Source organism: Festucalex cinctus, chromosome 1 (assembly GCF_051991245.1).
Source record: "Festucalex cinctus isolate MCC-2025b chromosome 1, RoL_Fcin_1.0, whole genome shotgun sequence".
NCBI lineage: Eukaryota > Metazoa > Chordata > Actinopteri > Syngnathiformes > Syngnathidae > Festucalex > Festucalex cinctus.
This window is the reverse complement of record NC_135411.1, coordinates 22,960,570-23,080,770: the sequence shown is the minus strand read 5'-3', so window position 1 is coordinate 23,080,770 and position 120,201 is coordinate 22,960,570. Positions and strand designations below refer to the sequence as shown.

The 120,201-nt window shown below is 40.0% G+C and overlaps 1 protein-coding gene and 1 long non-coding RNA gene across 5 annotated transcripts; one reads left to right on the top strand and one right to left on the bottom strand.

The window, feature by feature from the left end:
- The first annotated feature begins 21,825 nt into the window (after positions 1 to 21,825).
- On the top strand, positions 21,826 to 110,847 carry LOC144020390 (netrin-G1-like). Of its 4 annotated transcripts, none has more exons than XM_077523813.1 (7): positions 21,826 to 22,045; positions 33,884 to 34,393; positions 63,935 to 64,578; positions 87,453 to 87,625; positions 95,569 to 95,595; positions 96,790 to 96,834; positions 106,081 to 110,847. In XM_077523813.1, the coding sequence occupies exons 2-7, from the start codon at positions 34,148 to 34,150 to the stop codon at positions 106,305 to 106,307; spliced, it is 1,362 nt and encodes a 453-aa protein (XP_077379939.1). In that variant the 5' UTR covers positions 21,826 to 22,045; positions 33,884 to 34,147; the 3' UTR covers positions 106,308 to 110,847. The 4 variants fall into 4 exon arrangements, with proteins under 4 accessions (XP_077379939.1, XP_077379955.1, XP_077379946.1 ...); XM_077523820.1 differs by lacking the exon at positions 21,826 to 22,045 and adding an exon at positions 22,429 to 22,669; XM_077523829.1 differs by lacking the exon at positions 96,790 to 96,834.
- LOC144020457 (uncharacterized) lies at positions 93,492 to 111,370 on the bottom strand. The gene is made up of 3 exons (XR_013283888.1): positions 111,077 to 111,370; positions 93,814 to 93,911; positions 93,492 to 93,728 (listed from the first exon to the last, which is right to left on the bottom strand). It is a non-coding gene; the product is annotated as an uncharacterized LOC144020457 (long non-coding RNA).
- Positions 111,371 to 120,201: the final 8,831 nt, after the last annotated feature.

Sequence of the window (120,201 nt, the reverse complement as noted above, 5' to 3'; positions counted from 1 at the left end):
CAAGTTATTTATTCAGAAAAAGCCAGCAAATATCCGAATCTGGTTGACAGTCCTATAAAGTAAATAAAAACGGGAAGCAGAAAACTACCAAAATAAAACCACAGACAGACTCAAATGCATGACAGACGTCACATAAGATCCAAATCAATGTTTTTTTTGTTGTTGATGAGAATCCAGCCAGTATCTGACTCAGTCTGGATGGGGTGTGAATTGCCGAGTACCTGGCGATTCGATCTATATCCACCAGATAAGACGGTAGTCACTGATGATCCAAATCAAAAGTATTTTGTCCACAAAAAACAAACAAACAAACAAAAACAAAAAAACAATCAATTGGTGACTCTTACTTGGAACATTTGGTAACGAGACACGTTTCACCAAAGACATAATTAAGCAACCACACTAATTTAGTTTCTTTTAAATGAAAATACATTCCTTGTATTTTACGAGGAAGTTGGTGTGACAGCACAAGGTTCGGCTGCCACATTAATTCAATTTATTCTGCACAAAGCTCCCTAATTATGGCATCTAATTAGAGGCTATTATTAATATTAGATAGCTCCCTTGCGCCCAATAATAAAAGTTAACCCAGAAGTTGTTGTGTGTTTAAAACGACTCCTCATTTACATAATTATTTCAAAGGGTTAAATAAAATGTGCTAACAAACAACACAGTCTGGGCTTGTGCCGATTATTTGAGCAAATAATTTGATTTTCTCCTTAGTAGGAAACTGCCGTCACTTTGTTTTAATAAACCGAGTGCCCCAAACCCTTTAATAATTGAGTAGAGCGTCAAGCTCAAAATCAGGTGGCAATTAATATTACTTTGTTTTAATAATGTAAATGCTTATGACTTTTGATAAACAAGCAATAAACCAAATCGGGTCAAAATCATGTGACTAAATTATTTGTTATAATAGGAAGAAGTGCAAGGGAATCAATTGGAACTTTGTTTTAATAACCCAAGTTGCTACAAACTTTTATCATTTGTTAATATAATAATGCCATATATGGCCATGATGAAAATTGGCTAAATTATTTATTAATAATTATAGAAAATTATTATAATTTTATATATTTAGATTATAGAGTTACAGTATACTAGCAAGATGAGGAAGGACTCCAAACATACTCAAGACAATCTTTATAATAAACCTAATTAAGGTCCCAAACTGTTTTCTTTTTCTTTTTTTATATGAAGGCGAGGTAAGGCTCAGAAAAAAACAACCAGCAACCTTCAAAAATCAATTAATAAACTAAGACCGCTTTTCTTCACTTTAATAAACACTTTGTGGAAACAAAACAATTGCTGTTACCTTGTTTCAATAAACCAAATACAGAAATCCTTTGATAAATGAGTAATAAAAGTTGATATGATGGGTAAAAACACGTTGTTACTCTGTTTCCTTTTGAAAAACTGCAGCTTTACATGTGATAGAATTTCCTCACCTGGCTTGTGGTGAATGGACAAACCAATAAATAGCCACGAGTCCACTACACGGTGGCGTTTATATGTGCAGCCGTAAACGTCTAATAGTTGATCGTTAGGCGCTAATTGCTCTGCGCGACTTGCTAGCCGGTATGCCTCTTTCTTTTTTTCTTTTTTCTTTTTTTTTTATTCTAGTGGAGGTGTTTACACTCAGCTTCACCTCGTCGGAGCACATTGTAAACGTTTATGAAGTCATAGCTCACTGTGAGCGGTGACAAATGAAAAGGAAAAAGGCATTACGAGAAAATGAATCGGGTCTTTGGCTCGCAATATTCACAACTTGTTTTTTTTTTTTTCTTACCGCCTAACCCAGAAGGGACACTTAGATGGACGACGTCCCGGAATCAATTATGTATCAATTGGACTATCTTTGTCTCGCAAAGGCTGCAGCTATAGGGTGTTTGGAAATACGCTCTGAAGTCCATGCACTATAGTACGCAAACCTTTAGTGAATCTACCCCTTAGTTTCTGAACGGTCGGAGTGAATCAGTGCACGCTCGGTGCATTTTTCTAAATGCGCCCATAGCTGAAGCAAATGTTAACTGCTTAAAATAGAAACAGTTCGTATTAGGAACAGTCAATGCTATTACTCTAATCACAGCTATCATTGGATCAAGATTATTACCATAAATTTGACCTCCATGTTTGTTAGCACTAATGCTAGCCACAGGTAAAGTTCAAGTGAAGTTGCGTAGTTTTGAATACAGTACAGGCCAAAAGTTTGGACACACACATCTCATTCAACGTGTTTGCTTTATTCTCATGGCTATTTACAATGTAGATTCTCACTGAAGCACCAAAATTAAGAATGAATACGTGGAGTTATGTATTTAACAGAGAGTGATTATTTTCAAGAAACTAGAATATAAAACATGTTTTTAATTATTGCACCTTTGTTAAAGTACGTAACTCCACTTCATTGTTCATTCAGAGTTTTCATTCATAGTTTTGCCTTGAGTGAGAATCTACATTGTACATAGTCAAAAATAAAGAAATGCATTGCATGAGAATGTGTGTCCAAACTTTTGGCCTAGACTGTACATGTAGCAGACTTAAATTGGATGCAGTACTCCAGGAGAAATACACTCAGGCAGGGATCAGGACAGAACTTTTTTTTATTATTTTTTTTTTTATTTTTTATTTTTTTTTATTTTTTTTTATTTTTTTTTTAACTCTGTGATGTAGCAAGAGAGGTCCTTGAGGTCTGGAGTTGTGCAGGTTGTCGATGTTTTTGCCTACCAACACACCTGATACTAAAGATCGGGATCGTTATCAGGCATTCTGATTAGCTGATTATATGAATCAGGTGTGCTAGTGGGCGGAAACAGCTAAAGTCTGAAGGACTCCGGACCTCGAGGACCGGAATTGGTGAACCCTGCCCTAGACAATGTGCAGATAAGGCAAAATCTCAGATGATGTTTAATATAGTTTAACGTCACATTTAGCAAACAAAACCAGCTGTAAATATCAGTTACAGACTCAAAAATGCGGTACTAACAAACTTATTTACAAAACAGTCAACATGAATTAATAGTGTACAGAAATAACCCTTAAATTGTGTCAAACAGAAAATATGAATTTTGAGAATGTTCACAAAATGAAAAGAGCAAAAATCTAAATATTTACTCAGCTACATACACAATGGGGTAATTTAATTCTCTCCGTTTCAGGTTTAGTTTGACACAGTAAACTTCAACCAAAGTTGTGGAAATAAACAGATTGAACCCACTTGAATTGATGAATTGTTTTCTATCTGCCAAATCATTGCTTGTTATGAAGTGAGTTGAGATGAGTTCCCTGCCACCAAATAGTGCTCGTATCCCAAATTGTGATTGTGATTTCGGAAACGGTGAACTGTGAATATGCAGGAGATCTCCATAAGTGTTTTCATGCTATACTGATGTCGGAAAAGTTGTGAAAAGTAGGACGCCAAACATTTTGTTTTGATTTCCTTTTGGGCGTTGTTTGGAATGTCTGGAGTTTTCCGGAGTGTTCGTCAACAGCTTGTCACCACAAATGTACTGTATTTTTTATTTTTTTGCTATGAAATCCAAGGCGTTGTTTATGTATTCCTACAGCATTCGACACGTGCCCGTCACTTCATCGAGACTTGTAAACACCACCCTCAAACGAACAGCTTCCTGTGTTATTTTTATTTATTTTTCTCCCCCTCATTCTGGCTCCTTGAAGTCACCTTTGTCATTCCGGGAATCTGCAATGCAGGCTGCCTCTCCTCGGTGGAGGTGTTTGTTGGGCGGTGGTGGAGGCGGCTGCATTATTTATGACCAGGCAGGCCGAGCTGCAAGTGATCGGCACCGGGAAGTCGAGAGCGAGAGCCGTCGTAACCGCAGTGGAGCAATCAGACAGCGGCCTCGCCTCGCCACGCCGCTTTTCATTTCGTGTCATTAGATGTTGCCTCGTTCCCGCGGGCGGTCCGGCGCGTTCTCCCTAAATGCTGATGTGGGAATTGGCAAGGAATCGTGATAAATATCCCGTGTGATGAACAGGGACACCTTCATCTCTGCCCTATCGTCTTGTGTTTTCCTTAAAAAGGTACAATCGGGGACATAAATTGACGCCCGTCTCCAGTGTATAAACGCGGCTGCATTACATGCAAAGGAGCGGCCGGCCATTATCATTCCAGAAGGAGTTGTTTGTGCGGGATTTACATTAATCCCAAAATCCAAGATTGACGGTTTTGAGTGTGATGTTGATACCACTGCGTGAATAAGGCATGTTGATGAAGTGTTTAGGATTTGAGCAGATAGATAGCTATTATGGTGGTACGCTCTTTCAGTCATGAGCACGGGCACCTGTAATTTAGATGCTTCACATAATTAACTTTCCCCAGGACATTTATTTATTCATGAAAACCTCCACCTTACACAATAGAAAAAAAAACATAAGACACAAAGGCTAAGTCAAAGACTATACTCATTCACGGTGGAGGGTGTGCACTTGAGACAAATAGATATGACATATAATCTTATGATTAAGGCGATCTTTTGTACTGCCAGTTTGCACAATAGAAATGACCAAAATAACTCTTTTTACTGCCGCACATTATCAAAAAAAAAAACTTTTATATGACAAAGGCTTTCATCATTCACGAAAAGAGTTACAGTGCTTCCATCTGCTGGCCATAGTTAGTGTTTTTGATTCCACAACGCATTGATCAGGCAGTGCTGCACTTAGATGTTGCACTGAGGAAAAATAAAACTTAGTTGACGTCATTTAACGTTTATGGCAGCATACGTCCTGATTTTACTAATCGTTATTAAACGTTTTTGGCGGTCAAAGAGATAAGCTCGAGTCATAGCCTGAATAAACTTGGGGGGAATCCATGCACGTTTGTCTGCAACATAGACATGAAATCGAAGCGATCTTTCTGACTGATTAAAATGTTATCATGACAACCGACATGTTGCACAATAGAAACAAACAAGTCGGAATAAGGAAGTGGCCATCTAGTGTTTTTTGAGGTTTTTCTTCCCCTCTGTTCATTGTTCGAGACTTTCATTTCATGTAATATTGATGTCATGGAAAATGAGTAACGCCTCTTCGGGCTTTAAACATATAGGCTCGGAGATGGACGGGAATGGGAAGGTGGCGAAATCCCCGACTTTGCCAGCAATATAGACTCTCCCTGTTTTTTATTTGTGTCCAGAACGCAATGAATGAGATCACCATGGTGGCTTCGCGTCGGACAAATAAGTTTGATCCTTTCATTCCTGCAATTGACTTCAAATCCCCGAAAATGGATTTCTGTGTTCCTCTGGAGGCTCTCCCAGCACTGGCCTCATTTTTAGGATCAAAAGAATTTGAGTGTGTGTGTATATGTGTGTATTCCTGTTCCTGTTTTTGGGATTAAATGGCTATCTTTGATGAGTCACTTAGTGAAATTACAAGATTAGCATCCCTGCCTCCTCCCAGCTGCTGCATCTTTTTTATCTTCTTCCACCTGCATTTGGGGCTTCATCTGCTGATCAACTTTATGTCGAGATCATGTCAGGTGGCTCACTGGCTCCTATTGCTACCGCTAGCTGCAGTTGAGTATGTGGGTGTATGTGGTTGTTGTTTTTTGTATTAGGAATTGTTAAAGATTATTACCATACACTGCTATAGTTACAGGTCATGTACTGACAATGAGTGTTGATATTATTGTTTTCATGGTTTGTCACGGTTAGTGTCAGTTGATGATAATTATCGGAAACTGTGCCTACTTGCTAGTTACTGATAATGCTAGCTCATGTTCACCTTAGCCAGATAGCATCCATGACACATTTGCTGTATGAGTTTGATGTGTCAGTCTACTTATTTATGCATTTATTTATTTATTCATTCACTCGCCTACTTCTTATTAATTTACTGATGTAAAATGTATTTACTTGTTAAAAAAAAAGAGAAAAAAAAGAAGAAAAACCTTGTGTCCGCACTTCAAAATGTTTGCTTTGTTCTTGATTTGTTATCTTAGTTTTTACTGCACAACCAATATTATGTTTATGTATAGCACTTTGTATACAGCAATTCCTGTTCTTAAAGCACTTTATAAATAAAGTTGAGCTGAGTAGTCATTTGTTTGTGTATGCTACTACTATGTTAACCACAGTTTAGCTTAGCCACAGCTGGATACAGCTATTGCGAGGCTAAGTCCCATATATATATCGTGATGTTTTGAACTTCACTGCTACTGTTAGCTGTAGTTCTTGCTAACAGCATTATTATTATTATTATTATTATTATTATTATTATTATTATTATTATTAGGTCTTCTCTGGGTACTCCGGTCTCCTCCCACATTCCAAAATCATGCATGGCAGGTTTATTGGGCGCTCCGAATTGTCACTACGTGTGCTTGTGAGTGTGGATGGTTGTTCGTCTCTGTGTGCCCTGCGATTGGCTGGCACCCAGTCCAGGGTGTACCCCGTTTACTGCCCAGAGCCAGCTGAGATAGGCTCCAGCACCCCCCGCGACCCATGTGAGGAATAAGCGGTCAAGAAGATGGATGGATGGATGGAGGGATGGTTAAAAGTTAAGATACTCAACCAAAACCCAACTTAACCACAGTTCACTTAATAAAATATCTCCAAGAAGCCACCCCAAAAATGTCCCCTATTTCTAAGCAACAGGCCTTAGGGCCCTCATTTCCAAGTCCAAGCCGACTTAGTGACCCACAAACGTGCACCAAAGCCAAAGGTAGATACTCTGCCACGTCAGGCAGCCAAACAGCAGGAGGCTGTCACTGCCCGGCTTGAGGGGCTTACACCTTGAACCACCCCTGGCCCACCTTTTCCAGTCAGGGGCGCATATTCATGACGCTCCTTTGCTCTGCTTCACCGCTGAACTGTTCAACCGACTCCCAAAGGGTGAGCTGAGCACCAGACACCATGAATTCCAAATAGTCTGATTGGTCCGTACCTTACCTCAAGGCACTCTCAGACAATTCTCCTCTTTGTGGATTATTTCAAGTTGCTGTGTTTGTTTTTATTGTGTCAGGTGGTTTTCATAAAGCAGGTGGAAATCTATTAATTTATGCAGCATGTCAGCAAGTGCTCACGCTTCACTCAAGCTTTGACTTTGTGGCTTATTTTGAGTGCTTATCTCTATTATGGAAGGTGGTGGTTATCATTAATAAGTGACAGGAGAAAAGATGTCATCAATGATATTGTGTTCTGCTTCCACACTGTGGGCGTTTGTTCTCATTCCCGAATGAGCGCACTTTGGGATCACACTTGATTTGGAGTTTTTCTGCTCTTTTTGTTATTTGTTTATCTATTTAATCCTCATTTAACCTCAAACCCTCCCAAGTGCACACTTGCACTTTGTCTGTTTTATTGTGCCCCTCTGCTGTCTTCTAAGCACATTTATCAACAGGTGTACAAAAAAAAAAAGCAGTTAACTAACTCCCTCACATCAGCAAAAGCAGAGGAAACACATGCAGAACGCACACACCTTTGCTTGACCTGCAGAGACAGCGAAAAAGTTATGAAATACTGTTTATAAGGAATGTTGGACCCTTTTTGTCATGGGACTTCTGTGGGTTTTCTCAAAAAATAAACAAATAAATGCATAAATAAATAAATAAAGATCCATCCATCCATTTTCTTGACCGCTTATTCCTCACAAGGGTCGCGGGGGGTGCTGGAGCCTATCTCAGCTGGCTTTGGGCGGTAGGCGGGGGACACCCTGGGCTGGTTGCCAGCCAATCGCAGGGCACACAGAGACGGACAACCATCCACACTCACAAGCACACCTAGGGACAATTCGGAGCACCCAATGAACCTGCCATGCATGTCTTTGGAATGTGGGAGGAGACCGGAGTACCCGGAGAAGACACAAAAAAAAAACATAACATAAAACATTAACACCTTTTCATATCTATGGGCTCATGTTGAGAGGTAAAACAGCAAGGTAAGAGGATTTCCCTCCCCCCCCCCCCCCCCCCCCCAAGAAATACATCTCGACACCAGAAATCCCAATCTATCGAAATACTATACAGATAATACAGGGAGTCCTCGAGTTACGTCGTTCAACTTTACAGAGCCCGTGCCTCGCCCGTAGCACCTTCTTTTTTGTTAATTTCCCCACAATAATCACACCATTTAAAAATTATTTAAAGTTGCGTTGTTACCTCCAGCAACAGACATGCATAAAGCAGGTCGGCTCGCCATCAGGCACGTCACATTTCCATGTTTAAGTTTTAATTATCTCCATTCTGCCGTCCGTCAGCAATGAATGTCCAAATATTGGTTCCAGCTGTTATTAAAAAAATTACTGGACAAAGTATTTTGATGTAAATATTGAAATTCGGGTTACATCGCCAGCGTAGGAATGGAACTCAGCCGTAACTCGAGTACTCTCTGTACTTCAATTTTTGAGCATGCCAGCAAATCGTGGAAGCGCGTAAAAGAAAATTAGCTTTTGGCGGGATGTATTGTGTGTTGCTCTCAAGCATGGTGACCATTATCAATATATTAAAGAAAGCGCTGTAGAATGTTTTAATGTGCTGGTGGCTTATCACTAAAGAAAGTGTTGCGGGTGATGTAGCGCGCTACGGAGCTGTCACAACGAAGCAAGACTCAGCGGGGTGAAAGGACGGAAGGAGCGAAGGGAGGGTGGGGCGAGCGGGGCTAAGTGTTATGCGGAGGCGGGCGCTGACCTCACGGCTCACGAATTGGCTCCAGATGGGAAGTGGCAAGCGGGAGAAGCGTAAGGGAAATGGTATTGACAAGCTTGGCCCGGGCAGGCCTCGAGCAATGCCATTAGCCCGTGTTTCCAGTCACCGGGGAAGCGTCTGAGATTTCACTTCACCTCCAGGACGTGTTGACGGCAGGGAACACAATCGAGTGCCATAAAAGCAAAAAGGAAAAAAGAAACAAGAACAGTACACTCACCTCTATTTCAGGGCTTAATTTAGGACCCCTCATAATAAGTTAAAATCCACAACACACCCTGTTTTTATAACGTTTACGGTACTCAATTGTTTCAATAAGGTTTTTAAATACATTTTAAAACAAACAAACAAAAACATTTAAAAACATAAGAGAGCAGTAGCAATGGCTAAGATATTGTACACACAATATAAAAAAAAAGTGGGGGTAACAAAAACAAATTCACACTTTTTGTACTTTAACTACTTTAGCATCCTTAATTAAAACTATCGTGTGTTTACTTCAACTCGTACTTATTTTAACTTGAACTAATTGCATTTGAAGATCTGCTGTGTGTGGCTTTGCTTTCTTTCGTACTGCTGTATACATTTACTTCAACCCATGTTACCTATCCTAATTAGAATTACTTAATCTTGTGCTGATTGCCTTTAATTTCCTGTATTATTCATTTTGATATCTTTAATTTATACCGTTAGACCTTAACTTGGAATTTAACTCACTGTTAGCACAGTATGTTTATTTTAATTCTTAATATTTGCACCATTACTCAAAGTCATATTGCTTGTACCTTTATTTAAAACTGATTGTAGTGTTACTTTCTCAGTTATTGTGCCTTTATTTTATTCACATTTCCACCTGTATTTGTTAATTTTATGTCATACTACAGCACCTTGTACAATACAAGTTAATTTGACCTCAGACTGCTTGACCAAATTGTGTACAATTTGGTCATTTAGGGGCAGTTTTTGTTTTGTTTTGTTTTGTTTTGTTTTGTTAAGATGTTTCTCTGTATGCATTCCTGAAGCATTTTTGTATGATCTTTTGAGTAGAGCGCTAACTAGCGTTAGCGAGTCAATGGCGCTTTTCATTGTGTGTTAGCTTTGATATTCCGCGAACAAGGTAAACAAAGTGTGTTTGCATTTAAGTGTGAACTGCGCGTAATTTTGTTTTGTATGTTTAGATTTTACAGTTAACCTCAACTGGAGTGCAATAAACAGCTTGATACTGTAACAATGGCATTGTTAGTTTGCGTTCATGTTGCTTGGGGGACTGAGTGAGGTAGACCAAGCGTGTGCTATAATAAATACAAGCAAGCAAGTCAGTGCTTTAATTGTCCGCTCTGTATGGTCAGAGGGAATAGAACAGGGTGAAACAGATACCAGCATTGGACTCTTTTTGAGGGACTGTTCGCTGTCTGCTAAAGTGTACTCGGTCTGCTCAGGGAGGGCAGAATATATATACACTATAAAAGCTATAAAATTTATAGCTAGCTACATAGAGTAGCAGTTGTGGTCCGCACACCGTTTTTGTGGAAAAATGCACTTTCCTTACAAGTCAAAACATAAATGTAAAAAAAAAAAGTAGAAAAAAAAAAGAAGACATTTTAATGTCTCCATTTGTCAATCTGTTTTGAAAACCAGACTAAAGTAGATTGTGCCGATTCTTTGCACATCTATAGATTGAAGCAGAATTCACTGCCAATCAAACCATTTTTTAATTGAAAATTGATTCAGAATCAAATCACAAACCCAAAAATCTGAATCGAATCGAATCATGAGACAAAGATTCCCACCCTTAATTACCCGGTACATCTTATTTGATTGTTTAGGCCAGTGGTGTCCAAACTACGGCCCGGGGACCATTTGCGGTCCGCCGTCCTTTTTTTAGTGGCCCGCAACATATGCTAAAAATGGCATTTGACTCAGTTCAAATAAAATAAAAACAAAAATGCTTGGAGATGTTCAAAGTAAGAAGGGAGGGTGTCGAAAAACACAAGTGCTGTTAAATTTTATTTTAGTTAACTAAAACTAACAAAAAAACAAACAAATTCACAACAACAATTTCGCTAACGAAATAAAATAAAAACGAAGATGCTTTTAAAAAAAAAAAGAAAAGAAAAAAGAAAACTAACAAACTACATTTTATGTTTACAAAACTAATTAAAATAAAACTAACTATAATTATAGCAAAAATGTCCCTCGTTTTAGTCTTTGGTAATTAATTTAATATGAGCGTTTGGGGATTATTTTAAAAGTGATTTTTAGTAGATTTGTTTTGATATAAACCGGAATAATGACGTTGCTCCCATGGTGTTTTTTTTTAAATATTGCCCACAAGTAATACACATTAAAAAACACAAAAAACTAAAACTAATACTGAAACTAACTAAACTAAAACTAAGCATTTATTAAGGAACTAAAACTAATAAAAAAACTAACAGAACCACCCTGAAAACTAATTAAAACTGACTAAATTCATAATATTATGTGGCACTTGTGTCCTTCTGATTTACTGTATGTGGCCCTCAAATGAAAAAGTTTGGACATCCCTGGTTTAGGCCTATAGTAAGGATGTGTTTCCCTATCAGTATGTGATTAAGAAACAAAACACAAGGTAGACATTTTCACCTCATCCACTTTGCCTGTATTGAGGCACTTGTCTATCACCTCATACTGTCACATGCTGCTTGTTAGCATGGCCGTGCACGTGTTAGCTGTGAGACTCCATAAGGCGGCGGAGTCGAGGGACTTGTTACAAGGCATTGCTTTCCTTGGCGAGGAAGAGCAGCACTTCTTTCTCAACCCGTTAAAATTCACCCCACCTAATCCCCCAACGCAACCCGCCATTCATTTCTTAATCCCAACGATTCGCACCTCTACGAATAAACAAAAGTGTACGCTCGCAGTCATTCACGTTATTGATCATTCCTCATTTGATTGTGAGCATGGTGAGGGGACAAAGGATTACATGTGCAGCCTTGTCTAGTCTGAGCGGCTGATGGATTTCGCAGACGCAGCCCACTCTCCCTCCTTGGGCTTGGCTAAACGAATTAGAGAGGCCTGAGTAGCTTTGGGTTTTTACCTTGGAGCACTCTGTATGAAGCACATTACCCGGAGCCGCTGAAAGCCTAAATACCTGCCGGACGCTCGCCATAGAGCGGCTGCCATCGGGATCCCACAGAGGAGAGGGAAGCGGCGGATTGCGGCAAATTCGATTAATTGATTGAGTGGATAACTAGCGCGAGGATTGAGTTGCATGGCTCAGATAAAAATAAAGCGTGCATTACGTTTTTAAATGAGTAAAAAGAAAAAAAAATGACAGATGTTTGGCATTTCACTTTTACTACCCTGCCCGTGTATCTTACTTCTATATTTGATCTACTCTGTTTATCATTTTGAGCATGCTGGATTGGTGTGTTGTGTTGATTTACAGCCTGTCTCCCAATAAGTGCACGGAAAAAAAACAACAACATCCCTTCGCTTTAGTGTTCACGATGATACTTTAGAAATCTCCACCTGTCAGCTACCCCAAGTGCCATAAGTCCTTATAACGGCTTACCACTGCATGCTTCCTTTTCCCACCTTGTGATGTGTACACGGTTTATGATGGGTTTTCAGGACTAAGGTATAAAGTTGAAGACATTAATACTGGACACGGAATGATATGATAATACCAAATTTTTTTCACCAAAATTTTGCGTTCAACGCTTCTGTACACGATAAATGCACGGAAGAAGATACACTTTGAAAATTGACACAGTATGGTGGGGCCAAGTATTTTTGCCATTTTTCCGCATTCAAAAATCATAAAACGGTATGAAGGTGACAGAGCTGGTGTAAATTATGAATTCCCATATTGCGGGACAAGGGTGTGAACACGAGTGTTGTTCCGATACCATTTTTTGGCCCCCGATACCGATTCCGATACCTAGCTTTCCAGTATCGGCCGATACCGATACCATACCGATACCTAAGTTTTTTTTTTTCCTCAACATGAAAAAGCTGTCTTGCCATTGGTTCAGAGCATTCAAGTGCCAATAGGATATCTTAGCTCGGTATGCAGTGAACATGTCACATATCAGTGAATGTCGTGCACGAGCAAGACACAAGATGCTGCATCCAAAATCCTATATTAGTGTTGGAATTAATGGTATCAGCATGTTACTTGTGAGTACTCACCGATACCGATACCACTGTTTGAATGCGGTATCGTGCCGATACCAGTATCGGTATCAGAACAACACGAGTGAACACCTAACGCTCACTTCTACCAATTGTGTTAAGAGCAGACATGGAATATTGGTCCCAAGTATTTCTACCCTTTGAAGATAATAACATGCTGGTGTAAGGTGTTAAAGTGATAGTTTGGATTTTTTGACATGAATCTCAATTTCATCCTCACCTCCAGTGTGTGCGATCATCACTGACTTACCCCAGACAGCGTTCTGTGACACGAGTTCTGGTCCGGTGTTGGACGAGATGAAAATAGTCCAGCAAGCTGGCTAGGGTCACGGAAATAAAGCGTTTTTCTTCTAAAAACAATTAGTGTTCAAAAGAGTGATACATTTACATTACTAAACTCCTTTCTGAAAAAGTCAGACGCCATTACCACCGGCACTACTTTTCTGTTTGTTCGTATCACTGCGCGGCGCCCCGCATGCAGCTAATAGACGCGCACTAATCTACAAGTTGTTTGTCTTTTTGAAGGCGGAAGGCGCGCGGATCAGCTGTCTACAAGGCGACGCGCAGTGATACGAACGAACAGAAAAATAGTGCCCAGCGGTTATGCCATCTGACTTTTTTCAGAAAGGGGTATTGTGATGCAAATATATCACTCTTTTGAACACAAATTGTTTTTAGAAGAAAAACGCTTTATTTCCGTGACCCCAGCCAGCTTGCTGGACTATTCTCCTCTTGTCCAACACCGGACCAGAACTCGTGTCACAGAACGCTGTCTGGGGTAAGTCAGTGATGATCGCACACACTGGAGGTGAGGATGAAATAGAGATTCATGTCAAAAAATCCGAACTAACCCTTTAAGTCAAACAACTGACACTCACGTCTCCTGACTTCTTGTGTTGAAAACTGACACGGAATGCGGGGTACCAAGTTTGCTGTGAAATGACCGACGATGCTGGAACAATTCTGATAAGACAAACATTTAGGCTCGCGGGTTGCTTATCTTCTGCAAGTGTGATCGTGCGTGAATCCTAAAGGTTTTTTTGTTGTTGTTTTTTTTTTTTTTTTTTTTATCAAGATCTAGATAAGAAGACAGCAGCTCAGATAGGAAGAAAAACAACTAGTGAAACATACTGCAGATCACCACCAAGCTAACAGCACATTTTGTACATGGACATGTGTTTGTAATTATTAAATACAATTAGTTGATGTTTCTGCATGTTAAAATTTTGGAAGATTTGTCATCACAAACAAAACTAATGTTAATGTTCTGCTCTGAGAGAAACCCTGGTGCTGGAAAATTGCAGTTGACTATTATAAAAACAGAAAGTTTAAATCAACCTAAAAATAAATAAATGAATAATTAAATGATATAAATAAATAAATAAATAAATAAATAAATAAATAAATAAGCCAAAACAGCATCGAGTCTTATCAAGAGAACAGACAGGAAGTACAAACCTGCCACAATAAAAGTGAAAAGAGCACAAATAGATGGACTCAGATGCATGAAATCAGTCATAGGAAACCCGACTCACGAGCCTTTGTTTACAAAAAGTTGGCCTGACTCCAAGTCAATATCAAGCGTAAACAGGAAGTTGAAATCTACCAAAATAAAAGCAGTAAAAGTGAGCAGGTGGACCTAAATGCATTAGACCAGGAACGGAGGAGCCACATAAAAGTTTCATGTTCACAAAAATCTGGTTAATACTGGCCAGAGTTGAGCAGCAGATGATGTAATCACAGACAGGAAGTAGAAATCTACCAAAAATAAAAGCTGCGTATCTTACTCAGCCTTATTTGCCTGTGCATAGACTAAAACAAATTGGAGCAAAGTTTCTCGATATAAGTTTGCTACAGGTAAAGAGTTTGATTGCTCTATCATGGAGGTCATTTGGAAAACCAAGTATTATAAAGTGGTTTAAAGAATTATCTTAGTATTTACCTTTGGGGAAAATTACATATACCACTAAACAGGATATGTTTCAAGGAGTTTGGAGATGATTTCTTGAGTATGTTGGACATAATGACACTTCACAACTACAAGTATTAGCTGAACCTGGCACGGAATGATATCCTCACTGGAACAATGACATTGGACCGTATTGCGGGCCTTGAAAAGACGTGTGGGAGCCCTTGCATGTTATTTTCAGTTATTTCTTTTAATTCATTTTGCATTCAAAAATTTTATAAACATATTGTTTAAAAAAAATAAAAAAATAAAAACAGTCACAGCACAAACAGATGGATTCAAAAGCACAATGCCAGTCACAAAGGAGCCAAATCATTTTCACAAAAATCTGGTCCATACCAGCTGCATCTGGCGGTCCAGTCAACTCACCAAAATAAATGAAACACAAAACAACAGTCACTGAAGGCGCAAACTAAATCAACTTGTTCTCAAAAAGTTGGTCAAAGCCATCAGAAAACAGCTAAGGTGAGATTTTGTGTTTTCAGGTGCTGGTGAAGGGATGATATCATGGCGATGGGGTCTTGTTCATGTCTCTAATCCCCTCCTGAGAAATTACTAAAGAGAAGGTGTGAGCCGGTCACGGTGGATATAGAAGACAAAACGTAATGCTTGCAACAGGATTTGCAGCAGACTCTGTCATCTCTTCACCTTGCCTTTGGCATCGGACACTGGAAATGCGGGTTACCGCTACGAGATGCCAATGCAAGAAGTGCATTTCGGACTCTGGTTAATGCATCCTCACAACTTCCTGACAACATCTATGGTGTGAGGGATAGACATGTGACTACACTACCTCAAACTCATTCATATTTTACCAGGATAGGAGAGTTTCTCTGAATGATCTGAATCCTGAGACTTTGATTTGGCTCTTATTTTACTGGTGTTATACATTTGAGTCAATCTGCACTGTATTGGTTTTATTTTGGTGGGTTTCTACTTTATTTGGTGATTTGTTCCCATCTGTATGTGCAATTACGACTTTTATTTTGGTAGGTAGGTGCGTACCTTCATTTCCTGTTTGTGTTCTCTTGAGCTAGCTCACAGCTGAAACCGGAACTTCTTATAAACAAAGGATTTCAAATCGGCTTTTCTGTGACCAGAGCATTCGAGTTCATCTACTGTGCTGTAACTGCTTTTATTTTGTTAGGCTTCTATTTCCTGTTTTAGTCCATTCCCAGGACCTCTGTGAAGTATGGATCACATTTTTCCACATTAGGTATTGCCCCTGTTGAAAAACATTTTGTTAATAACAATAATAATAATAATAATAATAATAATAATAATAATAATAATAATAATAATAATAATAATAATAAATGCCTTCCTGCAAAATAATGTCTCTCCCAAGTCCTCTGACTCTCTTCCAAACAAAGTGTAAAACCATACATTTGATTGAAATGTAATATTTAAATATGTGTGTGTATATATATATATATATATATATATATATATATATATATATGTACAAAAAAAATAACACGGCACTTGCTTGGCCTCAAAAATGGTTTGTTGAACCCAATTACCTCCAACTTATATACAGTTGTGGGGTAAGTACCTGGCTTAAAGCAGGATATGTGAAGCATTTATTAACTGCTACCACTGAATACGAACACAATATTATCATTAGCATTCCTCATTTTTTTTTCATTTAATAACAGCTCATTGTTTTTCTTCTAGCTAGGAAGCATTTCAGGGGGTCAGAGACAGCACCACTACCTTCAGTTCGAATTGGAATGAGAGAAGCTAACTTTTGTGTCATCTGCATGCTCTAATATTAAAGCCAACATTCTAGTGGCAAGCTAACTGCCTGGATGCCCATTTACATTATAACTCTTGCTATGAGAGAGAGAGAGAGAGAGAGAGAGAGAGAGAGAGAGAGAGAGAGAGAGAGAGAGAGAGAGAGAGAGAGAGAGAGCAAAATGAGTTGTCCTCGCCAAGAAACCGTTCCTCTTTTGTGGCTCAACATTTAAATAACCTTTATCAGATTTGATGGTTTATAACACAATCCCCCACCCCCACCCCTCCAAAAAATATGTGTTTTGCTTCTCTTTCATAAAAGTACATTAAAATGTACAAGACAATACAATTTACCCTGGCTGGCTGGGAGCTCAACATCCCTAAACCTTTGATCCCTAGATCACCGCTGATGTGCCTCATTGTTATTTGTCTTTATGGTGCCGAGATAGTGTAATGTCCTTTTTTCCTATTCATTCTGAACCATACTCAGAATGCAATAGAGAGGATTACTCAACATTTCAGCAACCAAGGTCAATAAATCACATGAGAAAATTGCGGGTTTCTTTGTTTTTGTGTTGTGGTTAACTAACATTAGAAGCAGCGTGTTGAACGTGCGCCTCTGAGAAAACCACAAACCTCAGCCAGGCTTCATCAGTGTAACTGGTCTGGAACTGACACTGCCAACATTTAATTGTTTACTACGAGCTGCATTTTCACAACGCATCCTCCTCGTGATGTGCTAATGCTTCCTAAATTGTTTATGGGGCCGTTTAATTAGCATGTATGAAATCCCCATCAACCATCCTTTTCTTCTTGGCATGCGAACCAGCAATTATACGTTTGGCTAAAGAGATAATAGCTGTGCGGTCTTCACAACAAATTAACGCCTCACAGTCATCATACATGCTTTAATTCATCAAACAGGAGCAACTTGTAAAATGTTGTCAGTCATACCAGAGGGTGAAGCAGCATGTGGTACAGTTCCCAATGTTGCTGTTGCTGGCTTTGTTTCGGTAGGTTTTGACTTCCTGTTTTGTTCACTTGATGAGACTCACACCAGGAGGTGGTATGGACTAGCTTTTTGTGAACAAAAGGCTTTGATTTGGATCTTTTGTGGCAGAAGTCGTGCATTTGACTTCATCTGAATGTGTTGTGAGGATGTTGATTTCAATACTCTGACTGGTGTTCTGCTTTTGTTATTTTTTTTTTGGTAGTGTTTTAAGTTATTTGTATTTTTGCCTTGATTAAGCTGTCAGACAGAGCCATTATTGAATAGCATGTTGGAATTATTTTCCTGTGTCGACCAGGTTAGTCCATCTGTTTGAGCTGTGACTTGCATTATTTTGTAGTTTTGACCTCTTGTTTTTGTTCCTCTGCTAAAACTCTCATCTTGAGTCACATATTGATCAACCTTTTGTGACCAAAGGATGATTTGGATTGTCTGTGACAAAAGTTTGAGTCCATCTTTTTGTGCTCTTACTTTTCTTGTGTAGCTTTTCCCCTATTGTATACATGTTTTTTTTTTTTTATCAACGGTATGCGTCCATCTGTGCATACATCCAAGCGACACGAGTGAGCTGAGTCATGCACAAGTCTCTGTGGATGACGTCTCCAGGAGGAAGGAGTTAATGGAAATGTCAAGAGCAGCCATCGCTTGGAGCCGAAGCACTTTTTCTCAGAGGAGACGCGTCTCGTCATTCAAGCAGCATTCCCGACCCCACTCCCACACCACAAAAAAAAAAACACACACACACAAAAAGAGGAAAAAAAATGTCATTGTGACTTCTTTTGATAGGCATACAAGTCTTTCGCTGCATTTGAATTGGCTACAAATCGATAGAGAGTGTGAAGCGTTTGGGACACAATCAGCTCACTTACTGTGCGAGCTGCGATGGCAGCCCATAATAAGCACTATGACCATAAAGTCATTTTTCATTGAAATACAAATGAAATAGGGTTTTATGCTCTTGACCAGCTTTTTATGATCAAATGTCTTTCATTTGATTCTTACTGAACCACTGTTGTGCATTTCAGTCCATCTGTTTGTTACTTCACTCCTTTTATTTTGTTAGTTTCTTGCTTGCGTTTTTTTTTTTTTTTTGGGGGGGGGGGGGGGGGGTGATTCCTGTGTATTTGACTAGCTTTTTGTGAACAAATGACCTTGATTTAGATCTTCAGTGGCAAGTATCGGGCTATGTTAAGTTTCTGCCTCGTTCTTTCGCTTGAACTTGAAAACAATAAGTTCCAATCAGGTTCAAAACATTTAAACTAAATATTATTGCCATTGCTGCAATTGGCTGGCCCGAAGCTGGCTGGGATAGGCTCCAGCACCCCCACAACCCTTGTGAGGAGTAAGCGGTTGAAGGTTAAGAAGATGGAAGGATTATTGTCATTAATACATGAACCCAGCCTAGGTAAATATTAGAATATGTGCCTAAACACACACGACAACCACGTCATTGAAGCACATGCTCAGCAAAACTACCTTTTCTTCTTCTTCTTCTGCTTCTTTGTGGCACCTGACATACAATAAGGTGCATTACTCCAGGTCATCTCCATCTAGAGGCCACATGGGACTTCACTTTGATATAGGTAGATATGATGACATGGCCCTTTTGATTTGTGTGCCTATGATGGCGCTAAGCTAGGTGCAAAGGTGTTAGCGCATTTCATGTGCCTGGACTGCAAGAAAACCAAAAGAACAAAGATGTCGTCACATTGTGCTGTATAAGGCCGAGCACGACAACAGCAATTATGATAAAAGGACTGGAAATAACCTTTCACGGGTATTGTTTGATTATTTATTTATTTAATTTAAAAGTGTTTTTTTTTTATGTTCTATACTTATAGTACACATTTTGTCATTGACAGCAAATAAAACCTAATAACAAATTAGGACTTAGTTTCAGTGTTAATGCCTTTGATTGGAACATTGTCCCTGCTACTTAGTTGCTCTATACCAGGGGTGTCCAAACCTTTTCATTTGAGGGCCACATACAGAAAAGGATGCAAGGGCCACATAACGTTATTAAGAGAAATTATTAAGGCAAAAATTATACAAATAATTTATTTGTGCTTTTGCATATTTAGAAAATTGCTACAGTATATAATCCAATTTATTTGCAATGTAGGGTTATTATAGTTTTGGAATTCTTCATTTGAGTTTTTATTCGTTTTCAGGGTTGCTTAGTTTTAGTTTAGTTTGTTAGTTTCAGTATTGTTTTGTTTTTTTGTTTTTTAAACGTGTATTACTTGTGCACAATACAGTGGAACCTCTACTTACGAACGTCTCTTCATACGAAATTTTCGAGTTATGAAACGCCTCAACGGGAAAATATTGCCTCTTGTTACGAAAGAAATTTCTAGATACGAAAGGTAAAAATACATTACCGAACGCAACATACTTTCGGCTATGGCTATTTCCTACCATAGGTACCTATGAGCGTAAAAATACTAGATCGGTGTTTGTGCATCGTTCTGGCATCCCATTGGCTAAGAGGAACCTCTACCATAGGTATGAGCGTATACTAGATCGGTGTCTATACAGCGTCCTCATCATTCATCCCGCGGCCCATGAGGTGTTCCGATAGTTTTTCGTAAATGTATGAACTAACGGCCAACGAATTTGTGCAAAAATTCAAACAATTGGTGATTGATGAAGGCACAGTAAGTTTTTAATTGCGACGATACGGGCCTTTTTTTTTAAAAAGATGCCTCGCCATACCGGAAGTTTCCATGAAGTTTCAGAATTTGTTTCAAAGAATCGGCCAGAAAAAGTGTTCACCAGTCGGGCGTTTGCTCACTAAGATGATGTTTGGCTTGGACATTTCCGAAGGATTGTTTAAAAAAAAAATAAAAATAAAAATAATAATAATCCATGGATCAGTTCTTTACAAAACACCAGGCAAAAAAAAAAAAAAAAAAACACTTCTGAGAAGAGGGGAGAACATGAACCAGAGCACAAAAAACGATGAGGACAGCAGTTAAAAAGGTAAATGACAATCATTTTTATTCTTTACTCTATTCTTTGTTATTTACATTATGCACAACTCTCATTTATTGTGCAATAATCTAATTGTAACATGTATTTGTTACATGTTTTGATGCATTTTTATGCTTTATAAAACATTTACGTCTGAAATTTGGGAGGCTTGGAACGGATTAGGGCATTTACATGGAAAATGCGTCTCTACTTACAAAATTTTCTACTTAAGAACTTTCTTCCAGAACCAATTAATTTCGTAAGTAGAGGTACCACTGTATTTAAAAAAAACACCATCGGAGCGATGTCATCTTTTGGTGCTTTTCTATTGGCTGCTGCTAGATGATGTCACTTCCGTGTGACATACTTTCAAACGTCATCATTCCGGGTAATATCAAAATAAATCAATAAAAATCACATTTAAAATCATCCCCAAAAGGCTCATGCATTAAATTAACTACCAAAGATTAAAAGGAAGGACATGTTTGCTATAATTATTATAGTTAGTTTTAGTTAGTTTTGTAAACATAAAATGGTAGTTTCAGTTAATTTTTGTTTTTTAAAAAGCATTTTTGTTTTTATTTTATTTCGGTAACAATATTGTTGGATTTTAGTTTTTTCATTAGTTTTAGTGAACTAAAATAACCTTTAATGGCACCTGTTTTTCGATACCCTCTCTTCTTACTTTGACCATCTCCGAGCATTTTTGTTTTGTTTATTTTATTTAAACTGAGTCAAATGCCATTTTTAGCACATGTCGCGGGCCACTGAAAAATGGACGGCGGGCCGCAAATGGCCCCCGGGCTGCAATTTGGATACCACTGAAATAGAATATAAAGCACTAAACATGTTCTGCATAATGATTTGTCACTATGCCAGATTACTGCTTGTTAAACTGCGTATACTTCACTGGCATCATACAGCACTCGTAACTCAGATTTTGGGCAGCAAGTCAAAGTAAAAAATCAGCTGAAAAAAATCTGGAAAAAGTTGGGTCACTCTTACCTAAGGGCACCACTGTCTAACAAATTGTCACCATAATGAAGATGAACTGAATATTATTTTTCAATACATTTTCATTTGCCATGGACTTGAGTAAGTAGTAATCACTGATTATATCTTGAGCATTTTGGGCTTAATTCTGTGTGTCTCACATCTTTATGAACACATAGATGAGAAACCCAATCACAGCTGGCTGACCTTCAGGCTTTTGGACAGAGAGACCCCCACCCTACCCACCGACCCCCTCACACCCTCTGTGGCATTATTAGCGACCTGTCACGGCGATGCTTTGGAGCCTCGCGGAAGAAGTATAAGCGAGGAGAAGGAAGAGGAGGAGGTGATAGGCATCCACGACTCCTCGCCGGGAGGGAGGGGGCGGGGGGTGAAGCCCACCCAGCCAGCATTGACTGCTGCTGCACCCCGGCAGTGCGCGCTGCAACGCAGTCGGCTGGTGATTACACCCGCGTGTACCCGGATTATTTGTTATCACACTTCACCGTCATACTCATGGAAGGTAAGCCGTTTTTTCCCCTCCCCGTCTATTTGCAACCTCACCTTTTCGTGTGCATTCGTCCAATTGAATGTGTTTAAGTGTCAGTTGCACGGCTTGAGTGCAAAGCATCTTCGCCTCGTTAACTTTAATAACGACTCGGCTACAGTAAGTTGTGAAAACAGCTTCGATTGGCGCGTCAAAGCAATAAATCATCTTTTTTTTTTTAAATCTTTTTAAATGACGCGTGTCTTTTTTATGAGTTTGTTATAAGTTTCAAGATCCCTTTCTCGCGTAAAATGCGGCAGGTGTTACCTTTAGGACCCGGCGGACACTGGGAAAAAAAAAAGAGAGAGAGAGAGAGAGAAAAAAAGACGGAGCCTGCCTCAGTAATTTGGACCGCCGATTGAACTCGCTTGATTGTCTTCTGCAGTGCAATAAGATGAGCAATTGCACCGAGTCTAAACAAAAATGATGGACTTTGACGTTTAACGTGTTTTTTTTGTAACGCCAATACAAGCAACAGCATTCAAAGTGCCTCCAGTTGTGCACTTCTCATCTTACGCGCGCGCTAGAAATGCTGGAATTGTGTTACAAGTTGCAAAAAGAAGACTGAATCTGATTGCGGCTGTGGATAACTTGTTGAACGTGAGTATTTTCTGCACGTCATGGCTTTGGTACTTCATAATGATGCTGGTGATTTACGCAGGGTTAATTAATTACCCATAAATTTAACTGAACGTTTTTGTTAACGTCTGATTGATTGTCACACTTAATTTGCCAGAGATTGTGCTTTGTCACACGGGGAATCTTCTTTTCTTTCATTATGGTGCCTTTTCAGTTTTTACATGTGCCCGGGATATTTTGGAAACAGGTGTGTCCTCCTTGGAAAAATAAATCAGGGTTCTCATCAACAACCGCCCTTCCCAAAAGTTACTCAGTAGTGCCCCCTGGGACTAGAAATGTAACACTGATGATTGACAAGAAATTAGGTGCACATGCCCATCAGAACTAGCGATGTCACGATATTAAAACTGCCACAATATCACCGTCGTCATGTTCACAATATTTAAAAGAAACACATTTGTTAAATAGTGATTTTTGATTTCCATTTGTGCAGTTCTAGCACCCTCTAGTGGCTAGTTTATTAGTGCAATTTAATTTTCATTAGGGGTGTTTTGGCCTTCTATGTTTAAAATCTATGCTAATTGTCAGATAAAGAGGAACCTAATTTGCTTGTGAAGCGATCAATGTGTGCTTGCATTACCAAGTAAGTTCCTCAATATTGTTATTAGAGATTGTAGGTGGTTTATATGCATTGCTCTTATGTACAAAAGCACAATACTTTTCTTTTTTTTTCTTTTTTTAAGTATGAACTCTCTTTTTTTTACAATATTGTGATCTTTTTTTAAATATCACCAACGCCCCCACAATATTGTGATAATTATCGTATCGTGACCTTCATATTGTGATAATATCGTATCATGATGTTTAGATATTGTTACATCCCTAATCAGAACAGGACAAAACAAAAAACAAAACAAAAAAGTCTCAGACCCGTGCCCTAAATTTACAAGGAAGCAGGCCATTTTTGGATTGAAGTAGCCGTTTTGGGGTGAATTCCAGGGTTCTGATGTAGCCAACTTTGAAAGAACTCCTATGAGGGAATTCACCCAAATGAGCCCAATCGGAAGTAGATATTTCATCTAATGTGAAGCATGATGTCAGAATTTGCTGATCATTTTGAGGATTTGCCATTAAAGAAAAAAAAAAAGGCTTGAAAATAAAGAGTCCCTGATGCCAATTTCGCTGATTTAGAATTGCAAACAAAGTCTGCAATTTGGATTTGAAGCAGACATTCATGGCAAATTTCATAGTTTGACTCGTATGAAGAAATTCATTCAATTGGAAACTGGTGTCCTAGACACTGTATTAAATAAGAAAATAAAATAAGATAAAAGAGTTTTTTTCCCCTTACATCTAATGTATAGTAGGTGGTGCATACTGTCAATGTTGATCCTATTAAGAATTCCCCATGAAAAAAATCTATCATGTTTATCAGTCGATATCGTTATATATGACAAAATAAAACAAATCACTATTTTTTTTTTCAATCTTAAATGTATCTTGTTAATGCTTGCCATTCAAATTAAAATTTGTTCATAATTCTTTAGGTGGTTAAAAAAAAAAAAAAAAAAAAAAAAGATTGCTCGGAAAAGATTTTCAAAAGATTCTCTGTCGTGTATGAATATACACTCGACGTGATTTGTAGTGCACATTACTGTGCTTTTATCAGACTACAAAAACAACATCCACATTGCTGACCTTTTCGAGGCTTTCATGTCAACAGTGTCATCCGTTGGGGCTTTGGTGTTTCTCCTGTCATTTCTTCTGAGCGAACACTCATTTTCCTTTTCTGTTTCGTCAGTGCTCCGCCACTGCTGAGTAACACGACTGCAGTAGAACAAACATTAGCGCCTGTTGCTAATATGGGTGTCAAGATGAAAGTGTGTGGGGAGTGATTCTAGACTGTTTAAACTTACCCCAAGAAGCGTGGGCCCTTGCAGGTGTTGCGGATTTGCGTATTCAGGTCATTCAATGTGCGCCAGCCGCCAATATCTGTACCAGTGTCTAGGACCGTGACAATTGCTTTCGACACAAAGAGGGATGAGCAGTGAGTCTCAACTGATAAAACTTCACACAGTACTCGCAGCCCCTTCAGTGTATGTTCACACGGATGTTGTAGCTTTGCACATTCAGATGTGAAGTGACTCCAGTAACAACGTCTGGGACAGAAGAGAAAATGGCTAACAGAGTGGGCAATTGAGTCTCAGCTGTTAAACTTCGCATGCTAGTTGGGATCCTTTACAGTGCACGTTCATGTGGCCGTCACAGCTTGATGAATTTATACAGGGTGGATGGCGATGACAGAGACAATTGCGTTCAACACGGAGAAGAACGTGCAGAGTCTTTGCAGAGGTCTCGGCACAGGTGCCGTCCAGTCTCGGTTAAGAAAGCTGGCAAGTTACAGGTCGACTTCAAGCCCCCTGGAGCCGGCATTTGGGGGAAGAAAGCCAGCGTAGATGTCCAGTGTGAAAGGGTCTCCTGAGTTATTTAATGTTTGTGCTGTCTGTCTGTGTGCTTGCATGAATGTTAGATGAATGCCAGCGATGTGCTCGTCATTTTTTTTTTGCGGTCATCAGAGAGAAGTAGTGCGTGAATAATGCAGGGTGGTAGCAGGGTCCTTCACGTTTTCACCCCTTCCTTGCAAAAGGAAAGCGAGCTAATGTACGCATTTGTATTATTTTTAGTGCATACATAGATCTATCTCAGCAAGGTTACTGCTCATTCGAACAAGATGTGGAAGAGGAGGTGGCATGATGATGTGTGGGGAGGCTTCAAAAGGAGAAAGACAATCACAAACATGTGCCAGCGCAGACATGCTAGTGCCTGCCAACTGATCCCGCCGTGACTCATATTGGACGATGGGGGACGAGGGCGCCTGCTTGCTCCAACGTCCCACGGCAGCATGGCGGCGGCAGTGGCAAGGACGCGTCGATTGTCGAGCCGAGCAGGTGTTCCATACAAAAGATGAGTCACAGTTGAAATGGCTGCACAATGGAGCACTTAATTTGTTTTGAGATTGATTCAATTTGTGACACAGGTGTTTCGCTCGTTGAGATGTTTTGGCTCCCAGACTCCCCCTGTAGATGTGAAGTGGAATTGTTACATCTAGCAACAAAATCAATGTAATACAGATTTTGATCATGACAAGATCAGTTTTGGGCTAAAAATAAGGACTAGAATTTGGTTGTCTTAATGGTATTTCTTGTCACAAGGACAATTTGAACATGTTCAAAATATCAGGAGAGCATTGGGACTGTTTAGAGAACCATTAAGACTGTTTAGACTAGAGAATGTTTAGGAATGCTTCCTAAACATTCTCTAAACAGTCTTAACACGTCTTGAACTAGTCTTAAGGGTCTTCTTTATCACAAAAGACCATAAAGACTGTTTAGAGAACCACTAAGAATGTTTAGAGAACGTTTAGGAATGTTTTATGTCTCCTAACTGTTTAGAGAATGTTTAGGATTTTTCCCAAACATTCTCTAAATAGTCTTAACGGGTCTCTAAATAGCCTTAATGATCTTTCTTATCACACAAGACCATTAAGATTGTTTAACTAAACATTTCTTGACAATAATATGTTATATGTGACCTCACTAGTCTAAAAATGACATTCTGATTAATGTTGCATTTATGCAATATGAGTTATGCAGCAAAATCCAGCCGTTTTTATCCCTCTCCGGGGGTGGCCATTTTGCCACATGCTGTCGACTGAAGATGACATGACAGTTGCTCGGAGCACAGGCAACGACCAATCACAACTCACGTGTTTTCTTAAGCTGAGCTGTGATTGGTTGTTACCTGAGAGCTGAACAATTGTGATGTCATTTTTTTTTTTTTTTTTTTACTTGACAGCAAGTGGCAAAATGGCCGCTTTCTGATATCGATATAAACAGCTGGGTTTTGCTGCTTAACTCATATTCCACTAAAACAATATTAACCAGAATACCACATTTAGACTAGTGAGGCTGCACAGTACATTATTGTCAAGACATTTTTGGGAGGTTGACTTCTCCATGAAGTGGGTTAGGGTTAGCGTTATAAGTGTTATGTTTGCATAAAAATAAGGGCTAAGATTTACTGGTTCCTTATTCTGACACATAATAACCACCCATAATACTGCGGTGTCTAAAATACATCCCACTGAGTCATTGCAGGTATTCTTCAAGAGGCACTTGAAAGTGGTCAGTTCAGAGCAAAGCCCATGTCCAAAAGTTAGTTTTTAATTTTTATTTTTACCTAGCTCTTCCACCACTCTTTGATGTGCGCACACTCAAGGCTGACAACTAGGCACAGCGGACTATTGGAAATGAAGGTGCATTTTCATGGTGTTGGTCTGTAGGCATAGCTAGCTGATGCAAACGAGCAGTCCTTATGGTACATTCAGAACGAAGGTGCACCCGTCATCACTAAAATACACTGATTCTTCGTTGCGGGTTAACGTCACTGATCTGTATATATTACTGGATGGCCAAGACATTTGAAGCCGCGAGGGCGCCATATTACTACTCCCAAGAAAGAAACGTTCCTCAGTATACGATCCTATATATTTACAGTACATTTGAGACAGCACTTAGTAGAAACAGCATGATTTATGATGTTTTAAAATTTGTAAACGTACACAAGAGGCCTTCAGACATTTTACAACTTGCCTTCAATACATATGCTGAATGATGTTTACAGAAGGAAACTTGTATATTTTTTTTAATTAAAGAATTATAACTGTAATTCAAAAGATGCCTCTGCCAGATCTAAGATTGGGGTCTAAGGAACAAAATAAAAACTAATAAAAGAAAAAGGGGTGTTCAAAGCAACACATTTTTTTAAACCATTAATTCAGCCAACAGCTCGGTGTTGCAACAAGGGAAAAGGCTTACCATGTAAGCCCGCAACAGGTTTCAGCCAACCGGCAAAGTGGCTTTCCCATTCTTTTCTGTAAGTTTGTGGACAATGCTGATTATTTCTCTTTCTTGTCTATCTTGTCTATCACCTTCAATGGAATTCATTTTGCTTCGGTTTATCTCTCCTCTGTCTTCTGCTTTTGGCTCTCATTCACGTTGTTTTGGTGATTTGAGTCTTGCGCGATTTCCTCTCTGGGAGCGTCTCCTAGGGGCGGGCACTTACCATTCAGCCAATCAATGCATGGACGTCACTCGTTTCTCGCGCTTTGGCTGTTATTATGTCACGTAACAACAGATGCCTTCAGGGTTCGAAAAAAAAAAAAAAAACTCTGGCAGTTTCAGTTTCTCCGGCAATAATATGAAATGGTCAAATTATCGTACATTTGCCATTTTTTTAGGATTATTGATCGTACATCGTACAGAGGGTCAAATTATCGTACAAATACGATAATTATTATTATTACCTGGCAACACTGGTGTTTTAGGTAATGCTAACTGCTAGCGCTATCTTGGTTGACAGTTCAGCAGCTGTAAACAAGTCGAAACATCAACATCATTGCTAACAGGCACGGATTTGCACATATTTGCGCGAACTGCACTGACTTTATATGGAATTGTGTCATGAAAATAACTCAACTCATTTGTGGTATGTATGCAGCGTTACATGCTGGGGGAGGAGCAACTCATGTTCTTTCAGCCGCAGCCAAAAAATCAGAAAGACCAATGTGTGTAGTTTAATGTTATAGCTCCACAATTGTGAGCTACATAGTTCTCAGTCTTTGCAGATTTTCAGCAATTATCTTAAAAAAATGTTCATATTTGTATTTAGAAAATGTATTTAGAAAATATGTATGAATTCACTTTACAGTGTCTTTAACTAACCTCTACTTTCACTTAACATTAATGTCTACACTAATAACATAAAAAAAATAGTTTGTGGTTGAGTGAATAACTGTCCCTTCTAGCCAACATTTACTGAAACACTCGTATCTGCAGGCTTCAGCGCCAACATATTGCTGCTTAAATCATGTGGAACCCAGTGATCAGACGTGATGTCACTGGCATGCATTCAGACGAAAAAATTAATCAAAAGCATGATTTTTATTTTTTTAAACAAATGAATCCTACAAACGCATTCTGGTCATCCGGTGGAAGCCGACAGGGGGGCTTTTGGCCGCCCGCTGACTTTGAAAACAAATCCACGCTTGGAGGCTGTGTGAACCCACACACACACATACACACCCCCACACACAAGGCGGTGTTTCACTCGCTTGAAAGAAAGTGACTGAGTGAGGAAGGGAGGGGGGTGAGGTGGTCATCTAACATCCCTCCTCGCCTTGCATACTGACAGCTGCTCTAATATTGATGACTTTTTATTATAGAATCTTACCGAATCTTTTTCACCGTCAAATGACTTTTCATGAGATTGGACTTGCCACTCAGTATAAGACGTGGCGTTATTTAATGTGACAGCTCCCCACGCCAGTTATTCACGATAACTGTGACCTTGCACAATAGAATTAAACAGGACAACTGACGATAATCCATAGCATGCTCAGTCATGCAAAGGAACATGCAAGTGCTATCACATAATTAAAGTGGTCTTATCTTGAACCTGTTAGTCATGATAACCATTACTGGGCACAATAGAAATTAAGGCAATACAAGTAATACAAATTATACCTTGTAAAAAAAAGAAGAAAAAAAAGTTATTTTTGTTTTCACATATTCATTCAGTATGACATTTTTACTAGGGGTGTCATGCGATTAAAATTTACAATTGTAATTAATCGCATGTCTTCAATAGTTAATTCACAATTAATCACAATTTTTATATCTGCTCTAAATGCTAAATGTACAATAAAATGTACAATAAAATATTGTTTCTAAGCTTTCATATTCTTAACATAAAAGTGGATACAAATGTTTTATATTGATTTGTGTTGAGGTCATTTTTTTGCCACTAGATGGCATAATTGCATTTGTAAGATGTTAATGACAGCTCAGTGTATTTTACTTCTAATCTTTAACATGAAGTAACTTGTGAAACTCTGCACATTTTTAAAATTGTAAAATACAACTTGACCCCAGTCCAACAAATATATGCATTATTATTAAATTTAGTACAGTACTGATAAATTTTGAGGTGGACGTGTCTGCTGCGTTGCAACTGGAATTTTCTCAGTACAGGCTTTCTAAAGTAAGGGGGTGTCATTAATCGCATGTTAAAAAAAAAAAAAAAAAATACTGGCGTTTAACTCCAAATTAACTCATTAATTATAACACCCCGATTTCTTTATTTTTTTACATTTTCACTTTTAACATACTGAACATTTGGCATCTTCATGTGTAAATGGAGCTCTTAACGCTAACGGTATTGATTAACTCAAGTGCCAGAATTTGTGACCTGTACTGCCAGATTTATTTGTTTTGTGTTTTTCAAAAATAGTGACATAGCAAGTGGACAAAAGTGGAATTTTAACACTCACAAATGATTACACTTGGTTATGAAAATCAATCAACTCATCAAAGAATGAATGTCGTACCACTTTGCAGAACCACGTTGAATACTTGGACTCATGCGCTGACACCTGTCTTTCATCTCCCATTTCAATTTCGCATTGCCATCAAAGCAATATTCCCTTGCTTGGCTCCATTTGCTGCTGCTTATTAGCTTGCCATGTTCCCTATTAAATAAAAAATAAGATGGGGTGTTGGGATTGAGGAAGCGAAGTGCAGCCGCCACCCTGCTGCTGGTACTTAATTTGGCTGTCTTTGTAATGAAAGTCACGCGTTATGAAAGGCGGGCGTATGTAGGGGGTGCCTTCCCATGATGCCTCCTCAGATCAGAGGCTGACATTTACAACTTTTTTTTTCTTTAAAGGCTCATATTAACATATCGGTCGTCAACATCTCTTCGTGTTCGTCACCGCTTTTTGCTTTTTTTTTTTTTTGTCTCTCAGCCGTCGTCGTACTTTGCGGCCGATTGCTGCCAGGCGCCGTTAGCAGTTAGTCGTCTTGACTGATGACTTGTGATGGCTCCGCCGCCAAAAGTACAATCCCTCAAAGAGACCATTTCTGTCGCGCTATTTGACTTTAATATTTCCCCAAATGCCTCACGAGGCCGGGATGGCGGCGACGAGGCGCCAGTTTGGAAAAGCAATAAGTTAAATGCAGTGACTTGGGCAGATGGAAATAAGCCCCTTTGTATGAAAATCGCAGGGAGATTGGGCTTTGCGGCTCTCGGGCTCCACTTGAATTGTATACTCTGATTTGAAGCCAGGTTATTACAGAGGCGTACACGCGTGAATCCATGGAGGGCGAACATCAAATCAATTTGCTTTGTCAGATGTGACATCATCGGTGTATGCACGCTTGTGTGCACGTGTCTGTGTGTGTAACACATACGTATAAAGGTTTTTGTTTTTTTCAGATAAATGTTCTTAACAATAAAGTGAAAAATCTCTTACCTTGCTGATGGTTTTAGCTGCCACTTCAGCTTTTGTCAGAGCTGTCACCACTTCCTTGTGTGACACGTTTAAAAACAGCTGGTCCAGTTGGGAAAGCTACAAAATAAACTTCCCAGACCCGATCAAGTCAGCACTCCAACCAAACGCCGCCATTGAAGGATGTTTAGTGGCGGTTTTAGACACGTCACACAAAAAAGTGGTCAAGGTGTTGACAAAAGCTGAAGTGACAGCCAGAACTGTCAGCAAGGTAATAATTTATTTATTTATTTTTGGTCATTTTGTACTTGACAAACAAAAAATAGCATTTTCATGAATAAAGTGTTCAGTGGACAGGAATAAATAGGCATGGGGGAGAGTGGCTAGTTTTGAGTAGTAGAATTTTGGTCCTATTTTCATGCTCAGCGCATGTCTAAAGCGCAGTATAACTGCATGCGTGGAGGTTCCTTTCTTTTGGAATTTTGCTTGACTTTGCTTAAAATTGTGTTCCATTGTAAGATGAAACTCAGCCGACTCCTGGTCAATTGAAGCGGCTCCCCTCATTCCCATCAAAATCAGGGGGTGTCATGAGCTGGAGGTTGGAGCCCAAACCGCAGACACAAATAAAATTTTAACTATTTATTCACATTGAGAGGCGTGGAACAAACTTGACTAGACGAGAAACAAAGGGAGTTTCACAGAGAGACAGTGGTAATAATCCGCCAAAGACACACACTTCTCAAACACCTACTACAGACAGTGAATCGATCGAATTGGTTGTGACGAAGTAAAGGATTAAAGATTGACATCAGATGATGGTTACATCAGTACAAAAAAGACACTTGACCTCACGGTCATGAACTCAAATTTAACCCTGGCGTGACCCCAGACATGAGTCAAGACCCAAACATTACCCCTGCATGACCCGAGTCATGACAGGGGGGGTCGAAGTGTACACAGTGCTTGACTTTGCAGAAGCAGAAATTGTCTCGCTAGGGTCGGTGCATGACATTTCTGTGTGCAAAGTGCATTTATACAGGTAAATTGCAAGATCTCCCCTTGGGCAATTGAAACAGCTTTGCACCCTAAATCGTGCATCCGTGTGATGCACCACTAACCCAAAGACCCCGGTTAAGTTAACCATTAACAAAAAGCTGGTCCAAAGTACTTAGGCATGGTTCTTTCTACTAAATATAGTAAATGGTTCAACTCCCTATTCACCTTGATCATGCCCACATTTGACAAACTCGCCACGTTTAGTTATTTATTTTGCTGAAAATGGTTCAACTCACTGTGTAACCACACAAACCATAATATAATTTTCACATTTGACGAACATACTCCGGAACTTTTTTTTTTTTTTTTGCTATCAATGGTTCATCTTCCTTCTTAGCCACTAGGGCTGGAACAGTCCTCGATTAAGTTGAGTACCTCAGTTAAGAATGCTTGAGATATTTTTCTGCCTTGGATATATGCTAATTTTAGTGTACAGTGTTCCCTCGTTTTCTGCTGGGGTTAAGTTCCAAAAAATACCTGCAATAAATGAAATCTACAAAGTAGTTACAGTCTTATATTTTACATTTATTATAAATATTTTAAGGCTCTAAAACCTCTCATCACACAGTTTATACACTTTTCTCATCGAGGCATTTATATGTTCTTTCATTTCTCTCGTTTAAGCATTTTCAAAGTCAAACCTTCATACACTTTATTAAAAAAATAAAAAATAAAAAATACATTACCGGAGAAAACAATGCATGCAAAATTGCGAGGGAACACTCACTGTCAGGAAGATGTTGCCAAGCCAACGACAGCAACAATTGATCATGCTATGCATGACAGTACATGACGCCAATCCATTGAGAAGGTCATCCATCATTGCTTTATTTTGAATTGATCTCACCAAAGTAACGACTTGACTCATATTCTAGCATGTATTTGGGGCATTTATCGTCAGAAATGGTTGCTACCGACAGCAACAACACACTGCCATCCTGAAATTACGCTCAATCTCTAATTAAGGGCACTATAAAAACAACTTGATTTCACTGACATTGTATTGTACGGCGCCTGTTGCCAGCGTTTAGTGGCAGCTCAAGCCTTAGCAACTAGCATTAGTGCTAGCAGCGCTCCGGTGCTCCGTATAGGCTAGTGAGAGCGGTCTGACTACTTTTCACAGGCTGGATATACACATTTACTTTTGATACTGACAGCTTGATACAGTTGCCGTTCTTGCTGATGACTTTTTAACGAACCAAGCTTACTCAAATGTGCAATTTCAATCATTAAAATCGCTACTGTGGTTCTGACGTCACTTCGTCTCATTGACCAACATCGATGGGGAGAGATTTGTCTATAGTCAGTTGAAATTTAAGTAAAAAAAAAAAAGTGTTATCTGAAGATAAAAACTGTTGGTCATTCAATATGAAGTGGAAATGTTTTTTTGTTTTTTTTGTCTCTTGTCTTTAAAATTGTTCTTTATTAACTCTTTTACTGCCACACGTTATTAAAAAAAAACACTTTAATATGACAAAGGCTTTGATAATTTACATTATCCTTGAAAACATTCTGTTTCATCAAATTTCATACAAATTGAGACCATTGAAAAGAGTAGATAGTGAGGGTTTTTGATTCCACAACTCATTGACCAGGCAGCACGTGCTGCACTGAAGACGGTGAACTGCCATTGTTAAAATAAATAAATAAATAAAACAAACAAACAAACAAAAAAAAGACGTAGTTGACATTATTTAACATTTATGGCAGCATACATCGTGATTTTACTCATCGTTATTAAACGTTTTTGGCGGTCAAAGAGTTAACAAGCTGTAGCCCTATAAGCTAGCCTCAGCATCATATAAACCAAATATTTTCTCATCTGTCCTCAGGACAACGCCGCCCGTGGGCCCAAACACCAGCGCGGGGTGCTCAGACCGCCACGTCTGACAGCCTCTCTGTACGTCGCATCTGACTGCTGACCGACCAACCCGTCCACACTCTTGTTGGTCACATCTCCAGTGACCACAAGGAGGCTAATCACGCAAAGGATGCTGCGGCGGTTAACAACCTTGCGGCTCGCCTAAATCATCCTGACACGCCTTTTTTTGTGACTATTTAAACGAAGAAAAAGAAGAGGGTGCTCTACCTCAAAGATGATCTTGAGCATCCTGCTTGCCCTGCATGCCGTCTATGGCGGGGTGGCCTACGCCATGCAACATTACCCCGCGGCCTGGGGACACTACGACGTGTGCAAGTCACAGATCTACACAGAGGAAGGCCTGGCGTGGGACTACATGGCCTGTCAGCCCGAAGCCACCGACATGACAAAGTATCTTCGGGTGGCCCTCGATCCGCCCAACATCACGTGCGGGGATCCGCCGGAAACCTACTGCGCTCTGGTAAGTGACGAACTCCCACGCCGCCCTGATGGAGACGAATGAGGATGCCGGCGTGGCGGGTCAGGGGTACAGCAGGCGAAGAATTGTTTCCCGTGACGGAGATTAATGAACACGCTGAAGCCCTCAAGCGCAAATGGGCAGATGCATACGAGTTACACAAACCCAGGAAATACAGTCAACCCACGCCGATTCACTAATCGCACATTTTTTTCAACACAGCCTTACTCACAAGCATTTGATGAGCGAGTCAAGCATACAGTCATCCAAACGTTCTGAGGAGCCATGTTGGTGTAGGAGTACAGTATAGTGAACAGCAGTGTGATGAAAGATTCCAGTAGAGGTCAGACAGGCAGGTAAAGCTCCTTGTAGGGTTCATGCCCGAGAGCACAGGATGAGAAATAAAAAAAAATAAAAAAAAAGATGATGCAAAGAAAGGTCTGGATCACTATTAGCAGTGGCGGAAGTTACCAGCTGATCAGTTGGTAACTGAAGATAAAGCGTCGTTTGCAATACCATTCAAAAGTGACCTGTTGGTTTTAAATCACACTTTTTCCCAACAAAGATGGCGTTGATCAGAAATAGTCTAGACTGCACTCAAATGTTGAGTGCATTTGAAAATAAAACCAAAACTAAATAGCAATTAGTAATATTAATACAACAAACATGTAAGCAATATAAAAATACTTTTGAGGCATGCACGTTGATGGCTTCATAACAAAGCTCTCCAATGAAGTGGAACGGAGTCTTTTAGCACTGTAACGTAGCGTTAAGACATCGTTGCCACATTTACTATTCAGCCATAAAATCGCTGTGTTACAGGCCAAGCCTGGCCCTTTAAGTTCTGTAGTGCCGCACTTTGGCGCTGGAGGGCGGTGTTGTTTAGGAAAGAGAAGGAGAGCGGAAGACCTTGCGTGTGTCGTTGAGGAGTGCTAAAATAAAAGTTTGTGTGAAACGACGAAAACGAGAGTCTGCCTGCTCACCCCGGGTTTTCACCGGATGCGGTTGCGGTGCGGTTGCGGTGCGGTTGCGGTGCGGTCCGGCGACGCAAGCAATTAGATTCCATTCATTCGAATGGTGCAGTTTACACCGCTTGCGGGTGCGTTGCGTGTCGACTGCGGAAGGCCTGCGGCGTGCCGCAAGCCTTCCGCAAGGATAGACCTATTTTCTATTTTTGCCGGACGCCACAGCGGTAGGCCTCCGGCAAATGGCAAGCTAGCACAAAACACATCGAGCGGGACAGGAAGACCGAGGCAGTTTCAAAATAAATTTCCGGTTACCTTTCAGAATAAAACACTCGCCAGCTCCTATTTCGCAAGTTTTTCAGCAAAACGTGACGTGGGCGTCGCCGGGCCATGTGCTCATTCACGGTTTAGACACCAGCGAACATGGACGAGGAGAGGTTTATATTGGAGGTGGAAAACCACAAAATAATATATGACACGGCACATCCTTTTTATAAGGACTGTAATGTATTGTGAGTTTGATGTTCGCGATTGCTTGTTGTGCCCGTCTCGCTTGCCGTACTGAGCGGCAGCCGGACGCGGAAGACAGAAATAAAGAGCACTGACCCGACTCTCGTTATTAATATACTTTACAAGGACAACCAAAAAAAAGGATGCTGCATGGAATCTCATAGCAGAAGAAGAAGAAAAGGTTAAATCAAAAGAAGTCCACCTCTCGTTGTGAAATGCCACATGATCGCGGTCCCGCGAGACACGTTGGGAAGTGGGCGGCGACGGAGCTGCCGGACCGCAGCTGTGCGGAGCCAGTGTGGATTGACAAAAAAATTGACCCGTCCGGAGCACGCAGTCAAGACGCACCGCACCGCAACCGCACCGCAACCGCATCCGGTGAAAACCCGGGGTAAGTCGCCATACCATCGGTTAGGAGGTCCCTGGGCAGGAGAAGAGGACTTAAAAGCTGTAACCAACGTGGGGACGTTTTATCACACAGTGTGTGCTAAATGAACGTCCACGTTAGCACTTAGCTACGCTAACCATCCAAATAACTTACAGTGGCTGAGATGACTGTCCCTCGCCGTCAGAAGGATTCAACAAAAGGTGCTTCCATCTCAACTGCCGTGAGAGGCAAGGTCTGTCTTGCATATTTTAGATTGAACATTATTCGCTTTAGTGTTCCCAAACCTTCGAAGTCCGATGTCGGTTAGCCATGAGAGCATATTGTGTACAGCTGGTGCTGACGACACGTCTGACCCGGATTAATGCTACTGCGCATGTGCGTCTAGTAAGAGCAGGCAGGAGGACGGGCGGCAGGCAGTCAAACGAGCGGTTGAGGCAGTTTTGAAAAAGAAAACAAATATAAGGCTGATATTTATTATGTAAAACTGACTAGTCGACTATTTAAATTAGCCGTTGACGGTTTTGGTCGTCGACGTAGTCACGACTAGTCGACTAATCTTGGCAGCCCTAATTAATAGTAAAGACTCAGTGAGTTTATGACGGTGTGAATTTTTTTGATAGTATGATTCGGAATAAAGTGTGCTTGGGGACGCTGCTAGAAGTGTTCAGTACTTGTCGTGAACAGAAGGCCTACTTTTCCGTCTGTGGGCCACTTTTTTCATGGCTAAGCTAACCAACTAAGGTAGCCAGACGTCCGGGTTTAGGGTTAACAGTCCTAATTTTCAGTTATGTGTCAGGCGTCATGCACAACCCTAAACCGGACGCTGGTTTGTCCGCCTTTTCAGCCGCGTTGAGTTTATGTAACACAACATTAGCCCCGCCGGCCCGCCCCCGTCCCATGTTTCTCAACTGGTCTGGGACTGGCCAATGTGAGAAAATCTCATATGTCATTGGTTCAATAAATGTAAACATAGCTCCACGTCTGATTACGTCATTTCTAGGGATGTGCTCAAAAAATCGATACGGCAATATATCGTTGCGGGCCTCATTGCAATACACGTATCGATACGCAGGCGTCAGAATCGATATTGCTTGTGAACTTTGAATAGGCAGTTAACGTTTGCCTTTGCAGCTTGCATTGTACCTAAAAAAATAAAAACCAGCAGCGTCTTTGAAGTTAATTGCCTTCAATTAATGCAAAAACAGCTCACCAGTGATTGGACACTGTGTCTTGCGAAGAAAAAATTAAAGCAGAGGAAGAATATCAACATTTATTTACTTATAAACTTAACATGGCACGTGTCTCAGTGTACCAATTTTCCTATATTTTGTTTTAAAAAACGAAATAAAATGTCTTATGTGGGATACATATGTATCGCAACACGTATCGTATCGTGGCCCCTGTATCGTGATACGTATCGTATCGTGAGGTTGCCGGCAATACCCAGCCCTCGTCATTTCCTCCCTGACTGTTGTAGCGCTAGCAAAAATGCCAAAACGCCAATGCCAATTAATATTTAATGGACAAAAGAGCACAACTTCCTGGCCAAAAGAAGTCAAGACACGTTTAAAAGTTTAATAACTATACACTTTTGTCACACAAATATGCAAAAATATACAGCATGATAGCAACACAAGCAGAGAAAGTTAGAATGGTAATAATTCTAAATCTTTCCATGGTATTTCTAATTCGACTTACTAACATGCTAACAGTTGGTATGCAAACACACAGCAAGACAGCAAATTGAGTAGAGAAGGTAGGATGATATCACATCTTGCTATGTACTATTTCTAATAAGAATTGCTAACATGCTAACAGGGGCTATGCTAATATAGAGCCAAATTAGTAAATATCCATCCATCCATCCATTTTCTTGACCGCTTATTCCTCACAAGGGTCACGGGGGCTGCTGGCGCCTATCTCAGCTGGCTCTGGGCAGTAGGCGAGGGACACCCTGGACTGGTTGCCAACCAATCGCAGGGCACACAGAGACGAACAACCATCCACACTCACACGCACACCTAGGGACAATTCGGAGCGCCCAATTAACCTGCCATGCATGTCTTTGGAATGTGGGTGGAGACCGGAGTACCCGGAGAAGACCCACACGGGCACGGGGAGAACATGCAAACTCCACCCAGGAAGGTCCGAGCCTGGACTCGAACCGGAGACCTCAGAACTGGGAAGCGGACGTGCTAACCACTCGACTACCGCCCAAATTAGTAAATATTTATTTCCCATTACAACTTGGACCTAACAAAATGGAATCGTTTTAATTCTAAAACTAGCAAACATGCAGACAGCATTCTTCTAACCACTTGTGTGGTCCCATGATGTGGGTTTTTATTTTCCTCTTTGTCATCACAGATAAAACCTAAAAAGCCGTGTGATGAAGCAGTGTACTGCTGCGCATTACAGGGCGCATCGCTAATAAAGTGCTTGACCTTAAGAGAGTCTCTTTAGTTATTTAGTGGCTATTGTCGACGGCGGAGCCACAGGTTGCGTTTATCTGCACTCCCAATCAAAGACGGCATCGGCGTCAGGGAGCGCAGAGGCGCTTAAAACACGCTCCGAGCGAAGCCCCGCTGAGAGCTCCCACTTGTAAATATTTACCAATTAAAAGCATTTAAAAAGCAGCACGTTGGCGCTGGTGGCTCCAGATGGCGCTGAGACGTTTAATGCCACCGTCGGATAGAGCGAGGGAGAGAGAAGGGACGTGCTGAGCTTTACATCAAAACAAACGGCAGACAAAAATTAAGTAGCTCCGAGCTTTAGCGGGGATAGACGAGGCAGCTTGTGGTGCTGCATAATGATCAAGACACAGTGGAAGTCCTGTCAAGGGAACAAGATCACAAAGTGGAAACCTACCAAAATAAAAGCTGTAACAGCACAAACAGATGGCCTCCAATGCATAACACCAGTCCCGGAAGAACCCACATAAAGTTCTTTAGTGGCCCTTGGTTGAGAGTTCAAGTACAAATGTACCAAATTAAAGTAGCAGCACAAACTGTTGGGACACAAAAAAACAGTTGGGCTAGTAAGTTAAAAGGCAGCAGGAACAAAAAAGTAGGAACCTACGAAAATAAAACCAAACAGATGAACTCAAATATTATTGACACCTGTCGTAGCAGATCCAAATCAGTCATTTGCTCATAAAAAAAGACTGAGCTATGAGGCCAAGAGCAAAATGCAGATGCAGCCCATGACTTGCTTTCCCTCTCTTAATGATTCGTCATGTGTTGTCAGAGAATCTTGGATGGATTCATCACCCTGCCTTGTCTTTACTTCCATACCAACTTGTCCTTTTTTTTTTTTTTTTGTGCGCGTATGTGTCTGGTTCTTGAAATAGTCATGAGTTATGGGAAGGGCTGTTTAATAATGCAATAATGCTGATCTCAAACAAATGAGGCTTTCAAACAGACAACTTTTTCAATGCAATGGAGACTTTTTGGTGTCAGTTCGCCACTAATTTCCTCTCAATGGCTTAGACTGACGAATGACTGCTCCTCACGGACTCAATGTTGAGAAGGTTTACAAAAGCTGAAGATGACTTGAAAAATTATTCTTAGAAGATTTTTTTGGCCACAGTATACTGAAGCTTTTTGTTTTGTTTTGTTTTTGTTAAAAGACTTTTCTGTCTTTTGCTGAGTGCTGACAGAAACAAGCACTTATTTTTGGAAGATTAATTTTCTTTTTCTTTTTTAGAAAATCCACATGGGTTACATTTGGTCAGATAATTTTTCTACAAATAAATTTATTCTTGTCAGATTACGTTTTTTATGTTTTGTTTTGTTTTGTTTGGTGGGCAAAAAATGCACTACCCAGCCTAGCTCACCCAGCAGAGCGGCCCACGCCAGCCGCATTCCAGGAACCAAACCACCAAACCACCATTTTGCGTATTGACAGCAGTTTCATTGTAGCCACAATACAGCATTATCATGTAGCCTTGACTGTTACAACAAATGTCCAAACAGAATTAGAGCCAGACAATATTTAGATTCAAACGGGAACAGCAATACATGTTATCAATGCAGGTGTATAAACAAGAGTTAGCCTTGGGAATGTCAGCAAGTAATCATATACAACTCCAGCTTTGGGTAATTAGTGACGTTGTTGTTGTGATGTTGTGAATTACTGTTGTCTCTCAAGCGCCGCCAATTCTTTAGCTCTTTTCAGGATTCGTGTTTTTTGTTGACCAGAGTTATCTTTAATTTGAATAAAAATTCGGCAGTCTTTTGTCCACATGCTTTCGATAAGTCCATTCCTGAAGAAGTGGCTCAATGTGCGCAGGATCAACAGTTAATCCCAAATCTCTGAGTTGAAGTGTCACTTGCTGTTTCACAGTCTCGTTCCCTGAAGATTGGTCAGAATCTTCCGTGCTCGTGCTAGCCGCAGCTCTCAAAGGGCCACGGTGCGGCTTGATCTTGATACCGGTGACTATCACGTCGTTGATACGAAGATTTTGTTCCAAATCATCCACTTTTTGTTCCAAGGCAACAATGCGTCAATCTTTTTCCTGTGTCTCTGTCTTCAATTTCTGTATTTCCTGAAGGAGTGGCTCAATGCTCTTCTTCATTTCAAGTAATTCGGCGACCATTCCACTGAGTTTTTTAAGAGAAGATTTTATCTCCTAATTCTCGTCAGCTCTTTTTCCGCCAAGCATTCTGCAACAATGTAGTTAAAAATCCTAATGCAAAAATCAACAAGTAGTTAGATTCACGAGCGAGTGCAGGAGCAAGTACAGATGCGTCCTTGACTGTGAAGCTTTAACTTACCTTTAGCTTATTCCGCAAAAAATAAAATTGTTCATTCAAAACCAATATGCCGTATTGATTGGAAAACAGATTGGCTTTGGTCAATTTGGTGTTTATTTACTCAAACATCGCCATAGCTGATTGCTGGTTTCATGTTATTTTTATTTATTCATTTGTTGTTGTGACAGCTGATTTTCTCATTATGCGATCATTAAAGGGTATATTATCTTATTTTAGTGGTGAGAATGGTAGTAATGTCGTGAGTCAGTCCACCAAATCCACATAGACAGTGCTGCAGTCAATAATGGCAAGGAGGGATGACTCCCTGATATCTGAGAGAAGTATCAGGTTGGTGTTTGATAAAAGGGCAAATGAGGATACGAGCCTCTCACTTGTGGAGATCCGTCGGCGGAGATAAACCAAGGAGCGGCAGCTTTGAGTTAGGCGCCGCCGGCCTACGCGTTTCTGCGTCGGGCGCTTCTCTTCCGGCGTCTTTTGTGTGTAGCTGGGTGGATCCTTGTAATGCCGCTGAACTTTATTCCATTCTCTAAGAGTGGATGAAAGAGCGGAGGCTGCCAGTTGGGCACACAGTCCCCCCACGGAGGCTTAGGGATGGAAACACGAGATGAGAGCCGCCGCTAAGCTGCTGGGAGACTGGCACGTATTTATTGTTTATCTACTTGGAGAATGGCTTTTATCTGCTTTTTGCAAATCAACTCTTCACTCTCTTAAGGTTGATTGTTTTCTGCGTCAGCTCACCTCAGTGGGGGCGGGGTCTCGTGCTGGTGATGAGAAGTGTTTACGTGGTCGCAGATATTTATCGGCTCACTTTGATGTCTCCCGCCTCAAAAGAAAGGAGACATATTTCCTCGGGGATTAAGCAGAGACCAAAATAACGTTAATCAGGTGGCCAGAGGCGGCCGTCCAAATAAATGTTGATCCGCGTCTGCTGGGAGCATCAATAAGCAGCAACTGTTTACTGCGAGGTGATAAGTTGTCCACAAATGCTTTGATTTAAGCAATTTGTGCAATCAAGATAGAAAGTTGGTAAAATATTCCTTTAGTGGTAGAGCACATTATTAAAAAAGAAAGAAAAAAAAAAGAAAGAACTTTTCTCTTGCAAGAAGACTGACGTTGACAACTTAGTTCATGAAAACATATTGCTTTTTTATTCTTGTAGGAAAAACTGCTTTTTTGTCAAATAATGGATGGATGGGATGGGTGATTCTTAGAAATATACATCATCATTGTCCTTTTTGGGAATATATATATATATATATATATATATATATATATATATATATATATATATATATATATATATATATATATATATATTAGGGGTGTTAAAAAAATCGATTCAGCAATATATCGCGATACTAAAGTACGCAATTCTCGAATCAATTCAATAGGCAGCCGAATCAATTTTTTAACATCCATTTTGGGTGGAAAAATATTAAACAGAACGTCTAACTTTCACACCGTAGGCATGGAAGAATGTTATATTAATGGAACATTAAGCCTTAATATTTTATTTCAATGCTGTTCTAGCATGAAAAACGTTACAACCTGTGGCTCACAGTTATAAAACTGAAGTTTCAGATCAATAAATAAGACAATTTCATACAAATCTTACAGTGTACATGTACAAGTTTACTGAATGGTATTTTCTAAATTTGAGTAAAAAAAAAAAATTGAGATATTGATATATTTGAATTCTGCACTTAATTCCCTTTAACACATTCATTGCCAGACCAGCAAAAAAAATATGCATCATTTGACGTCTTTTTCCGTCAATGGCAGTGAATGAGTTAAAATGATGTATAATACACGGCTGTAGCTCAAAATTGACAAAGTTACAACAGTTTTAATGGTGGAAGGTTGAAATCGCGAATTTTGAGAAAAAGGGCTTGTACCTTAGGAAATATATATGAACCTGAAATTTTCAGGAACTGTTAAAATATCAATGGGAAGTCAATTCCAATAGCAGGCAAGGCCATCGTCCGAGATTTGAACCCTTTAAACGTTTTGGAAGTTTGACATCTCAAGAGATGAAATCAGCCTCAACTTTGAAGATCACCGTCAGCATACAATTCATTTGCTGAGGCTTTGGTTATTTTATGTTGCTCCTTGTGGTATTTTCTTACTTAAATAAGGTCATATTACCACGGTGGCAAATTTGATTTAATAATTTTGTTTCAATTAAAAGATTCCTATTTGCCATTTGATGTGGCCTGTGAAAAGTGCTTTCTTGATAACTTATCATGGATGTGATGTCTCAAATGGTTTTGGTCACATGAAGACAATGAAAATGTTTTTTGTCTGTTTGTTTGTTTGTTTGTTTGTTTTGTTTTGTCCCAACACCCACCCCATGCAATACACGAGGGACACTAAACTATTTTATTAACAAGTCAATATAGCCTGTGTGAATTTTGGGGCGGGGACTCTTTTGAGAGGACCATTTTTCATCTTCAAGTTAAATATTTCATAGCTCATTTTTATGTTCATGTCATCCCATTTAGATATTATATATTATATTATAGATATTATGTACTGTGAATGTATCATCATTGTACAAAGATATATCAATGTGATCTGCTAAAAAGTGCTCATCAAATTCACACACACACACACAAAAAAAAAAAAATGGAACCCCATCCAACTGTTATTCTTCTGACGATGGGGTCACATTTACTCCAGAATGTCACACTTTTAAGTGCTAGCTAAAATCAGTGAGCGATGTCCCCCGTTCAAAGAGGCAAGACAAGGCGAGAATCATTCAACCGTGCGTTTTTTTTGTTTTTTTTTGAAGACGGGGAATAGTTGGAGCGTTTAGCGTGCCGTCACCCCGCCGCCCTTGACTCTGCCGTGAACTGGCGCTGCCCGGCGCATCATCGCCGCACCGCTGCCCGCTGAGACACCGCGGTGACACGTGACATGTCCCCCGACGCCAACAGGGGGAGGCAAAGGGAACCATCATTTACGCTTTCACTCGCCTGCCACCGCTTTTGTCTGCCGCCCCGCTTTTTAATTTCCCCGTGCCTTGTTTTCTGTCAACTGATGATGCATAATATCCCGGCCTCGGGTTGGGCGCCGTGGATGAGGTGAGCAGCTTGACAGGAGATATGTCGCCATTATTCGCGGGTACGCGTGACAGGTTAATTCTTGGCGGGTTGTAAATACAAAGATGGATGAATTATGCATGGCGATAGCAGAGAGGGAAAAGTGATGATTATGTTTGTGTGCTTTCTGGACTGTTCAACACACTCTGCTGTGCTCCACTTGCATGGATTTTACTTTTTAAAGTGCCTCTGTGGATTTCTATTTTGCTAATTGGCGTCACTGTAATTTTCTTGTTGCACAAACAAAAAAAGAGTAGTTAACAATGGGTAAATATCTGATTTGCATGTGTAATGTCTAGCTGTTTACCCCACAGTCAAGTTTTGCATTCAGTCACTCGTATAGTAATTAATTACGATGAATGAATGACGTGAACAATTGCAGTGAATCACATCATATCTCATAACATCGTAATTGAAGTGAATCATATAATAACTGCAGTGCCTTGTAGCACAATTGGGTTGAATCACATCATACTGCATTGTAATTGAAATGGAATTTGAGTGAATCCTGTCATAACTGGACTCAATTGTAATTGTATTAAAGTGAATATATGCACTGTAAATTAGGGCTGGGTTTTAAAAAAATCAAATAATCAATATCGAATTGATTTTCCTTTTTATAAAATCATGAATCGGTTATTTTAATAATCTCTTGTTCCCATAAATTCATAAGAAATATAATTATAAAGGCCATTTTTTGTATCTTACTGTTTACTGAAATTTGTTAACATGAATTGAAAAGTATTATTGTCTTACATTTGTGAAATAACCTGATATATTGGACTTTAAGACAATTCAGAATCTTTTTCATTTATATTTACAATTATTGAAATACAAAACATTCTCATGTCTTTCTTGTTGATGTGAATTTTTGTGAACACTTCAGTGATTATAACACGTCTTACGTTCATGAATATACAAACATCATTTAAGTAGTTACTGCTATTGCAAAATTCAATTTGGAATTCAAGGTTTGTGGAGTTTTTAATCATGTTTTTAATCATTGATAGTTAAGATGAATTGATGTTCCATAGTTAATCAATATCGGCTTGAATTGAAGTGAACAAAAAACAAAAAAATCAAAATCACATCGAACTGAACTCTTGTGAATCGAAACTAGTGTTGTTCCGATACCGATACTGGTATCGGCAGAGGTGCCGATACTGCATTAAAACAGTGGTATCGGTATCGGTGACTACTCACAAGTAACATGCCAATACCATTAATTCCAACCCTAATATAGGATTTTGGATGCAGCATCTTGTGTCTTGCTCGTGCATGACATTCACTGGTATGTGACATGTTCACTGCATGCCCATCTAAGATATCCTATTGGCACTTGAATGCTCTGAACCAATAGCAGGACAGCTTTTTCATGTTGAGGAAAAAAAAAAATTAAGTATCGGTATAGTATTGGTATCGGCCGATACTGCAAAGCTGGGTATCGGTATCGGGGGCCAAAAAACGGCATCGGAACAACACTAATCGAAATCAAATCGATTGAGAAAATTAGAATCGATACCCGCTGTAAATTGAGTGAATAGTCTCGTAATTTGAGTGGCAACGAATCATAATTTAATTGGAGTGAATCATATTGTCTTTTATGCATTGTATCATAATTGGAGTCAATCATTGCTTAGCCTAACAAGCGAATCGTATCATATCAAAATTTCATCATGTTAAGAGTGAATCATCACAATTTGTGAGAATCATATTTTGTTGAGTAAATGGTATTGTATTGCATCGTAATTCAAGTGATTGGTATCATAGTTTCAGTCAGTCGTGTCATAGTGGAGTGAATCATATCGTAGTTGTAGTGAGTGGTAGGGGTGTTAAAAAAAAATCGATTCGGCGATATATCGCGATACTACATCGCTCGATTCTCGAATCGATTCAATAATCGGCAGAATCGATATTTTTTATTTTTTTATTTTATTTTATTTTTTTATTTTTTTTAGGATTCACACCTTGAGCATGGAAGAATGTTATATGAACGGAACATTAAGCCTTAATATTTTATTTTAATGCTGTTCAAACATGAAACAGATTACAACCTCTATAAGACTGAAATTTCAGATAAATAAATAATACATTTTCATATAAATCTTACACTCTACAAGCTTACTGATTAGTATTTTCTAAATTTGAATGAAAAAAAATCGCAACAATCGACTTATAAATTCGTATCGTGATTAATCGGTATCGAATCGAATCGTGACCTGTGAATCGTGATGCGAATCGAATCGTCAGGTACTAGGCAATTCACACCCCTAGTGAGTGGTATCAAAACCACAAAAAAATAACCTTCACTCCTTTATTTGTTGTTTTTGCATTTGAATTTATTACTGTGCAGATTCTCCGTTAACAAACTCAACATCTTTTCCACCTGTGTAAGGCTTGAATTTTCCATCAAGCAAACAAAAGACATTCTACCGACGTTCCCTGATGTGTGCAATTATTCAAAAGCAATCCTCTTACTTCACCATATGACTCTCGTTTGCCGCAAAACACTCGCATCGTCTGGCGGGGAAAAAGCCTGGCACGAGTGCGTCACGGCTCAATTGTGCTTCTCACACTTGGCTAATTTGACATTTCAGTGATGAGACAGACGTTCCTCGACAGTGGCTATTATTCACGCACTTCAATCACAGCGTGGTGCGTTTGTGATACTTTAAAAATGAATCCCTGACCTTCCCCGTGCTGCTTATAGTTCAGTTTGAATGGCACATTAGGACTTTATAAAAAAAATAAATAAATAAAAATCCTTCGTACATGATCAACTAAGGGGAAAATGAACTGTCAACCCATCCATTAACTGATCAGAAAAGTGTTTTTAGCTTTATCTTTCTACAATAAATTATCTTTCTACAATGATCGATCATTTTTGTCACTACACCGATAGCAATACAATATCAAAACTGAAAATGACGACACTATTAAAACATTAAGGCTTGCACTATTGCTCATCTTTAGTCTCTGTGGCTCGCTTGTATACCAGGTAGCATGCAGGCTAACCCATACAGCATTTCGAGATGTCTCCCGTAAGGACTATTTACGACGCTTTACAACACAAAGTGTGCAATAACTGACCCAGATTCTACCGTAGGCCACAATTCACCTCGAGAGTTGACTTACTGTAAAGTATAACAATGCAGACTCACTGTAATGTAATGAGGTCAAAAGTAAATTGTTCATCCTGTCGGATTAAAAGTTACTTAGTTACTTTAAAATGCATCAATAATCTTTTTGTTTCACGTTGTTTCATGTTTTTACGAACGCGCACTATCGTGCCGGCATATGAAGGTATTTGTTCTAGTTGATCCACTGCACGCGCTCATCCTCCTTTTTTCCTAATCAGTTAATTACTTGAATAATTTAAAATGGTAATGAAAATAACCCCAACATTTTGACATGAAAAAATATTTTGAATGTCATCCCCAAACATTTATTAAATGCTTTACTTTAATGCATGTAGTTATGTTTATTGCTCAAACACAACCTGTGCTATCTTTAACATCCACTCTCAGCGACAGAATCATCTGCGGTCAAAATTAATAGTGCGATTAATGCGCTAATTTTTTTGCGATTAATTAATTCATTCACTCCCAGTGACAAGTATACTTGCCAATTAGAATTTTTCAGAGTGGGGATAGATGGGGAAGAATCTGATTATGCTCCACTGTAAATGTCAAACTTGGAAACAACTTTACTGATGTCCAACCACCGGTAGATGACATCATTTCTCCATTTTATACGAAATAAACACAGTTTCAGAGTCCATGGGAGAAATGGCTGTATTTTGGCAAACCTACATTTTTCTATTGTCAATTATAAAAGAACGGGACGGGGCAAAAAGTATTCTATTCTATTCTGTCATTTGGTAGATTCGGCTTTTATATAATTATTGAACGTAATATCGTGTGGGTATTGAAAATTTTGCAATTTTTTAAAATGGCTGGTAGTGAAAGAATTAATTAGTTAATGCTTTAACTTTGACAGCACTAATTTGGACACAACCGTAGACAAACGGGTGCAGCTGTGACGATTTATGCCTACGCCCTCCACTGGTGCAGCACATTAAAGTTGATTTCATGGAATTGCCGTAAATAGGTGAAATTCTGGTGTCAGAGAGCCAACATAAGAGATTTGGTTGCTTTTGTTTTTCCACTGTAAAGGTAAGCATGGCCAAACGTGAAAGTTCACATATACGTTTTTTTGTCAACTCGTCTCAAATGTCAACATCCTTGTTGTTTTTGTGATGGTGTTGAGGGGGGTCAAGCAGGACAACGTTTTAGATGTTGCTATTCACTATGATGTATTTTTCCCAGAGAAAAAAAAAATGCTGCAACGCTGGAAAGGTTTGAAGCCAGAAACGGTGGCAGGATGACAGGCAACTGTTGGGAGCTCGCTCTCCCCCTCAGCCATCACGTTGTCAAGCCACATCGATCTGAGAAAGACCAAAAAGTGTGTGCGTATGTGTGCGCGCGCGCATGCACAGGCCAGGAAAGAACAGGAGAACTGGCTTTTTTTTTTTATGCCGTGATTTTTATATAATGCTGAATAAAAGGCTGACATTTGAGCGCTGCTTTATTCGGCAAGCCGGCTGGCATTTGAAATTAATAGACGGTTCTAATCACTATGCAGATTGACATGGTGAGCTAGCACAATAGCTGCGCTATTTCCCACTCTCATTCTCAATTTCAATCTCTTTGACGGCAACAACCGCAATGATTCTCTGGCCTTTGTGAAAGTAATCGCGCCAATAAAAAACAAAAACAAAAAAAAACAATGTGATAGATAATCCAATGGGTGTGACATGCAAATAGCAAAAGAACTCATTTCTAGACAAAGTATATTTTTTTGCTGAAAATCCAAAAATGGGACTCCCCCCTTCTCCCCAAGCTTGACAGTGGTGAACTTGTCACCTCCGTCTACATGAGCGGCGCACGAGCATGCGGCGCCGCTTTGGTGCTACTTAGTGCTTTGAGTCTCCGGAGACGCGACAGCTGTTCGCCGACATCCCCGAAAGCAATGTCGTGCAAAAGAAACCAGACTTAAATTGACAGCTATGCAGAATTGTTTTCACCCACGGTAAAACGGAGTGTCATACGGTGGACGTTATCCATGCTAAAACATTTTTACAAGCACTTTGCATGACACAGAAACATATCATGAGTTTTGAGAGGAATCTATGTTGATCCAATCAGTATCAAATACAACCACATGACGGGACGATCAGGTAGTCACCATGGCAACAACAGAGACGTCTGTGTCCTATATACACTCAAACAAATTTTGACTTGTGTTAATGATATTGTGATATTAAAACTGCCACAATATTGTCGCGGTCATGTTCACAATACTTAAAGGGAACACATCTGTTAAAAAAAAGTCAGGTTGATTTCCATTTGTGCAGTTCTAGCACCCTCTGGTGGCTACTTTATTAGTGCAATTTAATTTTCATCAGGGATGTTTTGGCCTTCTGTGTTTAAAATCTGTGCTAATTGTCAGATGAAGGAGAACGTAATATGCTTGTGGAGCAAGTCAATATGTGGAGGAACTCAATGTGTGCGTGCATTAACAAGTAAGTGCCTCAATATTGTTATTGTTGTTTACATTCATTCCTGTTATGTACAAAAGCACAATATTGTGACCTTTTTTAAATATCACCAACAACCCCCCCACAAATATCATGATAATTATCGTATCGTGACCTTCATATCATGATAATATCGTATCATGTTTGGATATCGTTACATCCCTACTTAAAATAAGGCTACCGTTCACACGACAGGCAAATGCGACCTAAATCGGATTTTTTTTTGTTGCCAAAATGCTACCTGTATCTGACTTTTTTTATGTCATTGTGAACGACTCAATTTAGATTAGTTTCATATCTGACGTGGGTCGCTTTCATATGTGGTCCTAGATCAGATACATATCCGATTTTTTGCAATGCGACCTCAGTATGAACGACTAGGTTGCATGTATCCGACCTCTACGTCATCAAAAGTCCAATATGCAGTCCGTGCAGGCGTATTACTTGGGAGACGTACATGAATTGGCAAAGTTGTTTTGAGTAACAGTTGTGACTTTATATTTGACTTTAATTTAATCTCACTTGAAACATGAAGCATAAAGTTGACATTTGGTGTAATGTTCGTAATTTTGCCACACAGACGGTTCATTTATTAGGCGTGCAAATGACATGATGTTATCGTTAGTAGACGTCGCCGTGAAATAGATAGCTCGAAAAGGTTTGCCTCATTTTCACCAGATATTATTTCTAACTCCTCCCACATTACTCCTCTGTATATATGAAATGAGTCCCGATGACAGACTCCTAAAAGTTGACACGCTGGACTAGGGGTGGGCGATATGGTAAAAATGTCATATCACAATTCTTTAAAAATAAATTCACCATCTCGATTTTATCGCGATTTTTATTTATTTATTTTTTTAACATATTTTTAGACAAATCTTCACATTTCTGAACATTTTTGTAAAATTTAAATAGTTTAATGTAACTTGGTGCTTTGTGCATGAATAAAATGAGCATGAACAGACCATCATCATGGAAAATACAAGAAGTCTCAGTGACTTTTACCAGTATGTTATTTTTAACCAGAACTGTTAGTGCTGTGTTACTACCGTATTGCTGCTGTGTTACTGCCGTGTCACAGGCACTCTTTGGAAAGAAAAGCTAAGGTATATTATTAAACCTTTCTAAACTCTTTCCGTGTACCGTATTTCTTTGTAAATATCTCATGCTTCAATGTGGGTGCATGCGGCTTATAGTCAGGTGCGGGTTATGTATGTACAATATGCTTTTTCCTTTAGAAAAGTACTGGATGTGGCTTATAATCAGGTGTGCTCTATAGTCCGGAAATTACGGTAATATGTAATGTGAACGATTACACAACAAAAATCGGATTTCACCAACAATGAACATTAAGACCTGCAGTGTGAACGTAGCCCAAGTCATCCTCTGTTAAACATGTCATTCAATTCTACCCCCCGAAATGAAATTATTAATGTTATTTGCTTTAGTTGTCCAGATTTTCTGAAAAACTAAAAAAAAAAAAAAAAACATATTATATTATTTTAGGAGGGTGACAACATGAATGAAAGGTTTTTGTTGTTTTTACCAAGCGCTTTGCCTTATGATCACATGAATGAATTTGAAGAACAGCACATTACTGGTCTTGACCAGTCTCGACAGAAAATCCCGAGTCCAGCCAGTCCAAAACAGAGACCAGGCCAATAGGTTAAGGAGTCGAGTCCAAACCGAAGGCAAAATCAAGACCTTCAAAATGTGGTCACGAGCGTTCCAACATCATTTTTAACTTCAGTTTGACCATAAAGCCTCTATCCCACTGAAGGGTGAATATTTGCAACGACTGTGAATGTTGATTTCATGTCAGAGTTCGGAATGGTTCATTCAAGTTCGCTAAATGTTCATTCGCCAAGAGTCTTAATGGTCTTTGTTGTTGCGAGGAAATTTTGAAAATTAAAACTCTAGATGAACGTTTAGCGAGCATTTAGCGATTGTTTGCAAAACTTGAAGAGACCCTGATGAGCCCTGCACATTCACTACCTTCGACAACAATATTCGCCTCTCAATGTGATACAAACTGATGTATGGAATGGCTGGATGTCACCTTTAAAAGTTATTATATATTTAGTGTTTTGCTATGAACCCGGACTGACTAGTCACTAAGCCACACGGTTTATCGAGTGCATCGCGACGAGATCTAGCAAAGGGAATTACAGAGCTGCTCGTTAGAGTAGCATTGAAGCGTCTTATTAAATCCCAACATCAGAGAGACGCTAATCCTGCCCCCCCCCCCCCCCCCCCCCCCCCCACACACACACACACACACACACATATACAGAGTGATACTCACATTCATAAAGAAGTTTGCCCGTACACACAAATGTTAGTGCCACTATGATCATGATAAGCGGTGTTAAATGCAGCCCAGTGGGACTGTGCCACACGAGACAGATAATGAGGCCAGGTGTTAATTAACGCGCAGCGCTATTTCCCTTTTGTCTGCACCCACACCACCATTTGGATTCATGGGGCAGCGGCGGGGTTTTTCTTATTTGGCTAGGCGTCGACTTCAAAGGAGCAGACTTGGAAGCGGTGGCGTCCTCAAAGGGACTGCCTCAGCGAGGGCTACATTCACGTTTAAAAAAAAAAAAAAAAAAAAAGGGCATAGTGCTTGATGTGCGGCAAATGGAAAACATGAACATGCCGCGAGATGTGTGTGTTTTTTGTTGTTATTTTTTGATTAAAACGTCAACGCCAATAGCAAGTTACGGATGTCACCTCTGCACCCGACACTTGATGCTTGTCTTTTCATGTTGCATTTGTTTACACTAGTGAGGCCCAAACGTTATAAACATTAAAGCATTAGCGTGACTTTATTTTGAAGATACATTCTTTGATGTATAGGATGGACTACATCAAAGCCGGCATCGTGTATTTAATTTCTAAGTTCAAAACACAATATGTCAGCATATCATGCCAAACATTAGTATACAGTATGTTATGAGAACCCATAGGGTAATTTATTCACTGTTTAGGTTCTTTTGGGGCTTTTTTGGGACAAATGACAAACACTTTTACACTCATGGATGCCAAGGTTTGGTGCAATAGCCTATGCTGACATGTCATGCTAAGCGTTAGCATATCTCATGAGACTTCCTTTTTCATGTTGCTCTCAAGATTCTCGTATAACAAATTACAAACCAAGACTATAAATAAATAAATATTCAACGTAAAATGTGACTAAACCTGACAACACATAATATGGTGTAACGCAAGTTGGAGGCCATCTATAGTGTGATGGGAGCCATAGTATTCCCCGACATTTCACACTCGCAACTGCAACACTCTTGAAGCCAAGCCATGTGTTTAATTTACCCGCAATGCCCGCTGGAGCGTACCTGTTTATGATTTTTAAAGCTGAATGTGTGTGGGAGAGTGAGATAGATGTGAAAACAGAGCTATTATGCATGTTTTCGTACAGGAGATGTTGACAAAGAACTAATATCAAACATTTATTGAGTGTCAGTATGTGACACCCCCAACTTCTGAGCTGGGCCCTGCGGGGGAGCTTCATTCCACTCTGCTTAACCGCAACTAACAATTATTTTGATAATGGATTAATCTGCCTACTATCTTGTTTAAGTTATTTCCATGCCGTAATATAAATTAATTCTATTAATTCCATCCACCCATTTTTATTTGAATTTTCAAGAAGTGCGAAAATAAAACTGAATGAAAAAGCTAGAAATTCGAAAAAGGCCCAAAATTTGCAAAAACGTTTTTACGTCTAGAGGGGGTGGTTTTTGAAGCGTATCGAATAAAGGAAAATGTGAATTTTGGCTATGGAAACAGGTTTTGCGAATAACCGCTGACAAGACCGGATACATGTCACACGTTTTAACCGGATATTACGTCACACATATGTTTGTAGTCCCAAAGCAATGGCAGACGATAAAGTAAGGTATATTTGGGGGGATGATGAAACAGAAATGAAATATTAGATATAGATATGAAATATTAATGTAATTGTAGATGGAAAACAGCAAGAAACGCAACAGTTTATCAAGAATTACAAAAGCAAACTCATACGACGTCAACGCACGGCACAGTCGCTTCCTGTTCTTCTTCTTCTTTTAAATTACTGGTGGTGGGGGGGATCACATCTCGACTGTTTACCACCACCTACAGAGGCGGAGTCCCCTCGCAACAGGCACAAAAGAAGAACAGATGGAAACAAGCATAAGTCGCATATCCATTTTGTGAATTTTCACAAAATTCGCTTTAGAATTTCAAAATTGTTTTCCATGTCTCCCTATTCCCAACGCAGGTGAGGATCGTTATCAGGCTTTCCAGAGCTTGCTGATGAGCTATCATTGGAGTCAGCTGCGTTGGAATAGCAAGACATGGAAAATAGGCTGGATTGTGTGCCCTGAGGACCAGGGTTGAGAAACACTGCTCTAGAAGTCTGATCTGTGTGGATGTCATCCATTTTGGAGTTGCGTTTTGGAGTGAGGGGTAAATGGCGCTCACCTTTTCAACTGATTAGGAGTTTATTGTGCGTACTGATTGCCACTTTGTGATTTCATCAAGTGGGGCGTCATCCATTCTCTGTTTCTGTTGTCCAGGGATCAATTCCCGTTTGGAGGGATATAATAGAGAGAGAGAGAGAGAGGCGCCACTTTTCCAAGTCCTTGTGGTGTACGGTTGACAGCAGAAGTGTGGCAGGGTGTAAGCTCAGGTGTCATGTGGCAGGTCGGGAGGTGTTAGGCCGAACGGGACTACGGGCTGATTAATCCAGCAACACCTCTGATTTCACATCCATATGGACCTTTTCATTTTGTCTTATAGCTCTGTGGTGATTTTGCAAAAAGTTACGCTCAATTTAACAGTTATACAAGCATAAAAATAAAGAACCGTTGATACATAAGCACATTTTGTTACAGCTTTAAAGGGCCCTAAATGCAAAACTCTTCCGAACAAGAAATATGTTTTATGTGCGCTCACATGTCTAAATATGGCATGGAATAAGGATTAAACGGATTTCATCCATCCCAACACATTGCCATTTTGTCCTATACTGCCCCCAATATCGACATCACGCCTGCCCTCGGGCTCGCATTGCGAAAATGTGAACGTCATGGCTCACCTGTTTTCTGAATTTGGTCACAAGAGGACTATGAAGGTTCTCCTGTAGGTCATTTATTGACAGATTCATGATCTTTATTGTTGCCTGGTTGTGCTGTAAGCAATCATTCTGGTCAGCTCCGCAGGAAATGAATTGGGACGTGGGCAGGAGACCTGCAGTGTCATAAATAATTTGGCACTTCGGCGGGAAGGCCGCTGCTGTACACAATGTGGGTTTTTAGACGCACGTAAGGGTTGACACGGCTCTGGAATCTCTTGACAATTTCTGTGGCTTGCTGAAGTGTCTTTTGAGGTTATTCGGTGAGGTAGTTTTATTAAGTATGTTGTTTAAAAAAAATGAGTGTATCGAGTGCTGTAGATTAATTACCCCCGGGATGACATGATGATTCTAACCGGTAGTTTGTTTCTGAGAGGGGGCATCAATCAGCAAAAGCCCAAATGAATTTGATAAAAGATTATCTCTGAGTTCTTACAATTTGAAAACATTTTCAACAAAAATGTCAGATTACTTTAACCTTCTTATTATGTTGTGCATTAAATACTACTGAACGCAGAAAATTGAATTTCGAATCGATACTGCCACCTGTGGCCGAAATATGAAAATGTATTTTCCCTTCACGTACACAATGCACACATGACGTCAGTCTGAAAACTGTTGGCCAGAGGCTTGCAGGAGCTCCCATTTTAAACAGCTAAGGTGGGCATCTACTCATTCAAAAAATGTTTCAGTCATAAATGGTCAAATAAAACGGTTATTGTGAAGATAGTTTTTGGCTACTTGTTACACAGTGCAGCTTGGGCACATAATTATGGATGGAAAACTGACTTTTTAATTGCTTGAATACAAATAGACATATGAGGATTAGTTTTGAAATCAAAAGTCAAGGAAAGTAGTTTGTTCAATTATAGTATTTACCTTAAAGCAACACAAAGGAACTTTCAGTTTATTTTGATTATGGCAGTGCTATATGGACAAAAACAATAATGTTATTTGCGAAGGAAGAGCGTTTCCCATGAGGACAAACACATTGCGTTGTTTTTTAGCTCACGGCAACGAGTGAAAGCCGGCCCAATGTTGATCCTTGACTCTGGTTTTATCCGGGTAGCTTCCCTTTTTCTTTTTTGTCTCCTCTGAAAAAAAAACTCAATTGTTTTGCAGCTTCTGCCAGGAAAGCAGTAATTGTGTGTCAACATTCATTGACTTCCATCTTTTTTAATGAGTGGGGAAAATGGGAAGTGACGTATGCCATAAGCAGTCAGCACATTTGTAGTTTTTGTGTGGCAGTGTTCCTATCATACTCCTCAAAGTTGCTTCGTGCCAGTAAAAAATATACAGACCCCCTCAGGCCAGTACCATACAACTAGTTTTAAGTCGATGTTTCATCCGAAGAGTTATGAAAATATTTGATTAAGATTGAAAAGTTCCTTAGTGCTACTTTAAAAGGGATTTGCATGTTTTTGCAAGTCACATGAAGCACATCAAATAATATGCCAGGCCATCCGTAAGCCTTGAGACTCCCGTAGGCTAAAAGGAGGGCGCGAATGTCAAATTTCTTGGTTGAACATGCAGTGCATGCAGTGCAGTGCAGACTCATGAGCGTTGTCGATGTACCAAAGAAACAAACGTAACAGAAGTGTTAAGGGTGATGTTTGGAGTTGTTGTCTGTCGAAATCTCAAAATGTGTCAGAGAAATGGATTGTTTGCAGACTCGGCCCTAATTCTTCAAGAGGGAAGCGTCACACAAAGGTGAATTTATCTCCGCAGCTGTTAAGATATGTCAGTAACTGTCATTTTTATGTCCATCTTATCCATCTGGTTATTAATTGTTTTCAAGAAAATGAGTTAATAAATACAAACATTACGCCGCAATTAGTAGAGAACAGACACTTGTGTTTTTCATGTGGAAAACATTTTATAGTTTTGTACCATATTTCTTACACTAATGTTGAAGGAAATGTAATACGGGTGGGAATAATAATTAATTGATCGTTAGGCATTCTGTTGTTGCAGATCTGTATCTTTTGATTCTTTGTCTGTCCTTAGATGATAATTTGCTGTCAAGAGAACATGATGTGAGTCATTTGGTCTAATATCTATCCATTTTACTTGAACTTACTTTACCCCACCTCCTGTTATTTGAAAATCCTCGAAAATGTTGTTTTTTAAAGGAAACTTCTGAATACTGTACAATACTGCTAATGGGCTGTATTGGTTTCTTTTCTTTTTGTGTTTTTGATGATTAAACTGTGCATCGCTATAAATTGTGAAAACAAAAAAATGTATTTCAGAAGTTTATTTCAAAAAGTGAAACGAGTCTGCTGAACCATGAGTATGCTGGGGTTAACTCTATATCACATTCAATACCTATTATATATGAAACCACCTGTTAGGCATTCACAGAGGCTCAAATTATGTATGTGTATGAACTACAAAAAACAAATTCATATAGCCCGATGTTCACTGCTTTTCTTGACCTGCCCTTGTTAGCACTATTGGAATACTTGGGTAAATTTGCACATCGTTTCCATTCACCTTGAGCTGATCACTTATTTTAAGTAAACTCTACTTTTCAATATCACAATTCGTTTTCATTTCATATTTGATGATTAAACTGATTGGCCAGCAGCCAATTAGATCAACTCCGTAAATCCACACCAACTGACATTTTGTGCAATCACTCCCCCTTGCTAATGATCGGACCCTCACTGCCATCGTACACATCACCATCGCTGTGTTCAGTGAACCAGCTGCTGAGCGATTGTGAGACTGCAATCGGTTGAGGTTAATAATGTCTCACACTACGCAGCACCCTAAAGGCACGGTCTTCCGTTTTCACTCAGGAAAATGCACTATATAAATACAGGATGTATGCCCATGAACTCCTTCTCAATCTACACCTCTGGGCTTCTGTTAATGTGTGGTGGTGATTTTTTCTGTGGACAGACAGTTGTTTTTTACCCTTCCAGAATCGCAGAGCAGGGGGTGGCGGTGGGCGGGAAAATTTGTCACCTGCATAATTTGACAGCACGCACGAATTTTTTTTTTCACTCACTCACTCACTCACTCACTCACTCACTCACTCACTCACTCACTCACTCACTCACTCACTCACACATGTAAGCTTGTGTGAAAAGTAATTGAAAGGTAATACTCACTAGCTGATTTTGTTTTTGCAATAACCCTTTTATCAATTAGTTTGTCTAATGAGAAAATTATGTTATGTAGCAGTTATCATCAAATGAAATATTAAACCAAAACACCCCGATAAAAATCAAAGTGATCCAATGAAATCATGTGATAGTCATAAAATGTTCCACAGCAGCTATATTATTATCCATGGAGAAGGGTGAGGTGATATTTTTCATCTCCGGTGCTGTTGCCCTGACTGCAGGTGAAGGATCAAGCTGAGGGGGCTTATTGTTTTCCAATAGGTGGCCCACGGCACAGCACTGAAGCCCCCCGAGTCTCCAATGACCACCAACCCTATCGATCGCCCAGAAGGCGGTGTTTTCGTTGTTAAATAACCACCGCAGGAAATCCGATGGAAGGTGCTGACCTTCTTTTCCGTGTCCGAGCCATCAGAAGGAATTCCAGCGTGGTGAGCGTTTTGTAGCCTAGAGTAAATAGTGTCACTTACTGTTGGATGAGAAAAGTGCCTCTGCTTTATTGAGCGTTATTAATGAAGGAAGGGACGTTTGTGAAAGGAACGAATCCCCTGCTGATGCTGAACGGGGCCTGCTTGGATAGACTGATCGCTTCCCCGAAGGCCCAAAGTGGAGGTGGGCGACGAAAGGATGATTATGGATTGAATTTATGACCGCTTCCCCCGTTTCTTCTGGCAGCGTAGCGATGCAAATGTCTCCCTTATTTACTTATTTGCGCCTCGCTGTTTGGTGAGGAAATTGCTAGTCGTTAGCTGCAGATGTGTCGGGCTCAGGGAGAACAACAAATGAAAGAAGCAGGAGAAAGACCTTGGGGAAATCACAGGTTCTGAAAAACGTTCAAATATAAGACTAAAAAAAAAAAAAAAAAAAAATCTTTCGATTCCATGTGGCAAGCTTAAGGCTAGCTAGCTGCCTGGGCAAAAAGCTAAGAGAGCAGTTCTTAGAAAGTTCTTTTCTCCCAAAAAAGTTGTTTGACACCATCTATGGCTGAATGTTATCAAGCCAGGAATAGGAATTCAGACTTAAAAAAAAAAAAAAAGTTCATAGATGTACTAAAATGCATGACACTGGTCGTAGAAGAGCCAACCCGAAGTTGTTCACCAAAAGTTGGCCATGTCTGGTTGAGTATTACCAGGGCAAGATGGATGGTAGAAATACAATAAATAAAGATGCCTGCATGCCTGATGATCAGCAACAACACAGATGGACTGAATTGCACCATCCCGGTCAAATAAAATACTTTGCTAACAAAAAGTTGGACAATTATGACTGAATGAGAGTCAAAAACAAAAACAGAATGTAGAAACTTGCCAAAATAAAACCAAAAGCAGCACAAACAGATTGTCTAAAATGCTCAACACCTGTCAAAATACATTTGAATCAAAGTCACTTCTTCACAAAAGGTTGAACAATACTGGCCCTGGCAGACTGAAACGGGAAACCAAAAACCTATCAAAATTAAAAAACAAAAAACAAAAAAAACAACAAAAAACCAGCAACAACATAAACAGATTATTCAGCCTGGCTCTGATTTATCATCCTGACATCCTCCATAACACGCTCTCTGTTTTCTGCCTCCTTGGTCTCTGTGCTTGTGCGTTGGCGTCTCAAGGAGAGAACACTTTTAGCAGCTTCCTTGGAAACCCGGCAAGCGGAAAAGGTCTCCTTTTACATTCCTCCCGCTCCCGTCTCGGCGGCGTCACCCTTATTAGCCTCCTAATTGGATTACGCCACGCGCCTTTGAGTCAGCTCGCCCCGCAATCTTGCCGCGACGTGGCTTTGTTATTGACTTCCATCTGAAGAGCAAGTGGCTGATGATAGCGTGGGGAGGCTACAAAAGGAAGTAAGAATGAAGTGAGGAGATCTGTATCAGCAACACGGGGGTGGGGTCATGTATCGAACCGCCTTTGAGCATGAAATAGAGCATCAAAAAAACTCTTGAGATGAATGAAGGGAGACAAAAGCAGCAAGTGACTAAGATAAAATGTGCCAAAAAATGTGCACAAAAACTTCTCAAGATCTCAATTCAGGCTAAAAAGTCCAGACAGTGGTGTCGACTGCTAACGTTTGCTAAGTTCTAACACTAACCACTAGCTAGCAACTCTTCCAAGACTGGATTATGGCTCAATTGTGACTCGGGTGGCCAGGCGTCCTGATTTAGGCAGAACAGCCCTAATTTTCAGTGATGTGTCCTGCGTCCTGCGCAACCCTAAGCAGGACACTGGTGTGACCTCCATTTTAAAGAAAAAGAGCGGCAGTTAAGTTTGTGACCCAACATCAGCCCCACGCCACTTTTGTCACAACTGGTCTGTGATTGGCCAAGAGTGGCTTCAGTTAAAAATCTCGTTCATCATTGGTTCAATAAATGTCACGTGGGAACGGAAAAGCATAAAAGCAAGAGGTGTGTCATCATTGAGGACATTTTTTCTTTGTTATTTCCTTTTTGAAATAAGTTGTGTTTTGTTTCACATTGCACTTTTACAGAAGCATGTCACTGCTTAGTGGTTTAAAACATGGTACTGTAAACTAAATACATTTTCAAAAGGTTTGACTTTTTATTGATATTTTTACCATTTAGTTACACAAACATGATCTATAAGCCTAACCTGGCAATAGCCAGATAGATAATTGCGCTTCACTCAAGTGAGTTCTCCGCAATATCCATCTGGTACCTCTCCACGGTAATTTGCTCGGGAAAGACGTGACATTCTGTACAATAATTAGAGCTGATTGGACGATGCGACATTCTACACGTTTGTTTTAACCAATCACGGCCACGGGTGACAATTTCGTCTTCGTTCTTGTCGAAGGGGGGGAAAGCGCGAACATCTTACCAGCTAGAAATGCACGAAGCGCCTCTCGTATGTTCAACATTCAACAAGAAAACAGTGAGTAATTCTGTAAGAACAGAATTAATCACAGCGTCCATTCGTCCATGTTGGGTTTGTTTGTTAACTCCTGCATCGGCGCTGGCTTCCTGGTTTCGTCACAGTTGCATATCCCGCCCCCAAACACAATGTCGCTCTGTGATTGGTCCCAACCACCAGTGGTATAAGATGTATTCTCCGGAGTTTATTAACCAACAAATACCGCGAGAATCCATCTTGCGAGAGCAAGGTTACTATAAAATATGCAAAATTTATTGTTAATGAAAATGCACCGCGAGTCTGATGTGAACATTATTGCCTCGATTTCCTCTGGGGTTAGGTTCCAAAAAATACCCAAAATAAGTGAAATCCGTGAAGTAGCTAGCTTTATGTTTTACGTTTATTATAAATTATTTAAGGCTCTAAAACCTCTCACCCACACAGTTTATACACTTTTCTCATCGAGACATTTACATTTACAAAAAAAAAAAAAAAAAATGCGTGCAGAATTGTATACAAAAAAAATCCGCAAAACAGCGAGGCCGTGAAAACTGAAGCGTGTTATAACGAGGAAGCACTTATTTATTTTTTTTATTTTAAATATCGCCTCCTTTTTGACCTTATGAAAGTGGCCACCCTTGTTGTGAAAAAAATGGGAAGGTCAAGGCAGCAGTGTAGACTGCAACCATTAGCTGCTAACTCTAACCGCTAGCTTGCTTGCTATCTACCCTTTTGGCTAGTTTATGTAAAATTAGCACAAAATCTTAGAAGATTATCACAATATTTCAACTCAACTCGGGGAAAAAATGATGGCCACAATGTGCCACGGTTTTGTGAAAAACTAAAACTTAGTGGGCTATTGGCTGCCAACATCAGAGGAGTAAAAGGAGGAAGTGCTTCTGTGGATTTTTAGAGAAACTCCTCAACATTTCAGAACCAAATTATTGCTGTGTTTGGGCACATTTTTCATTAACATAAGCTTTCATACATGCGACAAACACATTTCTGGGTTTTAATCCCCCAAGACGGCCAAAAATACACGCCCCTCTGTGGCTGTGAGGTTGTGCAGACTGAGACAACTTGTGAGACAACTGAGAACCAGCCTGGATCCTGTGACATGAAACATGAGTCATCAATAGATGAGTGGGGTTTTTTTTAGTCTCAAATTTGCTTAATTTTAGAGTGGTTAACTTCACGTATACAACTGTAAAGAATCTTAAAATAGCTGTTAAATATAGTATAGTATAGTTAAGAAGGGATAAATGACTTTAATCCTTTAAATATGATCAACATTTTTTAGATCTTTTGAGCACCACAAAGGATTAAATAAAAGTCATTTCAAGTTGAAGATTGGAAGACAAAAGCGAGTGGTGCTGTAAAAAAATAAAATAAAATAAATAAATAAATAAAGTAGCAGCAAGTGCTTATCAGTATTCTTTGCGGTGATCCTCGCCGCCCATGTCAATCTCGCTCATTGAGAGCGAGCGAGCGATAAGCGTCTGGGCGTCTCTGAAATGATTGTTCTCACCTTTAGATAATTCCAGCGTGTAGGGTGTCAGATGATTGCTGATTATCGAGCTGCTTTACAGTGGATGTGAATCTCATCAGCACTTAACCTCATTGTTCCGGGGCGGGGCAGGGGTGAGCAGAATGTCAATGGGAGTGCGCCTTCTGATCTCTCCCGAACAAACACACACGCACACACGCATTCGAGCACTGGGTCTTTCTCATAGACATTCTCGCACCACACACAAATAGACTGATTGTGTCTGGATGGATGACTGTGGTACACTCAGCAGACTAGGGGGCTCCATGAAAAATACATGTGACCCCCTGTGTTTTATGAGAAACAACTCATTTGGATTCCAGTCCTATATCAGGACTGGAATACCACACAGGAATATCAATTACAGCAGCAATTTGGGTGGTGGCGGCGGAATGGTAGTATGTGAGGATCTGCAGTGACATCTTAATGAGCCGCTCTATGTATCCACTGTGCGCGCTTTCTCAAGTACACGTGGAGCTGAATGTGATATAAGTGCTTTAGTGAACACTGGCGGAATGAAGACAACGCTTGGTTTTTAATGGTGGGAAGTGGGGAACCAAGAATTGCAATGTTAATTTCATGTTACATAAACATATCCCACGTATATGAATCTTACTTACCGTATTTTTCGGATTATACGTCGCTCCGGGTTATAAATCGAACCAGCCAAAAAATGCATAATTAAGAAGGAAAAAACATACATAAGTCGCACTGGAGTATAAGTCGCATTTTTGGGGGAAATTTATTTGGTAAAATCCAACACCAAAAACATACATGTCATCTTGAAAGGCAATTTAAAATAAAAATAAAATAGAGAACAACAGGCTGAATAAGCGTACGGTATACTAACGTTACATGACTGACATGCCTGGTAATGTCAGTAACGACGTAACATATTAAGAGTTTGTCGTGAGCAGTGACGGGAGTCGGAGGCGGAGTGTTGAAGCACGGAGCCAAAGGCTGGCGTTTTATTGACATCAGCTTCTGAGGTCTTAACAGCAACTCCCCACTCAGCTAGAAGCTAACAGGCTAACTCCCCTTTTCTACATAACAAAACCTTCCCACCCGGAACGATCCCTTCGTCCCAACGTTCCGTGGGTGAATTATGTTCCCATCACTACAAGTTATTCATATAACTCTAGCATAAAGAACATGCTAACAAGTTTATCAAACTATCAGTTTCATTCCAAATCACTAAATCCAATGAAATCTTCATCCTCGGTGTCACTTTTAAACAACTCCCCCAACTCGGGAGGTAGACGATGCAATGTTGAACTTATCAACACAGGCCTAGAGTGCCCTCTTGCGGTTTAGTGTGAAAATAACGTGAAATTATATAATAATGTGTTAATTTCACACATAAGTCGCACCAGAGTATAAGTCGCACCCCCGGCCAAACTATGAAAAAAACTGCGACTTATAATCCGAAAAATACAGTATTTATTTTTTGTCCATAGCAGAAGTCTGGCAATTGGTTTGAGTTGCATGAACTGACTGGATCGCACATTTTTGGTTGTCTTTACAGGAGAACCCTTACATGTGCAACAACGAATGTGACGCAAGCACTGAAGAGTTGGCTCATCCGCCCGAGTTGATGTTTGACTTCGAGGGTCGCAACCCCACTACCTTCTGGCAGTCCACTTCCTGGAAGAAATACCCCAAGCCGCTGCAGGTCAACATCACGCTGTCGTGGAACAAGACCATCGAGCTGACCGACGACATTGTGCTCACCTTCGAGTCGGGCCGACCGGAGCAGATGGTCCTGGAGAAGTCGCTGGACTACGGCCGGACTTGGACGCCATACCAGTTCTATGCCACCGACTGTTTGGACGGCTTCACCATGGAGCCAAAGACGGTGGGCGACCTGACACAGCGCACCTTGCTGGACATCATCTGCACAGAGGACTACTCTCGGGGCTACGTGTGGAAGAACGACAAGACGGTTCGCTTTGAGATCAAGGACCGCTTTGCCCTGTTCGCTGGGCCTCGCCTGCACAACATGGCCTCCTTGTACGGTCAGCTGGATACCACCAAGAACCTGAGGGACTTCTTCACCATAACCGACTTGAGGATTAAGCTGCTGAAGCCGGCTACTGGTGCCACCATGGTGGACGAAAACAACCTGTCCAGATACTTCTATGCCATCTCTGACATCAAAGTGCAGGGAAGGTAAGAATGTATTTTTTTTTAACTTTTTTTTTTTTTTTTTACCCTAAATAGATTTAGCCTCATTTTAAGTGTGCAGGAGGTCCTTAGATTACAACCAAATTCTATTCCAATGGGGTATATGCCACAGAGGAGGCGGGACTTCTGACCTCCGTAAGTCACACACCTACGCTGTTTACGGTTACTGTTGCGATATAATGGGCTGTGTCCCAATACTCGTACTTCCACCCTTGTGCCCATCAATTGTGCATTCCCATTAATGGGTGAAAGTTAGGTACGCTCCGATCGATCGGCCACCAATTATAATCGGCCGATATTCGTGAAATAGTACGTGATCGGAATATTTGATCAAACCCTTTTATTCCCGATCAAAAATCCGATCACCCGTAGCTCATGCTTCGCAGCCTGCCTGAGAGACCAACTTGAGGGCACAGTGTGGAGGCAACTTCCTCATCCAACCCCGCCCCTCCCCCTCGCTTGTGTCTATGTGTGTACATGGATATATAATAGATATGTGTCTATGGAGCGTCCTCGTCATTCACCCCTCGGGCCATGAGGTGTTCAGCTAGTTTTACGTACATTTATTAACTAACGGCCGACGAATTTGTGCAAAAATTCAAACAATTGGTGATTGATGAAGGCTACGATGCACACTAAGTTTTTAATTGCGACGAGACGGGCCTTTTTTTGGAAAAAGATGCCTCGCCCTACCTGAAGTTTCCATCAAGTTTCGGAATTTATTGAAAAGAATCACCTAGAAAAAGTGTTTACCAGTTGCTCACTATGATGATGTTTGCCTTGGACACTTTCGAAGGATTTAAAAAAAAAAATAAAAAAAATTCTTGGATCAGTTCTTTCCAAAACACCAGGCAAAAAAACATTCCTGAGAGAACATGAACCAAAAAGAGGGCAAAAAACGATGACAACAGCAGTTAAAAAGGTAAATGACTATCGTTTTTATTCTTTACTCTATTCTTTGTTTTTACATTATGCACAACTCTCATTTATTGTGCAATAATCTTATTGTAACATGTATTTGTTACATGTTTTGATGCATTTTTATGCTTTATAAATCATTATGTCTGAATTTTGGGCGGCTTGGAATGGATTAAGGCATTTACATGGAAAATGCGTCTCTACTTACAAAATGTTCTACTTAAGAACTATCTTCCAGAACCAATTAATTTCATAAGTAGAGGTACCACTGTATGGAGCTCAGATGTCAGTCCTGTTGAGACTGCTGATTATTTCAATCTGTTAAAGCTTAAAGCTGGTAATTTTAAGTTTTTCTGTTATTTATTTATTTTTTTACTGAATAGTTGATGCATTGTGCCAGAAAGGGTTTTGTATTAATTCTCTTGAAAATGTTTTTGTCTAAAATTAAGGTGATTATATGGGTGTTGTTTTTTTATTTTTTTTTTATTTAATATAGCCAATGGCACTCACCATAAATACATTGGGGAAAAAAAATATCGATGATCAATGTGATCGGTATCAGTATTGGCTGATCTTACTCATTGATGATCGGTATCGGCAGTATAAAACCCTGATCGGAGCATCCTTAGTGAAAGTGTGTTCTGTGTCTCAGTTCTCCAAGTGTGTCTCAGAGTGCTCCTGGAAAGTGAGACACCGTACACACTCACACCCACCAACAGGAACACACAATTGTGGGGCACAATGGTGGAAGCGTGAGTATTGGGACGCGGCCTATATGCCGCAACAGTAACTGGAAACAGAGTAGGTGTGTGACTTATGGAAGTCGGAAGTCCCCATAAACGTGACGTAACCTGAAGTGTGGCTTCCGTTTACAAGCCTACTGCATTTGCACTTCACACACTAGTGGTAAAATATCCAGTTAAATGCCCATTGAGTAAGTGTATTTCATATAATACTGTAAAACCTGTGAATCAGACAAATATTTTTCCATAATTATCCCGTTTTACTATAACCAGAATCATAAAAATCAAAAAGAAAAATGTTACATTGTATAGATGCGTATACCGGTATCTAGATGTTTTAGAAAAGGGTGTATTACATCCCAAAATTATGTTTAATGTCTAATGTTACAAATTTATATACGGTAATTAAGTACCTTGTTTCCAGAAATTGTACGTGTGTACAGACCCTGAGCAAAACTACGGTAGTTAAGCTAAAAGCAGCAACAATTGTTCATACGAACCATGATGGAACATGCAGCCAATGGTGATTTGTTTATCCCCCCCCCCAAAAAAAAAATAAAAAATCATTCCAAATGCAGTAATGTGCTGACATGCGTGCCTCGGATGCTTTTATTTTGAAGTTGTTCCCGGCAGCGTGTTGTTTCATGACCGCTGACTTGACTGCTTTTTTGAGTCACTGTTTGCGGTGTCATGCAAACGTTCCATTTGTGTCCTTTCTGAATGTTCTGAATTTCTGTTTCCATGGTAATGTCACACAGTCGTCATGCTGGTCATTTTTTTAGACAACAAACTCATTGAAATCGAATCAACAGTGCCTTGGCGGATTGTTTTAAGACGCCATTAATCTACAATCAATTCCACGCAATAGACCTCGTTCTTAACCGTGGCGGTAAATGTTTTTTTTTATTTTTTTTATTTGCCTCGATAAAACGGCAAACACCACGCTCAGCCATATAAACGATTCACTTACCTTCTGTCAACAGAGTTACAACTCCCTCTACGCCGTAGTTCTCGCTATAAAATGTACATTTACACAACATTAGATACATTTAATTAGTCCAAGGTAAAACGCCTCTGCTGCTGCGGGTTGCTTTTCAGGGGAATGGAAACATTGTCTTCACGACGCAGGAAAAAGGCCCTCAAGATGGCCATAAAGCATCGGCAGCTGCTCTCCAAATTGGAGCGGTGCTGCCAGCCTGGCGGTTGGTTTATGCGAGGATAACTAGGCTAGTAATGACCCATCAGAGGGGCCCCGAGGTGAATTGAAAACAGTTAGTCCCTAATTGCGATTCAGTTGGCAGACGAGAACCATTAGCGCATTGGCAAATTGGCAGGAGACTAATCTGGTAATTAAGAGAGTTTGCGGCTGATTAAATGGTAATCACCGGGGACGTGTCAGTGAAAAGTAGGGATGCTGCCGACATCGCCAGTTTTTTTCCCCCCCAAATTTTAGCTCGGCCCATTCAAAAAATTAGATGTATACTTTGAGTTAATAATTGCCGTTTCATTGGAGCGAGTCACTCTTGATGATACACAAGTTAGACACAAGGTATTACTTACTGTAGCTTTGGCACCAGAAACATCAATGCGAACTACCGTATTGTACGCACTATAAGGTGCACCTCATTATAAGGCGCACCTTCAACGTATGGCATATTTTCAAACATTTTCCATATATACGGCGCATCGCACTATAAGGCGCACCGCATTATAAGGCGCACTTTCAATGAATGACTTATTTTAAAACTTTTTTCATATATAAGGCGCTACAGTAGAGGCTGGGGTTACGTTATGCATCCATTAGATGGTGCTGCGCTTAAGGGAATGTCAACAAAACAGTCAGCTAGGTCAGTGAAACTTTATTAATAGATTACAAACCAGCTTTCTGACAACTCAATTCACTCCCAAAATGAATAAACAGCTGTTTTATTATTTTCTCTGAGGTAAAGTATTAGTATTAGCTAGCGATCCAAGATGGCGGGATCTTCTGCGCTTGCGACCTGTTGCGTCTCAATATTGATCCTTATATAAGGCGCACTGGATTATAAGGCGCATGGTCAGCTTTTGAAAAAATTGAAGGCTTCTAGGTCCGCCTTATAGTGCGGAAAATACGGTACTTGGAAAATGGAAATGTATGTCTACAAGCGAGAACATACTCTATGAGAAAAATTACTTTCTGAAATTCTCCTTTGTGTGTTCCTATCAGCTTGTAATTATTGGTAGCAAGGCATAACATCAGGTTTCTATAAACTTTAAGATCAAACGATGACATCAATTCATAGTACAATGCCTTTTTATTTAGAAACACACAGTTTTGACCTGAACTTGGATTATTGCTAACATTTATTTAGATTTTCCAAAATGTTCAGGTCTTCAGTTATTAAAATAAAGTATTATCAAGTATTATGTTTTGAGGTATAGTTCTGCTGGTTAATGGGGATACTTGTTGAAAGCAAGCATGTTTTCACTGGTGCCCAAGTTGGGTTCTTGAGAGCCCCTTATCCAGCCTGTTTTAGATGTACCCCTCCTCCATCACACCTGAATCAAATGATCAACTCATCAGCAAGCTTTGCAGAAGCCTGATAACGATCCTGATCATATGTGTTGGATGAGGGAAACATCTGATACAGGCTGGCTCTCGAGGACCGGACTCGGGTACCCCTGAGCTACACACTTGTGCAGGAAAGCTCAACGAGGTTATAAAGTCAAGTCACGATGGGAGGTTTTCAGCGACGGTTTCTCGACGACCAAGATGAAGTTACATGTGTCACTCTAAGAAAATGTCATGTTTTGAGAAAGAAAAAAAAACTTCGCATAGTACAGGTCCTCGAGTTATGACGTACGCGACCTACGTCATTTGACTTTACAGTGCACGTGTCTCGCCCGTAGCACCTCCTCTTTCATTAATTTCCCACAGCAATCACACTATTTTAAAGTTATTTAAAGTTGTGTTGTTGTTACCTCCAGGCGTCCATCAGCCGAGTCACATTTCATGCTTAAGTTTCCATTACCTCCGCTTTGCTGTCCGTCAGCAATGAATATCTCTGCGGAAACACAAAATATTGGTTCCGGCATCTTCCGGGTGGCCCAAATATGTTTTTTTTTTATTACTGTACAAAGTATTTTGATGTAAATATCGACTTTAATGATGAAATCCAACTTGCGTCGAAATTCAGGCAACATCGTAGGAACGGAACTTGTGGACGCCCTGTACTGAAAAGAAGCAACACAGTTATTGATAGCACTAACTTACAGTCGTACTTGAAAGTTTATATACCCTAAAGGGTTTGTAAACTTATGAGTAGTGTTGTTCCGATACCATATCGGGAGAGGCCCCGATACTGCATTAAAACAGTAGTATTGGGATTGACGAGCACTAACGAGTAACATGACGATACCATTATTTCACAGGCTGTTTGAAAGTGATATATAAATAAACTTGAGTTGAGTTGAGGTGGTCCTCGGTAAAATATATCCTTTGTATTACTTGAAAACTTAAATAGTAAATCATTTAACCACCTGATTTTGATTGCTTGGCTTATTTAAAAAAACAAACAAACAAAAAAAAAGCTGGCTCCTGTCTTCGGTGTCTTAGCTCTTTCAAACAAAGTGAATGTGGTATAGTAGATGTTTTTGCGTTACAGTTCTGGTGACCAGTGGAGATACTTTATAAAAAAAATATATTTAATAATTGCTTATTTAGCCACACACTTCTTAACAGGACAAGGACATTCAGGAGAAAAGTGAGAATCTCTCTTTTTCTTTTTTTTTCATGTACAAATTTGTAAAGGGATGGTATGATTCATCGGTTTGTTGATGTGATCAAGACCACATTGAAGTTGCATACTTCATGCCAACCGAAACTTGTCACAATTCAACTGTAATACTAGCATGGTTGCCAATCCATCAGTATCACTCTGTTTCCATGTGCATCCACCAACAGTTGAGCCCTTCATAGTATTTGTACCTGGTCGATTGTGTTCTTTTTCCAAACATAATAATAAAATATAATACATTATTTAGCCACCCTCAACTCAGCTGTCAGAGCTGTGGGCATTAAAACAAAGTAACTCCAGTAGCCTCAGAGCCTTTGCTCATCTTCAAAAAAAAAAAAAAAAAAAAAAAAAGTGAAACATGTTCATTGCTTGTTCAACTAAATACTGAACAAGGCACACAAAAGAAATTATGTTTGAAAATCTTTCTTGAGATACAAGGTTCTGACTATGATTTGCTACTTTTGAAACCAATGTTAATATTGAACATTTGTAACCGTAATACAGTATATCATCACACTTCCATGCTCACCCACCAATGGATGTTGAGTCAACAAAGCCTTCCAAAAAGTATGGTCAAATACATACGTAATGTTCCTTGGAATCACCTTGTACTGATCTTCAAGGCAGTGTTCTACTCCTGCCTCAAATCTCTGCAGGCACATATAGTCCAGTTTGCGTAGCAAGTCTCTCCATAGACACACTCCAACACAAATTGATGACCTGTAAAATGCAAGGCCGCCTAGCAAGCACGGAATCGTATCTCCCACAGATATCTTATTTTGCCTTTCATTAGAAAAAAAAGAAGCATGGATGGGTAGGGAAAACAAGTGATTCATCCAATTCTACCCACTTCTCTGCTCCTGGGCATCAAATGCAATTTTACCACCAAAAACTTTGCGGTTGTAAATTGAAATAAAATGAAGGGACCACTTGTGTCCAGCGGTGGATCAGCAAGTCAGTCGAGAGAGGCTGATTAGACTTCCCAGCGACGTCGGCAGCCCTCTGGCTAGAAGCGAATGTGAAAGCCTTATCACAGTGTGTCAGCGCCTTGCAAGAAATCCTTGTATGTGCTTATAAATTCTCCATCAGGCATAGAAAGCCTCTCAGAACCAGGTAACCCGTAGACATGGACATGAAGGGAATGAATGGGCATATTGCATAAATACCTTTTTCAGGCATTATCTTCAAATGCTTTCATTGTAATTAGACTCTAGGTGTTGAATACAAAATAAGCAATAAGTCTTTTTGAATGATTCAGATCTTCAGGACGAGCAAGTCTAAGGGAACATATGAGACCACTGGCTGGCTTGTGCTAAGCAAGTACACAACAAAGCTGGGCACTTCTGTTTATCGTCACTTCCCGTCGATGACGACACCCACCTTTGAGCGAGCGCACGATGACGCAAACCCTCGTAAAAATATACGGTCTGAGCACCGACTGAAGCACGTTTACGTCCGCCACGCAACTTGACGCAAGCCTTCGTCAATAAACATTTGAAACAAAACGGCTCATTGCTGCAAGAAATCGTGGAGGAGGGGAGGAGAGGGAAGAACAGGAAAGGAGGAAAAAACAAACAAACCTGAGCTGGTTTCAAACTGGGGAATTGCTGCTTACAGAGCAAGCACAGTAACCACTATACTATTCATTCAGTTAGGTTCAACACTGCAAAAGTTTTACTTGTAGTTTACACAAGTGTCTGCCAGACCGGATTTTAAGACAGCCAGTTGTCATTACACTTTGGCATTGCAAATGTGAAGGATAATTGATTGCTTTGAATTCATTTGGTCAGAATGTTTAGGTTACTTTTATCACTGTCCCATGGAGGTCTCAGAGAAAGTGGGTGTGCATTTAATCGGCAGAGGTGGTGCGCTGGTGGGTTCGCATAAAGTGAGCACATGCTCGTTTTCTCAGGTTGGGAGGGGCTGGTGCTTGGAGAGCAAAATGACCTAGAATTTCTCATACAGGGGCAAATGGAGGAAAACACTTCTGTTGTGTTTTTAGTGAGGAATTAGCATTTTCACACGTCTAAAAGCGCCTAAAAGTTGATTTTTCATGTTACTGTCTCTTTAAGGTAAATGAAATTAGAGATGTTTGATAGTGTACCACTTTTTCAGTACTCAACTCTTGAGTAGTCACAGATACAAAGTACCCATGCCACTAGTACTTTTAATACATAGAATTTCTCCCCCCCAAAAAAACGACAGATGATTTTTAAGAAAGTTTTTTTTTTCTTAAAATTGCATGAAATTGGTGGCAACATTTTTTTAATGTCTAATTACAAGTTCCTGATCCAAAAACAGCGTCACGAGTGCCGATACCTGGAAATCACGCGGTGTATCGGCCCGATACCGATACCTGGTCTCGGTACTCACCCATCCCTACATGAAATATGTTTTAGTATGATTGAACACTTAAGGATTTGTAGAGCAAATCTGATTAACATTATATTACTCACAAAACATTAGCGGTAGGCTTTCTGATGAGATTTCAGGATGAACGGATATGCATATCCTTTACAGGTCTTTCAACTTTTGAATACACGTTTCATGTGTTAGTGCTTTCTTCACAACTTTTTAGAGAACAAGCAAGTTGTGCAAAATGTTCTGAATCATTGGACAGGTGAGAAGTTTACACAAAAGCATTCATAAAGGTCCATTCTGAAATTTCATCCGCAATCCCAATAGGCCTACCCACTAACATTTGCTTTTGTTTGTTTGTTTTGTAAACTTAGCGCACATCCTCATAGTCTGTTGTGCTTTCTCTGCTTACAACTATCAAACTAGATTATTAAAACCATAATATTTACTGTAAAAAAAAGAGCCCACAGAAGGCACATTAATAAAAGTTAATCTCAAGACGCTGAAATAGACAAAGCCGAGCGACTGTCTCCTTTTAAATTTCCGAGTCGTACTGACATTATGTTAGCCTTTACAGAAAATGCAGCGAGTTTTTTGCTTAACTTTCAGTTGTGGCTATTGATCGCACATTACAATAGTATACAAGAAAACCTTGAACCCTGCCGACTTGTCCCACCTTTCCTCATTTATTGATCACATTGTCTGCTGGCTAATTAAGACGCAACCGCTAGCTCACATGTGCAAAGGGGGGTTGGTCGAGGGGCCTGGGAACAGTGGAAGCAGATAATCCATAAGCTGCTAATGCGCAATTGCGCTCATCCCCTCCATGTCATTCCCAACATTATGTCTTGTTTTATTTCCCGTCTCTTTTGACCTCGTTTTTTTTGTTTTTGTTTTTTCGTCCTCAACCCTGACCCATCCTATTAATGTGACGTTACAAAGAAAACAACAGCTGTTCAACATAATCCTTCATTGTTTGACTTGTACTTCAAGGACAAGTCACTAACACACCCCAACTCTCCATTTATAAGATTCTTCACAAAGATATTGATGAAGATATTTTCTGACTGTAATCTGATTTAACCTGCAATTTTGGAGGGATTTAGGGTACTCTTATTTTGACCTGTACAACTTTTGGGCGAGTTTTATTTATACATGCATACGTCTTGAGTTTTTCCTCATTAGTTTTATTGTTATATGGAGAACCTTTGGAGTTTTTACAGTATTCATTTTTGCCTGATCAACCTTTGGGGTTTTTACAGTAGTTTTAATTTTTACCTGCTCACTTTTTTTTTTTTGCTCTCAACTTGTTATGTTATGTTCTGGGTTTGGTTCCCAAAAGCGCAGACACAAATAAGAGTTTTCAAACTTTATTCGCACACCATCAAAAGGCATGGAACTAACTTGGCTTGACCAGAAACAACGAGAAGGCATCGAGGAAGAGAGAAGCAGGTGGCCAGCTGGACAGAGGAATAATCCGACAAAACACACACTTCTCAGTTAGATTTATATAGACAGTGAATCGATCAGATTGGCTGTGGCTAGACATGTGGGTAACAGGACTGACATGGAATTATCTGATTGGCTGTTGACCAGATAAAGAGATTAAAGATTCTTGACATCACATAGCTCCTGATATCATATAGCTTAAGACCAGTTGAAACTAGATGCCGTTTACATCAGTTCAAAACAGACACTTGACCTCACGGTCATGACCCAAACATAACCCTTGCATGACCCAAACTTCACCCTGGCATGACCCAGTCATGACACAACTTAATTGTTAAAATCCATTAATTGCCCAGCCCTATTTTAACCTATGCAATTTCAGGTTTTTATGGAAGACTTTATTTAACCTGTGCGACATTTTGGCAGCTTTTGTGGTCTGACAACTCTACATTAGCATACATGTGTTTGGGAAATAAAGCAAAAAAAAAAAAAAAAGTTGAAATGGGAGCCTGAGAGCTCCTTAATCGAAACAGTGACTTGACAGTGATTGAAAATGACGACTGTGTGCAGGTCTCTCCACCAAAGGCTGAAGTGAAATTGAATTACTCCCGTACGGCGAGCAAATGATGACACACTTGCGTTCGGATGGCAAGCAAGAGAGTGCGAGAGAGAGTGAGCTGAAGTTCTGGCGTGTTCAATCATTAAACCATAAGGCCACTCATTATTGAATAGGACAAGTTTAAGTCAGAAGGCCCGACGTGCAAATTTTCAACGTCTGCGTGTTTCTGCTGACGACGTCTCTCTGAGGATTGGTCACATTAGAGGAGTCATTTCAAACCAAATGGATGTTTAAAATAGCGAACGTTGATCTCCAGGGCTTTGTCGTTTTACACTCGTGCAAAATGATAAAAGTCTGCCAAGAAGCCTCTTGGATAGAAAGTAAAGTATCTCCATATCTCAATGAATACCCAACAGCTCTATCCAACATTTAGAAGAAATTGAGATAAGAATCGAGTGTACTACATCAGTGACTTTATGCTTAATATGATACTGGTTCTTAAAAGGGAGTTAAGAAATTACAAACAAACTCCCTTTTACACAACCTGTAAAACTGATCATCTTTTATTTCTATGTAGCTGTTCATTATAAACTGCAGTGATGCAGAATGAGGGAAATTAAGTCGCTGTTGCAATTTGCACCTTAATTTCAGCTGGGTGGGACTCCACCTGGTTTCACACTGTATTGCATTCAAGTGCATTATAAACGCTTCTATATCATATCGACAGAAGCGTAAATATATGATGATGATAGAACTAAAACAGAACTGTAGAAAGTGCTAATCACCAATTCATTACTACAGTGGAACCTCTACTTACGAACGTCTCTTCATGCGAATTTTTCGAGTTACGAAACGCCTCAACGGGAAAATATTGCCTCTTGTTACGAAAAAAAATTCTAGATACGAAAGGTAAAAATACATTACCGAACGCAACATACTTTTTTCGGCTATGGCTATTTCCTCCCATAGGTATCTATGAGCGTATACTAGATCGGTGTCTATACAGCGTCCTCATCATTCATCCCGCGGCCCATGAGGTGTTCCGGTGTTTTTCGTAAATGTATGAACTAACGGCCAACGAATTTGTGCAAAAATTCAAACAATTGGTGATTGATGAAGGCACAGTAAGTTTTTAATTGCGACGAGACGGGCCTTTTTTTTTGAAAAAGATGCCTCGCCATACCGGAAGTTTCCATGAAGTTTCAGAATTTGTTTAAAAGAATCGCCCAGAAAAAGTGTTCAGCAGTCGGGCGTTTGCTCACTAAGATGATGTTTGCCTTGGACATTTCCGAAAGATTGTTTTAAAAAAAAAAAAAAAAAAAAAAAAAAAAAAAAAAAAAAACATCCTTGGATCAGTTCTTTACAAAACACCAGGCCAAAAAAACAAAAAACAAAAACACTTCTGAGAGAGGAGAACATGAACCAAAGAGGGCAAAAAACGATGAGGACAGCAGTTAAAAAGGTAAATGGCCATCAATTTTGTTCTTTACTCTATTCTTTGTTTTTTACATTATGCACAACTCTCATTTATTGTGCAAAAATCTAATTGTAACATGTATTTGTTACATGTTTTGATGCATTTTTATGCGTTATAAAACATTTATGTCTGAAATTTGGGAGGCTTGGAACGGATTAGGGCATTTACATGGAAAATGCGTCTCTACTTACAAAATTTTCTACTTAAGAACTTTCTTCCAGAACCAATTAATTTCGTAAGTAGAGGTACCACTGTACAGACATTTTCTTGTTGTAAGTAGAATTAGCTGAACAAAAAAAGTCAATCGATAGATTGATAGCACAGTTCTTCAAAGGACCTGAAAGTCAGTTCTGTCAGGAAGTAAATTTAATATGAAGCGAAAGCCCTTGTCTTTCTTCTACGGTGAAAGATTGATGTATGTAAGCTACGGCGTGCAGCCACCCTTACTGAGCAAAGCAGCCTCCCCTGGCTCGCCTCCTCACCTATTCTCTCTCAAGCCGGCCATGGTCAGAAGCCATAATGCGTCTCCATGCTGTATAAATTCATAGTGAAGGCCTCTGGAAGAAACCTTCCCAGACATGACACTCGGAAAGCCTCACATGTTCTGAGAAGTGATAGATCTGACAGATACAGAAGAGAGGTGGAGAGGAAGGATCAAGGCGGCCGAGGAGAAACTTTGGCCTTGCTGAAAGTTTTGAAAAATGTCCGTGTGTTACCGGGACAAACTGAAATAACTGACAACTTTTCTGTCCAGGCCAAGGGAGGTTGTTTGACATCTTTTGAGGGGATGTAGCTCTGTCATCCAGGCGTCCAAATGGTGAAATCTGATTTTAAAAACACCTCAGGAGGGCTTCAGGGTGTTTTTAACCTCTTTCACACAGAGGCTATGGAAAATTGCAACTGAGCTGGCTTGTTATCCATCTTTGTCTTTGACACAGAACCATCCATCATTCATGCATCACTGTCTATATGGAAACTCAAGAGAGCCCACAAATGTACAGAAAATGAGAACACCTGGTATCCAGCCATCTTTGCCCTTTTGGACAGAAATGTATACAAAAAAAACACACACACATATTTACGGTTCACTATTCTCAAATTCACATATTTGTGTTTTTTCTCTGGCTCCTATCCCGAGCTATTTAATGGAAAAACTCCCCTTTCGGAAATGCCGCAGAATGCCACTAAATGCCTGCCATTTGTTTTTGACAGCCATTTTAGAACCATTATTCAATATCAAGAATGCAGAGTGCGGTCTCGTGAATTCGCCAAGTACGGTCTCCCTGAGTACATACTTGAGAACGTACTTCCTTTAGAATTGGAATGGCTGTGTACTTCCCCCACGGCTCTGATGTATTTCCATAAAATGATAAATAGGAAAAAATAAATAAAAACGTAGCAGCATGAAATGCATTTTGAGGTATTTTCCCAGCCAAGTCTTCACAAGTCACCATCACCAACCAATGCATCCTTGACTTAAGATAGCATACAAGAGCAACATTAAGATATACTGTACTGATATGCGTACAGTAGGCCTACTTTCAATTGGGATAGACTTTGGGCCGCAACAAAGAAAAGGTTTTAGTCATTGACAACTCAAAAAGCTTTAGGCTAGTTTTAGTCACCTTTTTTGTAATCTATAAAATAGTTTATATTTATTTGATATGAGTTTAGAATTAACTCTTTGACTGCCAAAGACGTTTAATGATGATTATTAAAATTCCAATGAATGGAATGCGATCTTTCATTAAGTAGCCACATTGTATATGTAGTAAAGGCAAACGATATTCTTTTTGCCTCGAAAGATGAGTTAAAATGCTCAAAAGCGGCTGGCACTGTGGATTTTTTTGTTTTGTTTTTATAACGCCTGGCAGTCAAAGAGTTTTAATGAAGAATATAGATGACCCTCAAACAAGAAAACAAAAATATGATAGCTTAAAGCGATACTTGACTCATTGAGACATTTTCAGTAGTTAAAAAGTTAATATTTTGTCCAGAATGAATTTGATAACTTCATTATTTTTCATGTACAATTAATACCTTTAAAAACAAAATGTTTCCACTTGCTGTCTACTGAAGATGACATCACCTGTGCTGAGGAAGTAGCTAACGACCACCAATCATGGCTAACTGAGCCATGATTGGTCGTTAGCTATAATCACAATTCAACATGTTTCCATTCCTAGTACATACGCTTTGATGTTTTGAGAAAAAAAAGGGGTGTGAATATTTTTTTTAACATAATTCATCAAATAATCGCCAATATAATAGACAGATTCATCAACTATTAATATAATTAGTAGTTGCAGCCTTGAATATTTGTGTCATTTGCGAACATTTCGTTCAAAAGAATGTATCGTTTGCATGACTTGACTGAACTGATTACTTCCTGACGTGATCTATTCTTTTATCAGTTTATTTCAGCTCAGCTGGGCACTGTCGACTGGGAACGTAAATGAAAATGTCTCCCACCCTTGAATCTTTGCAAACGACCAATTAGCGGCCAGCATCAAGTGAGGGAGGGACTCTAATGAACGTACTCTTACTAGTGTTTGCGAACATGAATGACATTACCAGTTTTGTAGGTGAACATACTGGATACAAGTGAACGTCACACATTTTGTCCTCGTGGGATAAACTTACTTTGGCATCCGTTTAAGCTAACGGCTAATGTGGAGTGCATCCAAGTGCTGAAGGCAAACACATGAAAACAAATGCACACATGGGGCATGTATCAGTTTCTCCATTTTCTTTAACAGACCACGTGTGAAGTCATTAGGAGAGGAGAAATAAGAGTGAAGTCCAGGGGAACATGTTTTGGTCCGCTACAGCGGGGAGGTGCCGGTGGTTAAAATAACATACAGACAAATCCACCTCTGCTAAAGTTGGCTACATCGTTAGTTAATCAGATAATTTTATTTCATAGGTGAAATGAAACGATTAATACATATATTATCATCAGTATTTGGTTCAGCTTTTCACTTTTTCTGAAAAAAAAAATGAAAAAATGAGTGTGGGTGGAGCAAGTTGATGATCATCTCAACAATTTGCCATGAAAAAAAGCGGGATGTATGGCCCATTCATTGCTGCTTGCTTTAATTCCTATTGTTTCTCCCATAAAATAATCAGAAATATCCACCAGGGTCCCCTAGAATATAGTGATTTCGACCTCTAAGGTTCCATGATTATAAATATGCAAAAGGTGTTTAATTTATACATTGATTTGATTAGAAAAGGAAAAAGTGGTGGTGGTCTTGAGGTCAAACGTCTAAAAACGTGTCCTGATTTTGGAGAGTAAGGATACCAATGACGTTAACTTTAATGAACTCAAGCAATGCTATGAGTCGACCGGGTCACAGCAGCTACATGACACGGTAGGTCAGTCGCTCCCCGTAAAAGTGTAAGACGAGCCACATTTGTGATCTGATCCACACGTAAACGACCTGACTTAAGTTGGTTGAAGTACGTATTGAATTGCAATCACGTGCTGAATGGATTTCATGCCGAAGTATCGATCAACCTTAAACGTGACCTTGAGGTGCCGCAAAATTAACATGACGCAGCAGAACCGAACATTTGCAAATGCCGTTGAGATTCGTCTCAGGGAAAGGGGAGGACGACAAAGTCACCTCATTATGCCGGGATGCATCACCGTGAAATTGAGCAGCCCGATTAGACTTGTTTCCGTCGCGCTGCGCCGTGCCCAATTTTTGTCATTCTTCCGCGTCTGATGTAATATATCTCGAGATGATTGTTTGTGTCCCCCCCCACCGCGGCTTCTCAAATTGTTGAAGTAATATTGAATACGGCTTGCAAGTTAATTTGACGCATTCCCAATTTTGGGTTCCGCAGAAATACAGCTTGAATTTCCATGCCGGGTACCGCTCGAAACTTGTCATTTGTTTCAAAGGCAGGTAATATCACGCTTCAGAAAATCCGCAACAATCACTCAATAAGTAAAGGTGAAAGAACAAAATGATTCAGAAAAGCAACTCCCGTTTATCGTGTGGCGTTTTAGTCATATACTATGTTGTATATATACGGTAATTTTAGTATCATCAAATAACAAAACTAGCACATTGTAAACATAATAACTATAAGAGCTGGACCTGGTGGAGTGGCTTGTAACGTGGGCGAGTCTGCGTGAGAGCTTCATCGAACGAAATATAGTGCAGAATGTGAGTAATGATGATGATGACTAAAGTGAGAGAACATCCATCCATCCATTTTCTTGACCGCTTACTCCTCACAAAGGTCGTGGGGGTGCTGGAGCCTATCCCAGCTGGCTTGGGGCAGTAGGCGGGATATACCCTGAACTGGTTGCCAGCCAATTGCAGGACACACAGAGACAAACAACCACTCACAAGCACACCTAGGGACAATTCAGAGCGCTTAATTAACCTGCCATGCATGTCTTTGGAATGTGGGATTAATTTATTAAGTCTTATGTTTAATAAGACATTTTGACTAAGTTGATTTTACCAATATTGAGTGTAATAAAAACATTTATTTCTATTTATGTGGAAGTTGATGTCAGTTAATGCTTGTAAGGTTGTTTGGTATCAGGGGAAATAAAGCAAGTCAAGTTAGCTTGGGTAATATAGCTCTTAATAATAAAAGAGCCTCAAAGGGCTTCACAGCCCGACAGTTCACAAAAATCCAAAACATCCCCTTGTCAAGATCTCCCGCCCATCTGGGCAGCAAACTTTGAGAAAACATATTTGGGGAGGGAAAAATAAGAGGAAGAAACCTTGAGAGACGTTACAGATGGAGGGATCTCCCTTCCAGGATGACCAAACTGTCATGGATTAATCACTTTATATCATGCTATACAATGTTAGTTTGAACAACATGAGAATCCATTTAACTCTTTGACCGCCAAAAACGTTTAATAGCGATTAGTAAAATCACGATGTATGCCGCCATAAACGTTAAATCACGTCAACTACTTTTACTTACTACTTTTTTTTTTTTTTTTTAAATCAATGGTCAATACAACGTCTGAGTGCAGCGCTGCCTGGTCAATGGGTTGTGGAAGCAAAAACACTCAGTAACTCTCTCAGCATCTCTTTTCAATGGGCTGCCGGTGTATGAAATTACAATGAAACATGTAATCTGATAAAATAGAACATTTTCCAGGATGACGTAAATGATCAAAACCTTTGTCATATTAAAGTTTTTTGTTTTTTTTTTATAACGTGGCAGTCAAAGAGTTAGTTAAACGCCACATGTAGATGCCTCTGGAGAAATGGTTCTCCTCAGAACCTTTCCCGGTTTGTGAATGCGGAATCCTCCATGGCTCCATCTCTGGGTAAGTGGTCTTCCTCAGGTCTTGTCCTGATCAGTCGATGCAGAATCCCACAAATTAAAAGCCTCACTTGGTTCATCGCTACTTTGCCCCTTCTCCAAGAAATGGGAGAAGCAGCAGTAAAACAGGCCAAAATTTTAGATGTCGGGGGGGGGGAAGCAAGCCGAGAGACGAAACATGAAACATTGCTACAAAGATAACCACTTCTACTTTGATTTCCGTACGTAAGGCATTCCCACTGGAGCCTGATGAATACAGTAGAGAAGGCTTTCAAACCCGCCAAAGCAAATCCCAGAAGACAAAAAAAAATAAAAGCAAAGCTCCCTTTGAATAATGTAATTGTTATTTTGCTTTTGCAAAAACTGATAATGCAATAAAACAGCTCTACACTGTCCATACATCAGACCTCCCCACCACATTCCTTCCTATCTTAATATTTACCCAAAAAGCATCAGAAGCCGTGAAGCAATCAACAACAGGGATAAATATTAATACCGACATTAGACGACTACTACCATGCTTGTGCACTCGCCTGGCACAGAATGAGAGAGTGGCGTTCAGCTATCGGTTCTGCGCTGCCTTCTTTTTAACAAGAACAACAAACACACCTCGCGGTACTCAGGCATGAATGCGCAATTGCGGAAAGCCCGACGTGAGAATTCAAAAAGCCCTCAACCGTGTTTGTCGCCCTACTTGTAATCATACACCTCGTGTAGAAATGTTGACTGCTGCTGGCCGTCCCTCCAGAGATCAGTTTGTGTGATATACAATTTCCACGTGTATTATTTACAAAGGCGGCATGGCCTTTTACAAGCGCTAATTAAACGCAGGAGACTGCCGGATGACTGGCAGCAAACATCGCAGCATGTGACAAGCATCTGTAGTAGGAGGAGGGTGGAAGACAAAACCATAGAAACGCTGTTGTGCGGACCTGCACTTGAACCTGACTCGTGAATTCTGTCAATCATGCCGGCAACAGCTGCCATGGTTCACCGGGCACGTACGCAGAGGATTGTGTATGTGCGCACGTGTCTGTGCGTGAACTGCATGTGAGCATTTGGGATTAGCGGACTCGCGTGTGCCGATTCCAACAAGTAGCAAACATTTGTGTCACGGGTTTGTTGGCTTGTTGCGAGCAGGAGGAAGATAAATAAATGCTTTGCTTTGTTAGCTGCTGCTCGGCACGAGTGCAATTGAAATGCGAGCAAGTACCTTGAGAATGTCCATGAATAGCAGAGCGCTAACAATGAATAGCAGAGCGCTAACAATGAATATCATTGCTGTCCAATGACAATCAAAGAGCAAACCCCTGGCAAAATGTTTAGAATTGCCTATGCGGATTCAGTGCATTGCAGATTTTAGAATTGTACTAATTAGGGATTCACGATAATACTCTTTTCAACCGATACCGATAAACGAATAATTTAGAAAGTGCCGATGTCGATAACCGATAAGTAAGCTGATAATTGTTTGCTAAATTAACTTAAATACAAATATACTTTCGAGTCCTCCTATAAGTCAAATGATTGCAAATTTCACCACACGTACTCAGCAATCTTCCACTCAACAATGTGTTCCAACTATGTTTTGCATTTGCATTTTTAGGGTTGGAACACCCATGTAACTAGGGGCGTGAAAACCAAATAAAAAGAGAGGGTGAGGAGAGGATTTTATTGATATCTCTGCTTCAAAGACAACCAGTAACTCATTTTGATTTTGCCGAAACAAAACGGTCCTGCTTTAAAAATGCAACAACAACTGCGAGGGTAACATTTTGTGGAGACGCAGTAAAGAAAGCCCACACTGGCGACTGCCATGATGCACTGTCCGTCAATATGAGGTCGTGCGCATCATGACATCACAAATATGCAACACTACCATAGGAGAGGGGAGGGGTTGAAAATTTGGGCACAACGTGAGCCACAAATACAATGGAAGGACCAACCTGACTTGTCTATTATTATCGGTGGATTTCTTTATTGTCTGGTTCACTGTATGATATCAAACTGGTCTATAATTGCCGATAATTATCGGTGGATTTCTTTATTATCTGTTTTATCTGTTTGACGTCAAATTGGTCGATAATTATCAGCCACCGATATTATCGTGCATCCCTAGTACTAATATTGCAAATTATTTGCTATATCACGGGAATTTGTGGTGATTATTTTTCTGCTGCAGCAAGTCAAGTCAAGAGGAAGGAGTACTTTAAAGTTTGGAATCATTTCAAACTTAATAAAAGAAGATAAACCGCAATGGCCCAATTGCAGAGTCCTTCTGGCTTAAAGGGGAAGTCAACTCCCCCAAAATTTCTTGATAATAGTATGTTCTATGCAGCCCACTGATCTGTATATATTATTGGCTAGCCGAAAGCCTATACACATCCGTGCAAGCCGTTGAAGCCACAGGGCGGCCATCTTCTCCCATCTTGCGAACAGGCTAGTGTATGAACTAATTGTATATGGGGAAAGATTTCTCTCAAAAATATTCGCACGAATAAATTTGTGATTTTCACGTGTTTTTGAGATCCAAAAATAAATCGCGTTTTTCAGATCAACAAACATTTGTACCCTTTTCACATTTATCATACATTTTTGCGATTTTCACATTATCAGATCCACAAACATATTCGTAATTTTCATGTGTTTTTCAGACCCACAAACATTTTCTTGATTTTCACGTGTTTTTCAGATCCACAAATATATCCGCGATTTTCACATCTTTTTAAGTTTCGTGTGTGCATTTTCCATGACTTTTGCTTACGAGTTGACGCAAGTGCGTTTGTGGGTGGTCGCACATGCGCATTTATTTTTTAGACAAACATCACGCTGTTTCAACATATTCACATACACAAGTCCTCAGATATTCACGCTTCAAAGGCCCAAATTTGTGAATTTGCAAGGGACAGCGGTTAATCCCCCCAAAATTGTATGGAAACGGAATGTTTTCAAGCTTGCAGGTGGGGAAAGACATTGAGACGTTTAGAAGGATATTCGCACGTCAGGAGATGAAATGCAAGATGATCATTATGCTGTTTTGCCGGCAAATCTCGCCACGACCAGTGAAGCGGCGTCTCTGCCATCCTGAGGGTTTAGATCTTTCCCGTGTGTGTTTTTGCGGCGGGGCGCGGTGCTTGTCGCGAAGGCGGGTTGTGGAGGAGCTTACAAATTTAGACTACTTTTAAGTGTCTGGTTGTAGCTGAAGTGTGTGCAAAGCGGCACTTTTATGAGCGCACCGTTCCCACTGGAGGAGGAGGCGGCAGAGGGGTACGCAGAGTTAGTCGATGGCTTCGGGGGAACTTTGGGGAACATAAAATAACACGCAAATGCTTTGTAGCTCATCTAAACCGATTCATTTTTGTCTAAATTGAATTTGAATAACTCATGTATACCTCTGAGGGAAGATTGTGGATATATATACAGTAAAAATACTGTTTGTACATAAATATATTCAACTGTTAAACAGTCCATCAATAAAGCCTAGCCTTTATCATTACTTTTCTGTTGTCCTCTCACGCTGTCTTACAGCAAATGAAATGAGTTTGCTAACTTAGACGCCAGAACTGAGAGACGAGCTAGCTTAGCATTAGCTAGGATGAGGCTAGTACAACACAACAGTGATAGGTTTAAAATGGGACCAAAAATAAAATAAAATCTGGGTTCTGCCATTTGCCAGTGTACAGTGTGTCATCCTGGAAGTTAAAGTAAGTTACTTTAAACTGAAAAGGAAAAACTATCCATGGGTATTACACTGTCAATACGCTGATGTAGGCTACACCCTGATACATTTGAATGACATAACTGGATATGGCTTTGGAAATGTTTGATGAAGATAAAGCTCTATATAAGTGCACTACATTTACCATTATGACCAAATAGGATTTTCTATTTTTTATTTTTTATTTATTCATTTATTTTTGGACTGCAGCAAAAAAAAAAAAAACTTAGATCTCAATGTCAGAAAATTGCGGTCATTTTTTAAAAAAGAAATATTGCGTTTTCCACAAAAAAAATTAAAGAAAATTGAGTTAGCACCCCCCCCCCCCTTTCCCCAAAAATAAATACAAATTAATATTAATAAAAATAAATAAAAAACATTATATATATTACTATTATTAATATTATCCATCCATCCATTTTCTTGACCGCTTATTCCTCACAAGGGTCGCGGAAGGTGCTGGACCCTATCTCAGCTGGCTTTGGGCAGTAGTACACCCTGGACTGGTTGCCAGCCAATCGCTATTAATATTATTTATTTATTTATTTATTTATTTATTTATTTAATCTGCAAATGGTTGAATCCACAGTTGCTGAACTGCGAGTAGGCGGCTAATTTGTTTGGATTTTGCAGAATAGCGGTTAACTTTGGGCTGAAAATGGCTGTAAGGTCACCTTAACTAAATAAATGTTGTCGTAATCAAAAGGGCTTGTGTCGTATTGGGAATAAACTCTTGATTATTTTTTTCTTTTTCTTCTTTTTTTTTTTTTTTAAATGACAGTGCCAGCGGCAAAAGCATCCAGTCGCTGCAATCTCTACCCCATGGACTCCACATTCTCTCACCGTGCCAGTTGGGGCCAGATGATCCAGATTTTGCTGGTTTTTAATTAAGTGGAAGGTCAAATCTAATCGCTCTTGACTTCAGGGAGCGACTGCTGTCTAGAAGGGCAACACCCAGTCATTAATTTCATAGAGCGTGGTCGTAGTGGTTTGTTGTGGTGGTGGGGATGGGGGGTGGTGGTGGTTCATTGATTAAAAAGTTATGGACTTTGGGGAAATATGTGCTGTGATATGGGCTAGAGTCACTGCAAATGTGGTCTGGTTGTCAGTCAATACACAATCAGATATCAAAAAGCAGTATTTCAAAGCAGCATCAAATTAAACATTTCAGTACCTTATCTGGGTTTAATATTACAATAGAATGTATAATTGTTGACATTCACAATCCGCTAGTGTCCAATAAAGTTACTTTTTAACTTGATCTTTCAATCCTTGTTTGTATGAATACTATTAACATTGCATTTATTAACATCGTCTACCTTGACTTCAATTCCTCTGTACGTTTTAATTTGGTGAACATTTTCATTTCAAAGTCATGCAAGTAAAAAAAGAAAAAACATGGTACACAGTTTAAAATAACACCTCACAATAGGGCTGTGCAATTAATTGAAATTCAATTACAATTTTAATTATTACAATCCACAATCACAAAATTGGCATAATCGTAAAAAAAAGAAAAGAAAAGAAAAAAAAGATTATTAATACTAATTTTTAGTTGTTTAAATGTATATATTTGGACCATTTTTAGGTTAAATGACTAATTTAATAAATCTTGTATGGTCAAAAAATAACTTGCATAATTTAGGTGTTTCAAAGAAATGTGTCTTAATATTTGTTTTACCCGTTTAAACATGTTCTTGTTTTGTACCCAAAAACAAATGATTGTACTTTTATTATCAAATTAATTGTGATTAATATTTTCTTCATAATCGTGCAGCGCTCCCCTCAAACAATTTATGACCATGTCTTGTAAATAAGGATGTAAAGTTTATGCTTTTACAAAATTTTACCAAGGGGAAAAACTTGAGTTTCGTGGTACACTTGTATGTATGTAGCCAGACATCTGCAGTGTGCTTTGTATCGTTGGCGGTCATTTACCGACAATCTCCTTCCCATGCTGCAGGGTGTACTTTCCCCTTCTCCCTTCAGTGATCTATCATTAACGTGAGATGTCACCGCAAGGGCAGGAAGTCAATTAGAATGGATTTATTTTGGACCGCTGCTGTCATTTCTCCGTCTCGTGTTCGCCGGCATCAAATAGCCAGCTCTTGTCTCAAAAAAATGGAAGTCTTTGCTCTAAAGGCCTTTGTAAAAACAAAACATGCTCTGGGGAAAGGTGGGGTGTCAAATCGACTGGACGGTCACACGCCCTTCGACCGTTTCCCTTACGCCGGTTGTAACCTCTTAACATCTTGGTCAAAATAGGGTAAGTCGAGCTTATCTTGAAGCTATCGCCACTCAATCAGATCCCTGTTTCATGCTCCCTTAGCAAAGAGTGCCTTTCATTTAGCTCTCCCTGTTCTCTTCGCAGAGGCACTGACAAATGAGGCCTTGTTTTTCGTTTTTTCTCTCCAAAGCGAAGAATAATCAAGCTTTGATCCGATTCAAACAACTCAACCGGGATTTCAATTTACCAATGTCAAAACAAAGCAGCTATTTTGCCATGGATTCCTCGGGCGACCATCTTGTGCTGTGCTTTCTCTCTCCGTCTCAGGTGCAAGTGCAACCTGCACGCCAACAGCTGCGTGTTTGACAAGGGGAAGCTGGGCTGCGAGTGTGAACACAACACCACGGGGCCCGACTGCAGCCGCTGCAAGAGGCACTACCACGGCCGAGTCTGGAGCGTGGGCTCCTACCTCCCCATACCCAAAGGAACTGCAAATATATGTGAGTGTGTTGCCAACCTTCACCATGGATACTGTCTGGTTACAGTTAGCAGCTGTTCCTGGCGTCACCATGGCAATCTTTGTGGAAAGCATAAACCATCTGATCTCGGTTTCAAATGTTTAGTCATTCTTGTTGTTGTGCTGAGTCACACCCAATATGGGCCATCTAGTCATGTCCAAGTAACCCTCTGACTTACCCCCTAGTGGGTCGTGGTGACGCCAACAAGCATGTGCTGCAGGAATCAACTCATGCCTGGGCATGAGGCCAAAGGAAAGGACAAGAGTTGCTCAGTGCTAGAACATTTCTGATGGATAACTTCTGGTTTGCGCTTCAGTTTGTCAGCTAAGTTTGTGCCACAAGGGAAAAATATAAACTGCCTGTTGATTAATGCTAGTTATTCAAAATACTCCAGATACAACCCCAGCTACTTAACATCTTGACTTGACTGTAACCTCCTGACTACCAGCAATTGAAATTTGTCCTCTGTAGTGGAACTTTTTAAACCAGAATATCTCCCACCCAGTGTGTACGATTGAATTAACTCCTTTTGTGCTCTATAGAGGACATTCAGTGCTTTCCAACGATACCAAATGTGTAGGGGTGGGGCTTTGCTGCCTTTGATGCATCATAAAAGAAAATGGCTTCCCTCAGTGCAAGCACTTTTTAGGGAAGAGGAAAAATAAGTGTATAACACTTTTTATTGAACAAATTTAGGCTTTAAATGTTGTTAGCATGTTTTCCATAAGAGTCTTAAGAACACATTTAAAGTATTGTTTGAATTATTTTAACTGTATTTGAGCCTAGCATTTAAGTTTTAAAAAATGTCCTCTGTAGTGGACACATCATAGCTTAAAAATAAAAACTTTTTTGTTTTTCAAAAATTTATTTTGCAGTATTCCAGTTACTTCAAAAGGATTGGGGAATATATAAAAAAAACAAAACATAACTAACTAGACAATATATGTTTTCCTGGTAGTCAGGAATACCTAGTGACCTGACTGTAGCTAACTCATATCCATTTCACATAGAGCTGATGGTAGTGCTGGTTGACTAGCACCAACCTAACGGCAAGTGAACCCTAGCTGGTATAGTATATTTGTTTGAATAAGAACAATGCACAATAACACATTGAAAGATGATTGGTGCAAGGTTAAAATGTAAATTCTAATCTATCCCTTAGGGGTGTTAAAAAAAATCGATTCGGCGATATATCGCGATACTACATCGCGCGATTCTCGAATCGATTCAATAAATAAAAACAAAAATATATATATATATATATATATATATATATATATATATATATTTTTTTTTTTTTTTTTTTTTTTTTTTTTTTTTAAGAGCTCAGAATTGTTCATTCGGTAGTCTTACCGATTCAACGTCTTATCATCATTGCCTTTTTTTTTGTGTGTGTGTGTGAATCGATTTTTAAACTTCCATTTTTAATGGAAAAATATTCAACAAAACGTCTGACTTCGGGTTAGGATTCACACCTTGAGCATGGAAGAATGTTACATGAACGGAACATTAAGCCTTAATATTTTATTTTAATGCTGTTCAAACATGAAACAGATTACAACCTCTATAAGACTGAAATTTCAGATAAATAAATAATACATTTTCATATAAATCTTACACTCTACAAGCTTACTGATTAGTATTTTCTAAATTTGAATGAAAAAAAAATCGCAACAATCGACTTATAAATTCGTATCGGGATTAATCGGTATCGAATCGAATCGTGACCTGTGAATCGTGATACGAATCGAATCGTCAGGTACTAGGCAATTCACACCCCTACTATCCCTGTAGGCAGATTTACTCTGGGCAGATTGTTGTAGTTAAAGTTCCAAGCTACTTTGTAAACAAAAATGCATAGGGTGACATTTGGATGTTACATTGATGATGTAATGACCTACAAGATCTAGACGGGCATATTACTGTGAGAAAACATGTCCTCATCTAAACATGGAACTTGAGCAAGGTCAGACCTGGTTAGTACTCTGATTGGAGACCAACGAGGAATTACCAAGTGCTGTAAGATGAGCTGATTCTCTGGGGGACTAAGCCAGCCCAACTCAGGAAATCTATAAACATCTGATTCCTAGTTTATTGGTAAACTGTAAGCCGTTCCATCTCTCGTGACAACAGGGAGCAGGGGATCAAACCAATGATCAACAGTTTGAGAGACAGCCTCTCCACCATCAATCCTTTTTAAGATAGTCATCAATCTAGTTTCCAATGCGGTTCATTCCACTTCAGATCACCCAGAAAAAGAATGGCATTTTGAAACACAATTTAACCCAAATTAAGCAGAATTTAGTAGAATAATTCATAGCATGTAAAGTCAAATTTCAGCCTCAAATTTCAGATCAACGGTTTCTGAGATATTGCAATTGTTGTTGTTTTTTCTTCACTTTTTTGGAAAAATGGCAGTGGCCACTGAAATTCAAATGGCCTTTTCACAGCAACCACTTGAAAGGGGAAATCACAAGGAATCCTAATCTGGCATTTGTTTTTGAATGAAGTGTGTTTGACATAAATTCTTTTGTCCTTTATTTTGAACTTGAAATTCCCATTCAGGGACACACCCAACATCAATGACATACAGTAAATACAAAAAAATGCAGCCCTTTTTTTTTTCGCCAAAAAAAAAAAAAAGGGGGGGAAAAAGTCAAACTACAATATCTAGAAACTGTTGATCCGATCAGGCTGAAATTTGGCAGCTTTCCATGCTAGTATATGCCTATACACCAAATTCCAGAAAACTCTGAAAAAGTAGGGTTTCACTCATTGCGTGAACTGAGCTGGAATGACCCTTGCGCTTGTCCTCACTCGAGTTGCGGGTGAGCTGTAACCTATCCCAGGAGACTGGGCGATATGTGGGGATTTAGTTGGCTCCAATGGTTAATTTGTAGTCTTCAAAGAACTTAAGATTCATGTTTTTAGAATTTGGAGAAAACTTACACGACAACGGGAAGAACATATAAAACTCCACAAAGGTAGGACGGGGCCGAGATTCAAACCCCAGACCTCACAACTGGCAGATGTGCACTTGGCCACCATTCAATAGGCCGCCATGAAGTGAAAAAGTTTTTTTTTTTTATTGTTGTCAAATTAATTTGTTGAGTTCCTCCTCGGGCGGCACGGTAGTCGAGTGGTTAGCACGTCCACTTCCCAGTTCTGAGGTCTCCGGTTCGAGTCCAGGCTCGGACCTTCCTGGGTGGAGTTTGCATGTTCTCCCCGTGCCTGCGTGGGTCTTCTCCGGGTACTCCGGTCTCCTCCCACATTCCAAAGACATGCATGGCAGGTTAATTGGGCGCTCCGAATTGTCCCTAGGTGTGCTTGTGAGTGTGGACGGTTGTTCGTCTCTGTGTGCCCTGCGATTGGTTGGCAACCAGTCCAGGGTGTCCCCCGCCTACTGCCCCGAGCCAGCTGAGATAGGCGCCAGCAGCCCCCGCGACCCTTGTGAGGAATAAGCGGTCAAGAAAATGGATGGATGGATGGATGGAGTTCTTCCTCTCCAAAATCCCCGTTAGGCATTTTGGTTTTGCTGTAGCATAATTCCCATACCTGCCATTCCGCCTGTTGAATTAATTAATCTTCATTTTTTCATTCCTTCACGAGCAATTTAACGCCAATTTCACTGTCAAGAGTCCATTTGTAATGCTGCCTATTTTTCTGCCCGTTCGCAGGCAGAAGGTGCTCTTTTGCATTATACACATTATGATCTTGGATGGGAGTTGAGTCACATTTATCAAATCCCATGCCTTCGGCGGGGGTTGGGGGGGGGGGGGGGGGGGGGCTCGCTGCCTCTATAAATCCAACACAGTCACTCATGGTTGTGCTGCTGGTGGACAGACAGGCAAGGCCAGATGGTGGAAGGATCCAGCCCTCTGCTCACATTCGCACTGACTCAGCCTTGCCATCATGACACTTCATTGGCGGCGCGAGACGCTCCGTTTGATCGCCCTCGCTTGGTCATATCACATTCCCAATCGATCTGCGATTTGGTGTCGGGAAATGCGAGTGCATCGTCTCCGGCAGTTTGTTCTCGATAATATCACGTCTCTTTGTTGTTGTACATGCGACGTCATGTGATGCGCCGGTGGAAATACGAGGAGATATTGCCGGGTTCACCTTGCACCGGCTTCACCCTAGATTGACAGCCCGTTATTAAAAAAAAAAAAAAAAAAGCCCAATGCATGGCCGCATCTGCAGTGAACTGATGAAACCCGGATCTAGCCGCTTCAAAAGCAATATTAGCGCTTATTTGGCAGCCGCATAAAATGCAATAATGTCGCACATGGAAGTGACGAAACAATATTGCTCCCCCTGAGGTGCCAAATGAACTTATTTTAGTCTTGGATTATTCCTATTCCTCATCACGCCCTTATCCATTTGTGTTTCTGACGGGAATATTAAACATATAGTGGCTTCGTATGAAGACAAATACGCTGAGCGTACAGAATGTAATTAGGCTTTAATAGGTCTCATCTGTCATTAGGGTCTCCCTCTTTAATCACGGCGGTCGTCTTGCAGGTGAGAATGCAATGAGGGTTATTTGATTCAGGTATTAGAACGTACGTGACTCTTTATCTTTTAAAGTTGATATGTTATGGGAAAGTGACTTTTTAATCGCTTCTTTTAAGAAAAAGTCTGCAAAGTGCAAGGCTTGAAATAACGTGTTTTCTTTCAGGAGCATTTTTGCTATTCAATGACTTCATCTGAAGAACATGTTTTAAAATGACTGTAGTTAATGCTAAATGCTATCTTGGTTGACAGCTCAACAGCACTAAACAATCAATACCCGCATTGGAAAAGTCACCAGAAATGGTCTGCTTGCGTTGGCTCTGTCCGGCGACCACAGCAGCATGATTATTACATTGATTTAAAGTATTATAATTGTTAATTCTTGGGATATTTCATTGAAAAAATGTCACAGAAAGTTAAGTCACCCAAGAGAATGCTTTGTCTAAAAGACGACAGATGATTCTTGAAGAATGACTTCAAGAATGACTTTGACAGTCCAAATTGCGGAGAGCCTCATCTCATCTCATTGTTGCAAAAGAGGTTCAAAGGCTAGGAGGAGTGTTGATCGACGCCGCAGAATGCATTTGGGCTTCACGGCAATATTGTTTGCCTTCCATTTTGCTTGCTAGACTTGCGGCGGAGCCAGTGGTGTGTAAACAATATCCCATAGAAAAATAATCACAGACGGACAAGGTATTTTGAGCTTTCCCTCATGATGGCATTAACATAATCAGCAGCCAAACATTAATATCATACTCTATGTAACCAGAACAAATGGTTGTTAAAGGGCAACCTTGATATTGCCAAATGCATCAAATTTGATACAGGCATTTCTGAGCGTTATTGCATCAACCTATGGTAAAAAATAAAATAAAATTCAAAACCCTTTTGTGTACAATATGATACTTGTCTTCTACCCCCTGGTGGATACCTTTTTCACTACAAGTAGGACTCTAAATCCAAGATGGCCTCCTTCAAGTAGTTCCCAACTTGCTGAATCAAGGTAAAGAAAATGGTGATTTTCAAGATTTTTCAGTCAGATTTTCTTTGAAATTTTTGCTAAAACTTCAACCTACGAACTTAAACTATTGAACCAAGTTACAAGTACTTCATTTTTTTTGCATTTTATTATACATTAAAATTTTGCAGAAAATTGGTTTTCAAATTTGATACTCCAGTTAAAAAGCAGAACATTTTTCTTGTACAGTATGCTTTATATTAAAAATGTTTTAATTAATGAATTACACAATTTATAGGTTGAAATTTGATGTTTATACCAAGTAACTGTACTCAAAACATGATAAACCTATATTTCTGTACATTAGATGGCTAAACGGCGCTAACAGTTCTCCTCTGCTTCCTCAATGGCGGTTCTAGTGATATTGAGGAGCTGATGTCTGCAGATGATGAAGTGTTCGATAAGGATTGGACTCCCAACGATAAGGATAGCTCCAGTCGTAGCAATGATGAAGACAAAATGTCTGACCAGGTGCTTGAAGAGGAAGAAGAGGGCCCAACAACATCATAGTTATTAAAAAGGCATGGCAGAAGCATGATGGATGAAAAAGACCTGAAGAAAAGTGGAAGAGATTATGGTCATCGATTACAGAGTCAACCAAAACAATGTGATAGTTGTAAGGTGGTGTGACAACAACCTGGTGTCCTCGTTCGTTGGCATCACTCCGCAAGACCAAGTGAGAGGCTGGGATCCTATGTCATGGGTGGTGTGGATCTTCTGGATATGTTATCTGCCCTGTGCAAATACAGCTTCAAAATGAGAAAATGGTACTTGTATATTTGGTGGCATAGTATCACAGTGGCACTCATCAATTCTTGGTCCCTGTACCAAAGAGACCTAATGTCACTGAATCGAGTGAAAAACAGCTCCTCCGAAGGTTTCAGGTCTCAGTTGGCTTTTAACTGGCAAGTGCAGGAAAGGCAATAGTCAGGGTTGGCAGACCACTCTCTCCTCCAACAATATCCTCGCCACCACACTCCACACCATCACAATCACCACCATCACCACCAAAGAAGAGGTGGCGATCAACCACTGTGCCTCCAGATGTGAGACGAGATAAGGTTGACCACTTCCCAACCTGGGAAAAGCGACAAAGATGTAAGCACTGCACAGGACACTTTTCCCATGTGCGCTGTGGAAAATGCAATGTCTAGTCTCAACCGATGTCATGCTTACACTGTTCATAATAAAAATAAAAAATAAAAAAACTAAGGTAGCAGTTTTGAAAAAAAATGAGACAGCTGGAAACTTCTGTTTTCATATGGGCTACTTTTCATAATAAAAGAAAAAGTAAGTGGTAAAGGTCACAGTTTGAAAAACTAAAGAGGCTTATGTTTTTTTGTTGTGTTATTTGACTTACAGAATGGCATGTAATGCCACCAAGAGGTTTGCTTTAGGTCTTAGTAACTCTCGATCAGTCTATGTAAACAAAAATATGATGCCATAGGTTAGTAGCAAAAGGTAGGATGATGAACAATTTTCAGACAAACGCTTTCACCACAGCAAGACTGGAGAAGCAAGTTTCACATGATAGGTGTCACACTTGTTTCCCTCCATTGCAGAATACTTTCACTTAGTATCAATACTTTGTTTTGCATTGTTTACTATGGTTCCAACGCCAAAGACAGAAAATTGTCAGTTGACTTTGTCGCCCGGCTCCCATTCCGTGTTGCTGTTCTGGCACCGGAAAAACTGTTGAAAAGTGGCTACATAATTGACCAATCAAAGTACAGTAGCTGGATTTGAACTGTACCAGACTAAAGCGACTGGTGCCTGAACAAAACAGAATTGAAACACAGCGTCTTAAGGATTGGCAATTTCGAAACACTGAAAAAAGTAGTAGTGCACTGGTGGATTGGCCAGGATTGAGATCAGTCTCAATTTCCTTAATTTTGGAGGATAGTGGTCAGTTGATCCCTTAAAACAAAACTGATCTTGTCCACCAATATCACATCCCTCCTCAGAGGTCTGAAAACGTCAGACACTCTCCTCATCTGCTGAGATGACTAATAGGCTTTTCATTTTTATTTGGGAGTACTACTTCATGTGCACTGAAAACAAACAATCCGTTTGTATTGTTTCAAAGGTATTGTTCAGTGTTTTACAATAAAACTGGAACATCGAAGGTGTATGCTGCCAGTTATGAAAAAATCGGATTGGCAAGGTCAGATGTTTAAAGCTCGGGATTCGGCCAGAAAATAGTGATCAGTTCAGCCCTAGAAAAAGTGCACGGTTGTAAACATAAACCATACCTGCTTGTTTGGTTTGAGGTTAGGCGCTGACGAACCAAAGGTACCTGATTAGATGCCCTCTTGAACTTAGTTAAACCACTTTTCAGTAAATTGATTGTGCATGTTTCATACTGAAACCTTGCCCTTGCATTCTTCCTCAGGTATTCCCAGCAGTCACGGACCTGCGCGTAAGTTGTCCATTTCTTTTTCAATCCGCATGATTAGGACTCCCCCCCCCTAACATCATTTGTGATGCCCTAACGTCGGCATGCAAGATGCGCTTCCTTCCTGTCATCTGCTTGTTAATTTTGCCATAGTGTAAAAGTTCATCCTGTCAAGCCACTTAGTTGGAATTACATTTTAATGTTCTGCTTGATGAGAGGATTACAAGAGGACAGTTAGCGAGCTTAGCATCACGTTGCCGCAGTGCAATGCACAACCATCGGCAAGCTGATTTCTTAATTAGTATTTTGTTTTACCAGTGGAATCTTAGTTCACACCCCAAATTCAGGAAGCTTGTCGAACTACAATTCTTCCAGTCTTAGACTTTTAGGTTCAGTTTCCAAATACATACTACAATATTAGTAGTGTTTGAATTTTGAGGTTCTACTGGACAGGGGAGTCCTCGGTTTACAGATTATGGAATACATTATTACATAATACAGGAAGGCACACTTAATGGTAGTTATAACCGTACGTACCGTATGATGGATATTTGATTGTTTGTATTTATTGGCTACAATTGTTGACTTTACTGTTACGTTAGCAAAGGTTGTCGATTGACAACGTGATTTCGGACAAATTCGGGTTACATTGCCACCATAGGAATCAAAGTCCCGAGTAACGTAGGATCCCACCTGTGTATGTATTAATAAAAAAAAATAATAATAAAATAAAATAAAATAAAAAAACTACATCGAAATCATGTTAGTCTTTAGTAAAGTCTACAGGGTGAGTTTAAAAAATACTATTCTATCATGCCACATGTTGGGGTTGGTCTATCAGCAGGTCGTGCAAAGAATCATTACTGCCTCCCACACTAGAGCACAGACTAATATTTTCCCGCAGCCAGTGAAGAAAAGTCCCTTTTTTTTTTTTTTTTTTTAAGGTTGTGGCTCCTGCCATGCATTCCCCACCCTGCATGCTGATGCCTGAAGGTGACTCTTTTGTAGCCAGCGACAGAGCAGCCGCCACATGTAAATGTCTCCAACGTTGTCATCAGTCTACGGACGTCACTAAATCACATCATTGTACTGCAAATGCGCTGCGCAAATGTTCTTGATTCACGTCCATGGGAACACGCATGCTGAGCCTGTGCTTCAACTGGCATGATGATTGTGACAACCCAGAGTGATGTGTAACATTTCCCCGTCTTTACGCAGATCGAGCAAACGCGTCATCTCTTGGCGTCGCAAATCGTAACCAAGGTAGGCTTAGAGGCTTTGTGACTTCAGCATGCCGATGACAAAAAAACAACAACAAAAAAGCAACGCCCCTTTGCCTGTAATGCCGCCGTTTCAGATTTCACACCGTTGTCTGGATCTGAGGGTGGAAAATTACCGGTTTAATGTCAGTGGTACCAACTTGGCAATTTTCTGCTTTCAAAGGTACTGTCGGACCAGGACAGTCGACTTCACCCCGTATTTCAAAGCTAGTTTAATGTTTCATCAAACATGGGTAATGGTGTTAAAGGGAAAGTCATTTACAATGTTTTCTATGTGGCCCCACTAAGTCCAAACATGGCAATCTGATTAATAATTATGTTTGTGGAAAATTAAGTGGGAAACTCCACCCGTTTTTATCCATCTCAGGGAGAAGGACATTTTGCCACTTGCTGTTGACTGAAAATGACATCACAGTTAGTTGCTTAAGGCTCAGGTAACGACCAAAAACGGATCACCTGTTTTCTAGGTTTGGTCAAGTGGAGTTTGCAAAATTTAAGGTATCGGTACTCGCGGCAGTGACGATACCATTATCGGTCGCCCTTCTGCAGCCGTTTTACAATCAGGAATTACAAATTAGAATTTATGTGAATACTAAGTTGCCATTCATTTCATGCAATGTTAAGGGAAAATAACATAATGGGGAATAAAGGTCTTTCTTTAAAATAATCTGTAATCTGTTTTTTGGGTGGAGAATTGTATTTACTAGTGGTATCGGGATTTGGTATTAGTATCGGTGATTACTCAAGAGTTGAGTGTTGGTCTGAAAAAAGTGGTATCAAACACCCCTAATCCTGACCATGCTTGCGCCATGACGTGCATGTATTCTGTAAATCAATTGTTTCGCTTTCATTTCTGACAAGCAACATATACTGGTAATACTCCCATGTTCCAATAATAATAATAATAATAATAATAATAATAGTTCCAATAAGAATATGACTATTATCATTTTAAAGCATTCATTCATTAAAACGGTTCTGCTATATCTTTTTAGTGGGAAGCATCGGCCACTGCTTTGTTTTTGTTCCCTAGGATTCAAAATATAAATTTCCGTTGCATGATGTGGCGACGTCTTAAAGTACAGCCCATCAAATGCACAGAAGCTTGAAAATTCTATTTACAGGACAACCAGGCACCTGACAGCTAGCCAGCGTCATTGTCAAAAAGAGCAACAATATATATACAGACTACAAACATTTTGCATTTCCACCGTAGATGAAATATTGCCGTCATGATTTCACTACAGACTCGTGAAATGCACCGCAAGTGCTCAAATGGAACAATGAGCAAAGGCTCCGTGCGGCGGCTACTTATCAGTGGTTGGTCCGGCCTCAACCCGCGATTTTTTTTACATTTTTTATTTTATTTTACAACAGTCATTAAAAATTCATCCACTAGTACATATTAAATTGTAAATAAATATAGTTCAGCATTGTTGTAAAACACTATTATGTTTATTGTATACTGTGTTTTTATGACTTTGGCGATGGCTGGAGTGCGCCATCTCTGCCTCACAAACGGGAAATGGGCGTGTGCAATGGTTGCTTCGTGATCTGGTTCTTTTTCGGTACAATAAAGTTAAAAAATAAATAAATAGGTCTTTTCGGTGCACTGCTGTTGATATAGCGACTCCATAATGGCTCAACGCTGCAACTGCAGTTAAAGTGCATAGATGCCGAGCTGAATCAACACAGCTGGAGCGCTGTGTTGAGCGATATCAGTCTCTCAGGCTGGAGGTAGCGAGCAAATTAGGTGGAGGTGGCCGCTTCGAGATTTTGTACATAGGAAAAACCCTTGAGTGTTTCAAAGTCTTAAGACTGGGCTATTTCAAACCAGCGTTAAGGTTTTAAACATCACCAGCTCAGTGGTCTAGTGGTAGAGTGTCCACCTTGAGACTGGGAGGTCATGGGTTCAATCCCCCGGCTGGTCATACCAAAGCCTACAAAAATGGGACCCAATTGCCTCCCTGCTTGACACTCAGCATTAAGGGTTGGAATTGTGTCAAATGCGGGGAACAAATTTCACCCCACTTCGGTGGATGTGACATTCAGTGGTAATTAAATTAAATTAAATGAGTTTGGGTTTCAAAGTAGGGTTTTAAGTATGTAATGATATCCAAACATCATGATACGATTGTCACGGTACGATGATAATCATGATATTGTGATGAGGTTGGCGATATAAGAAAAGGTCACAATATTGTAAAAAAAAACTAAGCTCAGACAAAAAAAATAATAATAATAATATTGTGCTTTTGTACATAACAGAAATGCATACAACCGACAATCTCTAATAACACTTAATATTGAGGCACTTACTTGCTAATGCAAGCACATTGAGTTCCTCCACATATTGACTCGGTTCAAGCATATTACATTCCCCTTCATCTGACCATTAGCGTAGATTTTAAACATAGAAGGGCCAAAACATGCCTTGTGAAAATTAAACTGCAATAAAAAAAAAAAAAACTACCCACCAGAGGGTGCTAGAACTGCACACATGGAAATCAACCTGACGATATTGTGGCGATATCACGATTTTGCCGTTATCGTTACGTCCCTAGTTTTAAGACTGGTTTAATGTTTCAAATCAGGGTTAGGGATTCAAAATAGGTTTTCAAGTCCTGGGGTTTCAAACCAGGAATAAGGTTTTAAACATGGATTTGGGCTTCAAATTGGGTTTTAAGACTGGGTTAAAGTTTTAATTCAGGGTTAGGGATTCAAAATAGTTTCCAGCCATGGTTAGGGTTTGATATTCGGGTGTCAAGCCAGTGTTTGGGTTTCAAAATGGGGCTTTGAACCAGGTTTAAGGTTTTACACATTGGTTGTGCATTTCAAGCCACAATTGGTGTTTTCAAGTAATGTTTCAAGACTTTGTTAAAGTTTTAACTATAGGTGAGGGTTTTAAAGCACGGTTAGGGTTTCAGGCCAGAATTAGGGTTTCAAAATATGGTTTCAGGCCAGCGTTATGGTTTCTAATTGGAATTCCAAGACAGAGTTAGGGTTTCAAACCATGGTGGTTATATCGATGCCTGACATTCTGACAATAGTGCGCGATCCCTGTGTGAAAGAAGCTTTGTTGCCTGGCTGCTTTCATCACGCGTGCAATTCCCGCCGCTCCCAACAAGGCTGGTGGCCTTTTGTTACGCTCACATAACATGGATGCATGCCACACGATCACATTCGTCCACAGCCTCCAACAAGTCCTCTCGCTCTCCATTTAATTACCCACAATTCTCTCGACGGGGCAGCCGCGTACAAGAGGGGGAAGGTGACCAAAGGAGAGCCGAGACCCCCTAGATGTGAGGTTATTATGTAGAAGGTCTGGATAGATCTAGTCTTAATCCTCAGGTTCGCATATCCTGTGCATTGTGTGCCAAGTCATATCTGCTCCACATGAGCTTGATGTAAAGCAAACCTTGACAAGCTAGCAAATGTGACGCCACGCACACCAATTCGTGGATTAGGAAGAATACATACTGTTATATACATACTGGATGACAAAAGAGATTGCTGTGTTTTTAGAACTTTTAGAGAACTTCTCCCATATATAACTGTAGTTCCATTGACCATAAAAAATGGTTTTAACCAACAAGTTAACACCATTGTTTGTCTTTGACTGTTGTTGAACAGCATATGTCAGGTCTCACTGCGATTAATAATCAACGTCGGTCCCGGCAGTCGTGATTAATGGCAAAGCTTTCATGTTAATATGATAACAGGAGAAGCTCGGCCGAGAGCGCAGGGTTTCGGCTTACCCTGACATCATGGCCAAAGTTATCGACCCAACGTAATTGAGGCAAACGGCATACAATTAGAAGATCTTGTATCTGAAAACTGTCTCCCATTATTTACTTGTGCAGTGGATATCTAAAGTATACCGACGGGGGGCATTTGGAAATATTGATGTGTTGCTCGTATTCTTTTTAGGTAAATGTATTATCACTAGAGATGGGCATAATCAGGCATTTGTTATAAGGAATTCTGTTAATAGTCACATCTTGAAATGAGGCAAACTGGAGTTAACTGGATGGTGGACATCAATTTTTACGATGGAATTCCGTTCATATGACGGCCACATAAAGCAAAATCAGGCCAAGCTGCGTTCTACCAGTGTACGGCAAGGGATCCTAGATGTATTTTAAAGTTAAAAAAAAAGAAAACCTTTCTGTAGGTTGTCAGTCGCATAGTTGGTACACTCCGATATGTTTTTAAAAAAGTGAATATGAGGTTGGCTAAAGTGCTGTAAGTGCACTTCTCCGCAAAAACTACAATTAGTAACCCATTCAAATTGATTCTGGATCTGATGGTTAATCAGTAAACAAACACCGATCACGGATTTGGGGTATGAGTCCAGACTCTAGATCAGGGGTGTCCAAACTTATTCATTTTAGGGCCACATACAGAAAATCAGGAGGACGCAAGGGCTACATAATGTTGGAGAAATTGTTTAGTCCTAAAAATTGTACAAATAATTTATTTGTGCTTAGTTTTGTTTTTTTTAAATGTATTTAGTTTTAATTAGTTTTCAGGGTGGGTCTGTTAGTTTATTATTTGTTTTAGTTCTTTAATAAATGCTTAGTTTTAGGTTGGTTAGTTAGTTTCAGTGTAAGTTGTTTTTTTTTTTTAAAAATTTTAATGAGTATTACTTGTGCGCAATATTTAAAAAACACCATGGGCGTGGCGTCATTATTCTGGTTTATATCAAAATAAATCTACTAAAAAAAAAAAAAATCACATTTAAAATCATCCCCAAAGGCTCATGCATGAAATTAATTACCAAAAACTAAAACAAAGGACATTTTTTCTATAATTATATTTACTGGTAGTTTTATTTGAGTTAGTTTTGTAAACATAAAATGTAGTTTCAGTTAGTTTTCTTTTTCTAAAAAGCATCTTCGTTTTTATTTTATTTAGTTAACGAAATTGTTTTTTGAATTTTAATTCTTTTCGTTAGTTTTAGTTAACTAAAATAACCTTTTATAGCACCTGTGTTGTTCGACACCCTCCCTTCTTACTTTGACCATCTCCAAACATTTGTGTTTTTACTTTATTTGAAGTGAGTCAAATGCCATTTTTAGCATATGTCGCGGGCCACTGAAAAATGGACGGAAGGCCGCAAATGGCCCCTGGGCCGTAGTTTTGACACGCCTGCTCTAGACTCTACTAGGTTAGGAATGGCCTTCCGAAGTAAGCAGAGGTTTACCAACAGTTGACCTAAAATGTTGAACTAAAATATTTTCTGATGTAAAGCTGTTAGCGCAATGAAACACTTCTGTATTTACACTTTCAAAAGTATCTCTTTACTGTGCCAAAACTTGCTTGTTGTCCTTTCTATCATTGTTGTGTTACTGTGACGACTTTGCTCCACATAGCCTGAAGGACAGATCTGTCTAAACAGTTTTAAAGCTATACTGTCACTTATCTCGCCGTGCGAGGTGGACATATGTCGCCCAGAGAGGACAAATTATTCTTGTAGCTGACACTATCAAACAATGGGACCATATGCATGGCAACACAATTAAGGAAGGACGTGTTCTCACTTTCTGCCAACAATTGCAATAATACGTGTCGAACTCCTGTGTTATTCCTGGCTGCGAAAACCAAGATCCAAAGGATGTTGGGGAAAATGACAGGCGTTCATTAACTCAACAGTAAGTGTTGTAACTGTCAAGGCCAGAGCATGACAAATAAAATGGGAGGAGGAAAACTATGAGATTGGGTAATTGTAGGACTCCTGACACTGTTGTGACAGGTTATAAGTTGATTTTTTTCATGACTTTGAACATTTGAATTTAGCAAAGCATGAGCAGAAAATGTTGATATAAGAGAATCTGTAGGGAGCATTCTGCTTCCACCCTGCAAATACACCAAGCGGTTTATATATAGTCTGCCTCATCTAAAGTATCTCCAAGGGCAACGTGATGGGAATCAGAGTGAAAGTGATCATGTTAGCATTGATATGCCTTTAAGAGGAATTACAGAAGCATTAAGATGTGCCTGGTAATATAGTACGCCCTAAATTTGAATTTGTTGGATTTTCATAGAAGGAAAAAAAAAAAAAAAAACGTAAATAGAAGATTTAAAGATCCTGTGTCTTTCTTCGACTTTAGCTATCAAGGCATATTTAGCTTCAGTTAGCCACGGAAGGGTTCGGAAAGCTAAATCCTTGAAGGTGCTACAGAAAGAGCATTATGCCAAAATTTTAACAAAGAGGAACTTGACGCGGTCCACTGACATTAAAAAGGAGAAGCACAAATGCCTTCAAATCCCCTTTCTACCATTTTGTCTTCTTTGTATCCCATTAAAGTTGTCTGTCGACCAATCAAGGTACTGCAGCGTGTCTAGCACAACCAAACCACTGTTGCCAAGTTGTATGATTTGGTTCACATCAAATTTTTAAAAAAATTTTCAGTGATTCCTTTGTAGTGTCTCAATATATGACTACTACCATGATATTGGGCAGCAATATATATATATATATATATATATATATATATATATATATATATATATATATATATATATATATATATATATATATATATATATATTTTATTTTATTTTTTTTTTTTTTTTAAAGCAGCTTTTTTGCAATTTTCCATTCCAATCCAACTTGTAAGGATAGCTTCAAGTTTTATCTTAACAATCCATTGCTAATCCCTCCTTGACAAAAAAAAAATCTTACAAATGATTAATTAGAAATGCTCATATTAACCTCCTTATTAAATTGCTTTTGACAGGAGCTCTGCCTTACTTGTTTACAAAAAGCTGCGGCATGGGCCACGTCAGCATGAACCAAAAAATAAATAAATAAATAAATAAAAATAAATAAAAAAAAGTGAGTACTGGTATGCTGCAGGTGCTATCCAATTACTTGGAAATATCTGGGTAAATATTACCTCTTCCAGGATTTGTGCTTCTGCCAACAGTGAGGCTGCTCGAGGATAATTGACTTGCGAGTTGTTGTGGTGCAGAATGGTGAATCTTAGTTTATGTACGGTACTCCTCATCAGTCAGTGGGGAAACACAAACATTCAATGCGAGGAAATTTTATTAGTATATCAAAAAGGTTTGGATTCAGGCCAATTATGTTGTTACTGCACTCGAGTAGATTTTTTTTTCAGGTATAGGAAAACTACATTTGAAAACAAATCTGAACTTTCTACTTCTTTGTTAAAATAGGTTTGTTTACTTTTAGCAACCTTTTCAGATTAAGACATCGTGAAAAAAAGACTAAATTAGAAAGTGGTAAAATCAATAGGGTTGATTTCAAATGACGTCATGTTTTCCTCTTTATAATGCATGAGTCAGACAAAATAACAGAGTAGAACACATCCGTACACATCATTTTGGAAGGGAACGACGTCCCAGGCGTGAAATTTCAACATGGTTCAATCGACAAACACACTTTGGAACAGCTTAAATGGTTGGTTGACATGCGGTGACCTCAAAGTGGACGGAACAAAAGCAGTTTTCGTAGAAAGGTAAGCTTTATTGTATGATCATTGCCACCCCTCCGTTGCGGTCTAGATGACTGCTAATATCGTGGTGGTCGCTAATTTTCACAAAAATTAAACACATTGAAGTAACAATTTTCACATGAAGATTTTCGGCCTACCTTTGGGCTGTTACTTTTGTCTAGTTACTTTTGTTAAATTGGCGTGGTAACACAGTGACCGCTCTCATCATAGTGACACTGATCAACTAGCATGTTGTTGTAGGCAGAGGGTTCTATAGCGCTGATACTTTATATTAATTTTCACATATAAGCAGCACTTGCTGCCATAGGTAAATTCAATGTATTTTAGTTTCATTTACACCATGATGTATAATAGCAAGCAAGTTGTAGCAGGCAGCTAGCAAGGCTAACACTGAGAAAGCAGACGATAAACATACCTGCAGTCGCTAATATTTGTCTGGATTATCAGCTACTGGCCCATTTCCAACGACAAAATGTCGAGAGCACATATAGGTGATTTGGGTGACATTTTTCATGTAAAACACTGCCGTTAAATTGTACATGCTTGAACCCAGCATAGACATTCCTCTGGAAACTTGCTTCATTCGATCCCAGTCACATCGCCAGTCATATAGCGGCAGACACCAAAGCAGCAGAGGCTTTGAGAATAATTAGTGGTGTCTTTTGCCAGCCTTAAAAAAATAAATAAATAAATAAATAAAAACTATCAAAATTCTCTCTTTTCTGGAAAAAAAAAAAATCACAATGTATTTTTTTCAGTGGTTATCATCAGCTAAGTTTGTATTTTTTGTTACTTAGTTCACTAAAAGTTAGTCAAATTAGGGGAAAAAGCCGTTTGATAGCATAAACGTCGAACTAATGCTAGCTAAGTAGTGCTTAAAGAACGACATGCAAGATGTAATATATTTTCCTTTCTCAGTATGAGAAGAAGACGGCAGAGAAAGGAGGGACAGCGGTGACATGAAGGAAGATGAATCAGGGAGGATTAGCCACAACAGAAAAAAAATCAGAGCTGGCATTCCCCATCCTTATTAAAGAGAATTATTTGATGTGGTGTCAATTTCGAGAATGATTGGTGGTGAACGTGTTGTCTTTTGCCAGCCTAAAAACAACGACTTCTGGTGTTGAACAATTCCCAATCTAATCTAAAAAACAAAAACAAAAAAAACATCCAATGGGATGCATTTGTTCTAGTGGTTAAAAGCTAATTTTGTTTTTTCTGTTTATCAGTTCACTACATTCGCAGATGTATTGGGAACAAGTTTGACCGTGCTAATGCTAGCTCGGTAACACTTAAATGTAACATGAACCCCCCAACCCCCCCAACCCCTCTTATTCCCAGTGTGTATCAGCTTTTTGTTGTTGTTGTGCCAAGTTTTCAAAAATGGTAATTATACAGTATATGAATGACAACTACCCGTCTTGGTGGTTTGGGATGAGTATCCATGTCTTCTCCACCTCCCAGCGCTGAAAATGAACACAGTGGGCTGCCTCACAATACACGCACTATTCAATTCATTAATTTCACCTCATGGCTGTTGTGCTTTCCTGCTCTTTTGTGTTGCTGGGTTTATTTGTTCCCGCTTTGCCACGCTAAAAATGTCTCGTGAAAGTCCTTGTCCCGACCTCCCTCAAGAGTGCGGATGGCACAAGACAAGACGAGAAGAGGCAGCTCGTGCCCCTGCGGACCCTCCTGTCGACACGCTCCCGACTGACGCGCCCTATTTTTTGTGTGTGTGTCCGCAGCCCGGGTGTGTGACAACGCTATGCTACGCTGCCAGAACGGTGGCACATGCCACCACCACCAGCGCTGCCACTGCTCCCCGGGCTTCACCGGTGTCCTGTGCGAGAGGGCCCGTTGCCAGGGCCCTGGCGAGTGTGACGACCAACTGTTGGGACAGGCCCCCCGTCGCCATCTCATCACTTATCGTCTCGTTCTCACGTCTCTGTTACTGATTGTTTCTCTTTGCTGAGTAACCAAACCCCCTAAAAAGGACATACATGGAACGAGGCGGACCTCTGGACAGTGTGGACCTCAGCAACCTAGCGACTCTTTTGTACGTCTCAGGACGGCGTCGCCCAATAGTATGCTAGATGGACTGATGAAACGGCACTGCTGTCTTGTAATCTCACACAGGAAACAACTGTTATATGACGTGATTGGCGGATACTTTGAGCAGTCTGAACTACCTGAAAACTGTATAAAGCTACACATTTTCTTAGAATTATCATAAAGAATTCAGAGGTGCCAACCCTCGATATTTTCCCTGAGTCACAGTTTAACGAAAATGTGCAAATCTTGACGTTACGGAGGTTTAATATCCCTTTCACCAGCTGGTGTCAGTGCCTCAGCCAAAACATGGACTTCATTTATGAATAGCCCCTTCAGGTGTATGGTGTTAAGAGTTAAAACAACTTTATAATAAGCGGATGCTATCAGGCGGTGTGTCAGAAAGGATCCAAAACCGGCGTTGCAAAATATATACCGGTATTTCAAATCCGAATTTAATTAATCCTCCTGGAATCTCATGCCCTTTCCCAGCCTTTTCTGACACGCCTTCCTGCACTCTTGGAAGGATCCTTCCGGCATCCTCCACAGGTCCGTCACCGTCACCATCTTGTTGTCATAACTGGTGAGTAGCGAGGATACTCCAGTACGGTGATATTCTTCTCGGACAGGAACTGTTGTATGCTCTGGGCTTTGTGAGCAGGTGTGTTGTCATGGTGAACTAGCCATGACAAAGCAGGATCTCTATTGATTTGCTGGTTGATCGTCCTTCTATTTAGCACATTTGTAAGTCACTATTACCTTCACTAGACATGGACTATGCTCTGACTACTAGTGTCTTCGTTCTCACATGCCAGGTCCTCTTGTTAAATATCAAACAGCAACTATGCCACAATCGCAGACATACTCAGTCAGTTTTAAGCAAGTCAGAAAGTCTGATACATACCTAAAAATGTGCTGAAATCTATCACTGTCCTCAAAGGGACACGTTTTGAAGGCGTGGATAACATCAAAATTCTCATGACAATGGTGCTGTGGAAGATAGCGGATGGGTCCTTCCAGGGGTGCATGAAGGCATGGCAGAGAATGCTGGGAAAGTGCATTTGACTCCAGGCGGTGTCGCCAGTCCTGGAACTTTGTCTATCTGAATCTAAATCTATGTCTGTCATGACAGTAGACATACACAAAAGTTCTCGAATGCCTGCCCGACTAAACCCCAAAGCCCATCCATCCACAGTACATCGTAAGCAACCATGACATAATGCAACACAATTTCAAGAGTACAGAGCAGATATATTAAGATTTTAAGACTTTGGACATACGATGGATTAAGTCGAAAAAGAGACACAGTAAGAGCCATAAGACACCACCACAATAAGCACTGATGAGTTTAAAAACACAGTTCCTTAGCTCAAACTTTCAAAGGCCAATACAGCAAGACGCCAGCAAACTCATTTGGTAAACAGAACCCCCTTTACGCTGTTTTCTCAGCAAATTGGCATAACAATAGATCCAGACAGAGCTCGCCGAAGTGAGACCTGTCTGTAGTGCACGTTCATATAGACGTTGATACGCTACGCATACGATAATTCAATGTCAGCACCAGTGTCTGGGACGGCCATAATTGCTTTCGACTTAAAGGTGCCGTAGGCAGTCATGTGTTAAACTTAACACCCTGGTAGTGATTTCCTGCTATCGCTTTACACACTGGTGGCGTGCCGCCTCTGTCAGGCCTTTGATAATATGTCGTAAGATGATAAATTTACAGGTCGACTTCAACCCGCCGTCCTCAATCGGCACGTTATACGTACGGGGTTGTGAGCCACGAAAAAGCCTGTGTAGATGGAAAGTGTAGAAGGGGCTACTAGACCCTAGCTTTTGATACGTCATCAGAAGCCGGCAAGTTTGCTGGTCAATCAGCCCTTCCGACATTGGTACTTTCCGAACACTGGACAGAGAGATGGAATAAAGTCACAGCTTCGATTAGACATATAGGGTGACATATTGGTGATGTAATGATCTCCCTCTGGTTTTGCTTTCTGCCTCCTCGCCACTTTCACACTGCCTTTGCGGTGAATGGGGTATATGCCATGGAAGAGGCGGGACTGTTTTTGCACAAAATTTCCAGTTCCTGTTGTGACGTAATTGGCCGCGTCCCAAAACTAACGACACGACCTTAGAAACCTGAACGTGCAATGCGGTATATGCCAATGGACTTCCTGTGGAGAAAGTCAATCAGAAAAAAAAAGGTAAAAATGAAAAAAGTGAATAAATATAAGCATATGCCACTGATACCACTTATACTGTGTTGCGGTGTCCCGTTGTGTGACGCTACCGCTAGATATAATGGCATACTTAGTTTTTTTGGGATTTCCCTCCGACGCGGAGACACAACGTCGGTGGCTTGTCGCCATCCGCCGGGAGCAGTTTGCTATTACATGCCACACTTGCGTGTGTAGTCTGGAGGCCACGTCAGAGAAAGGACGGCGTTCGTTGACAAGAGGAGCCATCCCTGTGTTGTTTGAATGGAACACACATATAGCTTATATCCTTTGTCTTTTTTTTAAGCTGACGTGGATGAATGTGCTTTTATTATACGACTTACGTCCGACAAAGCAAGGTGAGGTAAATCGAACAGAGAACGAGTGAAAGATAATTTTGCTTGGCAACCAGAAACTGCAGTGTACACGTCACACTTTTGCCGGAAGTGGTGAAGGTAAAATTTGAGTGTTGGGACGCGGCCAATTACGTCACAACAGGAACCGGAAACAAACTCTTGTGCAAAAACAACGTTGATCTGGGTTGGTTCTCTGCCAGTGTGAAGCCAAAGGCACTGTTTTATCACAGGTAGTAAAACCAGCACTGGCATCAGCTTGGCATGAAAAGGGTACTAGATCCTCTAATTCCAGAATGTATTTTGCATTATCTGCTTGCATCTCCATGTGTTCTCTGGCAAGACAAGATCATGCCAGCATATGTTTTGGATAATTGGTGCACTCGCACTGGGCATTAATTATATAATGCGTGTAAATCAGAAGAAGCTATTAGATGTCCATAATGTCAAGAGTTGTGATTTACACCTTCCAGGAAAATGCTGCTGGTTGAGAGTAATATATGAAAAGTACATATGTGTACGGGGAACATCTTCAAACATATTGCCTCACTTGCTTCCTCACCTTTCTTGTCTCTTCCCTCCTTTGCCTTCCCTATTTTACTTCCTGTGCTTCTGGTGATTTGTGATTCTACCACACCCCCCACCCGCCTTGTTTTGCCAAATGCTGCACATGTGCTACTTTGGAGGCCATCGACAAAATTTATAAAGTGCTTAATTTTGCTTCGTATTCATGTTGGAGTGCGGGGCTGGGTAAAGAAGTATCAAAGTAAGTGTATTTAATTTTTGTACAAAAACAAGATATTTTCATGAATTAGCCAAGATGTGTTGCTTGTTTTCTATTTTCAGCAGGCAGACGTGGACTACGTAACGGGTTTGGTTGTATCGTTTGTTTGCTTATGTGCGCACACAGTTCTCTTAAAAAATGTTTACACACTCACAGAATACACTTCCACCAAAGGGGAAAAAGGAAAAATTATGTCTTGTCTTGTTGTTGTTGAAAATTGAGAGTGTATAGTCACGTGTGTGTGAGTGCTTTATTTCCTATAGCTACAATGGTGCCTCACAACACTCAAACACACACAAGGCAGCACTTTGTCTGTGGCTAGCTTTAGTCTGTGGCTTGCTAGCAAAGCTAAGGTAGCAGTCTACATCTTTACTCAGTGCTCCATTTTGCCAAACAGCACCAACAGATGGACTAAAAGCAGACAACAGCCACAGAAGAGCCAGATAAAGTCCTCTGTTCACAAAACGCTGTTCAATACCAGCTATGACAGAAAGTCCTTTCAAGCCAACGGGAATCACAGCAAAAGAAGGAAATGGAAACCTACCAAAACAACACAAACAGATGGAAGTTAATGCACAAAACCTGAGCCACAAGAGCCAAAATAAAATCCTTTGTACACAAACTGGTCAATATTGGCACCTACTGGAGGTCCTATCAAACCATTGTTTTGGCTCACTTTTACGCAGGTCCTAGGGGGGATAAAAAAAAAAATAGGGTTTGTCCATCAACTTTCCGCCCCAGAGCATTGACACTCACTTTGATGAAAAGGACATGCGTGAGGTGGACAGGTTGGATGATATTACCATTGTCGACGAAGTGTCTGGAGTGTTGTTTTTTTTTGTTTTTTTTCTCTACTCGGCAACACTGCTATGTTGAGTTACCCACTCTCTTACACCCATGAGTGCTTTCAAATCTGATCATGCAAAGCATTTATAAGTTTGTACAATACGGATTCATTTCCCCTTTATGTGTTGTCAAAATGCCATCGAAGTTAGCAGTTTGACACAAGTCTTGGCAGTGTTATTTAGGTACGTTAGCAACTTAGCATCTGCTAATTTGGATGACATCACCGTCATTTATGCCGTAAAAAGTCTTTATGGTGTTGGTCAGTTATTAAATTCAACTATTTAATATCTATTCAACTGTAGCAGCACAAACGAACGAAACATACATTTTGCATCCAGTAACTTGCCTGACGTTAGCCTGCTTCAGGCAAGTTCGCATCTGCTGATTCAGTCACCATTTACAAAGTGCCCGATCGCATCTTTCACCTTCATTTAATAACTCTACAATCGAGCTACATCGACATGACTAACTGATTCAGTAATTGACTCACCTGATATGAAGTGATCGCTCCACAAGTAATGAAGAGGTTCCCCAATCATCCATCTTGTTGTTCACCCTCTTTATGGCCGCTGTGATCCATTGGCTACGCATTGGTTCTTCTTTTGGTAGCCTGGAGAATGCTCAAGCCCTTTTTTTTGCCTCTTCTCGTTGTGGTAGTTGGTCCACAACAGCTATCAGTGTTTAAGTGTGGCGTTTGCCGTTTACTCAATGTGGCGGACATGTTTTCTATATTGCCAAAGTGGGTGGCTAACGGCCATTTTGGGATGTGTGACCTCATCCATATCTGTATTGTTTGGGCCATGTGTATGCCAGTCACACAGTTGTCATAGCGATTCCTATGATGAACCAATTAAAAAAAGAAGTTAACATTTGCTTTCATTCTTAACTGCATCTAATCGCTAGCAGGCATGTAAAGAAAGGAAAAGTAGTTGGTAGATCCAACGCAAGCTGAGCTTTTGACTACTTTTTACTTTTACTTGAGTAATATTATTTTGAAGTAACGCTACTCTTACTTGAGTACAATTTTTGGTTACTCTGCCCGCCTCTGTATGTTATTGATGAGGATTTATTGTAATCTCACAAGCCAGATTGATAATTGTTATTCACTCAAGGGAGTTCTTCACATTATCAATCTGGGACTTCACTCGGCAGATCAATTCGGGAAAGGAGGGACTTGCTGTACGATACTTTGAGCTGATTGGACGATGCGGCATCTTTGCACGTTTGTTTTTACCAATCAAGGCAATCATCTTCTGTCTCATCTTTACCAGATAAAAACGCACAAAGCGCCTCTCGCTGTTCAAATTCAACAAGGAATTAGTGAGAAATTCTGCGAGAACAGAATCAATTGCAGCGTCCGTTCATCTGTTAGGTTTCTGTTAGGTTTGTTTGTTCCCCTCCCAATCGCGCTACTTGGTTTTGCCCCGCCCTAAACAACGCCTGATTGGTCCTACCTAAAAAAGGTCGGCTGCAAACGTATCAGCGGGTGCGGTACACAATGTATTCTCCAGAGTTTGTGAACTCAAAAATACTGCGAGATTAGATTTATAGTACTATACTGTATTTGATTTTCAGCAAAATTATAGTATCCTGGTTTTGAATTTGGAAAATCTGGTAGGGCCCAAACCCTATTTCTACCACTTTCAGCTTCATGATGAAACTAGTTAGAATGACTTCTGGAGTGGTTCAATGTGATGCCTAAATTGTGCCAAATATCTCAAAAATGTAGTATGAGCTTCAAATTTTGAGAAAACCATTCGATTTTGTAGGTTTCACTGTACACAAGCTTCCGATATGGATGACAAACGTCTTTCTCGGTTCCTTTCTTTTTTTGCTGTGTGATGCACTTCATCCGACAGGAAGCTGCAGAACCATCCGTCCATCCATTTTCTGAACCGCTTGTTCCTCACAAGGGTTGCGGGGGGTGCTGGAGCCTATCTCAGCTGGCTTTGGGCAGTAGGTGGGTTACACCCTGAGCCAGCCAATTGCAGGGCACACAGAGATGAACAACCATCCACACTCACAAGCACACCTAGGGACAATTCGGAGCGCCCAATTAACCTGCCATGCATGTCTTTGGAATGTGGGAGGAGGCCCACGCAGGCACGGGGAGAACATGCAAACTCCAACCAGGAAGGCCGGAGCCTGGACTCGAACCGGAGCTAACCAGTCATCCACCAGCCCAGCTGCAGGCCTAAAAATCCCATCAGCTTTATGTAACTGAAGAAAGGCCCCCAACGCAAAAGACGATTGGTCAGTGGCAAGCTTCCATCTGGGATGACGACTAATCCTTGAATCAAAATGGGAGAAGTGAATCTGCTGGAAAGTCGGCATCCTGCTGCGCGAGCCTTCAAGACAGCGACGCGGTGAGGGAAAATTAGCTTTAATTCAAGGAGGGTCAATGAATAAAAATGAAGTCGCATCCCACTGGGTGGCATATTGAGTGCTGAGACCAATTTTATTTGAGAGATTAATTCCGCTCCCGAGGGTTGTCGTGAAATACCTTACTGTGTTTGAGTCTACTGTAAGTGCCTCTCATTAAGTCATACCGTCTGAAAAAATAATAATAAAAGGGCTGTTTTTGGAATTGTAAAATGATAATTGTGAGGAGCCAATTTAGAGGGGGAAGGAAAAATGCATTTAAAGCCGAGCAGGATCGGATATTAATTCAGTGGAGCGTTTAATGTTTCTTGAGACAGGCGCGCCATTAGCATTGTGTTAATTTGAGCCGGCAAAAAAAAAAAAAAAAAAAAGAAGTATACCTGCATCTTGGTGTAAGTCCTTGAAAAGTTGAATACAGACAGAGTACAGACATACAAACTCTTTGCACTTCTGCATTAAAAATAATAATAATAATAATGGCTCAGACTTTGACAGATTTTGGAGCTTGTGCTTTTAAATTTTGTGAGCTCATCTTTAGACAAAATGATGAAAAAACTCAATCGTAATCTGAAACACTTTCATTTTTGGTCTAACCAAAATTCTCAAAATCTCATTGTATTGTATCGAACACTGACAATATTCTAAAGCAGGGGTCACCAACCATTTTGAAAGTGAGGGCACTTCTTGGGTACCCATTAATGGGGTATATGCCACGGAAGAGGCGGGACTGTTTTTGCACATCATTTTGTTTCTGGTTCGGTTTGCGACGTGTGGGCTGCGTCAAAAATACTTGTGCTTCCGACTTTGTGCCCCTCGGTTACGTGTTCGCAACCCGGACCGGAAACAAACTGATGTGCAAAATCACGTCCCGCCTCTTCCATGGCATATACCCGAGATGAAGGGTCACCAGTTTGTTCCTCATTTGTGAAATAACGAATTTGTAGCCAACTAGCATCCCAACTTTAATCTTAAGTTTGGGAATGTAGGCCTATCTAAGAAATCTCCCGAAGGTGAGACACAACTTTTACGAATAAGTCCCAGTCAACTGCAAATCTTGTCTGACATTGGCAGAGATCATTACCTAGTAATGCTAGCACTTAGCCACATAGCATCAAAACGCAAAGGTGATGTTCACAGATTGTATTCTGTAGCAAATTATTTCACATACTGTAGCTCTTCTTTCTAGCCTAGCAACATGGTTACTGAAGATGGCCTTGAATTATCCTCAGAAAGAGACTGATCGTTTAATTTCCACTCTACCAAACAAAGTTTTTAACACAACACTTGCAAAGATAATCTTAAAAATTGTTACTTTGTTGACGTGGTTCTGAATATAGAACAAATTAAATAAGCAAACTTGCTAGTGGTCAAGTGCAGGCAATAAAACTTCATCTATCCGACATGATTGTAAACACTTGTGCGATTTAACAGTTTAGCTCGAGGCCTCGCCGCTTGAAGTGGCCCCCGCGGAACGTGAAGTGACACATTAGCGACTGCGGCGGTGTTTAAGGGCCGACAATTACATTTATGACATGTTAGTGCAATGAAATCAGCCTTTTATGATACTTGATACTACAGGCTTTTTGGGATGAATCACTGCTAATGTGATATTAAATGTGAGCCTTGTGCAAGTCCACCTCCAAAGCAGGCGCGATGTACTGTCAACACTGCGTATCCACACAAAAACATCTGAATTTGCAGCTAAAAAAAACTGCCTCAAAATTAATTGGCTTATCCAGTTGGACACAAATATATCGACACACGCACACACACAACTTTCTGAGTATGACCATTTTAAGTAAAATGAAGAGAGAAGCTTTTCTTTAAATAGGTTGTATTACTTCATAAGTTACGTAGATGTGTTTTTCATGACTATGTTGATTATTTTATGATGTTAATGTTATGGTTGTTAAAACATTGGGATAGTACAAAAGTGACACAGTTCTGATTTTATGCCACCATACAGCTCAATTCCGATACGAGTCACTGGGCAGTGTGAAAGAGAAAAAAACACATGGGATCAGATATGCTCTGATAACTCAACTCAACTCAACTTTATTTATAAAGCGCTTTAAGAACAGGCGTTGCTGTATACAAAGTGCTGTACATAAACATCAGTTTTGCAGTAAACAAGAACAAAGCAAACATTTTGAAGTGCGAATACAGGGTTTTTTTTTTTTGTTTTTTGTTTTTTTTACAAGTAAATACATTTTACATCAGTGAATAAATAAGAAGTAGTGAATAAAGAGATAAATAAATACATAGATAAGAATGAGGGCTCTTTGTGGCTAAAAATTGAATACAGTATTTACGTCAGCACGAGCGTGACATCATCAGAAAAGCTGTATAGAGAGTATTTATAAACAAAGGTCTGCTCAAATAACACCCACTGTGTGTACAAAACTGTGGCAAAACAAAAGTCAGATTTCTATTTCATTTGCGAAAGGCTCCATTTTGAATGTACAGCAACAACTGCACTTTTCTAAGTATTAGTTTGTCCTTTGACGAGTAATACACAAGCAGAAAGTTCACATCTTCTAACCAATTCCTTCCTTTCTTTTGCTTCACTTTACTTAATTTGAGCCATCATCCCTCTGTGTGTTAGACCAGATACCCATACTTAAACCAACTATAAATACCTAATACTGTGAATATTCTGTGCTAATAACATCAATATTATAAAAAATAAAAAAATAAAAAAAATGGGTGGATTTATGACCTTGGAGTGTTTGTCATACAAATATTTAGGATAATTAAATCTTAAAATGATGTCGCACATTGTGACTTGCTTACAAATCTGGGTTAAATTGCCACCTTTCGAACAGAACTCTGTCATAAACCAAAAGTCCCGTGAAGTTATTTCCTTTTGTTGACAACAAGGGAACAAAACCTGAATTTGTTCACACGTCAGAACTTGCCATTGTCTATCACTTGATTTCCCCATCAGTGTACGTAAGTCATAATTATAATGTATGAAGAGCACTTCTAGATCAGACATATAAAACAATCAAATAAAAAAAAAAAACAATAGGTGGGCTGCTAACGTTATTGTGCCGCGTGACCACATATTCGTACTTTTTCTCAAAGATCCCAAAACGCAAACGCTGTGTCGCACTGGGAGTGAGCAAACTTTTCTGTCAGTCAACAATGTAAATAATAATACGATCAGCATGCATATATGATGAGCCTCACCCTATCCCCAGCTCCGCATTTTATCCCACAACTCTTTGAATATTAATGGCGCTCAGGCTAAAAACGGCAACATACAGCCCCGGCTTCTTTCCCGGCTTTTTCAACTTGAAATTAAAAGCCCCCAAACATCGGTGGTGTTCCCGACTCTCAGGGATGTTTACAGTGCAGCTAAGAGAAGCTGGGGAATCAAAGCAGCGGGTGCCGAGCTCAAGCAAGCGTGATGTGCGGTTTCGAAGAATAACTCATCCTTGACCCGTCACCGTTGCTGCACCATTGTGACGGAAACAAAGGAACAAAAGTGTGACTTTACGGTAGAGTGGCAGCTAGCATAACGAGACTTTGAGAACAATGCTCAGAAGCTACCTGATGCCTGACAAAAGATGCTCAGCTTATTTATTTGCTTCTCAGGGCACAAGTTCAGATTGTCATTGTGTGTCTATGTCTTTGCGAGAGAACATTTATAAATAGTATGCTGAAGATGAGGAATCCCAAGTATAATATATGGACAAAAGTACTGAGAAAGATGTTGTAGCAGGGGTTGCGTCACGATCTTTACCATTTCTTACTGTGGTCAACAGCTCCGAGCAGACAGGACAAAAGTGTCTTATTTACTTAGCAGAACATAAATCTGACTGTCATCAGCATAGCAGTGAAAGGAAGTACCATGTTTTTTTTGTTTTTTTGTTTTTTTTAATACAACCCAGGTGCAGCAAATACAATGAAAACAGCAGGGGCTCCAAAATTGAACCCTGTGGAACACCCTACAACAATTGGGCAGAGTGAGACTCAGAGCAAACAAAGCTAACACAAATGTCCTGCTGCCAGAATACTGTGGACCATCATACATATCTCTGCTTTGCTCAACCTTATGTCAATATGTCAGCAATTACAGGAAATGATTTGAACTGAACTTTAAGTGAACACCGTGAAGTTTCCGGCCCGAACGTTCCAACATTTTTTTCTTTTGCAGAAAAATAGGGGCAACAGTCATTGTGCCACAGTCATGCCTCCTGTCCATAATACAATTCTCAAAACATGTGCGGGTGAAAAATATGGTTATTTTAACACTCAAATTTGAGTCTAATCTTGCACCTTTAAGATATGACCCAAAACAATGCGATGTGATAATACTGTATGTGATAGATAGGAAGACAAAATAGAATATGTCACACAATATATAGCGGTTTGTGTTCTTTTCTCCATCTGTATATTAGCATGTTGTATACATAGGACAATAGCAGATTGGAAGTATTGCAATGCATAACATAATATGATACGACGATGGCACAATGTGACATGATGTAATGTCGCAAGCTGCAGTACGACAAAATACGATGGGGTACGTTAAAGCAATTTGTGTTTTGTTTCTCCATCTTTATCTTAGCATGCTGAAGACATACAGTAAGACAATGGGATGATATATTTTTTTTTTTTATCACTGAGCAGAAGGGGTGCAATGCATTTCAATGCGACGAGATGCAATATGATGCATTGCAATGCGATGCGAAGAAATTCGACGTGCACGTTCATAACCTCTTGAGTTGTAATACGTGTTACACAACAGCTACAGGAAATAAGGCCTGATGCGTATTTTCAATTTAACTTCAGGCAAGAAAGTTGACCCCCCTCCAGAAAAAAAATCGGCTTTCTCGTCACGACCGCAACCCAATCGCATGTCTCCTCATTTTAATACAATCAGTTCCCCAGCTACAGATGGTAATTCTGCTCAGCGTCACCATCGCAGCTCTTGCCCGCTATCCCTCAATGCCATCAAATCTTTCCACCTCGGTTGCAAATCAGCCTCGGTCGGGATTGCCGACACCCTGCCCCGTTATAGGAATCATATGTGTATCTGCTCCTGACGGCGTTCATAAATAAAAGAGCAAGTCTGTCTGCTCGCCTCCCACAGCTCGCAAAGAAATCCGTTTGTCCTCATTTATTTCATGTGGCGGCGGTGGTGCGCTTTAATGGTCTCTTTGCCTCTGCCTTAACAAGTTGAACTGGGAAGAGGAAGCAATGGGGGCTGGAACTAAAATAACACATCTCTACCTGTAAAATGTACCAAAAGATTGTTCCAAGCACTTTGCACACAGTGTTTTTTATGTACAGCCTGAATAATGAGCAGATTTTATAGAACACACCTGTAAATAACTGTAAATGATTTTTTAATTGACACTGCCTTACTAGTATTAAAAGAAGGAGTTTGTAATTTTATGAATGTTAAGTGATTTTTTTCCCTCTCTCTCAGAGGTAATGGCGTAACAAAGTCCATAAAATCCAAAATATTGGCGTGATCATCCAAATATTTTCAGAGTAGAAGTGGGCGTAAGCATAGATGTGCACATAAATTTTGGTGGTACACTCAAACCTCGGTTTTTGAACATAATCCGTTCCAGAAGGCTGTTCCAAAAGCGAATTGTTCGAAATTCGAAGCAATTTTTCCCATTATAATTAATGTCAATAATTTTAATCCGTTCCAAATCTAAAAAAAACTTTTCCCAAGTTTTTTTTTGTTATTATTATTTTACACCATAAACGGCACTGTATACTGTTTACCATAAATAGAAAAGGGTAGAAATAGACACTGTTTTATTTTAATAGAAGATATCCTATCGAAAATGATGAAAAAAACCAAAATGCACTTACAGCACTTACAGGAATAAAACTTCGGTTTTGCAGACAAATCGGTCGAAGTGAGTGAGGCGATTTGGTCTTTTGCTTACATCTGCAGCAGCAGACAGCGATGCGTATTTCCTTTTGTTTTGGGGCAAAATTGCATGGTGAGGGAGTTAAGATAACCTTCAATAAAAAATTGAAAGCCCCCTTTGCTTGCTTCGATGAGAAATATCGACATCCTGAAAATACCTGACCGAGAAATCACAAGGAAGATCTGACAACTTTGCCCCATAGAGCTCATGTTGTTTCGCTAATCTTGCCCGTACAGCACTTTGTATACAGCAATGCCTGTTTTTAAAGCACTTTATAAATAAAGTTGGGTTGAGTTTTGATCTAAAACCCAAATGTCTTCAGTATACAACAAAAACAATTGACCTTGCCATTCCAATACTCTTGGAGGCTACTCAACAGGTTGCATGCATCAGCAACGTCATAAATAAACACTTCAAGTGGGCTCTTCAAGCTAACTCACCATGAAATAATGTCTTCGTGACGCAAAAAGCCAGTGTTGTGATCGTGAGGTGGGCGGCGCAGGCTGGAAAGGTGATCGGTCGCCAACGCCAAACCATCACCCGTGAAGAGCAGTGCCACCTTGTTAAACGTGTCCCCGCGAGTCACGGGCAGCTGCTTGGCCTCTCCCTGTAAGGATGATGCTAATCAGCTGGCGGCGAGAAGCGACTCTTGACCTCGGAGCTGTCACTCGTGTTCACGCCGGCGCCGGTTCGCCACGCTCGGCAGGGCACCGTCACTTTTTGACGATTAGCCTCCCCCCTTAAACCCCCAGCCTCCGCAACGAGGATAAAAACGGAGTCAAACGGTCCGACTGTTTATAATGGGCCGGAGCAGGATGCCAGATGATGCTGAGCAAGAGGCGGCTTGCACCCTTCGAATAGAGATCTCCTGACTCTGAGACACGTAAACCACGAAACCACCGTGGGCCTGTAAATGTTGGCGTCCATCTTAATTTTTCTTGTCTGTACCAGATGATAATCTCAATCATGTCTTGAAAAATGCCCCCAAATACAAAGCTGGTGTTAAGTACATCAAAATGTCGGCCATTAATGCAAATCCCTTCGTCGGCTTGCATTTAAGGAGCGCGGCCTCTGTCAAGCATCAAAGCGCACAAGCGCGAACGACTTCAAGAGGGAGTAACGAGGGTGACGAGGCGATAGAGAGAGAGAGAGAGCGAAGAAACGTTTTTCTGAAGATCGGCTCATTTGGACTCTTTTGATCAGAGAGATCTTCATTCGGCGCGATAGAGATGCAGCGGGCGTGTAGTAACGGCGGACGTGTCCCTCCTTTCTCGACGTGTGAACCCATCACACTGTTTGCCGTTATGTTTTTTTTTTTTTCCCAATCTGGCAC

Excerpts from the sequence above, each read along its gene's own strand:
- LOC144020390 (XM_077523813.1), top strand. The coding sequence starts at position 34,148 with ATGATCTTGAGCATCCTGCTTGCCCTGCATGCCGTCTATGGCGGGGTG. Across the intron at positions 34,394-63,934 it reads CGGAAACCTACTGCGCTCTG|GAGAACCCTTACATGTGCAA; the intron begins GTAAGTGACGAA and ends TTGTCTTTACAG. Across the intron at positions 87,626-95,568 it reads CAAAGGAACTGCAAATATAT|GTATTCCCAGCAGTCACGGA; the intron begins GTGAGTGTGTTG and ends ATTCTTCCTCAG.